Here is a 144179-nt window from a genome sequence, read left to right on the forward strand (position 1 = left end):
CAAATGAGAGTAGAGAAATCTAAGAATGTTAAGCCACGAGAGGGTTTGGCTAGCACTTCAATGCTAAAACATGTTGATAGTCGTCGATTGGATTGGATGGATGCAATTCAAATGGTTTGAGTGTGTTGATTACGAGGGTTGGTTTATTTTTTTAACAATATATTCTCAAGTTGTATTGAAAATCTATAGTCATTTTTAAATTTATTTATTTGTTCCATTTATTAGTTTAATAACACAATGTAATGGTCTATTTCAATTTGTTCATAACACCCATAGTGTTCGATCATGGGTCTTTCAATAGTGTGGTAAACAACCTAAGCCTTGATGTCTTGTGGCATAGTGCCACCCTCACTGTGGTTTGAGTGGGGCTCTTAATAGGTGAAGGGGAGGAGGTCATTGCACCAGTGAGTAGCTCAAAGAAAGATTGACAATCAAGATTGCAATTGTCGTGGTCTATCATGGTAGGAGAATTATGTGAAAAGGAAGTGATTGCCGTAATGGGGCATGAGATTTTGGTTTGGGAAGGAGTGGGTCTAACCACCTCAAAGATTCCCCAATTTTCACAAAATCATTAATCCATGACTGCTCATGCAACCTTTATGGGATGATTCAAACCAAAATGATAATAAATCCACAAGTCATTGAGCCTTAACTAGAAAAAAATAGTGTCCGCCATTTGAAAACACTAAAAATAGGTACTCATTGTGAATCCATGCTTCCATCAAATTTGGAGGAAGAAATTTGAATTTTTCAATAGAAGTCAAAACTTTCTATCATCACATTAGGTTTTTTAGCACTGAAAAGCTTATTTATTATTTAAGGAGACATGATAAAAACTTCCATAAAGAAAATGGCTCTTTATGAATTTGATCTTTGGTCAAATGTTACTTGACCCACCATTTTCTTGATAAAAAATCCCAACCATTCCTAACCAATTCCACTTGATTTTTCATTCCCCGTCCTCCTCGCATTGCTAGTTTACATAGCCTGAATGGGGCTCTTTGTGGGTAGAGGGGAAGAGGTATTGGTGGTTGTAAGTGGCTCGAAGAAAGATTGATAATCAGAATTTGATCCTAATGGTCTATGATTGTTGGAGGAAAAGGCAAGAAGGAAGTGAGTGTCATAGTAGGGCATGAGATTTGAACAGTGATGGCCCAAGAAAGAGTGGATCCAAGGACCACAAAGATTCCTCAATTTTCACAAAACCATCAATCTCTAAATTTTATTGTAACTTCTACGTATTTACTCAAACTATGACATCAATAAATTCACAAAATATCGACCCTTAACTAAAAAAAAATAGTGTCCACCATTAAAAACCACTTAAAATAGGTTACATTCACTATAAAACCACACTTCAATAAAATTGAAAGGGAAAACTTTGAAAGCTTCAACAAAATTTGAAACTCTCTTATCACGCTAGAGATTTGATCACCAAAAAGCTTAATTATTCCTTAAGGAGAAATAATAAAAACTTAAAAAAAAAACATCTTTATGAATTTGATCCATGAAAGAATGCTACTTTCTCCATTGTTTTCCCAATCAAAATCTTAACATTTCCTAAACAACATTGCTTGGTTTTTCATTCCTCGTCCTCTTCCCATCACAGGTTCCCACACTTCAAGAAAGGTTCTCTGTGAGCATATAGGAGGGGGCCATGGTAAGGATGAACAAAAAATCCAGCACAACATGCAAGAGTAGGAGGAAGACCCCAGTAACCCATTGCAGTAACGCGATCCCCAGACAACAGAAAAGGAAATAACTGGAAAGAAGAGAACTCATGGATCAGAAGGATCTGAGTCAAACAAGGACTCTCCCATAACTATAACAGAAAATCAGCTCTTCATTGTAACTACTACCCCCAACTTTGGGGGATGGCGTAAGGTGGAGAAAAAGAAAGGGAGAAAAGAATAGTTTTTTATTTTTATTTTTTGTTGTTTTCTGTGAAAACGGGAACAATATTTCTGCATATGCTTATTAACATCTACAAAATGTAATTTTATCTTATGAATAAAATTACGATTTTTTCTACGAGAAAAAAAGGAGGGGGCCATGGTGTTTGTAACACCCCACCCCACATTTACCCACATTAACATACTTACCATGGTAAACATTAGCTGGGAGTTACTATGTGTGACCCAACCTCCACGATTCAATTATGGAAATGGGGTCTAAATTACCAAACTTGACTACAAACACCCAGGGACACTTGATCACACAAATTATCAGCTTAATTCCACTGGTGACCCTTTTCCCTAAGTTGGAACCACTTTATGACCTAATTACATTCATTGTCACACACATGTAGGCTTGCCAATGCAGCCATAGGGCTCCAGCCACACACATGCAGGCTTGCCAATCTAGTCAGAGGACTCCAGCCACACACATGCAGACCTGCCAATGCAGCTAGAGGGCTCCAGCCGCACACATAACCCATCCTCTGTAAGACTATGGACGAGATTTCCTCAACCTGTGCATGCAGTCACATACTCAGTTCAGGAATTTTAGGGCTAGCCTACAAGCCAACTAGCCAAAATTATCCAAAACTTTGTCAACAATGTCTATGTATCTACATGCTTTGTTCCAGGCTATGTTCTTGCTCAAACTTGTCAAGCACATAACAATGTAAACTATCAAACAGGGATTGTACCGAGTACCCATTTTTTGCAGTAGTAAAAGATCATCCGATTTTGAAAAGTGTTGATTAAGAATACATCCTTTTTCTTTGGAGCATATTTTTGAAAGTTTAATTTTTTTATGTATCAAGTATGAACATTTTTTTTAAATGTTAGTGATTTTCAGGGCCATTTTGAAAAGTTTTGATGCAACATCAACCCCTTTTTCAGAGGGCTTATTTTTTACACTTCAAATTTTCTAATATATTAAATGTGGATATTTTTTAAAGTGATTTTCATGTTGATTTTGAAAAGCATCCACATTTTTTATTTTTAAGGAATATTTTTTACACTTTAAATTTTCTTATGCCCTAAGTATCGACAATTTTTTTTTAAATGTTGATTATTTAACCATTTTTCAAGTTGTGTTATTCCTCTTCATGTTTTTCGTCCTAAGATGTTTGTTTTTTAAGGGTTTTCCAAACATGTGCTTTTTGTTTTTTTTGCAATGTTTTTTTATAATGAAATTTTTATTTTTATTTTTTCAAAATTTAAATATAATAATAACATTAATAATTTGAGGTTATGATTTTTTATATATTTATATATAGTTAAATAATACTTCGATACACATAAAATAATTGTCACCAAAAAAATAATTTTAAACACAAAAAATATACATTTTGCATATAGATATAATTAAAAAGATATATATTTCAAAACCTTTAAAAATTAATGAAAATTTTGAATAAAAAAAGTTGGAAAAATAGCAAGTTTTGTGAAATTTTTATGAATTTTATATCCAAAGAAAGATGATGACATTTGAAGTATTTTTTTCCAAAAAAAAATATTCAGATAAAATTTTAAGTAAAAATAAAAACAAAAAAGAAATCCTTAAAAAAGAACATTGAAAACATAAAAAATAATTAAAAAATTAAATTGACAAAAAAAACACATAAAAAACAATTAAAAACAAATAAATAAACAAAAAAAAAATAAAAATTATTTACTTGTTATTTTTTAAACCTTTTTTTTCTCAATGTTTTAATTTTGTTTTCTTTGTTCATTTTTCTTTTATTTTTTATGTTTTAATATATAATTTTATTTACTTGTTATTATTATACCACATGGTATTACCATTTAATTTTGCTTTGACTACATGTTCGTTTGTCTTTGACCAAAAAATTTTGCACTTAACCATAGTTTAACTTTTTAAATTCAATTTTTGTTTTTTTTTATTATTATTGAAATTTATTTAACTGTAAAATGATTGGTTGAGGTGTTGTGTAGTAACTTCCATTTCTATTAGTTACTAATTATTTTTTAGTTTATTTCCTTTTTATTTAACTTTTTTTTTTTTCTATTATTTTTATTTTCATGAATTATATCTTTTTCCATATTTTCAATTTAACATGACTTATTATTATATTAAAAACATATTTTAATAAATTTGATTATAAAAAATTATATATATTAATAAAAAAATGCACATAGCCCACGGGGCTTTGGATTGACGGTGAATGGGTGCTTTGTTAAGGCACTCCTTGCGATAGGTCACTGGTTCAAATCCCCCGTGGGCGCTTAGGTTAGTCTTAACTTAGAAAAAATAAAAAATAAAAAAAAATAAAAAAAATGCACATACACACACAATAAACATATATATTAAAGTGTATATATGTTAATATAAACCATATTCGTTAATCATATTTTTCTTAATTTTTGGTGATGGCATTCAACAATACAATACAATATTGTATTAGTTGTTTTATTTTTGTGATGAAATTCTTGTCTTTATTATTACTTTAATTAAGCTATTTTTAATCTAAGAGGGAGGTACTAGGTACTATGTAGCCCTTTTTCTTTTTACTTTTTGTGTTTTTTTGTTTTTGTTTTTGTTTTTGTTTTTTTCAATGTTTTAATTTTTATTTCCTTTTTGCATATTTCATTTTTATTTATTTATATATTTATTTATTAATTTGTTTTATTTTATTTTATTTTTCTACAAGGTCCATGTTGATCATCGACTAGCAACCTAATCCCATTATGTGTCAATTTGATGGTTATTTTTAAATTTTTGTTGTAATGTGTCAAGTTGTTTTAGGCTAAGATTTTAAAGTCGTTATACTTTTATCGTATATATATATATATATATATATATATATATATATATATATATATATATATATATATATATATCATTTAGAAGAAAAAATAATAATAATAATAATAATAATTACTCTTGGTATAATGACTCTTTCATTCCGGGGTTCATTTTTTAAGTTTTTGAAGCCATAAAAAATTTCACAAAACATTGGTTGAAATATGTTGAAAACTTAAGGTTTTATGTAGTCATGATCTTTGGTTTTAATTCCATGGTTGAAAATTTGTTAAAATTTTAAAGTTTTTCTAAGTCATGATATTTTATCTTTAATGTTATGGTTGAAAATAGTTATAAGTATTTTATCTTTAACATTATGGCTAAAAATTACATGGAAATTGTACCCGAGGTTGTTACAGTGTTAGCGAGTAGGTTAGAGAAATTATGTTAATTGACATCATGATCATAATGGTCCATAAAGGTAGAAGGAACATGTGGGAAGGAAGCGAGTGTTGTAGTAGGCCATGATATTCATAATGTGGTGAGTCGAGAAGGAGTGGGTTTTAACACTAAAAACATTAGTCAAGTTTCAAAAAATCACCAATCTTTGATCGTTGGTGAAATATTTATGAATCAACTAAAACTACGATGCCAACAAATTCAAAAAAATCAGACCTTAACTACGAAAAAAACACAACAACGTTATTCCAACATCAACACTTTTCATTTTCAGGTTGTTTTTCATGTTTTTTTGCTAGAGTTCACATTTTGAGTTTATAGTTCACGTTTGAGAGTTTACTTTGTTACATGTGAATCATGTATACGAACACCTGTGACTATGGTACCTATGAGGCACGAATACATGGTTGTTCATTGTTTCATCAGTTTTATCATATGTTCACCAAAAAGGCTTGTTGCCCTCTCATACTAGCCTCCATAAACACATATTAGCCCATGCATCCAAATAAATTTTCCAAGAGCCTATCAAACCATGAAACATATCAATAACAAAAGCACATCACGTCACAAGAAATATACCATACATGCAACATACACTCAACCATAATGAAGCCATGACAAACCAACCACATAATCAACACATTTTAGCCAAAACTTGAGCTCATTGATCTCATTAATGAATAACACATATTACCATATGCATAGTGCCAACCAAGTCAGGGAATTTCCACATACCACCTGACCAAAGATTAGGGTTGAACCAATTCTCTCTTCTAGGCCAATCACCCCCTGCCATATTCAAATCTTGAATTTGAGATTACATGGGATAAAAAAACATAAACAAACAAAGAATCTAGATGAATCCACCTGCACCCTCAAGCCAGAGTGATTTCACCCAACACCGGGTCCATAAATCACCAAAACCAATACAAGCTTGGATGCCTCTGAGTTTCTTCACCATACCCAAATGAATTTTCTTGTCTCCACCCACCAGTTAAGAGATTACCCAGAGAAAACCATCTCCATTCTCAACCCTTGGGATTTTCCTAAGACCACCTCAACCAGGATCCAAATTCTATTGGAAATCCAAATCTCAACCAAACAAGGAACCCACTACATCATGGATATCTAGGAAATAGAATAAGGCAAGGATGTACATAATTTTCAATCCAAACAAATATGTTAATGATAGAAAAAATGACCGACAAACCAATGCATGAACCATGCATTCAAATCCCAACAAGATAATCAAGCATGCACATTATTACCGGCAAAATCCAAAGTTATTTTCTGCCCTTGTGTGTTGTTGTCCAAACCTTCTTCTTTGTTGCCACACAAGCTCTTCTTCCACTACTTGTTTTCCTTGCTCATCTCTTGGTTGTGTGTCGCTTGTCTTCCTTGTGTTCCATGTGCTCTAGTTTTCTCTCTCCTTTTTTTCCTCTCTTTCCCCAAAAGAATGTTAGAATGTTCTCTCTCTAATTTCTTTTCTTTTCTTTTCATTTTTCTTCATTTTTCCCTTGCATGCATATTCTTTTTCTATTTTTCTCATTTTCGTGTCTCTTCCTATTTCCCACTTACTGAAGTGGAATTTCTTTCATTTTCATTTATTTTTTTTCATTTTTGTCTTGTTTCCTTGCTGGCATGTAATAATAATTGTAATTTATTGTCTTTTGCCTCTTGCAAATACCAATTTCCATATCTAATAAATAATTAACCACAAGTCGATCCTAGTGTAATTTTTTTCCCTTCATTCAGCTTGGAATACGTGTCCTATGACCTTGGATTTATTTTTTATTTTATAATGTCCATACATTATTTAATTACATGGAAATTCAACCAAGGTTGTTACTGTTGTCGCTTCCAGAGACAACCTCGTATTTCTCACAAGACCAATGCCTGGACACATCTAGATTTTGTGTGTCTCATATGATTCTTGGGAAACTGGAGAGATCATATATATATATAGCATGGGTTGGTTCATTCAGCTAAAGGCATAAGCCATGTATTTCCGGTACTTCTTCACATATGCAACTCACAGAAATATAAGTATAAACTAGCGAAGGCCGAGTAGTTCAAGAACCTACAGTTTAATAAGCTTAGGCAAAACAATGAGAGAGGATTAGAGATAGAGTAACTCACCACATAGAGCTTGAAGCGTCTGGAATTCTACAATTATCGCATAGAGCGTGAAGCCTCCAGAATTCTACATGTATGAGCTAAGAGTAGACATAATGGATGAAAGAGGATGGGAGCGATGATTCATGGAGCACAATTTTAAAGATACAGTATCAAATATCCATATAGGCACATGCATTAAAGAGTCAATACAAATGAATTTGTAAGAACATATGAAGCCTTTATAACAGCTACGATTACATGAATTAAGAGAGGAAACATGAACATAATGGAATTTAACATAAGGATAACATATTGTAGTACTCAAAGGAAGAATCACCACCCTTTTTCTTAATATTCTGAAAGACGCATATCATAAAATCATACAGTTTTGAAAATAACATGTAATTATTTCTTTAGAATTTTGAACCTTTGTGAAGTGTTGCTTCCCCCTATTTATCTAGAGAGGGGAGCATTGAACAGTTATTATAACAAAATATCTCAGTCAAGCCTAAGCTGTCAGATTGAGTAGCTGTCTCGACTTGGGATGGCTCTGTGGCCCAAAAATGACAACAAAAATTAATTTCTTCAATAAATGGCGACACATCATAGGAAATAAAAAAAGTCAATCGATCAGATGAACACACCAACAAAATATATCCATGCCTATCCATGTGATCACCTTTACTTCAGGTTGTTGCTTGCCCATAGTTTGGTCACCTGTGTCACTCAGTTGGTTCCCATTGCTTCTGTCTTTACTACTCGGATCATTCGTTCTTCAAAACTGGGAGTGGTCAACTATCAGTTTAATGCCACAATACAGAAGCAGAGGTCGCCTCGGTGGTACTTCATCTTCCCTCTGGATGGAGCACCATGTTGGATCATCAAGTCCTCTTGACCTTCCATGTCTTCATTTACTTTGTATTCGTTGACCTTGGTTTCGTGTCACAAGGGGCCTTTTTGGGTCAACCCAGGCCGATTTTGAATGATTCACCTCCTTTCTTAAATGCCTCAGCTATTGACCCATCACGCCTTTAAATATTTGCATTACATCATTGCAGAGCTATCACATCTTAGTTTTCCATTGAAGGTCCTTACGGGACGGGAGCACCTCCCCTTGACAATTGTAATCACTGATATGCGGGATTGGGCCCACCCGGGATATCGCAATTGGCCATTACCTAGTATTACCTTTGTTTTCCCTGTTGGTGGCCATGTTGTTGGATATATGCCGAAAAATACCCTCGTTGTCCCACTGAGCGAAAGAGAAATAGACGTCTTAATGCTCATTGACCTGGGTCATTGATCCAGGATATCAAAATCGCACTACATGAGAGGGCCCTTTTACCACATTTCATAGTGCTCATCGATTGTCCAGGGGTGAAAATTCCATAAAGCATGATACATAAAATATTGCATCTGGAACCAAGGCTCGCATATCGCCATCGGAAAGGGAAGAGGGGATTTAACACAGATTTATGGTGATTTTTTATGTTCTGGATGTGACGGTTTATATAATGTATCACATAAAATATTGCATTCGAGAGGGTTCTCGCACATCACAATCACAGGTTGGAAGGGACTTCGGTGGAGGAGGGACTTTGACGTGTGCGATCCCCGAAAGTGATATCGCAATCGGGGGGAATTATCACAATCGACAAGGAGTGGTGACAGTTGGATATGGCAATCAGTAGGGAAACTTTGCGATATGTGATATCGGCAAAGGAGGGATTCTATCTCAATCAGCAAGAAGGAGTTGTGATAGGCGGATATGTATCACAAAAATGGAAAGGGTCGATAGCAACTATGGCTTGTGGGTCCCGAAACTTAAAAACTGTTTCAGTATGATTTCTGAATGTTTTAAAAATTTCAAAGAGGAATGAGAAACATGGATAGAGTTGGATATACAAAGGCATTTCGGCTAGAGTTTAAAATACAAAGGAAAAATGGGGTTTGTGAAAGAAATGGTTTTAAGAGAATATGGAAATTTCTCCAAAAAAATGTAAACTAGACTTGTTCTTTCTCCTTTAATCTCCATTTTTCAAAGCACAACAACCTCTTTGTACAACTAGAACTCTCTTTTTAGAAGGTGACAACATTGGCTCCACCTGGGGATGGGGCATTGGATTGCAATGCGTCGAGAACCTGCAGATTATGAACTTCTCTTTTGGGAATGGAGTCTTTTCTAAACAAATGATAATCTTGTGAAAGTGGAATTTTCAACAGAAACTGGAAATTTCATATAATAATTACAATACACACACTGGTATTTACAATGGGTGCAAGACAGGTACCTCTAATTCTGGAAATAGAGTTTGAGAAACTGACTATTCACTGGCAACTCCAATGATTCATCGTCCAGATTTTCAAGCAGTTACATATTATTTCCTGTCTCTTCTAAAATTTTGAAAGGGTCGAACCAAAGTGGATCGAATTTTCCATGTTTTCCTTTTTCTTCTCGTTGGATGTCCCATCAAGGAACTAAATATCCTGGTTGAAGAGGTCGATCCTTGGCCTTCTTACTAAACAGGGATTTCATCTTTTGTTGGTAATTTGCCAATTTAGCCCCCACTTGTTTTCTATTTTCATGAATTTCGACCAGTTGGTTTATCCTTCATGTCAAGGCACTTGACTCTTCCTCAGCTTCTTGTAATAACTTCGCCACTGGCATTGCTAATTAAATTGAGAAGACTGCAGCCTTACCATACACTAGCTCAAAAGGCAATTTTCCAGTGGATCATTTAGGAGTTACTAGATTAGCCTAGACGGAAAACTTCAATTGGGAGTCCCAGTTCCTCTGATTCTCGGTGATGGTCTTCTTCAGCACTCTCACCATAGTTTTGTTTGAGGATTTAGCTAAGTCGTTACCTTGAGGATAGTAGGTAGTGGAGTGCCCACTGATGATATTGAATTTCTGACACAAGCTGATAAATTTTGCAGATTTGAAGACTTGAGCATTGTTAGTGATGATTTTGGTAGGGCAACCAAAACGTGATAATATGTTTTCCTCTATAAACTTAATTACCACTTATTCAGTAGCAGTTTTGGCTGGGATAGCCTCTACCCACTTGGTGAAATAATTTGTGGTTGTTAATATCCACTTGTGTTGCCCACTGGAAGGTGGGTTTATTTCTCTTATGAAGTCTAGTCCCCATTGTCTGAAGGGTCCTTCCACATACATTGGAATCAGGGGAGAGGAGAAAGTTTTTGTCTCTCGGCAAACACTTGGCACTTCTTACCAACCTAACCTAGGAATGAACATTTCCAAATAGTATAGGCCAGTAGAATCCTTCCTTGAGGATTTTGTGAGTTGTGGTCTTCCAGCTGTAATGACCTCCACAAATTCCTCCATAAAATTCCTCAATCAATTTATGGGTCTTGCCTTCTACCAAACATAATAGAAAAACTCCCATTAGGTCCTTCCAGTAGAGTTGACCATTTGATATGATATAATTTTGAGCTTGCAGTCTCAAAGTTTTGTATTTGGATTTATCCAGCCCTAGTGGGCACCTCAGGAATAAGAGATAATGGATGATATTCTTATACCAGGGTGATCACTCATATTTAGCATAGATCTTTTGCTCTCATCTTTTAATCTCGTTCTGTTGAACCTTTGTTCTGCCTTTTGTTGTTATCAGGTTTATCCCTAAAGCTTGGCAATTATATTATGATAAAACCTTAGCCAACCCCTAGCCTTTTATGAGCTTAATAGGCTTTATGTCTAACTCATGTTCGTGTATATTTGCTATCCACCTACCCCTTTTTCCTTCACTATCTCCTTGCACAAGGATGTCCTTGACCACTGTTATTGGGACAAATATTGTGATTTTCAATTGTAGCACATACATTCGAAATGGCTTCAAAGCCTTGACTAGTGCATAGGCTTGCTTCTCCAAGATGTTATAATTTAGCTCAGCATCCCTCAGGACTTTGATGAAGAAGGCGATGGGATGTTCATAACCATCTTTATTATTTTGTAGCAGAACTGTGGAAATAGTATAAGAAGAAGGAAAAGAAAAGATATAGAAAGGTGCAGAGTAGTCAGGGCTTACTAGTACCGGGGCTTCAGCGAAAGCTTCTTTAATTCTAGTAAAAGAATCTCGAGGGGCAAGGCTCCACTACATTTCATTTTCTTTTTTTAGAATATATGTAATACCCTTTACTATTTCTGCATAGTTGGGTATGAACCTCCTCAAGAAACTGATTCTCTCCAAAAAGGCATGGACCTCTTTCTTATTTCTTGGTAGAGGGATATGACTAATAGCTTCGAGTCACTTAGGATCAATTTTCACTCCTTCTTGTGCTACTATGTGTCCTATTAGCTTCCCCTCACTCAGGGCGAACTGAGATTTCTTAGGATTCAAAGAAAGACCATACCTCTTGTATTTCTCAAAGGTGAGCTTCAAGTGGAGGATATGTTCTTCATCATTCTTAGAGAAGACTGTGATATCGTCCAAATATACCCCTACGAACTTGTCTTTCTCCCCTATAAAAGCTATATCCATAGCTCACTGAAACGTGTCCACTGCATTAATAAGACCGAAAGGCATACGAGCGTACATGAATGTTCCCCAGGGGGTGGTGAAAGCAATCTTCTTCTGATCATCAGAGTGGACTGCCACTTAGTTGTAACTAGAGAACCCATCCATCATGGACATTCTGACTAACCCAACCACCTTCTGTAATATGTAATCCATGTTAGGCAGTGAGTAGTTGTCTTTCAATGACGCCATGTTAAGGCTTCCAAAATCTACAAATAGCCTTATTTCTCCATTTTTTCTCCAGGCTGGGACTAAGTTAGCCACCCGCTCCGAGTACCTTAAAGGCACTATGATTTTAGCCTGTATAATTTTCCTCACTTCTTTTTCAATGGAGAGGAGTAAGAGTGGATTAATCTGACTGAGCTTCTGCTTGCATGGTTTTATACCACTCTTTAAAGGAATCTTATGTTGTATGATGTTAATATCAAATTCTTTTAAATCCTCATAAGACCAAGAAAAAACATCCTTATAGATTTTGAAGAGATTTAAATACCTTTTTTTATATCGCGAGGGGATTCCTTTTGATAGTCTGACCATCTGGGGTTCATCCTCTAAGCCAATATTGCAATATTCTACTTGTTCGTCCAACTTCGGAGCCATTGGTTTGGAGGCTACGTCATCCTTGTTAAATAATCTTTCCAGTAGGACTAGCCCATGAGGAATGGTATTCCATTTCAGCTGTAGAATTTTATGTCTAGCCACGGTGTCTTCCCATGAAGTGGGTTCTTGATCTGCCTCTTTTTCCTCTCTTTGATCAATGGTTGAGTTAGCGAGCTCCTTAATGACTTCTATAAATCGTTTGAACTGCTCATTGTCCTCAAATGCCTACTAGTGCTTGACATTATCAGGTATAGAGGGTCTGTATCTAACCTCCACCTCATACCTGAGAAGCGAATTTTGAGGGGGTTTGAAATTTATTGCTGCTATAGCAAGGGAATCAGCGATTTTGTTTCATTCTCTGGGCAGAAATTGGATATTAAAGTTCAGGAATAAGTTATCAATCAAATACCACACTTCATTCTGGTAATTCCTCAATCTGGGGTGTTTAGCCTGGCATTGATTTTGGATCTGCTTTATAATCATCTCGGAGTCTCCATGCATAGTTAAGCATTCAATATTGATATTCCTTGTTGTTTTTAGCCCAAGGAGTAATGCTTCATACTTAGCCACGTTGTTGGTTGCCTCAAACTCCAGCTTGAATGAGAGGGGTATCAACCTGCCCTCAAGACTTACCAACAATACTCTTGCTCCATTTCCCTTTGGAATTAGCTCCATCAAAGTATAATTTCCATAATTTGTTTTTATATGTGTGTTATTCATCTAATGGAATCGTTAGATGTACTTCTGTTTCTTCTAAGATGGTCTCATCTTCCTATAGGAACAGGGAGGAGAGGTCACTTTCTCTTCCATACATTATAGAATTTTTAGAACCTTCAACTGGGGTCACAATTTTTACAAATTTGGACTCTCTGTACAACCTCCTTTCTTCGCCTCCAAAAGTGGGAATAGTGGTATAAGTTAGATCTAATTTGATGGAGCCCCCTACCTTGGAACTCCAAGACCTAGATAGAAGAATAATGAATCAATGGGGAATATTTTCCACTAATGTGTCCATCATTACACCCTTAACAGGGATCTAAGCCAGGTTTACCACCAGAGAAACCTCTTAGAGTCCCAAGCATTTGACCCTCTTAGAGTCAAAGGAGTATAGGTCCTTGTAGGTCTCGGTGATCTACAACCCAAGTTGTTCCATCACGACTATGGGAATGAGGTTATGTGAGGCTCTAGAGTCCAACATGTAGTTATGCAGTAAGAGGTCATGAATTACCAGGGTCACATAGAAGGGTGCAGTGGAAGGATCAAGTTCTTCAACATGAGGCCCAAAAACAACCATTGGTCCTTCTTCTTAAAGGTTTAAATAGTCTTGGGTGGGTACTGAGGTGGATGGAAGCATGAACTGAGAGACTTGAGATTTATAAGTGAGCTACTTTAGAAGTTCAATAAGCGGAAAAGGAATCTTGACCTTTTTGAGTTCATTCTAAAGATTGACTACATGTTGGCCTTTTTCTACACCTCCTAGCTCTGCTTCCCTTTCCTTATAATTGGTAGTTTTTATCAGAACAGGTGCCTTCTTTTTTGTGTGCTCCTCAGAGCTATTACATTCTTTATTTGAGGAGACTTTTACCTTGGATGCATGATGATTCATCTTACCTTTTCCTCTATCTGGCACTAGGGGGATATGTTGGGGAGCAGTTCCTTCTTGTTGTTCTGGTTCCCTCGACCTATTTCTTGAAGATCTTAGATCATACCTTTGGTGTAGTTGTGCTTACATGAAATCCAAAAACTGTTTACAGTAATCACCTATTTCCTCCTCATTTGTTGTTGCTTCTCTATCATGACTTGTCTCCTGGTGAGCCATATTTTCATGTTATTCCTCAGAGAAAGAGGAATGAAAGTTTCCCCGCATCTCATGTGTATCCGATGATTTTTCATCGGGATCATATTCTAAATATAGAGGATGAGGAATATGATCAAGTTGGTCCTTTCTTTCCCTTGGAAGTATCTGCAATGGTGGCCTTTTGTGCTACAGGTGATAATCTCAGTTGTTACCTTGAGAATTCAACTTCGGGAGACTCTTATTCTCCAGCTCAAGCTTCACCCCCTTATGCGATAAACTCTTTATGAGTTTATCCATTTCCTCCCACTTTAGATTTGGTTATTCTTTAGCTTGACCAGAGGAGTATTTTTCTTCTTTCCCCCTTTTCTTCTCAGTAGGTTCATCCTTACCTTTTGACTTCCCTGTCGAGGTGAAATTTGCTTCTATCTCAAGAGCATCAACTTGGATTTGATCCAAAGTGCGATACTTCCTTTCTCTAAGGGTAAAACCAAAGTCAGATTCAAAGGCCCCCACGAATACTACGTGAGAAGCAGCTTGAGGAGGCTTTATCTCACCAGGCAAGTTATTGTACTACTTATTGAACCTTTTTATGAATTCTGAAATATCCTCTTCTGGATTCTTCCTTATAGCATTGAACTATGTGAGGACATAATCATGATTTCTCTTTTCACCCCACTTTTGTGTGAAAGAGTTTTCAAGTTCCTCCTAGGTAGTGATGGAGGCGTCAGGTATGGATTTAAACCATTTTTTAGCTTCTCCATCAAGGGTTTGTACAAAGAGTCTCAGGACCACATCCAGTTGTTCTACATTTATATTCTCAAAAAAAGCACAGAAGGTTTCAATGTGTCTTTGTGTAGTGTTTTCATCCTCCTCATTAAACCTAGGCAAAAGCTTTAGGTAGTCCTCGGGCATAGCACTTAGGGGTTGAGGTAAATCAAGAGGGGCATATTTATTTAGTAAAAAACCCAGAACAACCATCTAAATTAATGGAGGGGGGATGAGATTTTCCAGATGAACTTGGACCAAGACCACAGTGGTTGGAGTGGCTAGACTGAGACCAGGATATGTAAGGATCTTAGGAGAAAATTCTGAGAAGTGAATGATAGCAGGTTGGGAGTTGGATGAGGAAGCTTCAAAAAATGATGAGATAGTAGCATAGGTAGTAGGGGTTTTCTCCTTCCAAACTCTCCTGAAAATTAATTTCTCTGGGTGAGATACAAATGGTGTTTTCTGCTAAGAGGTATATGAGTGAGTGTGAGACTTTCTAAAATCCAAGATGATAAATGATAATGGTATTTGTGGAGTCGCCAAGGTGATGAGGATGTAATCAGTACGTCTTTTCTCACCTACACAAAGAGTGTTCAACTTGCCGTATACCAGGGGGGAAATCCTTCAATATGTTCCCCGGAAACGGCACCAAAAGATGTTGTCACTTCTAGAGACAACCTTGGGTTGCTTACAAGACTAGTGCCTAGACACATCTAGATTTTGTGTGTCTCATATGATTCTCAGAAAACTAGAGACATCATAGCTATATATATATATATATATATATATATATATAACGGCATGGGTTGGTTCATTCATCTAAAGGCATAAGCCATGTATTTCTGGTACTTCTTCACATATACAACTCGCAAAAATATAAGTATAAACTAGTGGAGGCTAATTAGTTCAAGAACCTACAATTTAATATGCTTAGGTAGAGCAATGAGAGAGGATAAAGAGATATATTAACTCACCACATAGAGCTTGAAGCGTCAGGAATTCTACACTTATCGCATAGAGCTTGAAGCCTCCAGAATTCTACATTTATGAGCTAAAGGTAGACATAATGGATGAAAGAGGATGGGAGCGATGATTCATGGAGTGAAATTTTAAAGATATAGTATCAAATATCCATATAGGCACATGCATTAAAGAGTCAATACAAATGAATCTGTAAGAACATATGAATCCTTTCTAGCAGCTACGATTACATGAATTCAGAGAGGAAACCTGAACATAATGGAATTTAAAAGGAGGATAACATATTGTATTACTCGAAGGAGGAATCACCACCATTTTTCTTAATATTTTGAAAGACACATATCATAAAATCATACAGTCTTGAAAATAACATGTAATTCTTTCTTTATAATTATGAACCAAAGGGACTCACTATTCATATGGTGAGGGTGGTAAGCACGCTCGACTGTCCAGGAGAGGGTTTTCCCTAAGTATTATGGCTCATTATGTTATTTGGTTGCTCATTGAGGTGGTGCATGGGTTTGCTTGGCATGTTGGCATTCATATTGGTCTTTGTGCACTATGGAGAGGAACACCCATAAACTTAGGAGTTACTAAGGTCTTGGCATGGTATTAGTTGAGTTGTGCACCTTTCCCCCGAAGGGTAGTGAAGTGTTGCTTCCCCCTATTTATCTGGAGAGGGTAGCATTGAACATTGATTACAACAAAATATCTCAGACGAGCCTTAGTTGTCAGATCGACTAGCTGTCTCAGCTCGGGATGGCTCTGTGGCCCAAAAATGACTACAAAAATTAATTGCTTCAATAAATGGCAACACAGCACAAGAAAACAAAACAAGTCAATCGATCGGATGAACACGCTAACAAAATATCTCCATGCCCATCCCTGTGATCGCCTTTTCTTCAAGTTATTGCTTGTCCACGGTCTGGTCACTTGTGTCACTCATCTGGTTCCCATCACTTCTGCCTTTACTGCTCAGATCATTGGTTCTTCAAAACTGGGAGCAGTCAACTATCAGCTTAATGCCACAGTACATAAGCAGAGGTCGCCTGTTTGGTACTTTGTCTTCCCTCTGAGTGGATCACCATGTTCGATCATCAAGTCCTCCTGACCTTCCATGTCTTCATTTACTATGTATTCTTCGACCCTGGTTTTGTGTCACAAGGGGCCTTTGCTGGGTCAACCCATGCCGATTTTTAATGTTGGACCTCCTTTCTTAAATCCCTCAGTTGTCGACCCATCATGTCTTTAAAGCTTTGTTTTACTTCATCGTATAGCTATCGCATCGGGGTTTTCCATTAAAGTTCCTTACGGGATAAGAGTACCTCCCTTTGACAATTGCGGTTGCTGATATGCGGGATTGGGCCCGCCCGGGATATCGCAATCAACCATTACCTAGTATTACATCTGTTTGGTGGTCGTGATGTTGGATATATGCCAAAAAATACCCTTACCATCCCACTGAGTGGAAGCGAAATAGACTTCTTAATGCTTGTTGACCTGGGTTGTTGATCTGAGATATCGCAATTGCACTACAGGAGAGGGCCCTTTTACCACATTTCATAGTGCTTGCTAATTGTCTGGGTGCGAAACTTCCATAAAGCATGATACATAAAATATCACATCCGGAACCAGGACTCACATATCGCCATCAGAAATGGAAGAGGGGCTTTAACACAGATTTATGGTGATTTTCGATGTTCCGGACACAACGATTTATAGAATGTATCACATAAAATATCGCATATAGGAGGGTTCTCGCACATCACAATCACAGATTGGAAGGGACTTTAGCAGAATATGGACTTTGATGTGTGCGATCCTTGATTATGATATCACAATCGGGGGGGAGAATTATCGTAATCGGTGAGGAGTGGTGACGACCGGATATGGCAATCAGCAAGGAAACTTTGTGATATGCGATGTCGGTGGAGGAGGGATTCCATCACAATCAACGATAAGGAGTGGTGATGGATAGATATGTATCACAAAAAGGAAAGGGGTCGATAGCGACTCTGGCTTGTGGGTCCTGACACTTAAAAAGGGTTTCAGCATGATTTCTGAATGTTTTAAAACATTTCAAAGGGGAATGGGAAACACGGCTAGAGTTGGATATAAAAAGGGATTTCGGCTAGAATTTAAAATACAAAGGAAAAATGGGGTTTGTGAAAGAAATGGTTTTAAGAGAATATAAATTTTCTCCAAAACAATTTAAACTGGACCTGTTATTCCTCCTTTAATCTCCAATTTGCAAAGCATAGTAACCTCTTTCTACAACTGGAAACCTCTTTTTAGAAGGTGACAACAGTTACAATGTTAGCAGGTAGGTTAGAGAAATTATGTTGATTGAGATCATGATCATAATGGTCCATAAAGTGATCTGAAATGGAGCAGATTAGTAATGTTGTGTTAATTCCCCATTCAGAATAAAACCCAATATGCTTATCATTTGCTTATAAAGTGCTTAAGGATTAACTATTTTTGCTTAATTAACTAATTCCCATGAGAGTTTCTTATGTAAATGTTTAAAACAATTTAACATAAAACATATGTTGAACAACAACAAAATACAACACACAACACAAATATTTGATGAGGAGTTCACCCCTCCTAGGCTACATCTCCTTGGTCCAGCTTCCAATGCTTGGGCCTCTCTATATGCTCAAAATTATAACAAAAGTGTGTTTACAATGCTCAAATGCCTCTAAAACATGTCTCAATGAGTTTACAATAGCCAAAACTACTAGAATTGACTCTTTTTGCCCCTAATTTGGATAAGAATTGAAGAAGTTATGACCTCTCCTAGTTCTCCCACAATTTGCTCAACAAAGTACCCTTTTCCGGCCACTAACCATCAAATTCGACTTAAAATCTAACAAATTTCAGCCATTGGAGCCATACTTCCCACCGAGTTCTAAAATTGCAATTGGCAAGGACCAAAACCCATACAATACGACATCTGAGGACCCGACGGGGATATTAACTACAACATATAAAAATATCGTGTCCAGCAGTTTATCGGAAATCACAATCGGTGATTACTGCCAGAACCGTATTGCAAACACCAACCATTTTCTGCAATTGTGATATGTGATAAATCACATCGCAACCTGTCTTCGTCGACATCGATTCTGAAATACTCGTCCACCTCTGATTTGCGATATGTGATATCGTAATCACAAATCGACACTTTTGGGGGCCGATTCTTAACTTGTGTCCTTTGTTTTTCCTCGATATGCAATATGTGGGACCCAGTGGAAACCTTCCACTTGCCGCTTCCTCATTCGTTGGGACCTTTTCCATGTCATCCAATCCTACCACATGTCAAATTCAAACCTGAAATTTGAGTTGCTCTAACTTCTGCATATGAGATCAAATTTGAGTATCGTTCACACTGTTGGATTCAGAATGGCGACCTATTCGATCTAAAGCTAAGTTTAACAAAATTTGGACAAATTGATTTTTGAGCATAAGCTTTAGCACCTAATCACTCCTACCTGCTGGAATATTTTGGATGCCAAAATATTATATTCACTTGATCAATAGGTGAGGGTACAGTTCCCTCACCTTCCCCTCTTCAATCCATTTGTCTTTTGATGGATTTGTACTTTTGAGACCCACTCGAAGATAATCAAAATTTCCCCTCTTTGATGACATCGTTCTTCTGTCAAGTATGGTTTCTTGCTGAAGATCATCAAGAAATTCTGGAGAAAAATCTTCGATTGATGGAATCTCTACACTTTCTCCTTGATCTTCAATCAAATCAGGCTCATACAATCTCAAATTTTCAACATTAACAATGAAATAAATTTGCATATATGAAGGAAAATCAAGCTTGAAAGCATTACCAGTGTTTTCCATAATTTTAAATGGACCATAATCGATTGGTTTTAGATTTTTACCTGCACCTTGAAGCCTTTCCTTGCTAATGTAAAGCCAAAATTCATCACCTACTTGAAACCGATGATCCATACGATGCTTATCATTCCTTGCCTTATACTTGCCTTTACTCTTTTCTAGTTGTTCTTGAACTGTTTGGTGAATCAACTGAATTTTCTCAATGAATTTCTTTGCTTTGTCTATGTTGCTATGTCCATCTATGGATACATCTTTCTCAAAGATGAAATCCAAAGGTGATTTAGGAAAATCACCAAGACATGCCTCAAAAGGCGAAGTTAGAGTAAAAGAGTGTTTTGCTTAGTTGTAAGCACGTTGAATATAATGAAACTATTCATCCCACAACTTAGGATGTTTGTTGCAATATCCTCTTAGCAAATGAAAAATTGTCATGTTAACCACTTCAGTATGACCATCTGTTTGCAGATGGAAGGCTGTACTTTTCTTCAACTTGGTGTCCATCAAGTTCCATAAATTTGACCGAAAATTCTCAACAAATCGGGAATCACGATCTCTTACAATAGACGTAGGTAATCCAAAATGAACCCATACATTTTGAATGAAAAGTTGAATTGTTTGTTCAACAGTAATTTGTTTTTTACAAGGCATTAATATGCACATATTGCTGAACTTATCCACAACTACGTACAAATAATCATGACCTTTTCTTGATAAAGGAAGACCTCCTACAAAATTCTTAGAAACACTCTCCCATGGATGTGAAGGCACTGGAAGTGGTGTGTACAGTCCTAGTTTCCTATTACTAGGCTTACTGACTGCACACAATGAACAACCTCTGATAAAAAGTGACATACTTTCAAGCATACGAGGCCATTAAAAATACCTCTGAAGATTTTCCATTGTTTTACTTACACCAAAATGTCAGCCAATAAGAGAAGTGTGTGCTTCCTTTGTGACATTTACTCTCTCCCCTTGTGGAACATAAAGTTTTCCCAAATGATACAACAGATTATCATGTACATGGTAGTCTAATTCCTCAACTTGGTGGCCTTGACTCAAGTTGGAATAGACCTCTTGAAAGTCATCATCATGTGTGTATTGTTCAACATGATTTTTAGGAAAAACAGAATGATTCTTGAGTAAAATGGCTACATTAACAACCGGTCTAGAAAGAATATCAGTAACTCTGTTATAAATACCTTTCTTGTGCTTGATTACCAAGTGGAATTGTAGTAAGAATCCCATCCAGCGAAAGTGCCTTGATTGTTGCAACTTTGTTTGAGATTGCAAATATTGCAAAGGTTGACGATCAGTGTGAATAATGGTTTCTTTTCCCATTAAGTAATGCTTCCATTTCTTCACACTTTGCACCAATGCGTAAAGCTCTTTATCATATGTAGGATAGTTAATAACAACACCATTAAAAATCTCATAATGAAATGAAATGGGCTTACCATGTTGTAAAATAAATGCACCCATGGCATAGTCACTTGCATCTATTTGTATTTAAAATGGTTGTTTCAAATCCGTCAATGATAAAACTGGGGCTAAACTAATCTTTTGTTTTAAAGCATTGAATGATTTTTGTTATTTGCCTCCCCAACGGAGGACAACCTTCATGCTGGTCAAAGCATGTAGTGGAGCTGCTATAGAAGATAAAATGGCATTGAACTTCCTCTAGTACTAAGTTGCTCTCAGAAAACTCCTTACTTCTATGACCAATTTGGGTATTGGCCAATTCACAATGATCGAAACTCTAGAGGGGTCAATCTTCAGCTCACCTCCTCCAACTATGTGGCCCAAATACACTAAGGAATTTTTCAGGAAATCACATTTAGACATCTCCAGAAATCATTATTCTTTTTTCAATACATCCAACACTTCCCTCACATGCTTGACATGCTCTTCTCGTTATTTGTTGAATATCAAAATATCATCTAAATAGACAATTACAAACTCATCAAGAAAGTATCTTAAAACATCATTCATAACTCTCATGAATATAGTTGGAGCATTGCAAAGACTGAAAGGCATAACCAACATTCAAACAATCCTTGTTTGGTTTTAAAAGCAGTCTTCAAAATATCCTCCTTAGTTATTCTAACTTGATGATAGCCAATTCTCAAGTCTAATTTAGTGAAATATTTTTCATTCTTCAACTGATCTAGCAAATCATCTATTCTGGGCAATGGGTATCAATTCTTTATGGTATTTTTACTCAAATCTCGATAATCTACACACATGTGCTAAGTTCCATCTTTCTTGGGTACCAAAACAATTGGTGAACCATATGGCGAAGTAGAGGGACGAATTACACCTTTATCTAACAATTCCTGGACTTGTTTCTTAATCTCTAAACTTCCAGAATTGACCTTCGATACATACCAATATTTGGGAGTGGACAGTCTTGTTGTAGCTGAATTTTGTGATAAATTCCCCTTTTTGGTGGCAATCCCTTTGGTTCTTGAAACACATCTCCATATTGATTTACACATCAACCAATTCAGCTTTCAGCTTCACATCACAGCCTGCAAAGGATTCACGCTCCGTGTCATTCTTCTGCTTGATCATAAGGAGCATGAGATTCTTGTAGGAATCGACCAGTAGCTTCATTTGCCCAACGCTTGCTAAAGATAGATTAAGCTTTCTACGATGGGCTCTCACAATATACTCCACTCCATCTTTGAACAAATGATATTTGTTCTCAAATCCATGGAAAACGACTGTCTAGTGATACAAATACGGGCTTCCCAACACAATTCCAGAAATATCCAGCGGAACTACATCTAATTCGACTTCATCAATGAAATTGACAGTAATAACAAACCTAAAAATGCATTTCCTTGTGACCTGAATATTTGCATGCTTGGTTTTCCAACCCAACAAATACAGTTTATGATGAGGCACGGTTTTCAGATTCAATTTCTTGACCAAGTCTGTAGAAATTAAATTTTCATGGGATCCACTATCAAACAACGTATCAATCTTGGTGTGTTTGGAAATAACTTTGATATGGAACAACTCAATTTTTTTTTCTTCATTTGAAGCATTGTTGGAGTTATTTGTTGCGCTGGTACTTTCCATTGCTTCCTCTTTGCTTGTTTTTGCCACAGCTTTTCCTCTAATGATTATGGCTGCAATCTTTGTTTCATCACCTGATTCGATACCCAAGTCTTGTTGTACAACAGTGTTTGTCTTATGTTTCCCTTTCTTGTTAAATTTCTTCAGTCTTAATTAAGGATGAAGCTTCCAGCAATGCACTTCATGATGGCCCTCTTTGCAACAATTATTGCGCACAGGTTTCTCCCATTCTTTCTTAACAAAAGCATTTTTCTTTTGCTTTCCTTTAGATTTCTTTCCTTTTTCACCACTTTGGAATGGCTTCTTCTTACCTTCTTATTGTACATTTTCCCCTCTTGCTTCGAGGTGTGTAGCTTGAACACAGACCTCATCAAGATTCGTGGGATTAAACATAACAACTATGTGTCGAAGATAGCTATGAAAACCTCCTATGTATTTCAGCAAAGTATTTTGTGACTGCAAGTCCACTCCTAGCATAAGAGCTCTTCTCCTAAACTCCTAGTGTACTCTTGCACATTTTGACCTTTTAACTATCTAAATTTTTTCCAATTCATGAAAGATTTTTGCATATGAGCTAAAGCGTAGAATTGTCTTTTTATAGCAGCAGTGAAATCAGACCAAGTAATAGAGATATTACCATGTTTTTTAATCTCGTCTTGAGTCCTTTCTTCCCACCAAATGAGTGATGCACCCTCCATTCTCAATAAATCCAATTGAATTTTGATATCATCCTCTTGAAGGTTTTGAATTCTACAATACACCTCCAACTGATGAATCCAGTTATCCAGCTTTTCTGCATTAACTTCACCATTATACATGGGCAACTCAAATTTGACATCAAGTTTTAGAAAAGGTGATTTACCAGTTCCTTTTGAAGAATGATGATGACTATGAGTAAGGGTTGCATTAGTGGAAGACTGTGAAGATTCTTGTGAAGAAGAAGATGAAGAAGATGGTGGAGAGGGTGGAGGTTTGTCTCCATTCCCATTACCTCATTTTCCATTACCTCCTCCTGAAGATACTTCTTGTTTGGGAGGTTTGGAACTTTCTCCTTGTAACCTATTATTCCTCTCTTCATAGAGGACCTTAACCATCTCAGTCATATCAAAAAAATCCTTTCTGAATGCTCTTTCATCATCGGTCATGGTAAGTTCTCCTTCATGAAACATGGTCTCTGAAGACTCAACTACAACTTCTACAACTTGAGGATGTACTGGTGTAGAAGACTTTGGCAACCTTTCTCTTCTTCCAATTGAGCCAACTACAGGGCTTTCAACTAGCTTCCCTTCACCTCTTTTGAGTTTTAACCTTGTTAGCATGACACAAAACTAGCAAAAAAGTAAATCCTTCTTTGCACTAGTAAATCTAGTAAGAAAAACCAGTGCTCTAATACAAACTTGATCTGAAATGGAGCAGCTTAGTAATGCTATGCTAATTCCCCATTTAGAATAAAACCCAAGATGCTTATCATTTTCTTATCAAGTGCTTAAGGATTAGCTATTTTTGCTTAATTAACTGATTCCCATGAGAGTTTCTTATGTAAATGTTATAAACAAATTAACATAAAACATATGTTGAACAACAGCAAAATAACAGTAAAGAACATCAAAATACAACACACAACACAGATATTTGATGAGGAGTTCACCCCTCCTGGCCTACGTCTCCTTGGTCCAACTTCTAATGCTCGGGCCTCTCTATTATGCTCAAAATTACAACAAAAGTGTTTACAATGCTCAAATGCCTCTGAAACTTTTTTCAATGAGTTCATAATAACCAAAACTACTAGAATTGACTATTTTTGCCCCTAATTTGGATAAGAACTGAAGAAGTTATGACCTCTCCCAGTTCTCCCACAATTTTCTCAACAAAGTCCCCTTTTCTGGACACTAACCATCAAATTTGGCCTAAAATCCACCAAATTTTCCACATTTCGACCACCGGAGCCATACTTCCCAACGAGTTCATAAATCACAATCGACAAGGACCAAAACCCATACATGTGACATTGACGGACCCAATGGGGATATAAACTGCAACATATAAAAATATCGTGTCTGGGCATTCTATCGGAAATCGCAATAAAAAATTACTGCCAAAACTGTATCGCAAACACCAACCATTTTTTGCAATTGCGATATGCGATAAATCGCATTGCAACCTGTCTTCTTTGGGGTTGATTTTGTAATACTCGTCCACCTATGATTTGCAATATGTGATATTGCAATTGCAAATCGACACTGCTAGGGGCTGATTCTTAACCTGTGTCCTCTATTTTTCCCTAATATGTGATATGCAGGACCCAGTGGCAACCTGCCACTTGGAACTTCCCCATTCACTGGGACCTTTGTCATGTCATCCAATCCTGCCATGTGTCCAAGTCAAACCTAAACTTTGACTTGCTCTAACTTATGCATATGAGCTTGGATTTGAGTTTCGTTCACACCATTGGATTCAGAATCACGAGCTCTTTGATCTGAAGTTGAGTTTAAATTTTTTTTGACAATTTTATTTTTGAGCATAAACTTGAGCACCTGATCACTCCTCCCTACTGGAATATTTTGGGCCCCAAAATATTATATTCAGTTGATCTGCAAGTGAGGGTATAGTTCCCTCGCCTTCCCCTCTTCAATCCATTTTGCCTATGATGGATTTGTACCTTTGAGACCCACTTGAAGATAATCAAAATTTCCCCTCTTTGATGACCTCATTCTTCTGTCAAGTATGGTGTCTTGTTGAAGCTCATCAAGAAATTTTGGAGAAAAATCTTCAATTGATGGAATCTATACACTTTCTCCTTGATCTTCAACCAAAGGAGACTCATACAATCTCAAATTTTCAACATTAACAACAGAAAAAATTTGCATATATGAAGGCAAATCAAGCTTGAAAGCATTATTATGAATCTTTTCCAAAATTTTAAATGGACCATAATGGATTGGTTTCATCTTTTTACCATCACCTTGAATCCTTTCCTTTCTAATGTAAAGCCAAACTTCATCACCTACTTGAAACAAATGATCCACACGATGCTTAACATGCCTTGCCTTATACTTTCCTTGACTTTTTTCTAGTTGTTATTGAACTATTTGGGGAATCAACTGAATTTTCTCAATGAATTTCGTTGCTTTGTCTATGTCGCTATGTCCATCTATGGCTACATCTTTCTCAAATATGAAATCCAAAGGAGATTTAGGCAAATAATCAAGACATGCCTCAAAAGGCGAAGTTAGAGTAGAAGAGTGTTTTGCTCGGTTGTAAGCATGTTGAATATAATGCAATTTTTCATCCCACAAATTATGATGTTTGCTGAAGCATCCTCTTAGAAAATGAATAATTGTCCTATTAACCACTTCAGTTTGACCATTTTTTTGTGGGTGGAAGGTTGTACTTTTCTTCAACTTGGTGTCCATCAAGTTCCATAAATTTGACTGAAAATTCCCGGCAAATCAGGAATCACGATCACTTACAATAGAAGTAGGTAATCCAAAATGAACCCATACATTTTGAAAGAAAAGTTGAGTTGTTTATTCAGCTGTAATTAGCTTTTTACAAGGCATTAATATGCACATCTTGTTGAACCGATCCACAACTACGTACAAATAATCATGACCTTTTCTTGATAATGGAAGACCTCCTACAAAATCCATAGAAACACTCTCCCATGGACATGAGGGCACTGGAAGTGGTGTGTACAATCCTAGTTTCCTATTACTAGGCTTACTGACTACACACAATGAACAACCTCTGATAAAACTTGACACACTTTCAAGCATATGAGGCTAGTAAAAATACCTCTGAAGATTTGCCACTGTTTTACTTAGATCGAAATGTCCAACAATAAGAGAAGTGTGCGCTTTCCTTCTATCATTTACTCTCTCTCCCTGTGGAACATAAAGTTTTCCCAAATGATACAACAAATTATCATTTACATGGTAGTCTAATTCCTCAACTTGGTGGCCTTTACTCAAGTTTGAATATACCTCTTGAAAGTCAGCATCATGTGTGTATTGTTCAACACAACTTTCAGGCAAAACAGAATGATTCTTGAGTAAAATGGCTACATTATCAACTGGTCTAGAAAGAATATCAGAAACTCTATTATAAATACCTTTCTTTTACCTAATTACCAAGTGGAATTGTTGTAAGAATCACATCCAACGAAAGTGCCTTGATTGTTGCAATTTTGTTTGAGATTGTAGATATTGCAAAGGTTGATAATCGGTGTGAATAATGGTTTCTTTTCCCATTAAGTAATGCTTCCATTTCTTCACATTTTGCACCAATGTGTAAAACTCTTTATCATATGTAGGATAGTTAATAACAGCACCATTAAAAATCTCATAATGAAATGAAATGGGCTTACGATGCTATAAAATAATTGCACCCATGGCATAGTCACTTGCATCTGTTTGTATTTCAAATCCATCAATGCTAAAACTGGGGCTGAACTGATCTTTTGTTTTAAAGCATTGAATTCTTTTTTTTGTTTGCCTCCCCACTGGAAGACAACCTTCATGATGGTCAAAGCATGTAGTGGAGCCGCTATGGAAGAGAAATTGGTAATGAACTTCCTCCAGTATTGCATTGATCCCATAAAACTCCTTACTTTTATGACTGATTTGGGTATTGTCCAAGTCACAATGACCGAAACTTTAGAGGGGTAAATATTCAGCTTACCTCCTCCAACTATGTGGCCCAAATACACTAAGGAAGTTTTCCCGAATTCACATTTAGACATCTTCATAAATAACCGTTCTTTTTTCAAGACATCCAACACTTCCCTCGCATGCTTGACATGCTCTTCTCATGATTTGTTGAATATCAAAATATCATCTAAATAGACAATTACAAACTCATCAAGAAAGGATCTTAAAACATCATTCATAACTCTCATGAATGTAGTTGGAGCATTGCAAAGACTGAAAGGCATAACCAGCCACTCAAACAATCCTTGTTTGATTTTAAAAGCAGTCTTCCAAATATCCTCTTAAGCTATTATAACTTGATGATATCCACTTCTCAAGTCTAATTTAGTGAAATATTTTGCATTCTTCAACTGATCTAGAAAATCATCTATTCTAGGCAGTGGGTATTGATTCTTTATGGTAATTTTATTCAAAGCTCGATAATCTACACACATGTGCCTGGTTCCATCTTTCTTGTGTACAAAAACAATTGGTGAACCATATGGTGAAGTAGAGGGACGAATTACACCTTTATCTAACAATTCCTGGACTTGTTTCTTAATCTCTAAACTTTTAGAATTGACATTCGATAAATACCGATATTTGGGAGTGGACAGTCTTGTTGTAGTTGAATTTCGTGTTGAATTACCCTTTTTGGTGGCAATCCCTTTGGTTCTTGAAACACCTCTCTATATTGATTTACCACATCAACCAATTCGGCTTTCAACGTCACGTCACAGCCTGCAAAGGATTCACGCTCTGTATCATTCTTCTGCTTGATCATAAGGAGCACGAGATTCTTGCTGGAATTGACCAAGCGCTTCATTTTCCCTATGCTTGGTAAATATAGATTAAGATTTCTACGATAGGCTCTCATAATATAATCCACTCCATCTTTGAACAAATGATATTTGTTCTCAAATCTATGGAAAATGGCTTTCTAGTCATACAAAACGGGCTTCTCAACACAATTTCAGAAATATCCAGTGGCACTACATCTAATTCGACTTCATCAACGAAATTGGCAATAATAGAAAACCTGAAAATGCATTTCCTTGTGACCTGAAGATTTGCATCCTTGGTTATCCAACCCAACAGATACGGTTTATGATGAGGCATGGTTTCCAGATTCAACTTCTTGACCAAGTCTATAGAAATTAAATTTTCTTGGGATCCACTGTCAAACAACGTATCAATCTTGGTGTGTTTGGAAATAACTATGATATGGAACATCCCAATTTTGTTTTCTTCATTTGAAGTGTTGTTGGAGTTATTTGTTGCTCTGGCACTTTCCACGACTTCCTCTTTGCTTGTTTTTGCCACGGCTTTTCCTTTAGTGACTGTGGCTGCAATGTTTGTTTCATCTCCTGAGTCAGAACCCAAGTCTTGTTGTACAATAGCATTTGTCTTCTATTTCCCTTTATTGTTAAATTTCTTCGGTCTTCATTTAGGATGAAGCTTCCAGCAATGAGATTCATCATGGCCCTCTTTGGAACAATTATTGTACACAGGTTTCTCCCCTTCTTTCTTAACATAAGCATTTTTATTTTGCTTTCCTTTAGATTTCTTTCCTTTTCACCACTCTGGAATGGCTTCTTCTTACCTCCTTCTTATACATTTTTCCCTCTTGCTTCGAGGTCTGTAGCTTGAACATAGACCTCATCAAGATTCATGGGATTAAACATAAGAATGGTGTGACAAAGATAGCTATGAAAACCTCCTATGTATTTTAACAAAGTATCTTGTGACTACAAGTCTACCCCTAGCATAAGAGATCTTCTCCTAAACTCCTGAGTATACTCTTGCAGATTTTGACCTTTTAACTATCTGAAATTTTGCCAATTCATGATAGCTTTTTGCATATGAGCTAAAGGTCATAATTGTCTTTTTATAGCAGCAATGAAATCAGACCAAGTAATAGAGATATTATCATGTTTTTTGATCTCGTCTTGAGTCCTTTCTTCCCACTAAATGAGTGTTGCACCCTCCATTCTCAATGAAACCAATTGAATTTTGATATCATCCTCTTGAAGGTTCTGAATTCTACAATACACCTCCAACTGATGAATCCATTTATCCAACTTTTTTGCATTAACTTCACCATTATACATGGGAAACTCGAATTTAACATCAAGTTTTAGAAAAGGTGATTTACCAGTTCCTTTTGAATAATGATGATGAGTATGAGTAAGGGTTGTATTAGTGGAAGAGTATGAAGATGCTTGTGAATAATGAGATGAAGAAGATGGTGGAGAGGTTGGAGGTTTGTCTCCATTCCCATTACCTCCTTCTCCATTACCTCCTCCTGAAGAGCCTTCTCCTTTGGGAAGTTTGGAACTTTCTCCTTGTAACTTGTTATTCCTCTCTTCATAGAGGACCTTAACCATCTTAGTCATATCAAAAAAATCATTTCTAAATGCTCTTTCATCATTGGTCATGGTAGGTTCTCCTTCATGAGACATGGTCTCTGAAGACTCAACAAGAACTTTTGCAACTTGAGGATGTACTGGTGTAGAAGACTTTGGAAACCTTGCTCTTCTTATACTTGAGCCAACTACAGGGCTTTCAACCAGCTTCCCTTCACCTCTTTTGAATTTTAACCTTGTTAGGATGACATCAAACTAGCAAACAATTAAATCCTTCTTTACACAAGCAAATATAGTAAGAAAAAACAAGTGCTCTGATACCAACTTGATCTAAAATGGAGCAGATTAATAATGTTGTGCTAATTCCCCATTCAGAATAAAACCCAAGATGCTTATCATTTGCTTATCAAGTGCTTAAGGATTAACTATTTTTGCTTAATTAACTGATTCCCATGAGAGTTTCTTATGTAAATGTTATAAACAAATTAACATAAAACATATGTTGAACAGCAGCAAAATAACAACAAAGAACATCAAAATACAATACACAACACAGATATTTGATGAGGAGTTCACCCTTCCTGGGCTATGTCTCCTTGGTCGAGCTTTCAATGCTTGGGCCTCTCTATTATGCTCAAAATTACAGCAAAAGTGTGTTTACGATGCTCAAATGCCTCTGAAACCTGTCTCAATGAGTTCATAATAGCCAAAACTGCTAAAATTGACTCTTTTTTCTCCTAATTTGGATAATAACTGAAGAAGTTATGACCTCTACTAGTTCTCCCACAATTTGCTCAACAAAATCCCCTTTTCTAGCCACTAACCATCAAATTCGGCCTAAAATCCGCCAAATTTGCCACATTTCAGCCACCGGAGCCATACTTCCTGGCGAGTTAGGAATCCACAATTGGCAAGGACCAAAGCCCATATATTGTGGCATTAGTGGACCCGACGGGGATATAAACTGCAACATATAAAAATATCGCTTCTGGGCAGTCTTTCAGAAATCGCAATCATAAATTACTGCCAGAACCGTATCTCAAACACCAACCATTTTCTACAAGTGTGATATGCGATAAATCACATCGCAACCTGTCTTCATCAGGGCCGATTTTGTAATACTCGTCCACCTCCGATTTGTGATATGTGGTATCGCAATCACAAATCGACACTGTTGGGAACCAATTCTTAACTTGTGACCTCTATTTTTGCCCAATATGTGATATGCGGGACCTAGTGGCAAACTGCCACTTGGTGCTTCCCCGTTCACCTTTGCCATGTTATCTAATCCTACCACGTGTCCAAGTCAAACATGAACTTGGAATTATCCTAACTTCTGCATATGAGCTCAGATTTGAGTGTCATTCACATAGTTGGATTCAGAATGACAAGGTCTTCGATCTGAAGCTAAGTTTAACAAAATTCTGACACTTTTATTTTTGAGCATAAACTTGAGAACCTTATCATAAAGAAGAAGGAACATGTGGGAAGGAAGCGTGTTGTAGTAGGCCATGATATTCATAATGTGGTGAGTTGAGAAGGAGTGGGTTTTAACATTAAAAACATTCCTCAAGTTTCACCAAATCACCAATATTTTATCATTGGTGCAATCTTTATGAATCGACTCAAACTATGATGCCAACAAATTCAAAAAAATCAGAGCTTAACTAGAAAAAAAAAACAAAACAAACAAACAAGTAAACAAGTTATATGCTAGATCTAATATGAACCACATTAGTTGGTTCGAAAGGTCGACCAAATCCTAATGATGTGATTAATCCGAAAGACATTTATCTACAAGTTATATGCATTGTGAATCCATGCTTACACTCAAATTTGGAGGAAAATATTTGATTTCTTCAATGGAAGCCAAGATTGTAAGTTTTAAACCTCATACAAAGATGTATTGTGTACATAATTTCTTAGTAAACAAAAAAAAAAAGTAAAACAATGGGAATCATATATTACATAGATATTTACCCTACAACCCAAATCAAGAAAACTAGCTAAGCATTTAGGGCCACAACACTTTATTTTTGTTTTTATCATCAATAAACTTCATTATTTAAAATACAACATATATGATTTTGTAACATCCAAAACCACTAATCCATTAACCCTAGATTAGAATAAAATTGTAGTTCCTTGACCATAAATACATTAACATGGACCACAAAACTATGTGCCATAAATTCACAAAATGAAAAAAATATACCAAGAAAAACCAATTGATCATTTATGCTTAGCCTTGATGGGTAGCCTAGTTAGTTGAAGCCCCCCATGCCTAAGTAACTGGCCCTCTATCATGATGCGTGAGTTCAAATATCTTTGGGTCCATTAGGGTCAGACTCCTAGTGGTAGAGTCGATTGGGCGTTGGTATGACATCCGTCTATAGGCATTATGAGGAAAAAAATTGATCATTTTCTCTTTGTGGGGTGGAGGGAGCCTTTTGCCCCCACCATGAGGCCCTTAAGAGCCTCTACATGGGGGTTATGTTCCCCCCACTTCCCTCTACATCATGTGCAAAGAATATAACACATGCCCAACATTCTCTCACTTGTCATTTTCTTTGCATACCGAGGGCCACGAGATTTCTTTATTAATAATCTAGACTAACAATGCTCATTCTTTCCACCAAGAAAACTTCTTAGTGCTCACAAAAATTGTTATTGAATGATTTGTAAATTGCAATGGGTATTCCATTGAATGGTTCATCATAATATATCTGATAAAATAAACTTAAATATATACTATGAAGGATACATTTTTTTAGATTCCATATGTATTCATTATTGAATTTTTTGCATATGCGTGAAATAAATAAAATGTGGAAAATAGAGAAAAATAAATATAATCACACACCATCCACAATGAACACAATTTTTTCTCTAGGAAACCCTTTCTAGAGAAAACCTTGTTGAAAGGTGAGGTCCATCTACTCTTTTTTCTCTGTGGAATAGAAAATTGCAAGTACAAATTAGAAAGCATTCTTTATGAATTTACCCAGGACTTGTGGCTAACACACTAACTCCTTCTATTATGCTCTCTCACTCTTACTCCTAGTTTCTCTAATCTACTATGGAACAATATATAATCAAATAGAATGGAATCCCTACACCTCCTAATGGCCCAATTTTAACATAGCCTAATAACCAACTAGGGTTAGGTTTTACTCCTTTTACTCTCAACTAGAGCTACAAAATTGACCCTTCTAGAGTCTTCTTCATAGTCCATATTTGGCTAGCTCCTTTTTCATCAGTAACGTGGCTGATGCTCCATCCTCTTGAATCGTGGTGGTCAAACCAACATATCAAATTCTAGGAGGCATAACTTTTGCATATTAACTCTCATTTATGTGATTCTTGCACCATTGGAAAGGTATTTGATTGTATAATAGTGCAAGGTGGCATATTATTAAGTAGGAAAGTTTTGACCCGAAAAAAACAAAATAATAATAAAAAAAATAAAAATAAAAATAAAAAATAAAAAATAAAAAAATAAAAAAATAAAAAATAAAAAATAAAAAATAAAAATAAAAAAATAAAAAATAAAAATAAAAATAAAAATAAAAAATAAAAATAATAATAATAATAATAATAAATAAAATAAAATAAAATAAAATAAATAAATAAATAAAAATAAAAAATCAATTAATGCATCGAAATGGCTTCGAAATGTTTCAGGTACCAATTCTCCATACGAACACCCCATAAGTAAAAATGACCCTACAATTTGATTCCTCCAATTTTTCCACTCTAAAAGCATTGAGATATATGACAAATAATATAATGATCCAATATGGATTAGTGAATTTGGAACATTCTTTAAGGTCTCCACCTTCATTAGAAACACCTTATCTTCAACCATGTCTATCACAAAGTGATACTAAACATCAACATGTTTTTCCTTAGAATGATAAGTTGGGTTCTTTGCCATGAATATTGCACTCTAACTATCACAATCTATCCTTACAGCTTTATGTACCATCCCAATACCTATATAAAATATTTGTAACCATATTTCTTCTTTTCTTGCATGAGTGGTTGCCATATATTAAACTCTTATAGTTGAGAATGCCACTGCACATTGTCTCTTCCTCGTCTAACTAATTTCTCCTCCAAATAGGTTAACACATACCAACTTGTAGATCTTATGTGATCCAAATATCTAGCCTAATTTGCATCAATAAAGACATGTGTGCCCAACACACTATCAAATTCTAGTCTTTCTTGGTAGCACAATACATAACTAATAGTCCCACATAAATACCTGAAAACCTTACTTATTATTTCCAAATGATCCTCCCTGGTTTTTATATATACCTGCATAAAACTCCAATTGCATGTGTAATGCCTGGTCTAGTACAAGTCGTTGCATACATCAGATTTCCAATCACACTAACATATGAAACATGGGACATGCCTTCTTCCTCTTTCAATGTATTAGGACACTAATGTTTAGATAACTTTACAACTATAGGAATAGAGACCTTATCGATTTACATTCTTGCATATTAAACCTTTGTAATATTGTCTCAACATACTTCCTTTGATTCAACTAGAGTTTCATATTTTCCTAGTCTCTTTTAATTTCCATTCCTAAAATTAAATTTGTAGCACCAAAATCCTTCATGTCAAATTTAGAGGATGACTGAATTTTCACATCTCGGATGATTTCTATGTTGTTTCAAATAAACAACATATCACCCACATACGAGACCAAATAAATAAGATGATCACCAACTATTTTGAAACACACACAATGATTTGCTTTTCTCCTTGTGAAGCCAAGTCCTAATATATAAGTATCAAATTTTTGCTACCACATCCTAGGTGATTACTTTAACTTATATAGAGACTTTTTCAACCTACACACCAATTGTTTCTTCCCTTCACTGCAATGTCTTATGACTTTTTCATGTAGATTTCTTCTTCCACATTTCCATATAGGAATGTTGTCTTCCCTTCCATATATTCTACTTCAAAATCAAAAGCAACAACAACATATAAAAGAAATATAATAGAAGCTAATTTGACAATAATAATAAAATCTCACTAAAATCAATTCCCTCTACTTGGAAATAACCTCTTGTTACTAACTAACCTTTGTATTCCTCCACATTGCCTTCTACATTCAACTTCTTCTTAAACACTCATTTGTTTCCAATGGGCTTTCTTCTAGCTAGAAGCTCTAGTAGATCTTAAGCCTCATTGTTGTTTGAGACTACCGTTTCTTTAACCATGGCCTTTTCCTAGAGTTTACCATCCTTTGAATTCATTGTCTCCCTCTCTAGATCTTTTTCCTTTTGTGGGATTTCCTATTTGACAACATCAACCTATTTAAAGATGATATCTCAGTTGTAAAAAACCTTCACATTTTTTGGATTCCAAAGCTTATAACCTTTTAAACCACCTTTATAACCAATAAACATGCACTTTTTAGTTTTATTGTCCAACTTACTACTATTTCCTTTGGAATGTGCACATAAGCATCATAAAAAAAAAAATTGACATGTTTAAGAGATGGTTTCTTACTATTCCATGCTTCATATAGAGTCTTGGTAACCATTGTTGACAAGGGTGATCTATTTACCAAGTAACACAATACCCACTGCCTTTACCCATAAATCCTATCCTAACTCGACACCACTTATCATGCTTCGTGCTTTTTTCGTTAGGGTCATGCTCATCATTTCTACAACCCCATTGTGTTGAGGTGTGTATGGTTTAGCATTATTCCTTGCTATACCACACTACTTACATAATTCCTCAAACTTATTCCCATAGAGATCCCCACCATTGTTTGACCTTAACACCTTGATTTTCTTCTCTATTTGATTCTCCACAATAACCTTGAATTCTTTAAATTTTCCAAAGACATCATATTTCTTCTGGAGGAAGCAAATCCATGTATTCCTTGAGAAGTAATATGTAAATGAAACATAATACACATATGTACCTAGTGATGGAACTAACAAAGGTCCAAAGACATAATTTTGCATTAACAATAATATTCCCTTTTCCCTTGTAGCACTAGAGGAGAATCTTACACGATTATGCTTCTGATATAAGAAATGTTCATAGAAATCAAAATCTACAATGCGATCAAACATACCTTCAATCATACCTTTACTAATGCAGTGCTCAAAGGCCCTTCTGCCCCCATATTCCCTAGTATTTGATGCCACAACATCATCTTTTCTCTGAAGACATAAGGAGTTTTGACTTCTTCATCTCCACCCTTGGGAACAATGGAATTGCTACACCCATAATTGATACTACTTCTCGAAAAATTGTGCACAATTCCAATTCAAACTCCCCTGAGTAATACCATCGCTCCTTGAACCATCTTATAGGTTTCTATTTCAAACAAAGTGGCTACACATGCATCATTCATCCTACTTGTAGATATCAAGTTTCTAGCCAACCCTGGAATGTGTAGAACACTAGGAAGTATTCAAACCCTTCCATCCTTGAGCATTAATTTTAATTTTCCTTGTCCTGTGATCTTGCTTGTCAAGTCATCTCCAAGGAAAATATCACCTCCATTGCACCTTTCATATTCACAAAACCACTGTGTGTGGAGAGTCATATGAAAGGATGTACCTAATTCAATGAGCCATATGTCATTATTTACATGTGTGCTTGAATAATCCAAGTACACATCCCCTCCTTCCTTTAAGTAGGTCTTCTCTTCTTTGGAGGGACGATCATCATATCTGTTCCTTCTCTCAATTTTTTTGGATCTACAATTCTTCCTAAAATACCCTTCTTTTCACGTTTCCATTTTCAAATTTCCATGGAGAGTTAGATCCACCTCTCGATTTACATCTCCCACTTGAGAACTTATTTTTATTTATATGTTGTGAATGTTATCTTAAAAATCAAGCAACTGTACTTTGACTTTCCATGCTTTTCTGCCTCATCTCCTTATGCAACAATAATGAGACCACATAATCAAAACTTAAAGTAGTTGCATCACTACTTACGGATATAACCATACTATCCAACAATTCTGGTAAATTGAATGATAAATTGATACTCTTATATTCATTAGAAATATTAATATCAATAGATAATAATCGACTTACCATAGTATTAAAGGTTCTCATATGCTCTATCATGAAGTCTACATCCTTTCTCCTCATGTTATATATCTTCTTCTATGGGAACAATTTGTTCACCAGGTACTTAAACTAATACAAAGCCCCTAACTTGTTCCATAGTGTCTCACTATATCTTCTCCTTAAACATTTGGTAATACTCAAACTGAGAGACACAATCATATTGTGCTCTTTATCCGATCCTTTGTTAATGCTCCCATAGGTGCACTCCATAGATCTATAATGAACCATTGATCTTTCTCTACCAAATTATCTCCATCTTAAGCTTCCATAACTCAAAACATTTCCCATTAAATTTGTTGATCTATATTTTCAAATTACTCATCATTTTTTTCCAATGAAAGAATCAACAGTGTTGAGATCCCATTGCAATAGGGTTTATCAAAGACCCAATATAATTGAACCCTTAGCCACAGAGTTGTCCCCTTGAAGCCAATAACCTCTCTAACATGAAATGTAAGTTTTAAACTTCATACAGTAATGCAGTGCATGCATAGGATCTTAACAAAAATAAAATTAAAATAATGACAATCACATAATACACAGAGATTTACCCCAGAAACCCAAACTAGGAAAACACGTTAATTGTTTAGAGCCACACCTCTATTTTTTGTATTCATCGGTCAAATTTAATATATACAATACAATATATATGATCCCGTGGCATCCAAAATACCTAATCCATTAACCTTAGATTAGAATCGTAGTTCCTTCACTAGATTACATTTCCATGGGCCACAAAATCATGTATCATAAAACCACCAGAGGTGAAAACCATACCAAGAAAAATTGCTCGATAAATACCTCTCGATAAAGATCTGTCGATGATTTTTTCTTTGGTTGGGGTAGGGGTGGGGGGCACGATATTCTTCGAGATTCGCATGGGGGATATTACTCCCATGCAACCCCCTCCTACTACAATGTAACAGCCCCAGGTTAAAGTTCCATGTAATAAATGGGCATTATAAAAGGAAAAAATAAAACCAAGGTTATGGGACATGTATTACAAGCTTAATGGAGGGGAAACATTATATTGGGATCCACTTGTGGTTTATTATTGGCTATCGAAATTGGCATTGGAAATGGAAAAGGAAAAATGCAATAAATGGAAATTAATAGAAGAAATAAAGGAAAATATGAGAAAAGGAATATGAAGAGACAAGAATATGCATGCAAGGGAAAATGAAGGAAAAAGAAAATAAAAATGAGAGAGAGAATTCACACACACTCTTGGACATTCTAGCATTCACTTAGAGAAGAGTAGATAACTTGGACACAAGGAAGACACAAGCAAGAGAGTGTAAGAGGAAGATTGAAAAACAGTAAGCAAGGACAAAAATCAAGTAGAGAAAGAGAAATCAGCAAGAGGATTTTGTAGGTAAAAAGTTGCATGTTTGGTTATCTTGTTAGGATGTGAATGCATGGCTTATGCATTGGTTTCGTTGTCATGTTTTTTGTCATTGGCATGGGATTTTCCTAGATTGGCAGTGATGTACAACCTTGCCTTTGTAATTTCGTGAATAGTCATGGTATATTGGGTTTTCATTTCGGCTGAGCTTGGATTGTTGGTGGATTCAGATCTGGTTGAGGTGGTCCTAGGAAAACCCGAAGGGTTGAGGGTGGAAATGCTTTTCTCTATAAAGCTCTTGATAGGTGGGTGGAGAAATGAAAATTCCTCTGGGTATGGTGAAGAAATCCTAAAGCATCTGAGCTTGTATTGGTTTAGGTGATTTTTGGACCGGTTTAGGTGAAATCACTCTGGCTTGAGGGTGGAGGTGGTTTAACCTCTAGAATCCTTGTTTGGTTTTGTTTTGGTTTATCCCATGTGATCCCACATTCATGCTTGGAATATGGCACGGGGTTGATTGACTAAAAGAAATATTTGGTTCAGCCCAATCTATGGTCGAGTGGTACGTGTAAGTCCCTAGCTTGGTTGGCACTATGCATATGTTATTATGTGTTATTCTTATTTGAGATCAATGAGCATAAGTTCTGATTTGATGTGTGATACATGACTGGTTTGTCATGGATTCATTTTGGTTAAATGTTGGTTATAGGTATGCTACATTATTATTGTGTGATGTGCTCTTTTTATGGATCTTATTTATGGTTTTATAAGTTATTGAATGGTTATAGGAATGCATGAGCTAACAAGTATATGTTGCAACTAGTATGAGAGGGAAGTGAGCCTTCTTGATGATTCTATGATGAAACTAAGGAAATAGTGAACAAATATGCATTCATGACCCACAATTATTATGTTTACCATGTGTTTGTATAAATGATTGTTATGTGGTATGCAGTTTGAGCAAGATTAAGACTTGGGAATAGACCCTGGAGACTCATAGAGACCATTGAGGAAGTTATGGAAAGTTTTGGGCATACATGGGCAATTGGCATGTAGGATTTCGTAAAAATCCTGACTAGAGTCTCTAGCCGCACTATCGACACTTGGAAATTTTGGTTATAGCCGCACGAAGGTTGAGTTGTGCATGCAGCTGGAAGAAGGTCAAGAGTGGAATCAGCTTGTTAATGGTGTGATTAGGCATTCTTGAGTATTGCAGTAAGTGTTGGACAAGTTAGTAATTTAGGCCCCATTTCCATAAGTGCATCGCGGATTTTGGGTCATGCATAGTAATTCTAAACTCATGTTTACCCTAGTGAGCTTGTAAAAGTGGGTAAATGTGGGTAAATGTGGGGTGGGGTGTTACAAAATGGTATCAGTTCATGTTCACAGCACTGGACCTCAGGGTAAATGCAGATTGTTATGCATGCATGTTAGTTGTCTATATGTTTTCCATGCATGCATGTTAGCTATTTATTGTTATTGTTATGATATCCATGTACGAGCTTATATGCTTGTGATGTTGTATCATGCTAATTTGGATTAATCTGTGTTGAAAATAGCAATAAGAAATGTTAAAAATAGAAATGCTAAAAATAACATTGCTAAGGATAGCAATTCAGGATATATTCCAATTTTAATTTGTCCTTGAATTAAAATTGAGAATTAAAATTCGAATTTAGTCTCATCAGCTACTTGAAAAAAATTAATTAACTCATCCTGAGTTAATTAGTTGGTGAAAATCAAACATGAAGTCTTTGTGAAGACATGCAACAGTTATCCCTTTGATTGAGGAAGCTATCCCTTAATTAAGGAGATAAGGATGAGTTGTAATTAGTTAGCTCAGTTAACTGAGTTAAGTCCAGTTAGATTAGTTCCAAACAATTTGTGGAACTGATTGTGAGTTCAGTTAGTTAATGCATGCATGCATGAAACTAGTGTACTCTAGATAACTGAATATTCTCTCATGAATAACTCATGCATGTCAGTTCAGACAGAGACCCGGTTGAGATTAAAGGCAGGGACAATGTCCTATCAGTTGCAAGAATTTTCCTATAAGAAAAGCTCTTACATGCAGAAGGAATTTTCCTTGAGGATTGCACAATTTTACAGTGTGTTGGATCAATGTGTGAGACCAGTGTCACACAAGGTTACAGCAAAGCACCCAGGGAAAAGAGCGCAAGGAAATAGGAGGCTTGGAGGATAGAGGGAAAGGCATATGAGTTGTCTACTATGTCTATGAGCAGCAGTGAGGGATTGTACTGAGAGCTAAAGCTTTGTGTAATCCTAAGATATTTCCACTTGTATGATAATACAGATAGCAGGGTTTTTAGCTGAGGCTTTCTCCAGAGTATTCTTCTATGTTCGTGTGTGATTGACTCTTTTTCTCTGTTATATGTGTTCTGTTTGATCTTGCTCAAAATCGATTAAGCTTCCGCAAGTTTGATAGTAGAAGTAGATCAAGTATTTTGATTTAGTTACATTGCATTATCAGGTGATCTACAGTGAGAATTTCTACATGGTATTAGAGCAAAGGTGATCAAAGTAGAGAACAGTATACAAAAAAAGGGAGAAGTTCGAAGTTTGAAGTTCTTGATTGTAGGTACAAAATCAATTTCTTATCACATCTCAAAGTTCACCAATGGCGTTCAATGGCTTGAGACTCGAGTATGCCCTAGATGGCAGCTCGAATTACATAGCATGGAAGGATCGCATGGAAATAGTATTAGAGGACAATGGTTTGAAGGATTTCATTGATCAAGAAGTCCCCACGTCAGTAGCAGCTAATGCCCAAGAATTGGCGGAATGGAAGAAATGTGTGGCCAGAGCGAGGAGGATTCTTCTTGAGGGAGTTCGAGACCATATTGTCTCAAGTCTCCATGGGAAGGAGACTCTGCTTTCAATGTGGAAGACATTGAAGGATCTATATCATAACAAAAATGACCAAAGGAAGCTGGCACTGAAGGACAAGCTTTGGAAAATCAAGTGTGAAAAGGGCGACACGATCTCTACATATCTGAACAAGCTCACCACCTGCAGAGATGAGATTGTAAGTGTAGGAATCATGACAGGCGATGATGACGTGGTGAGTCTTTCTCTCCTCGGTCTTCCTAAGAGCTGGCATAGCTACCAGGACTCAGTGAATGGAAGAGAGAAACTGCCAAATTGGGAACGACTGTGGTTGGATCTGATGCAAGAGGAGATTAGGAGGAGCACCAGAGATGGTTCTTCATCCAAGGAGGATGAAGAAAATCTGGCCTTAGTGAGTAAGGCAAGGAAAGGGAAGGAGAAGGATTCTCATTCCAAATCGAGTTCTTCCCATGGTGGGAAGAAGATTGACAAATCTAAAGTGAGATGCTTTAATTGTCATGAGGTGGGCCATTATTCAACTAATTGTCCATTGAAGAAATCCAAGAAGGGATCCTCGGAAGGATTTGAAGGTGAGGCCCTAGCCTCTCAGTTCGAATTGAATTTTACCCTCATCACATGCATGGTTTCATTGATTATGGGTTGTGGTTGGTTTCTTGACAGTGAAGCCTCACTCCACATGACCGACGATAAGAGTTTTTTCAGTACCTTGGAGGAGAAAGACCTCCACATGTGCATAGAGATGGGTAATGATGAAAGGTATAGTGTTTCACGAGTGGGCACGGTTTCTTTTCAGAGGGATCATGGCACTCTCATTACCTTGACAGATGTGAAGTATGTTCCTGGACTGAAGAAGAACTTTCTATCGATTGCGATGTTGGAGGACAAAGGCTATGATGTTGTCTTCAGTAAGGGAAAGGTTTTCCGTAGACACATCACCATGAGATAGGTGAAGCAGATCAGTTCACGAGTCAAGAACCTATATGCTCTTGAGGTTCAAGATGCATGCAAAGCCTTGAGGAGCAAGGCAAATGTTGGAGACTTGGTGGTTGAGAGAGAGAGTAAATTACCTCTCAATATGCAACCCCAGAAGAAGTCTCAGACAATTGTGGAGGAGAGACAACTGGAGATGTTGAGAGGAGACTGAGTAGAGGCATCCACTCATGCATAGACCTCCAGTAGGGGGAAATTTTGAGCCAAGTGGGCATAAGGATCACATGCAGCCATACCTCCAGGTGTGAGGTGGGGCAATGTGAAGTGATAGTCCCAAGAAGGCTGAAATAGGGGTAGGATCCTTAAGGTACTTAACCTCTTTGATTAGACGTTGCTACGGGAGCCCCGACGAGAAGTAGCAGGACTAGTTGAATGGGTAGATACAGATGCAGATGGAGCAAAAAAGGGAGCTTCAACATCAGAGGGTTTTTCTAACTGAACAGGGAGGTTAGTTGGGAGATCAGTTACTTACTTCTCAGTAACTGAGTTGCAGTGCAGCAGTGGGCAGCACGATGCAACATGATGAGAGAAGGTGGAGTGCAGATGCATGCTAGGAGATAGGACCAGTAGCAGCACATATGAAGTAGGAGGAATCAGTGTGATTGATGCAGTCAGAGATCAAAGTGACAGAGGTTAGAGTAGTCAGATACTGAAGAGCACAAAGGTGCAAAGTTTTCAGTCGACAGAGGTTATAGCAGTCAGAGACTTTGATGACAGAGGTATCATTCTGATTCAGGTTGGATAATTTTTTTGTTTCTGAAGTTGCTGGAGCAACAACACTTGAGAGAAGTGTTTCATATAGAATATTCCAAAGGTTCAAGATCGGGTTTGAGTTGAATTCCTTTCTTGTTGAGAGGGAGTGTTGAAAATAGCAACAAGAAATGCTAAAAATAACATTGTTAAGGATAGCAGTTCAGGATATATTCCAATTTTAATTTGTCCTTGAATTAAAATTGAGAATTAAAATTAGTATTTAGTCTCACCAGCTGCTTGAAAAATAATTAATTAATTCATCCTGAGGTAATTAGTTGGTGAAAATCAAACATGAAGTCTTTGTGAATACATGCAACAATTATCCCTTTTATTGAGGAAGTTATCCCTTAATTAAGGAGATAAGGATGAGTTGTATTTGAGTTGTAATTAGGTAGCTCAATTAACTAAGTTAAGTCCAGTTAGATTAGTTCCAAACAGTTTGTGGAACTGATTATGAGTTCAGTCGGTTAATGCATGCATGCATGAAACTAGTGTACTCCAGATAACTGAATATTCCCTCATGAATAACTCATGCATGTCAGTTCAGATAGAGGCCCAGTTGAGATTAAAGGTAGGGCCAGTGTACTATCAGTTGCAAGAATTTTTGTATAAGAAAATCTCTTGCATGTAGAAGGAATTTTCCTTGAGGATTGTGCAGTTTTACAGTGTGTTGGAGCAGTGTGTGAGACCTGTGTCACACAAGGTTACAACAGGAGCACCCAGGGAAAATAGCACAAGGAAATAGGAGGCTTGGAGGACAGAGGGAAGGGTATATGAGTTGTCTATTCTGTCTAGAGCAGTAGTGAGGGATTGTACTGAGAGCTGGATAGCTTGAGAGCTAAAGCTTTGTGTAATCCTGAGATATTTCTACTTGTATGATAATACAGATAGTGGGGTTTTTAGTGGAGGCTTTCCCCAGAGTATTCTTTTGTGTTCATGTGAGATTGAATCTTCTTCTCTAATATATGTGTTCTGTTTGATCTTACTCAAAATCGATTAAGCTTCCGCAAGTTTGATAGTAGAAGTAGATCAAGTATTTTGCTTTAGTTACATTGCATTATCAGGTGATCTACATTGAGAATTTCTACAATATGTGCAAACGCAATAGCCTCACCAGTAGTAAGTTGAGGTAATGCTTTTGATTATGCCTTTTATTTTGTTTAAGAGTGATATGTTGTAAGAAATAGAAAGTCAAGATATGAAGAGAAAAGTAGTTGAGTATAATTCATATGACTCCCCTTACAGGCAAAAAGAGACATTAGTGGGATGGGAGAAGTCAGTTGAACAACAAGGAAAGGGAGGTTCTTATGATCTAGTAGATGCATTGAAAAGTTTGAAGGCAGAGATCATAAGTTACAAGATAAGAAGTTGATTGAAGAACATGAAAGGTTCATGAATTCTCAAGAAAAGCAAGTTGAGGTCAATGCAGTCATCCTCCAAAGCCTTTCATATTTGCAGAAGTGGGGACAGTTGGAGACCAATCATGGAGATGGACAAGAAGAAAGGACTAATGGTGCAGATGGAAGCAGGTCTCAAAAAAGGCACTAGTTGGACATGGATGATACAATCAGGAATGGAAAACTCTTGGATACACCTAAGAAGAGGGCTAGTACTCATGGATTTTATTATAGCTCTGCTTCTGGGAGACATCGTCACCACCAACATCATTATAGGAGGAGTGAAATGGGTACTTGCCAAAAGAATTCAAGAAAGTTAAGCCTTTTACTTTTTATGGTGAGATGACCAAGTCAGAAGATGTAGAAGTGTGGCTACTTGGAATGAGGAAATTCTTCAGACTTCATGACTACTTTGAGAATATGAAAGCCAAGATAACTACCTTCAGTCTCAAGGGAAAAGCAAATATTTGGTGGGAAAATGTCAAGCATGTCATAGGCATCAAGGAAGAGGAGCAAACTTGGGAATAATTTCAAAGACTCTTCAGGAAGAAAACTACAAGGAAAATACATTATAACAAAGGTTATAACAGAGGTTTTTAGTGTTATAAAATTGGCAAAAATTGTAAAAAAAAAAACATCTACTAAAATATTTGTTTGCGATAGTGGATGTTTTGGCAGAGATTATAACAGAACTTCATTACAACTGAAAAACTTGGGTGGTCGGAGATTTTAGCGGATGCTTTTTTGCGGTGTGCTTCATGGAACAAGTAGCACTGATGCACTACATATATCAAAAGCATCGAGGTTGCATACATAACTAAAAGCACCGAAGCGTTGAATACAAAGAAAAATGATGCCTAAAATGTATACTGCCCCAGTGCGTATATATCAAAAATGCCCTGGGGCATTCTTTTAAGGAACGACACCTGAGCACGCAAAAAATATTGGAGAGTCGGTTCTTTTATTTAAAATCGCAGTGTCGACGCATATTATTTGTATAAATGCATTAGTGCACTAAGGATATAAAAGGAACAATGTTGTTAATTTCAATAATGCATCAGGGCTTGAAATAATATTTTGTAGGACTGAGGCATTAGTTCTATGAAAGCATTGGTGGGTTAAGAATTACAATGCACCTGGGCGTTAACTGCAAACAATACCAATGTTTGAAGAAATAAACACCCTTGTGTTGTCGTTTTCCAAAAAGACATCTGCCATGCAAAAAAGATGTCATCATGGTGCTTTTATATAACATAATGCATCGATGAGTGTTTATGTTATGGATGCACCAATGTTTTGTATGAGATTTTCTCTTTTTTAGAAACATCTACCTTTGACATTTCAGTTATTGTAATTTTTAAAATCCATTATTCATCAAAAAATCGACATATTTTTTTTCAACTGTGGTTCACGATTACTGAGTGGCTGCTACATCCACGGGTAATAATTTGGGCAGAGTCCCGAAGGGATATACCCATCGTCTTATTTGGTCAAGCCTAACCCCAAGGGTGTCGAGGATATTTGACCCTGTGACCTCCCAATTGGCAACGTACTTAGCAATAGGAACTCGACCAATTGAGCTATCCCTTGAGGCTTAGAAAAATCAACATATATCTTATAACTGTATTCATATAAATTAAAATGTATTAGTGCATTTTTATATGATGTTTGGATTAATTTGCTATACTATCATATTTCACGTCTCTTCATTATAATATTTAATCATCCATATATTTAATCAATGGTGTAACATTTCACAACGAAATTTGATAACACAATAGAATAAATTAAAATTTATTTTATTATATATCAATAAGAGGTTCTTTGTCATATAAAATGGGATTATGATTGGTAATCCCTTGTCTTTCAATTGGGACACTATGTCCATTACATTAAACAAAATGTCTTATTTTCATAGACAATGATTTCAAAAAATACACCTTGTTGCATTGATATCCAAATAAATCATCATTATTTGTTGGAACTGTTGTATGTGCTCGAGCTACTTCCATGACTTGGGTTATGTGGATGAATGTTTTGTTGATTGCATCAATTGTTTCCATCTTCTTGATCCTGTTCCCTCTACAAATATAAAAATTAAGTGTGGTGAGTGTATCTACATTGGTGAGAATAATGAAAATTGAAATAAATAACATACATTAATGTAAATTGAATAGTAATGTACCATATCAAGAAGTGACTCATAAACTATACACATGATTTCAAAACCAATTCTTTGGCCTTGTTGCAACAACTCTTTTGTTGGCATAGTTCCATACTTTGATTCTTGCATGTTTTAAACCCCATTATAAATCATAGATTTAATATAAAAGATTTTTTTGTTCTATTAATTATAAACGTAGAGAAGTAAAACAACATAAATACTTACAAATTCACAATTAATTTTTGACATGACAACATATACTCATAAACCATATTTAACCCCATGTCAATCAATTATTTCGATGGTTCTTCTTTGTATATTAGCACCTATTTGAAGACATTCGAGGATGGTTGTTTTAAAACAACTTAAAATATACAAAAATGAAATTTTGAGTTGTTATAAGGAAATATTAGCAATTACTCACAAACTTTGATATCAACCCCTTTCGATCAGTATTTTTGTTACTTTACACCTTCTCAGACATTTTTTATCAACATACAACATGTATCATTCAATACATAAGCCATTAAATATATTTTATACATAAATCAAATATTTTTCAGCCAAAAAGAGCTCTGGTAAATGGTGCATTTATTTGAATAAATGCAGCAACTGTTTAATTATTTAGCGCGGTCAGCGAAAATTATTTTTTTAAAATAATTTTAAATTATGATAGTACGATTTGTAACGATAAACGCATCACAATGACTTAATGGTGTTCTTTCGCAGTGACGCGATAGTGTGTTATATTACACCGGGAGCACCGATGAACAGACTGGACAAACCAATAGTGTTATAATACACTGGTGTGTTGTATTACACAAGGCACACCAATGTGTTATGTTACATTAGCGCACTACGAAACATACGATGTTATTAAAAAAAAAGGGTTGACAAGGTTTGGATTTAATTCAATAAGTGATCTCTCTATTATACATGTCAAACGGCCTATATATAGTAAGTACACAAACCCATTAAATCTAAAATGTTTAAAATGAAAAACCTAATTATGAAGTGGTAGAGGGAGTTAAACCCTAAGGTGAAATTTTACAGTCACATAAGCAAGAATAAGCAAAGGTTTAAAGTAAGAATTGAATTATTTTTGTTTTTTTTTTCTGAATTTTAATTGAATTTAAATAGGAACATAAATAGTAAAAAAAGTTACTAGTAAAATGAATAGTAAATTTTTTGTTATATAGGGTTTTTAATTTTTTCTTTCTAAATTGTGAATAGATCTAATAGAAATTGTAAAAAAACTTAACAATAAAATTTAAAAAAAAAATAAAAAAATTATGCAAGGTTTTGAGTGAATCACCATATCTTTCAGATTCTGATATTTCTATTGTTCCAAAATATTTTGTTGCTTCACAGTGCTCCGAGTATGTCTCTCTTGCAAATGATCTCTCTTTTTAATTAAACCCTAACAGAAATTGTAAAATATTTTATTAGTAAAATCAACAATAAAATTTAAAAATTTTACTATGCAGGGTTTTGAGTGAATCACCAAACATTTTAGCTTTTGATATTCTGAATAGTTCTGCTGCTCCAAAGTATTCTGGTTGTGCATAATACTCCTAGTATATCTGTCTTGCAAATCACTCCCTTGAAATTTTGAGAATAATAATGAATAACATTTTACTATTTAAAGGACTTTATGAAATCAGATTTTGAAAAATCAATTGCTACTCATTTTTGAATTAAAACAAAACAAAAAACAAAAAAACAAAAAAACAAAAACAAAAGCAAAAAATCGTGGTTTGTTGTTTCTTTCAAAACATCGGTGCCTTCGATAGTAAAGAGCATCATTGCATTTACAAGAAAAGCCCATTGATATTGCCAGGGTGTCAGAAATTTTCAACGCACCGACATGATACAATTCTTTCTTTTCTTTTCTTTTTTGAAATCCCAAAACAATGCGATTAATATTTTAATGCAATGGTGTGGTTTGTATTTAAATGCATCGGTGTTGTAATTGTTATAAGATCATCGCGATGCTAAAATTAGTTTTTATTTTCAAAATCCCATAAACAAGTGTGTAACTATGTTGTTTTTATTTAAACACATCAGTGTGGTTTTGTACAAGAGCACCGATAAGATAACATATTTTACATTTTTCGGAATGTCAGAAACCGATGCAAATATTATTTGAACACCCCGATGTTGTTATGATTTAAACACATTGGTATGATTTGCTCTGATAAGTGCACCGGTATAATTTAAAATTTATTTGAGATTTTATTTTCATCGAAAATGGCATATTAATCTCAAATTATCTTTTGGGATGCATCCACATGAATTACAGTAGTTCATAGTATACATTTTCTGATTAAATTCGCCTTATTCTTGAAAAATGGTTTGCAAACTATATTGAAATTTAGATTATGGTTATATGGTTATCAAAATTAATTATAGATATGCACACAAAACTTTATTTCTATTTTTTCTCAAATGCAAAGACAAAATATCACTAATATCAAATGGACAGTTCTTCAAATTCCGGCTTGTTCCATATTCCTCATCAAATTCCTTTTCGAAGTTCTCCCTTTCCATCTCAAGTAAGTTCAGATTTTATTTATCTTTCAAATATCTAATTGAAATCTTTTTTTTAATCCATGTCAATTTGAATAAAAATGTATCCAAATTTATAGGATCCTGATTCAGAATCAAGTTCAGATGCAGAAAATATTCCTCCATTTCAAAAATGTCGGAAGCTCTTATCAGGAGAAGCATATCGCAAGCAATTGGTAGATGAAAATGGACAACCTCTTCACCCTGCCAATTGGAACATGGCATCTTCCAGCCACAATCCTGGATCAATGATGGTAATAATTATTTGGTATAATGTAATTTCAACAAACCAATTGCATTGACGTGCTTACTAATATCATTGATATTGTACTAATGGCATTCAATATTTTTTGAAATTAGGATTCTAGTGATGATGAGTGACCCACCTACCATCTTCTGGTGCACCCCACTACAACGTCAACTCAAGAGAAGGTTTCATTAAGAGAAAGACTCAAAGAGGAATCATACAAAGAATGGTTGAATCAACCACCTATTCAATTCCCACTACGTCCAGATTCATCAATTAGGAATGACTACAACAATAGTAGTTTTTCATCACAAGTTGGTAATGGAGGCAATCAAATAGAGGTTGGTATGGATGATTACTTACGGGATGTGACTTCCATGGAGGTAATGTTGTTAGATGCATTCTAGAACAATGAACTAGGGGATGATGCTCATATCACTTCTACCTTATTCTAAAGCATGAAATCTGCTTCCACCGCCCCTCTCTTTGGCCTTAGTGACAAGTCAAAGTCTACTCAAATAGGGACAACGATGTTGTTGTACAACTTGAAATCAAAGTTTGGCATGTCAAATGCATTTTTTTTGGAAATATTGAGGTAATTCACCTGCATGATCAATCAATTCCCTTATATTTTGAGAAATATTGTCACACAATCAACATTAAAAATGGTCAATTTTACGAATGTTAAATGTTGATGTTGTACAATTATATTCCCCACCAACTACATGTTATTCAAATATAAGGTTCTTTCGAGTGATAATGACATATCGGGTAGTTGCGAAGAGGCAAAGCAATTTTTGAAAATGTTGGGTGTTGAGTACATATAATATCATGCATGTCCGAATGATTATATTCTATATAGAGAAGAATATGCTGACAAAGAGATATGTTTGAAATGTGGGCATGACAGGTACTGTAATTAAAAAAAAATAGGTAAATTGCATGGTCCTTCTCATAAGATATTGAGGCACCTGCCTATAATCCCAAGGATTAAAAGGCTATTTCATTGCAAAGAATTAGCTATGTTGTAGGGATAGCATGCCTCACACAGAAGTGAGTCAAGCGTTATGTGAATCCTAACAGATTCAATAGCCATGAAGCATATAAAGGATACATGGCCTGAAAAATTCAAGGATGAAGTATGAAGTCTACAACTTTGTATAGCCATGGATGGCGTCAACCCATATTCCCTCCAAAGCACCAACTATTATGTTTGGTGTTAGTGTCATTATTTGCATCCCGCCATCAGTGATCAAAAATCTTCTTTTCATATCATTTTAAGGGTTCGATTCAAAAAAAATAAAAAATAAAAATTATCATTCCACTAGGTCATGCAAAACAAATTAGTCACTGATGGTAGTCCTAGTCCAAAAACATCACTCTTCCCTAAATGTGATTACTTGTTGGTATAGTTTCATATATTGTTGATTGTACATCATCCATAAAGTTATTTTTATCATGCCATTTGTATCAGTCATGAGATCATTATGTCATCTTGAAATTTAGTCCTTCAAGGTCTCATTAGGTCTTTAGGGTTTTTCAAAGATTCATTAGGTCATTAGGGTTGCCAAGGTTCCATTCCATTGCATAAGACCAGCAAGTAAAGGGTGATCAAATAACATCCCTTCACCATGTGAAGATGATTTGTAAATAGAAATGCTTATTTCATTATGTAATTTTATGCCTTTCAAATGTAATAATTTCACCATCCCAAGCTGTTAACTCAGTGTTCCAAAGATGCCAGACCATCAAAAGATCAATTTTTGAAAGGAAATAGTCAAGTGAAAGGGTAAAGTTTCAAAGGGTTAAGTGCATTCAAAAGGGATTTGTTTTTTCCCAAGGGTGTCCAAATCATCATTTTCCACAAGCACTAAACCCTAGTTTCCTCACTCAGTGAGCTAAGGTTGGCTATGAAATTAGAGACATATGGGTATATGATGCATAAGGGAGGTCATTTTAGCGATTATGAAGCCATTCCAACTCATACATGTCATATCTCCATCATTTTTTAATAATTCATTCCAAGGGACAAATTATTTGCCACACATAGGGCCAATTTTTCCTCAAACTATTTTTTAGACCAAACATGGAAGAACTTGGAAAAAGTGAGAGAGGTTTTTTTCCACAATAGGCCAAGGAAGAAAAACCTCCTTAACTTTTTACACAGGTGTCATGGTTTTAGAGAAATTTCAAAAATACAGTTGCTACAAGAAAGTTGTTGCACTTCTAGAGTGACCTTGGGAAAATCAAGATCTATCCTAGCTAGAGTGACCAAATGACTTGTTTGATGAGTCAAATGATAACTAGACACAAAGAGATTTCCAATGAGCTATCAGGAGCTCAATTTGGGGTTGAGGAAGATCTTAAAAAGTTGACTGCAACATCACTCTGTATTTTGGCAGCCTCATTCTCCACATTTTGACTAGTCTTGGGAGATTGAGCATTTGATAGGGAACATGAGCTCCAAATTGAAAAATTCAAGATGTTATGGAAATTAGACTCAACAAGCTTTCCAACAAGCTATCCCATGACCAATTTGGACATCAAGAAGGTAGTCAAAAGTGGGTTGGAAGTGGCGTTGCACTTTTGGAGACCAGCGTTGCTCTTTTCACCTAGCGTTGCGCTTTTGCCCGATTTTCTCAGTGTAAATTAACACAAGCGTTGTGCTTTTGTCCTGGCACTGTACTTTTGAGCATCAGCACTGCACTTTTCCTAGGGGCCCCCATTGAAGAAATGGTTTGCATTTTTTGATTCAAAGCGATGAGAACATGCACCCTAGCAAGTTTCAAAGTTTTTGGGGTAGAACTAGTCCACCAAAAGGTCAAAAAACACCCTAAAAATGACCTTTCTGCCACTTTTTGGACACACAGAAGCAGTCTTGGGAGAATCAAGTTTTTAGGGGTCCAATGAGATTTAAATTCAGAAATTTCAGGTTTTATAGAAAGTAGACTTGAAGACCTTTCCAATGAGCTATCTTGGGCTCAATTTGGATGCGAGGAAGGACTCCAAAAAGGACCTGAAAGTGGTGTTGCGCTTTTGGTGGTTTTGCTCAGGGTTGCTATTTTTCCAGTTTTTTACTGTAATCATGGATTCTCTCTCATGGTGGATGATTTACAATTGTAAGTGATGACTTGGCATGTAATTATGGTAAACAAATAGTTATAGAGGGTAGATTCATTGCTTTAGGAGTTAGTTTGAGCTCAAATGAATCAGTTTTTCACTTTTAGAGGTGTCACACGGAATGAGTCGATCTTGCGGACAAGATAGACCTTCCTAGAATCTAACGATATCTAGTGACAAGCAAGCCAATCAAAAACTATCTTTCTCTAAATATACATTTATAAACAAAGGCAAACAAGTGTTCTAGGCCTACCTTGGGTCCAATGCAAGTTTGTGGAAGCCTCGCTCCTTTGATCCAAATGAGCTCCCTTGTTGCGAATCTGCAAACACAAACAAGCAAACAAATTAAATAACACCTGAAAAACCAATATTATAAATCATACTTAACATGATGATCAAGGAATTCATGAAACAAATGACATAAGACAATTTGTTGAGAAAAATGAATTTGATTGTATTAATTCAAATCAAAGAAGAACTTTACAACCTATGCCTTGATGATGTACAAGCTCCTCCCAGGGTCCAACAAGAAGTCTCCTCTACTTTGACAAGTTTCACTCTCTTCCCAATGAAGCCAAAAAGGTATGTGATCTCTCCTCTCAAGCTTAACTAGGAAGTCTCAATTCCACCAGCATTTACCCTCAAAAATGTTCAGCTTCTAACCTCCCTAGCAACTAGCCCAATGCCTTAATTTATAGTGCAATGGAGGGAAGTTACTAGGTCCTCCTTCAAAGGGATAAAGCCCTCCTTCAAAGGGATAGCTCCTCTCATCAAGGATTAGCTCCTTCTCTTTTGGGATGCATGAACCACCTAAGAGCGAACAATCCATGTCAAAATTCCTTCTAGAATCATCTAGAATTAACCCAAAGTGAGTTTTTTAGAATAAACTTGCGCCTTTTTGACTTTCACAGGGGTCCGCACCCACTCCTTTAGGGACAGAGCGGGCAGGTCCGCAGTTTTTGTGAACAGGGGGTGTGGGACCGCAGGCAACAGTGAGAGAAAGTGCGGAACCAGAGCTTTGTTGATTTTTAATGTCTTTCTCTCATTTTCAAAGCTTGACTTAAAGAGCTGAGGTCTGAGACTTGCTTAGGAGGACAGTACAAGTGATGATAGACCCATACTGACTGCAAATAGTCATGGTGACGATATTTTTGTGTAACAGATTGCCCCCTAAAGTGCGAAGTCTGTAGTAGATGAGGATTTCATTTATCATTTAGGAAGAGTGAAGTACTTTATCATTTCGAGGATCATCTTGTGGAGAGCCCGGTCGGAACCTGTAAAAGCATTCAATGCAAAATATATATATGAGATCATATGATCGCTGAGGTAGGCATTCCCATACTCATATCAAAACTAACTAGAAAACTAACTACTGCTATGATATAGGAATGATCTTGTAATACATCACAAGTATAGACACATGTAGACACAGTATGGACGCAGCCATCTGTTTATGAATAGTCCACAATATAATGAATACAAAATTCCTCGTAACCTGGATTGCAGAAACTAGATCCAGGGTCTTCATTTCTACTTCCCGAAACAGTACGATTCTATCCATGCGAATGAATGTGCTGAAGTCGAACATGGTAGAAACCACTTGATTACCAGTCAATGATGTAAATTGTTAACAAGTGTGAGAGAAACCACCAGTGATGTCAATGGCTCTCAAAGTACCCAGTACAATCCATGAGATGTGAATAGATGTGTTGATGTCGAACATGTCACGGAATCCTTTGATCGAAGGTCAATGATGCAACCTATCGTCAAAGGCGAGAAACTTGCCATTGAGGCATGCAAATCCCAAGGTACTGACGATTTCTAGATCATCTTTCTAGATAAGGAGCTGAAGTCGATAAAAAGCGATCAGTTGTAGGCAAGCCCACAACATGAAATCATAGATCAAGTCGAAGAAATTTAGTTGCAAGGACTGACCCAGGGATGGTCAAGATGGATGACAGATATTTCGCAAATGAATGGTTTATTGGCAGTGACCTCTTGAACACATAACGACACAGCAAATGGTTTGGTGACAATTGACCCAAAGTTAATACCCAGAAACCGGCTGAAGACTTTCAATGTGGTTTGATCAACTGTTAGGCAAAGGATTTCCCAACCCAGGTGAATAAATGTGTCGTGTTCAAGAGTGGTTACAAAGTATGATAAACAGGCTCATTTTTCTCTCTTTTCCCCCACCATTTCTGGCAAGTACTTCTTTATTTTTGACAAGCTTGAGGAGGATAACATTTTCTTGATTATAAGCTCATCCTTCGGATGAGTCCAACTTAGTTTAAATTCGAAACCTAAGAAGGAGTGGTTTGTTCCTATTTGTAATTGAACAGGTCCTTTACTGTTAAATTTTAACGAGTCCAGTATACGAGAAACTCGGCGTTTTTCAATTTTAGAGAGTCTGAAAAAACCTAAGAAGACTCCAGGGTTGACCTTTTTCGTAAATTTGTGTCCCCCAAGCCTGAAATAGTATAAAATAATACTTGAGAGAACCGCTTGATCTTTACGACCAAGGAGTACTTTTCGTAATTAGTGCCCCTGATCTGAAAAAGTAAAAAAAAGTGATCAATGACACGTCGTTTTATAACCAATATCAAATTTGAAACGAAAAAAATCCGGCAATCTTTTCATGTTTTTACGGTCAGAAAAAGAGCTGTAAGTGGACAGTCTTTTTAATTCCGCTTTAACGAGTTTAAAAAGAAAAACTCGGTGATCTTTTCATGTTTTAGGAGTCAGAAAAGAGCTTAAAGGTGACACTAAATGTTTTTTTCGTCGAAAATGACCGATTTCGCCTGAAAAATCTGTTATCCTGAACAAAAATTGCAAACATTACTCATACCTATTTGAGATGGATAAAAATGTTTCAAAAGTTACCTTTCTAAAGTGAAACATAAACAAATTTACAATTCATTTATTCAAAAAACTTATAAAAAGGGCTTTCGTCAATTCATTTTTACCGTTTGAGATTTGGGTGAGAAAATAGTGCTTTTGGTCAGAAACTTCCCCTGAAGATTGCAGAAAATACATCCGTCGGAATCGAACGCCGTCTCCTCCAGGTAATCCACATCATCCTATTCTTTAATTTCAACCGTTTCAATTTGTTTTTTAGGGTTTTATTTCATTTTTAGAGGGTTTTTAGGCTAGAAACCCGCGGGTGGGGGCCCGCAAGCATAACACTGGCAGCCCGCGGACCCCAACTTTTTCTCAATGGGGAAAAAGTCAGGGGTTCACACCTGCCGTGAAGGCAAGGTGCGGACCCATGCACTGTCTCTAATAGAGAGGGTGCGGTCCCTGCAGCAAGGGTTTTTAACCCTAAAATTCTCAAAATTGACCCAAACAATTTAATTTCTTGCATTCTAATTTGCCTTTTTGTTGGATGTAGAGTATACATCATACTTGATTGGCGAGAACGGGAGCATGAGGACATAGATCTTGCCACGTTAAATCACCAACCTTAGATCGATGCATTGAAGGCATGCGGCTTGTACAAATTCTGGGCCATACATGGCATGAGGGCCCAGGTGGACTTATTGTAGTGGCTGGTAGACAGGTGGAGCATACAGGACCAGTGCTTCTTCATTGGTGGCCACCAGCTCGAAATCGAGCCGGCAGACATATACTTTTTGACTGGTTTACCTAAGAGAGGTGAAGACTTGACTCTATTCGGGACTAGGCCAGGTGGCCAGTCTGTCAATAGCCTCTGGCTAGAGTTCTGCAACAACCAGGCTAGAGACAAAGGGATAGACATTAAAACCATATCCCGTCCTGAACTCATGGTGATCGCATTTACTGTTACCAGGCTTTGCGGGAGCGCCGCACTACATATTGCCACTGGATCCCAGATGCGGATGGCAGTTGACTGCTTTTGAGGCACCATCTTCAACTGGTGCGATGCTGTGTTGGCTAATGTAAAAGGCCAACTGACCAGAGCCAAGAACGGACAATTGAAGACCTTTGGTTATGGTGCTTTGGTTCTGGTGCTTTAGTTGTGAGCTTTGGTCTGGAGAGGGTCCCGATGTTGGTCCCGCAACACCTTACTGTTGGAGCTGGGCTTCCTCGAGAGCCCAAACTAATGTGATGGGTTGTAGTTATGGCCCGTCATCCTGACGAGGGGACAAAGGTCATTTGATTCAAACTTGAGTATTTTCATTGGTTGGAAAATCAGGTTTTTGCTATTCAGGACTTCCCTTACGCTGGGGTAGATTTTCGCGGTGACCCAGACATGGCTCTTCCACCAGGAGAGCAATGGGATGACTCAGGTAAAATCATTTTCAACATTTTCCTATTTTAATTTTTTTTTGTTTTTATGTCGTCCCAAAACTGATAGTAAAAGTTTCAAATGCAGATGTGGGTCCACAGCGACTAGCCGCTCTCCGGCCTTACGAGAGGAAACAACCAGCTGCAGCGGCACCAGCCCCACAGGACGAATCAGCAGAGACCTTGGCCGAGTTGGAGAGTCATCTAGAGCGCTTGACAGGGGACATTCCAGAGACCAGCATAGATGACATTCCTCGTCAACTACAGCACTATGTGATTGGGGTCCCAGGACCTTTTAGGAGGTTCCTTTGTAAGGTGGCCCATATAGTGGTTTCTTATCGAGATCATCACCAGTGATAGGATGATCGCCTATTGTAGACACATATGACATTTTTGCTTTTTGTACTTATCATTTTTGCCGATCATAAGGTGTTTTTCAACCTATGATCGAGGACGATGTATATTTTAGCACACTCCTATATATATATCACTATTCCCAGCTTATCTTGTAAAACATGTTATGGAATGCTTTTAAATTTATATGTATGATTATTGCAAATGTCTACTTAACATTCGAGAAGTAATTGCATCTGCTAATGTATTTAAAGATCTTGGAATATGATGATATTCAATATAATCAAATTCACGTTCCAAGAGACGCACTCTCAATAACACTGGATTTCTAATGGCATACACTCTATTAAGTTGTAATACGATGAGTTCAGAATCTAACCTCACTATCAAACTCCGAATCCCAAATGAAATAGATTCAGATAATAACTCAATCATTGCACTATACTCTACAATGTTGTTCGTTGTTTGACCGAGGCTTACCCCATGCATAGATACCAACTCGTTAGAGGGCGAATAGATAACCCAAGCTACGGAAGAAATGTTCCTTGTATTACGACAAGCACCATCAGCGAAACCAATGTATGTTTGGAGAGGCATCGACATCTGCAATATCAAGAGTAAAACCAAGATAAGCAGGAATAATGACGAAAAACACTCTCTAAGCTAAACACACTTTTTAAACTAAAACACACCAGCTAGAAAGAAAACTATCCTAACTAAAAATCTCCACACCCATTCTTTAAGCATAATACCTCTTCAGGTAAAGACCATTTCTGGGTTTACCTAAAGAGTCCCCGTCAAAGTTTACCAATTCATAGGCCCCTTTTGCTAGTTTTCGCTTGACAAAATAGGGACCATGCCACATAGGAACAAATTTTCCAGCGCCTAATTTATCATTAGCTTGATCATAGAATAAGACTAGGTCTCCTTCCGAAAAATTTCGAGGGGTCACATTTCGATCATACTGAGCTTTAATACGTTTTGCGTGAGTTTCGATCGCTAATGTAGCATCACGTTGATTTTCATCTAATTGAGCCAAGTATAACAAATGTTTTTCCTCTTCGGAAGTGGCTGGAAGTAACTCGATGGCCATTTGCAATGACAGGATTTTGCATTCAATGGGTAACACAGCTTCCAGACCATAAACTAGTTGGAAAGGAGTGAACCCTGTTGACGTTTTTACTGAGGTTCGATACACCCAAAGCGCTAAAAATAGCATGTTATGCCAATTCGACCGATGAATCCCAATGATTCATCAGATCATGATAACTAAAACTTTGTTGATGGATTCAACCATACCATTAGCTTGTGGATAATAAGGAGTTGAACTATCATGACACAAGCCAGGCTGGCCTGTAAGTTCGGTCATCATAACTTTTTGAAAATGACGCCCATGATCAGTGATAATTGCTTGTGGAACACCAAACCTAGAAATTATATGATTGAACATGAAAATCGCAACTGTTTTGCCGTCTTCCTCAAATGTAGGCATCACCTCGGCCCACTTGGTAAAATAATCTACCGCAAGGATGATATACGCATGCCCCCCGGCCGAGTGAGGGTTACATGTAATAAAATTGATACCCCATTTGGCAAAAGGACCAACTGAAATTATAGGGTGGAGAGGAGCAGGTGGAGCGCGCATTTTTCGATCAAAAATTTGGCAGTTGTGGCATTTTCGGACTGCGTTAATACAATCTTTAAACAAAGACGGCCAGAAGTAGCCAGCGCGCAATATATTTTGGGCTGTGGCATACCCAGACATATGACCGCCACACGCTCCAGAGTGGCAGTCATTTAGAACCCTTTCAACTTCCTCATGAGTTAAACAACGTCGAAAAACAGAGTCCACCCCACGGTGATAAAGAGTATCTCCAATAATTTTGAATTGTTGGGACTGGAATCGTATTTTTCGACGTTCTGACCTTGAAATTTCTGGCCGAAAGGATTGGGTCTGGAGATAAACGATAATATCCCCATACCATGGATCTAAAGTGCTAATTAGAAACAAGGATTCGTCCGCAATGGGCTCCTCCGCCACAGTTTCCGTGTCAGCACGTGGGAAGTCACACATTAACTCCACAAAAACTAAAGATTTCTTAGACTTAGATTTTTCAAATTCCAAGTCGAACTCCTGCAGGATCACAATCCATTTGGAGTACTTGCCCCCTATCAATTTCTTGGTCAAAATGTATATCATAGGGTTGCAATCAGAAATTACTGTAGTTTTACGTAGTAAAATGTAGTGACGAAAATGTTGGACAGCTTGTACAGCTTCCAATGCCAATTTCTCCACATGTGAGTATTTTAGCTCAGTTGGATTTAAAGTTAGACAAAGGTAATATATCACATGTTCAGTACCGAATTCATCTTCCTGAACTAAGACCATTCCAATGGTGGAATGGGAGGCGGCGAGATACAAGAAGTAGTCCTGGTTGTAGTTGGGAGGATGCAATAACGGTGCATGGGTCAACGCGTGTTTTAGTGCATCAAAAGATTTCTGAGCTATCTCATCCCAATAGAATGGAGTATTCTATTTCAACAACCGAGTAAAACCCTTTGTAACCTCGACGTAGTTAGGAATGAATCGTCGTAAAAAGTTTGCTTTCCCTTGCAAAATTTGGAGTTGGCGAAGACTCGAAGGAGGAGGCAATTTGACAATAGCTTCAACCTTCGAAGGATCGACGCGAATGTCGGCTTTTGAAACAACAAACTCCAGCAACCGACCCATTTCTATACAGAAAACACACTTGTGTGGATTCAACCTAATCCGATAATGCCTACACCTCATAAAGATTGCTCGTAAATGGATGAGATGATCAGCTCGATGTAATGAATGAGCAGGAAAATCATCGAGATAGGGTTGCACAATGTGCTTGATGTCATGAAACGCATAAGACATGGCCCTTTGAAAAGTTGCCCCGGCATTATTGAGCCCAAAAGGTAATTTGCAATAAGCAAATGTTCCCCATGGAAAAATGAACGTCGTTTTTGGTTGATCAGCAGGTAGAATATTGATTTGATTGTATCCGGAAAAACCATCCATGAAGGAGAATATTTCGTTGCTGGCACAATCATCAATGATTTGATCGATATACGGAGTTGGGTAATTTTCCTTTGGACAGGCTCGATTAATGTCCCTATAATCAATACATATTCTTATTATTCCTTGCTTTTTGTTAACCGGAACAATATTCGATACCCAATCCGTTAACGGAATCGGATAAATGAAACCTGCTTTGAGTAATTTTTCAACTTCTACTTTAATAGCAGCAGCTTTTCTCGGGTGAATCTGACGCAAACATTGTCGGACGGGTTTAGCGTCCGGGTAAGTTTTGATTTCATGAACAACAATTGCGGGGTCAATTCCTGGCATTTCCTCATATGACCAGGCAAACACGTCGCGGAATTCTTGAAATAGGGACTTATTTATTTGAATTTCATCTTCCGTACACGAGGCACCTATATGAATGTTTTCAAAAATTCCAGGCTTAACCAAAATGTCAATAAGAATAGTTCGAGAAATGTTTCCCAAATTTAACTCTGAATCAGGATTTTTCATTAGATTCTGAGGTTCCTTGACATATTCAGTCGTAAAAATTGATGAAAAATCATTTTCAAAACGATCATTCTCGGGTAAGAACGAAGATCTGTGATGGAGATCTTCCCATGGTAAATCATCGACACATAGGATTTCACGAATTTGCTCATCAGAGTGAACAAGTTCGGAAAATGTTGTTGAATCCGAGTTTGATGTGAAAAGTGATTCCTCATGGACCACATTCATTAAGTCAATTTTGGTTGAAGATGGGTCAGAAAACGACTGCATGGCCTGATACGCAATTACATATGGACTCAAAGGCATAACATCACCAAATGAGTCTATCTCAAATTCGAAAGGTACGATCCAAGGATCATCATAAACAATGGTGTCTGACTAAATCATATGAATGGTTGCAAAAGAGGACGATGCGTTGATTGGAGGAAAAGGAAAAGTTCCCAGTAAATCGACATCTTTAACTAGTCCTACTCCAACATCCTTATACGGGATAGTTGTTTTTCCGACATGCTGAATGCTTTCAGAAGAGGCTGGGTCGGGTGAAAAGTAAGCCAGCTGGTCTATTGTTACGATCTTTCCATTATGAGGAAACTTTATAACCCGAAAGACCGATGAAACGACAGCTGTCATAGCGTAAGACCAACTACGACCCAAGAGAAGGTTGTAATCTAGAGGGGCATCAACCACCTCCACATCTAGATTAACAGTTTTTCCTTCAACCCTTATAGGTAAATCCTGTAGAATGCCAAAAGGATGAAACCCACGGCCATCAAAGGCCTTTAGAATCGTCGGGTATTGATTTAGTGAAGGAGAACCAAGCAATCTCCAACACTGTATCGACATAATACACGTTGAGGCTCCCTCATCAATCACAGTCCCATGAATAGGTTTGTTTTTTACTATCACTGGGATCTGGAAAGCCATTTGATGAGGTAAGCACGGTGTACTATTTTCTAGATCGAAAATTATTAGGTTCGAGTCCTGAACGTCAACAGCTCCTATAGCCGACAAAAGTAATTTACGCTGTGTTGGACATGATTGTAGCACTTCCAAAGCCGACATTGCCGAAGGTGAAACATCTAAATCTTCAACAATGTTATAGTTCTGAGCCACTCTCGCATGTGGATTGAAAGCTGACTTTCGAAGTATACCCTTGGCGGGCTGTTTGATTACTAAATCTGGATTAGGTTTCTCGATTTGTAGTGGATCGGAACCGGGAGCTGAGGTTGATGGGTTAGAATGAGAAGATTCTGCTTCTTTACCATCAACAGGACTTTTACTACCATAATCATGTGATCGAGTCACAATCCTAACATGGGACATCATCAATATGGGTTCTTCATTGGCATTTGAGGAAGAACCTATCATCTTACTGTGTTGACTTGGAAAAAGATCCTTCAAAAAGAGCAGGCGTTTGGGAACCTTTGACAATCTTCACAACCTCTGCACGATGAGGGTAGTCTCTTGTAAAATGCTCTTCGTCACAAATGAGACAAGGATAACGAGGTTTGTATTTCTCATCATTTGATTCCGCTTTTTCTGGTTTCTCTTTCAAATTTTTATCTGTTTTATTTTTCTTCTTCCCTTTCTTCTTACCACCGGATTTTGATTTGGCTATAGATGACTCTACAACATGAATATTGGCGGAAATTTCTGTGGAAGAATCTCCTATCGGGGAATCTAGCAGGGTTATGATAGGAGAAGAATTCTTGGAAGACTTCTTCTTACTTTTGGTATTAACCATACCAATCATACCATCAGCGGCATGAGACCCTGAAGGAGCTGCAACGATTTGATTTTGCTTAGGAAGATCGGGGATTTTCTCATGTAACGTACCTGACTAAGTATAAACTAATTCAAGGTACTGTGCTTGAGCAATTACTTGCTCCTCAGTAACGACTCCGGCCTTAGCTACATCCTCAGTGATATTTGGCAATAAATATTTTACAAACCATTCAGCTAAGATCTGATCCGGAATAAAAACCTTCACTAAACGCCGTCGACATCTCCATTCATGAATATGATCCAAAATTTAAGTGGACGTCGACTGCTTTAATGAAGTTAGTAATTCCGTGCCATTGTCATATCTGACTGGCAACTGAAAATGAGTTAAAAACAAGGTATCTAACTAACTAAAGTTATAAAAAGTGGCTCGCGGTAACTCAATGTACCACTTGGCCGCAAGACCAATTAGACTGCGCTGGAAAAGCCTTAGACGGATTGAATCATCTGAAATGGAATTAGACGCACACTAGAGGTGATAAGTCATCACATGGTTCGACGGGTCCTCTCCCAATTTGCTTTCAAACTTAGGAATATCACTAGGCAACTTATTCGGCATTGGCGGCCAAAACGGAAGATAGTTAATGGGATCGTTCGTTAGGCGCAACAAGTCAGGCAAGTCCAAAGTTGCGATAAACGGTAACTGATGATTAGGGTCCCTAAAACTCTGGGTCATGAGACCAGCCCCAGCAGGAGGATATCCAAGATAACTAGGAATTGGAATTACATTTGGGATATTGTATCCTCCCGGAAAACCAAGATTAACCGGACCGTACTGAGGTTGTTGATATGTATACCCAGGGTACGGTTGATACTGATAGACTGGCTTCTGCACAGCAGGACCGAATTGGTACTGTCCCTGGTAAGGTTGATAAGTAAATTGTGGTTGACTTGTGACAACCGTACATGAACCAGGTTGTCCTACAGGCATCTGAACCGAAGTTTAAATTGTGGATCCAGACTGAGGTAAAGATGTCTGAGGAGTTGATACAGGAACAGTAGAAACCGGAGCTGTCGATACTCCAAAAGTAGGTGGGGTAGATTGAACAGATGTTGCAGCATTTGCAGCAGCCGTTTGAGGCGGAGTACAAGGCGTACTAGGCCTAGGATGAGAAACTACTGAAGGTACGAAAGTTTGAATAGTAGACTGAACAGGTTGCTGGGGTGAACCAGAAACTAAGGGTTGTCCAGTTTGAGATGAAAACTATACATTCGGTTGCAAGACCTGTTGAGTTTGCGATGGATCCCACACTAAGTTCATTCTGGGGTATGGACCCATAACAAGTTGAGAATATTGAGGACCATAACCGGGTTGAGGGTAGGGTTGATAATTCGAAGGTACATTTCCCGTTCCTTGAACATATGATTGACCGAAGGGTGGTTGGAAACCTTGGTTCGAGTACTGACCTTGGGGTTGATACCCTTGAGGCACGTACTGATACTGGGGTTGCCCATGAGGTACATATTGATACTGGGGTTGACCTTGAGGTACATATTGAGTCTGGGATTGACCTTGAGGAACGTATTGTCCCGTAGGTATGTACTGTCCTTGAGGTTGCCCCCTAGGTGCAAATTGGGTACCTTGAGGTTGCCCCCCAGGCAATAATTGAGGATTTTGAGGCTGCCCCCCAGGCGGTAACTGGCCACCTTGAGGTTGAGGATTAAGAATAGTACCTGACATCATGAGAATATCTTCTACACTCAACGGCTTAGTACCATTGTTTCCAGTTAATAACCCTTGTTCAATGGGTTGAGGAGATGCTCCCACAAAAGTACCAGAAAGTGACTGATACCCAGACGGAATAGAAGGACCGCCGTACAAAAAGGATTCTGGCGATTGAGAAAACATGGACGACTGTCTTGACATATTTAACAGAGGATAGTAACCTCTAGGTGTTGGGTGATAAGGAATACGAGGTGGTGAAAAACTTAGTCCCGGGTTTTCCAAAAAGTTAGTCAATGAAAGATACCAAGCACTGCTCCTAGGTGGACTGTAAAAAATTGATTCATGCTCCCTAAGTTCAATAACAGGTTGATTTTCAGGGATAGGGATTCCTACTTCTTCTTCCGGAGTAGCAATTTCTTCAATAGCTATAAGTCCAGAAGGAAGATTTTGGGTAATTATTCTTTCTACCCTGGGTGAACCAAGACCACTAGAAGTTGGAGAGGTAAACCCCGATGTTGGAGTAGCAGCAAATTCACTTTCAGGTTCGGATATTTCAGGTTCCTCACCTATATCACTAGTAGATGAAAAGCTACCAGTAATTTCGGAAACAGACACCGATTGTGGACTATAATCTGCTACTAAAGCTTGAAAATCAGGGTGTACCACCAAAGAAGACTCTCCTTCTTTAGGTGACCCAACTCTACTGTCTCTAGGAGTTACGAGGGCTCTTAACACTTCAGGCCGGCTCGGTGAAAACTCAGGAGGTTGGCCCCGAAGTCTACGGGACTTCCTCGGTAATTCAACCACGATTAAAAAATTTTAACTACTTCACACGAAAACAAAGTAAAATCTCAATCAAAACCACCTAAAGCCTCTAAAGAACCAAACAAATTTGAATCAAATGCCTAAAGAATCTAGGAGATCAAACCACACACAAAAAGTAACTTTTCGTACTGAAAACACTAGTTGGTGATGAAGCCCAACGTCGCAGAGTTCAATACAGAAATGGCGGTTGGAACAATTACCCCGGAAACCTTCTTAATGAATGGACTGGCACAAGTTCCTCCACTAAACCGTCTCGAGTGAAGAGAACCCCCCAGAAAATCCAAGTGAGTCTAGCCGACGTCTGCTCCAGGTATAGTGGGATCTTCCCACCACTGTCACCTTAGGAAGAATCCTATAGAATATGGTCACTAAGGATACCAACGGAAACAAATATACCTGGGGGAACAATCTACGATCCGATACGCACGCAAGGGCAGAGTAACAAGCTCAATCCCCTTTAAGGCTCCTTGACATAATCCAAGGTTTACCAACAAGTGACCCGAGGCTCCTCGACAATGGTTAATCCGAGGTTTACCATTTTTAATACGTGAATATCTAGCGTCGTTCCCAATGAGGAAGGATTGATTCCCACACTGGTTCGGGCACGATCTCGTGCTTCTCCTTTAAGAGGAGCTTTCCCAGAGCATAAATGCAACAATTGGATTTCTCTCCTACCACAAGATACAGCTACTTGTTTGTTTTACTGTCTTGGAGAGTTAATTACTCCCTACTCCAAGACACTAGCCTAAGCTATGTTGGTGTATCAGAGCCCTGGAAATAAAAATATTACTAGATAGATTTTACTTTAAGCGTTATTTTTATTGGTTTTTGTTTAAGTCAAGAGGTGCGGAGATGAAACTCGTGACGTGAAGACTCGACTCGAAATCACTAAAAAATGCACTTAAGATGATTAAGCAATCTTTTCCCTTCAATGAACTTCTAGCTAGGAAAGAGTTTGAGAATGCAAATGCTTGTAAACACAAATCTTTCTTAACAAACAAATTAAAGAAGAGCTTTTTGTCTTTTCCAATGCACTCAAAACGAGACAACTAGTTATTTTCACAAAAATTTCCCTTTTCTTTCAAAGCACTCAAATACTACAAAAACAAACTTTTTCCAAAAGAGATTTTTTATTTTTTATAAAACACCCAAAACTATGGAACTAACTAATCTTGAGATCTATAAACTATAAAAAACTATTTGAAGTCAAAGCTTACAAGATGTCTTTTTCAAGGATGTTTTACTTAGCTATAAGCAAACTAAGGACTAATTTGTCCAGAATCACAAATCAGTCAAAAAACAGCCAATTTTTGTTTTCTTTTCTAAAAATGAAATCCAAACTTTTAACACAAGCCTTTTTGAAGTTTCATAAAGAGAAAACACAAGGTGGATTCCTCAACAAAGGTAGATTTTGCAAATGGTCAGACTCATAAGAAGGCTAGTAAAAACCAAAGTGATCTGAGGCTTCTACAACTTCTAAGTTCAGAGCTACTACAAGACCAAAATGAAAACCAAACCCAACAATCAAAACTTCTAGGAATTTCACCTAAAACCCTAACACCAATGGAATTAACCTGAGAAAAGCTTTTGACAGGTTATATGTAGGTCTGGGCAGGGGATAATAACATCTAAACAAAAACTAAGCTGACTAACAGAGAAAATCTTAGGTTTTCCAAAATTTTGACAGGGTCCGCAGGCCCACAGTTCACACAGGTGCGGTACCGCTCTGTGCTAAAAGAAAAAGTGCGGATAGGTCCGCACTGTGTCCCAAGCCGAGGGTGCGGTCCTCTCCCAAAGTTATGAAAAACAAAAAATAATCCTAGATCTACTAAATCTACCCAATTCCACACACAACAAGCCAAAAACAGAAACAAAAACACAATTTCTCAGGTCAAAGTAAAATCAAGGAAAAAATCAAGTTCCCAGTGGAATCGCCATTTTGTCACACAGAATGATTCGATCTTGCGGACAAGATAGACCTTCCTAGAATCTAACGATATCTAGTGACAAGCAAGCCAATCAAAAACTATCTTTCTCTAAAAATGTATTTATAAACAAAGTTAAACAATTGTTTTAGGCCTACCTTGGGTCCAATGCAAGTTTGTGGAAGCCTCGCTCCTTTGATCCAAATGATCTCCCTTGTTGCGAATCTGCAAACACAAACAAGCAAACAAATTAAATAGCACCTGAAAAACCAATATTATAAAGCATACTTAACATGATGATCAAGGAATTCATGAAACAAATGACATAAGACGATTTGTTGAGAAAAATGAATCTGATTGTATTAATTCAAATCAAAGAAGAACTTTACAACCTGTGCCTTGATGTTGTACAAGCTCCTCCCAGGGTCCAACAAGAAGTCTTCTCTACTTTGACAAGTTTCACTCTCTTCCCAATGAAGCCAAAAAGTTATGTGATCTCTCCTCTCAAGCTTAACTAGGAAGTCTCAATTCCACCAGCATTTACCCTAAAAAATGTTTAGCTTCTAACCTCCCTAGAAACCAGCCCAATGCCTTAATTTATAGTGCAATGGAGGGAAGTTACTAGGTCCTCCTTCAAAGGGATAAAGCCCTCCTTCAAAGGGATAGCTCCTTCTCTTTTGGGATGCATGAACCACCTAAGAGCGAACAATCCACGTCAAAATTCCTTCTAGAATCATCTAGAATTAACCCAAAGCGAGTTTTTTAGAATAAACTTGCGCCTTTTTGACTTTCACAGGGGTCTGCACCCACTCCTTTAGGGACAGAACGAGCAGGTTCGCAGTTTTTGTGAACAGGGGGTGCGGGACCGTAGGCAATAGTGAGAAAAAGTGCGGAACCAGAGCTTTATTTATTTTTAATGTCTTTCTCTCATTTTCAAAGCTTGACTTGAAGAACTGAGGTCTGAGACTTGCTTAGGAGGATAGTACAAGTGATGATAGACCCATACTGACTGCAAATAGTCATGGTGAGAATATTTTTGTGTAACAAGAGGCAAGTTGTTAATGATTCCTATATTCCTGTTTCTTGTTCATTATCAGTTAGATTAGCTTCTCATCTTAGGGATTCGACCCTTGAGGATGGGAGGAGGTTGAAATCGTGTCTATATCTTCTTCTTCTTTCTCATTGTAAAGGGTTGGAATTAGTTGGATGCTCAAACCTTGATTGTACACCTGTTGTAAGCATTTTGGTAGGAGATTAATAAGAATTGTAGTTATTTTTATGGGATCCCTGTGGTATAGAGTTTTAGTATAGTTTCTTCTTCTGTGATTATATGTTTAAGCATGGTGACAAATTTTGCAAGGATAGGGGGACTGTGGATTACCTGGTAAGTGGAGGGAATTGGAGGTTGTGGGTGCACAAAGGTCCTTACACTAGGTGATAGTTGGGTGGAGGTAACTATGAACAGGTGGAGAGGAAAAATAAAAAATAATTTGAAATAAAAAAATTTGAATGGCAACGATCGATTCATGGGGGTTTATAAGCGGGAAAAGGAAGAGGTGACATGTAGGAGACACATGGAAGAGTTGGATTGGGTGGAGAGAAAGGGGGAGTGTTATAGGGAAAAGTGTCTATGCAGAACTGCTAATCCCACTAAGGGTGGTAGCTACCTTAGAAACAAACAAAGTAAAACTACTTTCGTTTTCCTTTATGAAAGATAGATGAGAGAAGAATAAAGGAGACCAACCTCTATCTTGCGCTTGGTTCCTTGCTCGATTCCTCTCTCTTCTGATAGTCCTTTGCTACTTGCTTTCTTGTATACCCAGCTTCACAGAGTACCTGTAGAATCAAAGCAGCATAACACTATACGAGAACATGGATCTATTATCATAAACAATCTAGGATCAGATGTAAATTGACCATACAAATGCATAAAAACATAAATCACACAAGAGTATGGAGGAAAACTTGAATATATTTATCGATAATCAAGAAAGAGCCAAGAGAGTTACAACTATTTGTTCTGACCCAGCATCATCCTCTCAGCAAGTGAGCCCTTCTTCACCTCATGAAAAGCTTAGATCACCCAACACTATGATGTTGCCTCAAGAAACCAACAGCAATTCCTTACAAGATGCAAAATTCCAGCCTCTGGATCTCTGGGATGAGGGATCCATATATATAGATGTCTACAAGGGAGATGAGTCAGCTTGTGATTTGATTAGTGTCTTCCCTCTGAAAGTTCTTGCTTCCACTTGGAGATTGATGATCTCTTACTCATCCCTGGTCGAATTTAGAGAGGCAAGTGTCACAGGAGAAGTTTTTGGAAGATTCCATGCTTCTCCACCTCGCGGATTGACACTTCCATTTGTCCCTTCTCGCCCATCGCACCCCATAGAAGGGATTTTTGAAATGCAACGCACCTACTGTGTGTATTTAGGTGAGATGCAATGCACTTTGCCTATGGAGCAGGTGAAATGGTCTAGTTTTGACCAGTTCTGAGCAGTTTTTCATGGAGAACTTCTGGGAGAAGCTGTAATCAGATGACCTTGTTCTTTTAGGGGTTGGAACAACACTTTTAGGGACTTAGGAGCCCTTAGTTTATGGACATTTATGCTTGGGGTTGCAGTGCTCAAAAATTTCTATAACAATTGCCCCCTAAAGCATGAGGTCGTTAATATTTTTTGATGTCGGGTGAAATGCTTTATCATGAGGATCTGAAGTTCTTTCAAGCTGGAAGGAGACCTGTAATAAGATACAATACAATACGTTATCTTCATAATATTTTCATGATCTAGCTGAGGTAGGCATTCCCATGATCAGCTTTATAAATTCATTTTCATGTACATAGGACAAACAATCATCTGAGTGTAGACTAATGATTCTGGTAGAGCCATCATCCCTTAGATTGGATGATTATCTATGCAGCAATGATGTACATTTGATGTCTTTATTTTCCTGAATATATATCGCAGCCCAGATGGATGAAACTAGATCCGGGGTCTTCAATCTCGTTCGATCTTCACTCAAAGTACAAGTCGATCCATGTGAGAGATGTTCTGGAGTCGAACATGGAAAGAAATCGCCTAATTACCAGCCAATGATGTAAGCTGTTAACCGGCGCGAGAGGAATCATCGATAATGATAATGATCCTCAAGGTATTGCAATACAATTCACGTGGTGTGAATAAAGGACTTGGCATCGAACACCACGCAAAATCTTTCAGTCGAAAATCATTGATGTAAACCTGTCGCCGGAAGTGAGAAACTTGCCATTGAGGCATGCAAGCTTCAAAGTACTGAAAGGGGTGTTCCTAGATCGACTTCTTGGATAATGAGCTGATGTCGACAAGAAGCGATCCGTCATAGGAGGACCTTAATGAATCCCACATCAATGACACTGAACAGAGCAAATGATTTTAATGGAGGCGAAAACGATCTGGTGATATAAGGTTCAGGGTGGCGGTCATGAAAGAATGGAGCGTAAATGTATTGCAGCGGGTGAGACACAGGTGAATTCTCTGATTGACTTCTCTTGAACATATCGCTGACACTGACATGATGGATTGGTAGCATTAACCCCAAATGTGGATGGTGTGGTGTGACCATGGTGATGTGACCGGCGAATGAAAACAACCCAACCCGACTTGGATGCGCAGTGAAAGTATCATGTTCAAGAGAGACTTGCTACCAACAAAGTTTCTTCAAGTTTTCTTCCCAATTTTTCCCAGTCATTGCTGACCAGTACCTCTTTATTTTTGTTAAGTTTGAGGAGGATAACATATGCTTGTTCTATAATTTGCCTTTTGGGCAAACCCATCACTATGTTTTAACGAACCTAGAGATAGTGAAACTCGCTCTTGTCTGTTATGGACAAGTTTGTCGCTATTAGCTTTTAACGAGTTTAACGACAAAGATAACTCGGTCCTTTTCAATTTTAGAGAGTTTTAAAAGGGACGTAAAGGAAACTCCAAAAATCCTTTTTCGTCATCTAATCCCTTAAGTCCGAAAAAGTATAAAACAATACAGAAGGGATGAATTTTCGATACTTTTAAAGAGCCAAACAAAACAAGCGCTTGATCTTTTTGTGTAATAATCCCTCAGGTCCAAAAAGATTAAAATCTAAAGGAGGGATAGCACTTCCGGTCACTTTAACGAGCTGGAGAGGCCAATGGCTCGGCAATCTTTTCATATTTTACGAGTCAGTTGAAAAGATCTTAAAGGAGACTCGTCTTTGAGGAAAGAGTGATAAATTCGGGTAGCAGTTGATTCCAGGTAAGGTTTGGAATTTTCCAATCACGGCAATGTCACAAGGATGGCTAACAGGATCACTCTTCGCAGTTGTTCCTCAAAAGGGGTAAACAATCAAATGGATGTGAATGATCGGCCAATACAGGGTGGAGGTGATGATGAGATCACGACCAAGGCTTTAAAGGCTGAAGTACTACATTCACGATGGTTATTTACCGGAAATTGGTTCATTTTTTATTGAGCTTAAATGTTGGGGGAAACATTTTCTCATTGCTTATGTTTATTTTTTAACGAGCATGAAGTTCGCGTTAAAAATGCTCGATATAACGGTCATTTCTAGACTTTACCATAAATAGCTTTGTTCCTTCAAATATTGTACTACATGCTAAATAGCTTCATCAAACTAGTTAGAAATGAACAATATATGTTTGAAAAATGAGTTAGGACACTAATATTTTACTCAAATTACGTAAAAAGTAATTTAAAAGTGATTTTACCTCTCATTTTACCATTTCATTTGAACTTTGGCTTGTTGAAGCTTTGGAGGTGCTTTCCCCCCTTGATTTTCACTAGCTGATTCCGGGAGATACTGTGGATGATTTTCGGCGCCGTTTGGACCAGGTAGGAGCTAAACCTGAGCTCTTTCATTTCATCCTTTCCATTTTGCATTCTGAGCCTGATTTCTGGTTTTTCTGAGCCTCTGGGGTTTGAAAAACTCACCCTGGCTCCATCGCACCCTTTCTGCATCGAAAGGTTCGTTGTATGTTAGCCTATTCACTGGGCAGTTGACATGCAACGCATCCAGAACTAGGCTGGAGGTGTGATGGGCGCAAGGAGGGAAATCTGTGCACAGTTTTTGATGGAAGTTTTTGCCTGTTTCTCACCAAATCAGGATCTAACTCTTCTCTTGTTTGCTTTCAAAGATTTATTGGAGTAAGATGACTATTACATGGTGAGAACGTGAGCATGAAGAAGAGGACATGCTTGCTTTACATGATCCGATTACAGTAAACGCACTACAAAACTGTGGCCTGTTGAAGTTTTTCCGCATCTCTAACATGAGACAACAAATCAACTTGCTGCAGTATTTGCTTGATGCTTGGGATCCTACCAGCCAGGTGTTCCAGATTAGGGGCAAATCCATCCCCTTGATTGTATTGGACATCTATTTTTTGACCGGCTTATCGAGGTGGGGTGCCCCTATCTCTTTATCAGGTTCGGCCTGTGGAGGTGAATCTGTGAGAGATTATGTTCGCAGGTATTGCAGAGAGGGATCTCAGTTGAGTAAAGACGGCAAGATCATCATCCGAGGTGTCACTGACAGGTCTTTAAGGACCATTCTGTTCACTTTTGGTAGGATGGCTGGTGGTGCGGCTCTTCATGTGGCCAACCGGTCTTATATGCAGTACGCCTTGGAATGTCTCGAACCGAAGGTGTTCAACTGGTGTGACGCAGTACTCCTTGTGATGAAAGAACATTTGACTAAGGTGAAAAGTGGGAGATTGAAGAACTTTGGATATGGTTCTATTTTGACCACCTTCGCCTTGGAAAAGATACCATTGATGCAACCACAGTATATTGCACTTGGTTTACCTCCACCGACTGAACCACATATGCAGAGATGGGTTGACCATATGTCTAGGCATGCTAGTCAGTCTCAGATTTCCTTTTCTGATACCTTCTTCGGGTGGTTCGATCGTCAGGAGATGGTTTATTCCAAGTATCCATATGCTGGTATGGACTTCTGGGGTGACCTGGATTTGGTACTGCCGGCTGGCGAACAGTGGGGTGCCATTGGTAAATTCTTGACCATATTTATGTTTATCGTTTTTCCTTTTATAATGTCCTTGTGCTTTATTCTGTCAAGACTAATCATAACTCATGTGCTCATGCAGATGTTGGTCTCGTTCGGCCAGTAGTACGCCTGAGAGTGCCAGCTTCCGCTCTAGCAGGAGAGGCTGTGGGAAGGGCTATCCTTCGTGACCTTGATGTCGCCGAGACTCTTTCAGCATTGCAGGATTAGGTCGAGGGCCTCACTCTCGGTATTCCAGATGTGAGAACTGACGAGCTGCCTTTGACGTTGTAGCGACATACTACTAGCGTGCCAAGTCGATGGACTAGGCTTTTGCGCATGATTGCACAGGCAGTGACTTGTTATCACCAGCATCATTAGACTAGGGTGCCCCAGAGCATTTTGAGTTTTGGGTCATTTGACCAATTTTGTCTTGGTTACAGAACATTATGTGTAAACCATAAACAGTTATATACATATTTTTTATTTTCGGAGTTTTATTTTGGTTAAGTTATATGATCCACATGCAAATATTGATGAAATGCTTCTTTTTATAAATGTTGTAAATGTCTATCTAACACATAATTTGCCAATGAGTTAGTTAATGTGTTTAATCTTTTGGAAATATGCTGATATTGAATAAAATCAAATTGCCTTTCCAAAATCTTGACCCTTAGGAACATACGATAGATAGCTGGATTTCGGACGGAGTAGATACTAGTGAGCTGTAGTATGACGAGCTGTGAGTCTAGCTTGACGACCAGTCGGCGTATGCCATCTGTGACGGCATCAGAGAGAAGTTCTATCAACGCGCTATATTCAGCAATGTTATTCGTTGATCGACCAATACATACCCCTCTGAAACTTACTAACTCGCCGCTTGGATCAAAAATGGCCCATGCCGCAGAAGATAGGTTCTGCGAACTATGACTTGCTCCGTCGGCATATCCAACAAATGATTCCAACAGGTTTGACATCTGCGACAAATGTAAAAAGCGGACTTACTTGACCAAAACAAATACTTTAGCGAAAACAAAATGTAACAAAAGCATATAGGTTACCACACTGAATCATGCATAGTAACGCTTAAGGTACAACCCATTATGAGGTTGTGCCAGTGGAATCCCATCATAATCCATTAACTCGTAGGCTCCTTTTGCTAGCACTCGCTTAAAAATATAGAGGTCCATCGATAAAGACTTGAATTTACCTACTCCCAATTTATCGGATTCCTGGTCATAAAGCAAGACCAAGTCACCTTCTGAGAAGACACGGGGTTTGACATTCTTGTCGAACTATGCCTTAACTCGTTTCTTATGGGCTTCGTTAGCCAAAGTGGCATCACGACGGGTTTCATCCAATTGTATTAGTTCTAGGAAACGAGCCTCCTCTTCTGAAGTTCCGGGGAGAAGGTCGATTGTGAGTTTGAGGGATGAGATTTCACACTGAACTGGTAAGATTGCTTCTAGGCCATACACCAGTTGGAAAGGTGTAAACCCGGTTGCATTCCTTACTGATGTTCGGTATGCCCACAAGGCTGAGTACAAGATCAGGTGCCAACTCCTTTTGTGGACTCCAATCATCCTTTCCAGCATGCGCTTCAGGACCTTGTTGATTGCTTCAACTTGTCCGTTGGCCTGCGGGTAATATGGAGTAGAGCTGTCGTGAGACAACCCTAATTTGGTAGCTAATTCAACCATCATGTGATTGCGAAAATGTGATCCATGATCTGTGACTATAGCCTGTGGAACGCCGAATCTGGCGACTACATGATTGAAAAAGAAAAGGGTAGTTGTTTCACCAGTGTTATCTAATGTAGGCATCGCCTCGGCCCATTTGGTAAAATAGTCAACTGCGACTATGATATACCCATGCCCCCGGTCGAGGTGGGGTTACATGTCATGAAATCGATGCCCCATTTGGCGAATGGCCCAACAGCAACTATTGGTTGTAGAGGTGTGGGTGGTCTTCTGGTTTTGCTATCGAAAATTTGACATGCATGGCAACTTCTGACTGCGGTTATGCAATCTTTGAACATTGTTGGCCAGAAGTCTCCTGCTCGTAAAAATTTTTGTGCTGTAGCGTAACCGGATTGATGCCCCCCACACACACTTGAATGGTAATCATTCAGGGCTTTTTCGGCCTCCTCATGGGTGAGACACCTCCGTATAACTGTATCGACACCACGACGGTAAAGTGTATCACCGACGATCATGTAGTCTTTTAATTGGTATCGAATACGTTTTTGTTCAGAGCGGGAGGTATTAGGCCTATATTTTTGGGTTTGGAGATAAATGATTATATCTCCATACCACGGATTTCTTGAAGATATCAGAAACAAATATTCATCCACGATTTTTTCTTCGGATGTTTCATCGTTGGATGACGATGGTAGATCGCATAATAATTCTGCGAAAACCAGGGCTTTCTTTGACTTGGATTTACAAATTCCAGATCAAACTCTTGTAGAATTGCTATCCATTTTGAATATTTTCCCCCCAGCAACTATCGCGACAATATATATGGGGTTGCAATCTGACAGAATGGTAGTTTTTCGAAAGAGGACATAAAGTCGAAATCTCTGTATCGCTTGAACAGCTGCGAGCGCTAGCTTTTCAACATAACAATATTTGTTTCCTGTATCATTTAAGTTCTTACTCAAATAATATATAGGATGTTCAATTCCATTGTCTTCTTGAACTAAAACCATTGCAATGGTTGTATCCGCTGCAGCCAGATACAGGTTAAAGTCTTTTTTATAATCGGGAGCGTACATTAATGATTCTTTCATTAGGGATTATTTTAAAGCATCAAAGGAAGCTTGCGCAACCTGATCCCAGATGAAGGGCACTTCCTTTTTCAATGGACGTGTATAACCTTTAGCAAGTTCGGCGTAATTTGGAATGAACCTCCTCAGAAAGTTTGCTTTCCCTTGGAGTTTCTGAATCTGAAGCAAATTTGAAGGTGGAGGAAAATTTAAGATTGCCTGAACCTTACATGAGTCGAGACAAATCCTGTCCTTTGATACTACAAAGCCAAGTAAACGACCAGAATTGACACAGAACACACATTTGTGTGGATTGAGTCGTATCTTGTAGTGTCGGCAACATAGAAATATCGCTCTTAAATGCTGCGGATGATCAGTCCGCTTTCGCGAATGAGCCGGAAGGTCACCGAGATATGGTTGAATGATGTTTTTGATGTCATGGAAGGCATAATTCATTGCCCTCTGAAATCTTGCCCCTGCGTTCTTTAAACCAAAGGGTAATTTTCGATATGCGAATGTGCCCCATGGACAAATAAATGCAGTCTTTGACTAGTCCTGTGGGTGGATATTTATTTGATTATACCCAGAGAATCCATCCATAAATGAAAATATCTCACATTCGGCGCATTCATCAATTATCTTGTCAATAAAGGGTGTAGGGTAGTTGTCTTTTGGACAAGCTTGGTTTACATCCCTATAATCGACACACACTCTAATCGTTCCTTGTTTTTTCATAACAGGAACAATGTTCGATACCGAATCGGTTAGAGGAAATGGAGTCGCCATTTTGTTACAGGTAAAAGTGTCTATCTAGAACTTTAATCCCACTAAGGGTGGTAGCTACCTTAGAAATAAACAAAGTAAAACTACTTTCGTTTTCCTTTATGAAAGGTAGATGAGAGAAGAATAAAGGAGACCAACCTCTATCTTGCGCTTGGTTCCTTACTCGATTCCTCTCTCTTCTAATAGTCCTTTGCTACTTGCTTTCTTGTATACCTAGCTTCACAAAGTACCTATAGAATCAAAGCAGCATAACACTATACGAGAACATGGATCTATTATCATAAAAAATCTAGGATCAGATGTAAATTGACCATACAAATGCTTAAAAACATAAATCACACAAGAGTATGGAGGAAAACTTGAATAGCTTTATTGATAATCAAGAAAGAGCCAAGAGAGTTACAACCAGTTGTTCTGACCTAGCATCATCCTCTCAGCAAGTGAGCCCTTCTTCACCTCATGAAAAGCTTAGATCACCCAACACTATGATGTTGCCTCAAGAAACCAACAGCAATTCCTTACAAGATGCAAAATTTCAGCCTCTGGATCTCTGGGATGAGGGATCCATATATAGATGTCTGCAAGGGAGATGAGTCAGCTTGTGATTTGATTAGTGTCTTCCCTCTGATAGTTCTTGCTTCCACTTGGAGATTGATGATCTCTTACTCATCCCTGGTCGAATTCAGAGAGGCAAGTGTCACAGGAGAAGTTTCTGGAAGATTCCATGCTTCTCCACCTCGCGGATTGACACTGCCATTTGTCCCTTCTCGCCCATCGCACCCCATAGAAGGGCTTTTTGAAATGCAATGCACCTACTGTGTGTATTTAGGTGAGATGCAACGCACTTTGCCTATGGAGCAGGTGAAATGGTCCAGTTTTGACCAGTTCTGAGTAGTTTTTCATGGAGAACTTCTAGGAGAAGTTGTAATCAGATGACCTTGTTCTTTTAGGGGTTGGAACAACACTTTTAGGGACTTAGGAGCCCTTAGTTTATGGACATTTATGCTTGGGGTTTTAGTGCTCAAAAATGTCTATAACAGGGAGGGTGATGTCTTAAATAGTTTCTTGCTCATCTCATAGTGGTCTTCTTTGCTAACGTGGTCACCATGTTGGCTTGATAGGTGGTGGGCTCAGTTTACCTCCTCCAACAGGGTGCTTGGGTGGACTTGGAGGCAAGGTTCGAACCCCCTGGAATTCATCACAATCATCGATTTGTGTGATGTGTTTTGTTGACCTTGACTTTCCAGGGGTAAGCTTTAGGTTAACTGTCATGCTTGTTACCCCACCAAAGCTTCTCCATGGTGAGGCTTCTCTGAAATTGGCGATGATCCACCCCATAGGTTGCCGATATTTAACCATTTACATTTGGAAAGTGGGGGCAATCCCACTACCACTTGGCTGCTCATGTGCACCGAAAATAGTGTTGCCTTTCTGGGCCACTCCACATGACTCCTTCCACTATGGACTCTTTACCTTTTGGGTATGACTCACCTAAGACTTCCGTTGTTTTGAGGTGGAACCCAAATGCCCTGGTGCCCTGGTCCTTGGAAGCTCAACTCTTTTTGAAATGTAATTGGAAATTGTTAGGGGATTTCGGGTTCCAAGACTTCTAGCCTTCGACTTCCGTCATGGGATTCCATCCCTTCACAGATACGGGGAACAAAAAGTTCCTTCTGCCATCGTCATTTGACACTCCCTTGTCCCTAACACCCCCAAAAATCCAAATATTTTAAATATTTAACTAGAAATAGTTGCGAGATTTCGGGGTTCTGGGATTTTGACTTTTATAGGCCCAACTTTGACTGCCTTTATCTTTTGATCTAGGAGGCCATTTACAGATTTCTTTATACCATTGGAAAATTATTCTAGAGCACTTTATGGTTGAGTGGATATGATGTGGTCTTTGAGCTCATATTCTACTTGAAAAATTGCTTCCAACTATGTTATTCTTTGCACCTTAATCCTTCTTCTATATGAAAAATCAAAGGAAGGATGAGAAGGATACAACAGGACCCACACAACTGATGTGGCAGCCCTGTCAACAAACTAGGTGGACCCACAATCAAGTGACATGGTAACACCATGAGTTGATATGTGGAAATTACGTGGCAAAGGTGGCATATGATGTGGACCAATGAGAGTCTGCCACACGACCCAATCACACAGTGCCACATGATATCTCAAATTAGGCCCAAGTGGCCTTAGAATAATGCAACCTCCATTTTTTTCTTATTTTCATGGTTGAGGGGGTTGTTACAATGTGGATATAACTTTACCATATATTATATGTTAGATCTAAGACTTTTGTGATCCACAATATAGATAGAAGTCTTTCGGATTAATCCAAAAGTCTTCTATTTATATATTATATGGTTTGAAAACTATATTAAAACCAAAATTGGGATTTAAAACTGTACCAAACTAAATCCATTTTAACTCCAAATCTACCAAGTGCCGAGAGGGATCAAAATCTTGAGATGCAAGCATATTTTAGAGTGAAAAGAGATTTGATCCCTCTCGACACTTGGTAGATTCAAAGTTGAGATGGATCTAGGTTGGTTGAATTATTAATTATAATTATAATATGTATGTACGTGTCTATCTTAAATACTTATTATTTTTTACTTTGTCAAAATTTACCTTAGGAAAAAACATGTAATATATATATATATATATATATATATATATATATATGAAACACTTATTAGTTTTCTTTATACATTTGAAATAATTATTAATTTTTACTTATTGTTTTTAATTGGATAAACTTTCCTTATTGCTTTTTAACTCACAAAAGAAAGTTTTTAACTATAATATCAATTTACTTAATTTATATATATGAAATGCTAATTATTTTTTTACTTTGATAAATTGTCTCACATAAACAAATTTTAACTATGATATAAAATTCCTCAAATTTTCAACATTTTAGTTTATAAGTATTCCAATTTCATGGAACATTTAGATGTAATAAGAGTTTACATTTCATGGAACGTTTTAGACATAATAAAAGTTTACCCATGTTTAATCAGTTTTAAGTTTTGGAAAATAATATTATATGATTTTTTACATTACAAAAAATCTAATCTAATATTTTCTGTGTGATGCCCAGTGAGAGAGATCAAAACAAAATGAAATGAGAAGTTGTGATTCCAAGTAAGGGTCAAAGCAAAGCAGAATAAGGAGTGGGGTGTTGGTAAGTTCTTTATCCAGTGAATTTATTGTCCCAATGTGAAGCGACACAAAATTTACAGACAAAAAATTTTATTTCATTATTTTAGGTTAGAGATTATGCAATTTTTTTTTGAAGAACAATCATACAATAATTGAAGTTTTGTGCACCAATACTCCTTATACTTGTTTTATTTTCTTGGATTTTTTCCATGCTTAATTTTTTTTTGTGATCGATAATATTGTTGTATATATGTGTTTGTTGTTAAAAAATTTAATTGAGTTGACATGTTCAATATTATTCTTTATTTTTCATTAATTAGCGAAGATATATTTTTAAAAATTTTTAATGTAACATTATGTGACAACATCTACCTCATACACTGGGTTGTGCCTCTCGGCACAATTAAAGCCAAAATTGGAAGGCCATTTTTTTTAACCCAAAACCTCCCCAACAATAAGTAACTTAATATGAATATGCCAATTATTACACCAACCACATAATTTATCTTATTCACCCTCACGCTTTGTTATAAAGTGTCATTCGAATGGTTCAAGGGGAACCATGGAGAATGCATGAGAGAGGAGGGTGCACACAGGCCAATGCAAAAGTAAATCTCAAGAATATTCTAGGAATATTGTAAAAACATATGTTACAGAATAATCTTATGGAATATTCCAATAGAATATTCTTATGGAATATTCCAATAGAATATTCTAAGTATATTCTCATTGTTGTGGAATCTTGAAGATTCTCTAGGGGTCCAGAGATGATAATGGTGGAATATAGTTGATTTTATACTCATATTACTCATAATTTCACAAGGATTTCAATGGTGTAGTCATATTTTTGATCTGAGCGGTGGATCTCAGAGGGTTACTACAGAAACCCATGCTTTTCATTAATTGTTGGACATGAAGTTCGAGACAACAATGCATCTTTCAGAAGTGGGTCATGTTATATTCAAAAGTCTTAGGAGGATGAGACAAATCTTTTGGTGTTGTGATTTTTATCATTTGAGCAGTTGAATTTCAAGTCACTCCCTCTAATGGAGGTATAATGATGTATTTTTCCATGTACTTGCCTTCCTTTCTTATGAGATGAATGAAGCGACCTATCCACTATTGAAGCAGGGCCTAGAGACGCAGTCCAGACTAGACAAACTCCGTTATCAAACTTTTGTGTGCATTGTCTTATGGTCTCCTTTATGGTTCTTCTTCTTTAATTGTTTGCAAACATGGTTTTTACATTCCCTTTCATGCAATTCTACTGACATCAACTGAAGAAAAGATCTTGGATAATGCTGGTAAATTAGAGATTCTAGATCAAAAGTGGTGAACCAGGAATGGCTATAAAATTTGATATGGGGAATGATTCCAACAAGGTCTTCCATTCATTCCTTTTCTCTATCATGTAAAATATGGCATTTAGTGGGGAGTTTTTCAATTGGATAAGGATTTGTATTACCAGGCCTTGGATTTCCCCCTAGTCAATGGCCACTCCTGCAATTACTTCCTAGCCTAAGGGGGTTTGAGAAAGGTTGCCTCGTCTCCCCCCTTATATACATCCTAATTGCATAATGTCTTAGTGGAAATTTGGAGCTCGTTGAGATTGATGAAAGGTTAAGAGGATTAAGCATTGCCAAGAACACCAAAGACATTAATCACTCTTGATTCACTAATGGCACCCTTTTATCTGGAGGTGCTTCAAAGCATATTATTGTTAGATTTAAATAGATACTTGATAAATATTTGGATCTATCAAGGGGTCTCATAAACAAAAAAAGAGCCAATTATTCAGATGGATTTTCTCTACTCGCATTATTTAGGATATTTCCAAGGTTCTAGAATTTCACTGGAGACTAAGTGGAAATATTTCAAGTACCTTGGAATCCCAATATCTCTAGGCACCACAAATTTGGATTTCTACTGTTGGGTGGGTGATCTTGGTGAAATATTTCCTATCCTCCAGTCCTTTATATCTCTACTCTAGTTTATTAACACCTAGATATGTGGTTACACAAATGAGTTTTTTAATCCACAAGTTTTTATGTCAAGGAGGAAAAAACATTGAAAATAAATTTCATTTGGTTCAGTGGAAAATTGTGCGCCTCCCTAAGGAAAATGGTGACTTGGCAGTGAAAGTTCCTCTATATATGAACCTGGCTCTCAGTGAAAAAATCATGTAGAGGTCAATTTCAGATACAAAACAATGGTGGAAAATGGCATTTCTGCATAAATACTTCAATAAAAGTTATTTTTTATGGGTGGAGTCAATAAATTGGTCTGGACCTAATTTGAAAATATGGGCGCTATGTAAGGAGGCCGCCCATATCATCATTGATCATCTTAGCTGGTGTGTTGGGAATGACACCCGCGTTAGTATCTGGAAAGACAACTTCACACCCACTAGTCCTGTTGGAGCCCATGAAGATCTTAGAGATTTGGAACTATGGATGTAAGAGAATGGGTTTCACAAACTGAAAGATATCTCAAATTGGGATAATTAGGGACAATGGAAAGCATGGTCGAGGCTTGATATCCCTCTTCAATTAGGGATCCAATGGGGTAGTTTCATATTTATGTTAAATGGCATGGCTCCTATATTTGTTTCCCTGAAGGACCAATGTACATGGAATAAAACCCCTCTTAAAAAATACTCTATCAGGATGGGATACTCTCTCCTTATAAAGGAGCTCTCTCCTCCTCCTTCGAGCAGATCATGGACAAAAATCTAGGGTAAAGATGGTATAACAAAGGTAAACACCTTGTACTGGTCCCTGGTTCACCGTTGATCAGGTGATCATGTTCTAAGTGAAGAAAATGCTCAAAATTGGAACTGCTCAAAATTGGTTGAAACCAGAACGACTGGATAGATCTCGTCGTCCTAATTCTGGCGCCGTTAACGGTTTGAAAAATTGACACTGTATGGAGGAGTTATTGCATTTTAAAAATGCCCAGTAAACTGCAAATTGTTGAATTTTGGAAAATTTAAAAAAAAAAAGAATATTCCAAGGAATATTCCTTAAAATATTCACTGGAATATTCTCTAGAATATTTGTTGGAATATTCTATTTAGTTGAACGAATCATAGGCTGACACATGGCAAACCCGGAGGCCGCCAAGTGGCCTTGAATTGGCATGTTAAAAAAATTTATGAGGTCGAGCGGGATCGAACCCGTGACCTCCCACGGGCAAGCGCAAGGTCTTAACCATCTCAGCTATGTGTTAGTTCTTAACAACTAATGGGTGAAAATGTTATTTGAATGTTAATAGTTTCGGTTTTGGGGTAGACCGCAGCAGTTACCCGCCAGCAGTCCCGCAGCCTGGTCACATGCCGCCGTCTCCGCCAACAGTTACGCTAACAAACCTGCAACCGCCAACCTTATCCGCCGCCCGGTCCACGTGGTCACATGCGCATAGACTCCACTGACGGTTACAGTCAGCCCGATGGTCAAGGCTGGCGGACTGCCAAATTTGGTACTTTTGCCAATTTTAACGGCCAGTTAACTCTAGTTAATCCACTTTTGGTGGAGTTTCCTTAGGCCAACTTGGACAAAACTTCAGTTGGTCATAACTTTCAGTAGACAAAACCTTTTGGAGAATTTTTTTTTTTGATTTTGAGTATTCTGAGCATTCTAGAGCCAATGGTATAGGTTGCAGAGTCAATAGATCTGATCTTCAGGTACTTTTTCAGTAGAGAAACTTGGAGAGCCATTAGGGCCTAGGGAGTGTTGGAGCTGTATTGGGCTATGGTTAACCATTGGAGGTGAAACAAAAGCCAATATTTATTGTTTTCTATGTTTTATACTCATTTCCACAATGTATTTTTCCTGTTTAGGCTTTCTTATCACTATATAACCAATTTGAGCATCTAATAAGTGCAAGGACATGCCCATTTGGGGGCCTTGGACCTGGCAGATGTAGCTCAGGAGGGGTGAACTGCCTCATCAGCTGCTGTGTTATATTATGTAATATTATCTTGCTACGTTTTTCAGATTTAATATGCTAAACAGTAAAATGAAATAATACTCCTTCACACATAAGACTCAAAAATTTACAAAAAACACTTTGTTTCAATTGCAAGGCATGAGTAACAGTTTGCACATATAATTTAATGGAAATGAATACCTTGAACAGAAAATACAAGTAGTTTCATTTTCAGATCAATTGGTATCGGAGCTCAAGTTTTGAGTATTAGTTTTGTGCAAATATATTTTTGACTGTTTTGCAAGTTTTAATGCTTACCATGCTTAAACTTCAAAGAGGGAAAGGACAATTGGTTAGAGCACAAGATAATCCTCAACCAAGGAGGGCCAGGGTGCCATTATCTCCACCTTCTAATTCACCCTCAGTAGCCTTAGAAGAAGCTTCAAGTATGTCTGAAAGGGAAGGAGAAGTTCCTGAAGACATGGATCCAAAAGAAGAAGAACGAGTATTTAGAAAAGCTTTTTTGGACATGACTGAGATGGTAAGAATATTATACCAGGAAATGAATGATAGGTTGGTTGGAGAAGGGTCTAAATGTCAGAAAGAAGGAGAGGGCTCTTCAGGAGGAAAGAAAGGTGATGATAATTCAAAGAAAGGACATGGAGGAAATGGCGATCCACCATCTCCAGCGTCATCCTCTTCCTCTACATCTTCATCCTCTACCTCGGTAAACCAATCTCATAAGCTTAAATCTTCTGGAAACAGTCCATTTTTAAAGCTAGATATTAAATTTGAATTACCCATGTTTAATGGTGAAGTCAATGCAGAGAAACTTGACAACTGGATAAGACAGTTGGAAGTTTATTTAAGGATACAGAACTTACAAGATGATGACACCAAGATTTAGTTAGCCTCTTTAAGAATGGATGGAGTAGCATTGGTATGGTGGGAAGCCAAGACCAAGGATGAAATTAAGAAACATGGTAAGATTACTTTAACATGGGCTGAATTTATTTCCACAATTAAGAAGCAATTTTATCCTCTTGCTCATTTACAAAAGGCTATAATGAACTGGCAAAACTTTAGACAACTAAAGGGACAAAATGTTCAAGACTACACCCAAGAGTTTAGGAGAAGAGCACTCTTATTAGGGGTAGACTTACAAAGTCAAGACACTTTGCTGAAATATATAGGTGGTTTGCACAACTACCTTAAACATATTATCCTTATGTTCAATCCTACTAGTCTAGACGAAGTTTGTATACAAGCTATGCATTTAGAGGCTCGAGGGAAAAACACTTTTGATGAGGGTAGAAACAAGCCTTTTAAGGGGAAAAAGAAAGAGAAAACCTTTAAGGGAAAAGGTAAAAAGAATGCATTTTTCAAAAAGGAGGGTGAGAAAGTGATATGTAAACACTGTTCAAGAGAAGGCCATGAAGAGAAAAATTGTTGGAAACTTTATCCTGAAAAAAGAAATCAGTTTAACAAAAACAAAGGAAAGAAGAAAATTGCAGCTACTACAACTACACCGCAAGATTTAGGTGATGATTCAGGTGACAAAACCAAAATTGCAGCAATGGGTTTAAAGAGTATGAAGGGAAAAGAAACCGAAACTAAGCCAAGCACTAGTACTTCAAACTGTCATGTACAAGCTCCAAATGAGGAAGAAAGAATTGAATTGTTCCATGTGAGGGTAGTCTCAAAACATACAAAAATTGACACATTGTTTGACAGTGGGTCACAAGAAAATCTCATATCAGAAGACTTGGTCAAACAACTTAAACTTGAGACCATTCCACATCCAAATCCTTATCCACTTGGGTGGATATGCAAGGTTGCAAACTTACAAGTCTCAAGAAAGTGCATATTGCGCTTTGCAATTACTGCACACTTTATTGACACAATTTAACTTGATGTAGCACCACTTGATATATCAAGAATTGTTTTGGGAAGTACTTATTTGACAGGAAAGTGATCTTCCATCGCCATGAAAATAAATATCATCTTTTCAAAGATGGCAAGGAGTACATTGTCAGAGCACATCGCAAGAAGGCAAATATAGTGATGGTAAATGCGAGATAGGTAAAAAGGCTAGTTAATTCAAGTAAGAGTTTTGTACTTATTATGATCAAGCCTAAGGTTGATGTGAATCATGAGTCATTTGAAAATTGTGATTCCAAGCTTAAATCATATTTATATGATGTAGTTGATGCACATCATGATATGTTTCAGGAACCAACAGGTTTGCCCCCTAAAAGGGAGATTCAACATGATATCCATTTACATCCAGATTGTCCTCTTCCTAACATAGGCATGTACCACATGTATATAATGGATAATGCTGAAATAAAGAAGAAAATTAAAGACTTGTTGGACAAAGGTTTCATAAGACCAAGCACTTTGCCACGTGGGTCACCGATATTGTTGATTCCAAAGAAATATGGAACTTGGCGCATGTGTGTGGAATTCAGGGCTTTGAAAAAAATAACGGTAAAGAAACGTTACCCACTTCCAAGGATAGATGATTTGTTAGATCAGCTGAAAGATGCTAAATATTTCACTAAGTTAGACTTACATAGTGGTTATCATCAAGTTAGAATTGAAGAAAGTGACATTTGGAAGACAACTTTTAAAACCAAACAAGGACTCTTTGAGTGGCTTGTTATGCCGTTTGGTTTATGCAATGCACCTGCAACTTTCATGCGGGTAATGGATGATGTCTTACATCCTTTTCTTGATGATTTTGTTATTGTCTACTTAGATGACATCTTAATTTTCAGCAATACTAGGGTAGAGCATGTCATGTATGTTAAGAAAGTACTTGATATTTTGAAGAAAAATCAGTTATTTCTTAAAATGTCAAAGTGTGAATTTGGAAAGACTTCTTTGGTTTATTTGGGACACATAGTAGGAGGAGGTTCTTTGAGAATTGATCCTTCTAAGGTAGAAGCTATTGTGAATTTTCCTACTCCCAAATCTATTACAGAGGTAAGACGTTTTTTGGGTGCAGCTCAGTATTGGAGGAAGTATATTTCTAACTTCTCTACCGTAGCAGCTCCTATGCATGCAGTGACAAGTGTGAAGCGTGATTTCCAATGGGGAGGCAAGCAACAAAAAGCTTTTGAGTATTTGAAAGAAAAGATAAGTTCAGCTCCAGTTCTTGCATTACCGGACTTGAGACAGCCATTCGAGATTCAGACCGATGCTAGTGATTATGCCATGGGTGCAGTTCTCTTACAGCATGGTAAGCCTATCGCATTTCATTCTGAGACATTTAATGGTGCTATTGTGAATTATCCTACATATGATAAGGAGTTGTATGCATTGGTACAAAGCGTCAAAAAGTGGAAACACTATTTGATGGGCAAAGAAATAGTTGTTCATACCGACCATCAACCTTTACAGTACTTGCAGTCGCAAAGTAAATTACAGCAGTCATGACATTTCAGATGGATGGGCTTCCTACAACAATTTCACTTGGTAATAAGGTACATTAAAGGTTTTTTCAATAAAGTTGTTGATATGCTTTCAAGGCCTATTATTAGTGCTACTACTTTACTTAAGAATGATTCTATTGTACATGAGATCTACATAGAATAGTATGCATCAGATGTTGATTTTAAGGATGTGTATGCTAACTTGAGTGAAGGGAATCATGTTGAGGACAATGATTATCATTTGCATAATAATTTGCTGTTTCATATGGGCAAGTTATGTAAATCACAGGGGAGAGACTATGTATCATGAGAGAAGCTCATTCTTCTCTTATTGCTGGACATTTCGGGGTAAGAAAAACTTGGGCACATTTACAGAGGTATTGTTATTGGCCTCACATGGTAGATAGTGTTTCATGTTTCATTAGAGGTTGTCCATTATGTGCTACAAGCAAGCCTAGCAATATGAAGCTTGTATTATATACGCCATTTCTAGTACCTTCTAGACCATGGGAAAGTGTTTCCATGGATTTTGTAGGAGATCTGCCATTTTCTAGAAAGAAACATGATTATCTTTATGTAGTAGTTGATAGATTCAGCAAGATGTGTATTCTTATGCCATGTAAGAAAACTATAACTGCTGAAGAAACTGTTGATTTATATTTTCAACATGTATGGGTTCATTATGGCTTGCCTACTTCTATTGTTAGTGATAGGGATTCCAGATTTGTTGGGAATTTTTGATCCAATCTATGGAAGATGATGGACACCAATTTGAATAAGAGTACTGCTTTCCATCCACAAACAGATGGCCAAACAGAGGTAGTGAACAGAACCATTATACACCTTTTGAGAGGTTATTGCAGCAAGCATCCCAAGCTTTGGGATGAGCACCTATATTACATTTAGCATGCTTACAACCGTGCCAAACACTCTTCTACCAATACTTCACCTTTTGAAGCTTGTTTTGGGTATTTGTCTAAGTCACCTTTAGATTTCATTCTTGAGAAGGATGTTTCCATTGATGGGCATAGTGACATTGACAAAGCTCGCATGTTCATTGAAAGAATTCATCTCATGCATCAGCAAGTTCAAGAACAGCTTGAAAAAAGTCAAGGCAAGTACAAGGAGAGACATGATAAACATAGAGTTGATCATAAGTTTTAAGAAGGAGATGAGGTATGGCTGCATATAAGTAAGGAAATAATGCAAGGAGAAGGTAAAAATCTAAAGCCTATTCGTTTTGGTCCATTCAAGATCCTTAAACAAGTTGGAAATAATGCTTTTCAATTAGTTTTGCCTTCATATATGAAAATGTATTCCGTTGTGAATGTGGAAAACTTACATTTGTATGAACCTCCTTTAATTTTTGATCATGAAAGTGACATTCAGCTGCCATCCATAGATGATTTCTCGCCAGAATTTTTGGATGAGCTAAAAGAGGATGCTATCCTTGACAGAAGGACACAAACTTCGAGGAGGGGAAATGTTGATTATGTTCAGGTTGGTCTTAAAGGCAGCAAACCGAGTAAGGCAAAGTGGATGGAGGTGGAAAAGGTGAGGGAGTTGTACCCTCACCTTCTTAACAGGTAATTGAAGGCTTTTGGGGTCCAAAAGCTTCCCATTTGGGAGGTGTGATCAGGTGATCATGTTCTAAGTGAAGAAAATGCTCAAAATTGGAACTACTTAGAATTGGTTGAAACCAAAATGACCAGATAGATCTCGTCATCCTGATTTCGGCACCATGAATGGTTCGAAAAACTGACATCGTATGGAGGAGTTATTGCATTTTAAAAATGCCTAGTAAACTGCAAATTGTTGAATTTTGGAATATATATATATATATATATATATATATATATATATATATATATATATATATATATATAATATATATATTGGAATATTCCTTGGAATATTCCCTAAAATATTCTCCAAAATATTCGCTGGAATATTTTGTTTGGTTGGACCAATCAGAGGCCAACACGTGGCAAGCCCGGAGGCTGCCACATGGCCCTGAATTGGCATGTCAAAATTTTTTATGAGGTCGAGCGGGATCGAACCCATGACCTCCCGCAGGCAAGCGCAAAGTCTTAACCGTCTCGGCTATGCGTTAGTTCTTAAAAAATAATGGACAAAAATGTTATTTGAATGTTAACAGTTTTAGTTTTGGGGTAGACCATAGTGGTTACCCACCAGTGGTCCCACAGCCTGGTCACATGCCACTGTCTTTGCCAACAGTTACGCTAACAAACCCGTAACCGCCAACCTTATCCATCGCCCAGTCCACGTGGTCACATGCGCGTAGAATCCGCCGACTGTAACGGTCAACCCGGTGGTCAAGGCTGGAAGACTACCCAATTTGGTGCTTTTGCCAATTCTAATGGCCAATTAACTCCGGTTAATACACTTTTGGTGGAGTTTCCTTAGGCCAACTTGGACAAAACTTCAGTTGGTCATAACTTTCAGTAGACAAAAGCTTTTGGAGCAATTTTTTTTTTGATTTCGAGTATTATGAGCATTCCAGAGCCAGTGGTATAGGTTGCAGAGTTAACAAAGCTGATATTTAGGTACTTTTTCAGCAGAGAAGCTTGGAGAGCCATCAGGGCCTAGGGAGTGTTGGAGCTGTATTGGGCTATGGTTGACTGTTATAGACATTTTTGTGCCTTACAGCATGAAGCATGAAATGTCGATAATCTAAGGGATCCAAAGTCCCTAAACATGTTGTTCCTACCCCTAGAGGAACAAGGTCAGCAAACCACAGCACTGAAAATCAGTTCTCCACCTGAAAACACTAAAAAACAAGCTAATTCTGGATCATGTCAGCTGCTCCACTGAGCATCTGCGCTGAATGTCAACTGCTCCACTCTGTACCTGCGCTGAATGTCAAATCTAATGAAGGCTACCTACGCTGGGCGAGATTGGCCAAGTGGCACAGTCATTCTGCAAGGTGTCAAATGCCCAGGAAGCTTCCAAAATGACACTTGGATCAGGGAATTCGCCTTGTGATGAGTAAGAGGATCTAGATCTCCAAGTGGAAGCAAGAAACTCCAAGTGGACTCAAGAACTGAAGTATAACTGAAGTGGGAAAGGACACTAGTCAGCTTCATGCCAAGCTCAAGCTGACTCATCCTTTCTCCAAAACTCCTATATATAGAGCTCTCTCATGAGGTCTAGGGAGGCTGGAATCTGGTGAATGTAAGGAAGTGCTGTTGGTTTGTGCATAGAACTATTGGGTGATTTGCTTGAAGGAGGTGAAGAGGAGATTTCTTTCTGCTGGGAGGTGTTGCTGGATTGGGCCTATTATGGTTGTAACACTCTCAAAACTTTACTTCTTCCATTAATAAAGTATTTGAGGTTCTTCTATATGCATGTGTCTCTGTGGCGTATTGATACTTGTATATTTGATTTATTCTAATCCTTGAATCAATTATGGATGTATGCTTCTTGTAGTTTCCCTTTCTTATGATTTTGCAGGATCTTCGAGTAGCTGGGCCAGTGAAAGAGCAAGGAGTTGGGAGCAAGCAGCCAAGAGGGAAGATTGGATCAACCATTAGCGGAAGATAACGGTTAGTGGATTTCCTTCTCCTCTCTCTTACATCTCATAAAGAAGTAATCTTGAATAGCTTTGCATTCGGTTGTTGCTGAGGTACTATCACCCTTAGAGTGGGATAGGGTCATTCCGTATTGGATACTTTTCCCAACAACAAATTGGCGACTCCACTGGGGATCGTATCTTGTTGGTTGTTTGTGTTTTTGCTATTCATTTCATAAACAAAGGGAGTACCGAATTGAATTTCATTTGGATCTTTCAAATGCAAAGTAGAGGGCAGCTACTCTAGCTCAGTTTCTGGGCAAGTTTATGATTTGAAGAGCTGATCCACAAGGACTCTAATAAGCTCTTAGTGATAGCTTTTCATCCTCCTTGTCATCCCTTAGTGTGTCCTTGACTGATAGCTTCTGATTTGGCCAAAAACTGTGAATTTTTGAGCAATCTGTGACCCGGAAACCAAGAGAAACGAAAGTTTCGTTCTTCAGTGCAACTGCTGTGAAGGCTGTCTGCATTTCAGCGCAGTTCCCGAAGGGGCTACCTGCACTGAAGGTCAAACAGACAGTGTCCCACCTGCGCTGGACCAGTTTTGCCTAGTGCTACTGGGGTTTCCTGTTGTTTCTTGCCCTGTTTTCACTCTTGTTTTTGCTGCCTTTTACCAATCAATGTACCTATCTGAAACCAACTTTCCTTGCCACTATTCCGCCTCGGTTGTATAAAGAAACTGTATTTGTTCTTTGTGTATTTCTTATGCCATTTACAGTTTCCCATAACGAAAAGTGAACTAGTCTTGCTGTGGCCTCTTAGATCTGGACCTGTGATAAAGTGTCGTTTTGATCTTAAGAGTTAGTTTGTTTGTTGTTCATGGCTGATTGAGCTTTACTTTCGTCATATGGTTTGAATTTATATATTTCTAGTGTCAAAACAAGTAAATATTAAGGTGTCTTTTGATTTTGGACAAGCTTGTTTGCTTTCACTTGAAATTGAATTCGAAATTATACAACAGCTTTCTTTTTGTATTACGCCAACATTAAAGAAAGAGAAAAGAAATACTTGCATTGTGCATGTGCATTATGACAGCTTGCATGTTGATTTAGGAAAAAGTGCATTAGTGTGTGCTCTATGATCTGTGTGAAAAGATGCTATCTTTCTTTTCCCTCAGTAGTTAAGATTTTCAAAGTTGAAAGATTGAAAGCTTGCTTATCATCTTAGACTGCATTTAGGAGTGTTATCATACATCTCGTGGTGATCCATAAAGGCAAACTGCTAAACAAGATCAACCTTAAAATAAATTGAATTTACATAACAACGCATTGAAACATAACGCAAACACATAGAGGTCTAAGCTAGAGACGTGTTCCGGCGTCGTTAAACGTGATATCTTAGCGTTGAGTGGTTGGGTGATTCCTCCACGGTGAAGCAATAAGTATCAATACGGACTTGTGCTCCCACGTACCGTCGCGTATATATTGGGAGACCCCTATAGGAACAAAGCCTTTATCCAATAGGAAACCGTGTCGGCCGCCCTACTGATCGCAATGCAGTGAACACAGCATTCACGAAGATCGACCACTCGTACCGTAAAACGTATTCTGTGGTTTTGCGAAAAGTTTGGCACACCCTCTGCCTAGAACTCCAGAGTAGTTTCTTTTGGCCTTTTTCAAACTCTATAACTGAAAAAGTCCATCCGAGCATTTGTCACTTCGGGCTCGTTAAAACATCGAAGGAGACTAGAGTCATCTTTAGCTTTTTCTCGACTCTTAAAAAGTGAAAAAGCAAGTTGTGTCTAAAGCGTCGTTATAAAATTTATTTTAAACGGAACATAATCACCTCCTATTCCCGCGTTGATCTTAGGTTGAGAACATGGAACGCCCCAACCAAGGAATTCCACATGATGGAAATCCTAGTCCATTCTCCTCTTGGGGAGAAGTTGGTGCGCCCCACATGGCCACATTGTCGCTTCCAGGACTGACAATTGGCCTGCCAATCTGGCTATTCTCAACCAATGTAGTTCAGAACACCATGGTTCCTGAACAGTCGAGTCAACAGTTAGATCAGTCTAGAGCTGCCCACCAGCCTTCTACTTCTTATAACTCTTCCTCCAATCCTTCATCTTCGCAGGGTAGAGCCGGAAAAAGCCAAGCTCCCATGGAGAAGAAGGAGAAGAAGAAGAAAGAGAAGAAGAAGAAGGAGCCTAAGGCGACTGGGGGCAAGCAAAAGACATCTGACAAAAATCCACACACAGCACAGACCGGGCCTAAATCGCCATGTGTCATATGTAGAGGAGACCACTTCCATAGAGATTGTCCCTGTATTCCCCGGATACTAAGGGACTGGTCCCCTCGTTTGCACAATTTGGGAGCATCGACCTCTGATAGCCATGTTGATTGCTTACCGTCAACCAGCGAAAGTGAAGGTTCAAGACAAAGAGGGGGAGCAAGATCCCCCTGCAGACTGTGTGAAGACGATCACGCCATCCACCGTTGTCCCTTCTTAGACGAAGCGAAGAGAGTTTTGGAAGATCGCCCGGTTTCACCGTTGAGACTTCCTCCTGGATACAAAAAACTCGTGCCAAGTCCTTCGTTGGTTGAAAATACAGCTGGCCCGCTCAAGTGGTCAGCTGAAGCGTAAGTCATTGAAAATGAACCTACTGAATCCAGACCAGACGAAAGTCTAAAGGTTGATAAGGCAGTTGACCCGGTTCCGCCTTCAGAGGTTTCATCTTCAAATGACACCGTCATTGAAGATTCATCTTCAAATGACACCCTCACTGAAGAGAATAAGGATGACACCATCCAGATTCTTTTCATCAACACAGATTCTGATGAGCATCAGGGCAATGCGCCCATTCCTTTATCGCAGGAAGGAACATCGTCAGGATCGTATCCGGCCGTGTATTCGGTCCCACCACCAAGCAACCTGGTTGTGTCCTTTGATTGGAACCAACTAGGCAAACCCAGGTTACCAGCCAGTATACCATTCAGAATCATAGTCCAAATTTACAGGATGGTAATGGCTGGAACTATCATTGATGAAGGGGCATCTGTGAGTATCCTTTCCTCTATTGCTTGGAAAGCACTGGGTTCCCTGAAGCTTTTGCCTGAGATAAGAAATCTCTCGGGTTTTGATAAAGGAACCAGTCGACCATTAGGGATCCTCCCCAATGTACCTGTTACGTTGAAAGGGAAGACCGTTCAGATGAACGTGATGGTTGTTCAAGGACCCTTGGATTATAACCTACTCCTTGGACGAGACTATATATATTGCATGGGAGCTATAGTCTCCTCACTCTTTAGAGTAATGTGTTTTCCACACGAAGGAAGAATGGTCAAGCTCGTAGACCAACTTTCATTTCCGGGATCACGCATCGCAAATAGTCACATACCAACCCTCAATGGTCTATTCACCCAAGAAATGTCTCCACCCCCAGTCCTCCTTCCCGATGAGTGCGAGTGATTCGGAAAGATGGGACTGGAACCCAGGGGGCATGCATCCTGGTCTGCTTTGGGCAGAGAAAACCTTGGGTATAGAGTAGATTTCCGCAGGAGAATATGACTAGTCCATACCCCGTCCGTCTAGGAAGAGGGGTTGTTCTGGAATAAGATTCTTTTGTCAAAGTTATGTGAGTGGAATAATCTGTTTTTCATCCACCTTTGTCTATTTCGGTAGACATCGCCGAAGAAGTGTTCAGTTTGAAAGATTAACAGAACAGTCTTTGGGTAACCTGAAAGAGGTAAACCTCACCCTTTAGAACAAATGTTTTATCGGATAAGTAGGGGCAGCCTTGAAATTGTATTTTATACCTGGGGGCATGCAAACCTTTTGGAGTGCAAGCAAAGAGTGGTTATTTATCTGTTTTTTGGATTAGTTGTTTCCTAACTTGCATAAAGAAAGGATGTGGGGCAAAGGTCAAAATTTGCCAAATTAGGAGCATAGCTTCGTGAGATAAAGCTCCATAAAAATAGCTATCTCACAGGAGACATTCTTATCTTACGACTGGTATAATCGAGCAGTTTTACCGCGGAATTTATGCTCGTTAAAAAATAGAAAAGCGAGATCCAAGCAGTTTTAGCGCATAGTTCATGCTCGTTAAAAAATAAACATAAGATTGAGCAGTGTTTTGGCGCATTCAAGCTCTTTAAAAAATGAACCCAGTGCTGGTAAATAACCATTGTGATCGTAAATTTATTAGCCATAAAAGCCTTGGTCGTGTTTGCACCCGCCACCTCCATTCCATTTGGCCAATCGTTCACCTCCATATGATTGTTTACCTATTTTGAGGAACAGCTGCGAAGAGTGATTTCACCTAGCCATCCTTGTGACACTGCCGTGATTGGAAAATTCCAACCTGCACCTGGAATCTGCTGCTATCCCTGTTTATCACTCGTTCCTCAAAAGACGAGTCTTCTTTGAGCTCTTTTCATCTGACTTGTAAAATATGAAAAGTTTGTCCGAGCTTTGGCCTTCCAGCTCGTTAAAATGACCGGAAGAGCTATCCCTCCTCTAGATTTTAATCTTTTTGGACCTGAGGGATTATTGCACAAAAAGGTCGAGCGCTTGTTTTATTCGGCTCGTTAAAGTTATCGAAAAATCATCCCTTCTGTATTGTTTTATACTTTTTCGGACTTAAGGGATTAGATGACGAAAAAGGAATTTTGAAGTTAACTTTCTGTACCTTTTCAGACTCTCTAAAAATGAAAAGGACCGAGTTTTCCTTGTCGTTAGACTCGTTAAAATGATTAAATAGCGACAAACTTGTCTTTAGACGAGAACGAGTTTCCCTATCGCTAGGCTCGTTAAAACATAGCGATGGGCTTGCCCGAAGGGCAGGTTATAGAACAAGCATATGTTATCCTCCTCAAGCTTGACAAAAATAAAGAGGTACTGGTCAGAAATGACTGGGGAAAAATTGGGAGAACCTCAAAGCTTTAATGGTAGCAAGTCGCTCTTGAACATGACACTTTGTCCTCCGTATCACATCGGGTTGGGTTGTTTCATTCACCGGTCTCATCACCATGGTCCTCGCCAAACCATCCACATTTGGGGTAATGCTACCGATCCATCACATCAGTGTCGTTATATGTTCAAGAGATGTGTTCAGAAAGAGTCAACCGTGTCCCATCCACTGCCATACATTATCCTTCATCCACCCATGATCGCCACCCTGAATCATATTTCACAGATTGTTTTCACCTCCACTAAAATCATTAGCTCCGTTCCGTGTCACTGATGTGGGATTCATTAAGGCCCTCATTTGACGGATCGCTTCTTGTCGACTTCAGCTCATTATCCAGGAAGTTGATCTAGGAACAAACCCCCCCAGTACTTTGAAGCTTGCATGCCTCAATGGCAAGTTTCTCACTTCCGGCGACAGGTATACATCAATGACCTTCGACCAGAAGATTTTGCGTGGTGTTCGACGCCAAGTCCTTTATTCACACCACGTGAATTGTACTGCAGTACCTTGAGGGTCATTGTCATTATTGGTGATTCCTCTCGCGCTTGTTAACGGTTTACATTATTGACCGTAATCAAGCGATGTCTTTCCATGTTCGACTTCAGCGCAATTCTCACATGGATCGGCTTGTACTTAGAGTGAAGATCGAACGAGTTTTGAAGACCCCGGATCTAGTTTCATCCATCCGGGCTGCGATATATATTCAGGAAATATAAAGACATTTGTTATGTACGTCATTGCAGCAGATGATCATCCTATTCAAAGGATGATAATTTCAGCAGAGAATTATCAGTCTACCATCAGACGATCGTCTGTTCTATGTACCAAAATGAATTTATAAAGCTGAGCATGGGAATGCCCGCCTCAGCTAGATCATGAAAGCAGAATGAAAAATACTGTATTGTATTGTATTTTATTACAGGGCACCTCTCAGCGATTGAATGAACTTCGGATCCTCCTGATAAAGCATTTCACCCGATAAACGACCTCATACTTTAGGGGGCAACTGTTATAGACATTTTTGTGCCTTACAGCATGAAGCATGAAATGTCGATAATCTAAGGGATCCAAAGTCCCTAAACATGTTGTTCCTACCCCTAGAGGAACAAGGTCAGCAAATCACAGCACTGAAAATCAGTTCTCCACCTGAAAACACTCAAAAACAAGCTAATTCTGGATCATGTCAGCTGCTCCACTGAGCATCTGCGCTGAATGTCAACTGCTCCACTCTGTACCTGCGCTGAATTTCAAATCTAATGAAGGCTACCTGCGCTGGGCGAGATTGGCCAAGTGCCACAGTCATTCTGCAAGGTGTCAAATGCCCAGGAAGCTTCCAAAATGACACTTGGATCAGGGAATTCGCCTTGTGATGAGTAAGAGGATCTAGATCTCCAAGTGGAAGCAAGAAACTCCAAGTGGACTCAAGAACTGAAGTATAACTGAAGTGGGAAAGGACACTAGTCAGCTTCATGCCAAGCTCAAGCTGACTCATCCTTTCTCCAAAACTCCTATATATAGAGCTCTCTCATGAGGTCTAGGGAGGCTGGAATCTGGTGAATGTAAGGAAGTGCTGTTGGTTTGTGCATAGAACTATTGGGTGATTTGCTTGAAGGAGGTGAAGAGGAGATTTCTTTCTGCTGGGAGGTGTTGCTGGATTGGGCCTATTATGGTTGTAACACTCTCAGAACTTTACTTCTTCCATTAATAAAGTATTTGAGGTTCTTCTATATGCATGTGTCTCTGTGGCGTATTGATACTTGTATATTTGATTTATTCTAATCCTTGAATCAATTATGGATGTATGCTTCTTGTAGTTTCCCTTTCTTGTGCTTTTGCAGGATCTTCGAGTAGCTGGGCCAGTGAAAGAGCAAGGAGTTGGGAGCAAGCAGCCAAGAGGGAAGATTGGATCAACCATTAGCGGAAGATAACGGTTAGTGGATTTCCTTCTCCTCTCTCTTACATCTCATAAAGAAGTAATCTTGAATAGCTTTGCATTCGGTTGTTGCTGAGGTACTATCACCCTTAGAGTGGGATAGGGTCATTTCGTATTGGATACTTTTCCCAACAACATTGACCATTAGAGGTGAAACAAAAGCCAATATTTACTGTTTTTTGTGTTTTGAACTTATTTCCACAGCTTATTTTTCCTGTTTAGGATTTCTTATCACTGTATAACCAATTTTAGCATATAATAAGAGTAAGGGCATGCCCATTTGGGGGCCTTGGACACAACAAATGTAGCCTAGGAGGGGTGAACTGCCTCATCAGCTGTTGTGCTTTTTAGATTTAATATGCTAAATAGTAAAATGAAATAATACTCCTTCACACATAAGACTTAGAAATTTACCAAAAACACTTTGTTTCAATTGCAAGACATGAGTAATAGTTTGCACATATAATTTAATGGAAATGAATACCTTGAACAACAAATACAAGTAGTTTCATTTTCAGATCAATTGTCGAGAACCTCAAAAAGAAAAATATCCATGGCCTGACAAGATGCGCTTTATGTCATAATGCCAAAAAAACATTCCTCATCTATTTTGTCTCTACCATTTTTCCTTGGAGGTTTGGTGATTTGCTTATGGTTTGGTATCTCCCACTGCATCTATTCCTGGTACATGGGAGGAAATGTTTGAAAACTGGAGGTTCAAATATCCTTTTAATAAGAAATCCTCCTCATTTTCGATTCAATGTTGGGAATGTCTACCAAAGTTCTTGTGTTGGTTAATCTAGATTTATTGGAACAAAGTCATCTTAAAAAATAATCATTTCCTTTCCTCAGAAGACCACATCTCCCCTTCGGCAGTTTCTACAACCCCAACTATTGCTCCAACCCCAATAAGCTTCTCACCTCATCTTGCATGGTGGAGTACACCTGCAGAATATACCGGTGCCACATCTGTGTCATGCCAACACTCTTGTCAGTTTGTTACACTTACACATTTTTTTTTTCATAAAATTCAAAAGTAAAAAATACTTTGTCACTTATTTTTCCTCTTATCTATTGGGCTCCATTGAGTACCCGTTGGCATGAATAGCTCTGTATCTCTTGTGTAGTTCATCCCTGCATATGTGAAGTATTTAATCATAGGAATCGAAGATTGCATCTAGTAAAAAAATATACACAAAAAATATTTTACATTGGGTCCACCTCTTGTTTGAGGCATTAAGGCTCACCATCACTACATCATGGGTTCCCTTGGACCTTCTATGGCCAGATTCACACGTGGTCTCATGACGGGCAGACCATGACGGGCACTCTCTCTAGAAAGAAGCATACAATCAGTGTGCCATACCCAAATTCCCTTTTTCCTCGAGTCTTGCAAGCTGCCAATTTTGCTTTCACCCATGTGAGAAGACTCTCACACCAATAAAAAAACCTATTGTTGCATGCAATCTATTACTAGCAACATTTGGGTCTACGTAGCCAAGTGTTGGCTCTTAGCTCCTGCTAGTTGAATGATCATCCACAAAATATATCTGAATGGTATCTCTTGTTGAAATGTGTAACTAGGTTTTGTATTCATAATGTCTATTATAATAATGATTTTATATCTTTGATATTAAAGAGAAAATAAATTTATCATTGTCATCCTTGATGCATGGGTTTCATGCTCAAGATAAATTCATTTGTAGGTCAAGCACCCATTGAGTGCTTCTAGGTTTGTCATAGAATTATGGAGTCAAAAGAGTCATTGTCATACATGTAAGACCCCTTTGGGCATGTTGTATATTGTAAAGAATTTGTTTTACCCTCCAAGGCCTTGTTAAACAAGCTGGCCTACAAGAAGGATCAAGTCGGCCTCATGGGCAGAAATTCGACCTCCTAAGAAGCCTATATATAAGGGAACCTCGACTTAATTTAGAGACATTCATTAAAGAAAGAAATCAAGTTTTATCTCCTCAAGAAAGAAGTTGGAAAAGGATGAAGGTAAAGGAAAAGAAGAAAGAGAAGCAAGATTGAAGTTTTGGACCTCTCTCTTAGGTAGCTGCTAGACCAAAATTGCTGAAGTTGTTGGGGAAGTCGAAGTTATAGAAGAAACTATTGGAGAAGTTGAAGTTGTAGAAGGAGTTGTTGGGGAAGTCTAATTTGTTTGGAAGTCAAAGTTGTTGCTAGGTCAAAAATTGTTGGAAGGTCAAAATTGTTGGAAGTTATTGGGGATCGAAGTTGTTAGAGGTTGTTGGGTTGAAACTACTGGAAGCTGCTAGGTCAAAGTGGTTGGAAAGAAAATTTCATCAAGAAGGAGAATATGGACTTGGTATTGGAGGGATATTTGATAAGGGTCATATGTCTTGGAATTATTCATCTGAACATTCTATAAGAAAAGAATAATTATTATGGGTTTTCCTCTCACGAGGAGAGATTTTTTCCCTAGCTTGCAACCTACATTTTGTATCCTCTTATCTATTTGATGTTCATAATTTGGTAGTTATTTGATGATAAGAACATGATAATAATCAAGTGAAAAAATAAGATAATCAAGTTAAGTAAAAATACATCACAATCAGTTAACAAAGTAAGAGAAATCACCTAATCTTGTTGCTCCTAGATTCCTCAACATGGTTTTAGATCCAAGTTGACTACAACAAGAAGAAGAGGAAGCTTGAATATCACATCATTGAAGAAGGATACATAAGGTCCAAGCACAAGGAAATCATTAAGAAGGACTAAGAAGCACCAATGAGGAGTACTCATCTCAAGGATCACACCAATACAAGGACAAGAAGACCTCAAGGACCCTACCTCCACTCAAAGAAAGAAGGACTACACTTTTGAAGCATTTTGAAGTCTCCATATTCTACATTTATACATCCAAAAAAATCAAGAAGAATCCTTGCCATTATCATCAAATAAATCAAGGTGATCTACCTCTCTTTGAGGAAAGGATCACATCTCAAGCATATCATCTAGAAAATAAGTATTGTCATCTTTAAAGAAGGAAGACATCATTAAGGAAGTAATCATCTTCAAGAAGGCATATTCAATTGTCATCATCATCAAGAAGGAATAAAGTTGAAGATATCATCATAAAATAAGCAAATTCACTTTACAAGTAAGCACATTTATATTTATGCCTGAATCTATTATTAAAATGACTTCATTATGCAAGGAGAGCAACAAACTGGTTGGGTCATCAAATTTCCTTGCATGGAAGAAGTTGATATATTTTATCCTCATATAGAATGGAGTTATTGAATATGTTAATGGTTCAATCTCTAAACCATCTCAAGAGCAAGATCAAGCATTATCAAAGAATATGAAAGGAGAAATAAGGTCTCAAATAATCCTCGTAGAATCAATCAAGGATTCCCTCATCCCTTATGTGTCAAAGTTGGAGAAATCGAAAGATATATATGAAAAGTTGGTATAATTATTTTCCATAATAACTGTAGGAGAATTTTTATCACTAAGAACCGAATTATACAAATTTAAGGTATCTAAGGATGAAGGAGTAGCCTCATACGTTATGAGGGTATCTCAAATAAGAGATAAACTGCAAGAACTAGGAGAAATAATGTATGACAAGGAGATGACCACTGTTGTGCTCAATGCAGTACCTGATGAATGGGGAACCTTTGTATTAAGTATTTATTGAAAGAATGAAGCCACTCCATTTAGTGAACTTTGGTAATTATTTAAGATTGAAGAAACTAGGTTGAAGGAAAAGTGATGTCGAATCGAATGAACAAGTTCAAGCATATGTTTCCATGCCCAAGAGAAAACGAAAGTTCGGAAAGTTTGATCCTCAGAAAAAGAAGAAGATCGATATGTCAAATATATAATTCTACGAGTGTAATGAATATGGGAACTTTAAAAGGAATTGTCCTAAACTAAAGAAGGAAAACAAGAAGAGAAAGGAAATAAATGATGCCCATGTTACCGAAGAAGTGGAAGAATCAAAAAAGAAGAAATCAAAGAAGGAGGAAGTGATAGACCTCCACTATCAAAAGGTCTCTCACACATTCTCATGTACATAGAAGTTGACAAGTATATGTAGGGATCATAAAGTATGATATATGCATTAGAGCTGAAATAAATATGACATCATCATAGAAGCATGGAAGGATAGTTGAAGTAGAAAGTCGACATGGTTGTAGCAGTCATCCTAATAGAAAGTAAGTAGCTCATGGAATCTCCATTGGAAGCATATAAGGAAAACCAAAGTAGCAGTATATATGGTTGGAAGAAAGTCACCTAGCAAGATAATAAATCATCATACATCATCATCATTAGAAAGGAGCATTTGCAGAACGAGGATCATTAAGATCCTCCATTGGAACATTTGTTACAAGATTCACCTCTACTTATGAAGAAGCAAGTGTCTCACAGATGGTCTACATTCCATCTTATGTAGGATATATAGGTTAAAAGGATGACAATATGATGACAAAGATGTGCAGCATGACAAGTTGGTTGAAGTACTTTCATCTTCAAGGAAGGAAATGAAGCTACCCGAAGGAAGTCTAGATGGCCATATGAAGGAAGAGGTATGTATATATTTGATATATAGATAAAGTCATGTCATCATATGATCGTAGATAGAATGGGTAGAATGATATATCTCATGAGCATGATAAAAGAAGAAGAAACTCTTCCTTTAGAAAAATACATGAAAGCATGTAGACAATATTCCTTGAACTCTTCTACATATTGATGTGATATGACCTCATGGAGAATATGAGGTGGTTGGAATTCATGGTTCCTATGATGAAGGAACTATGTATAGACAATCTTGTGGAAGCAATATGTGAAGAGAAGGTGAAAGAAGAGTTCGTGAAAGATGTATCTATAGTCACATAAGATAAGATAAGTGAGAAACATATGATGATAGTTAGAAGGATTAGCTATGACATCTCCATGGAGAAGGTATGAAGAACCTAATAAGTATGATGGAAAAGGAGAACCTTGGTAATGTATGTTTTGGAGATGGATTTATACATGTGCAAGATGTTGATGTTGCTAGAAATTGATGTCATGACGAAATACCATCATGAAAAGGTAACTTTGATTTACTGTTCATGTTGATTTTTGAGAAATCATTTGGTTGGGTTGAAATAGGGCTACCAGAAGAGAGTTGTAGATGTCACCTACAACTAGCACTCATGAGATTGGATGGAATATCCTAAAAGAAACATGACTTGGAAGAGGTAGCTGTATGAAGGTGTTGACGTGCTGGACCCACCAACATTTAGGGGATCACCCTGGTATGAAGTCTGAACTAGACCTCACACCATTTGGTGTGGTGGCCCAGTTGCCATTGTCTTATGGATTTGCCTCAACTCTTGCTTGTTAGCATAGGAGTGTGGTTCACTTTGTCTTCGAGAAGTGAGGTTTGCATGCTTGGTGAGTGTAAGTGTACTTGTGTCAATGGTTCTTTCACTATGAGGGGAAGAAGGTGAAGGTGAGTTCCAAGTTGAAAGGGATCAGTCCCAACTCGGCTAGGAGCACACAACACAAAAGGGCATACACAAATTTCGGTGAAGCAGTCCACTCGGATGCAGCAGTCACAACATACAAGGTAAGATAACACGTACAACACTCATAGAACAGTCTGAACGAGTGCAACGATTGTTACAACAAGTTTCATGTGAAAGGTCTGTCTGATGTTCAGTAGAGCAGTCGACACGGACGGGACAACATTAACAACATATTCAACACATTTCCATTAATAGATTATGCATTTCAAAAAATGAATCAGTTCAGATGTAGAACATAGGTGAAAGAAACATGCATTACAAGTGTTAAAGATCAGTCTTACAACAAATACAATACATGTGTGAAAACGTGTTGGCCTGTTTATAGGCTTCTGAATTAAGCGAAAGTTCGAAGACACATCGTTACACCATACATCACTAACCCCGCCAGCGAGGTGTTGGAGCCACTACTTACTCCTCGAAGAAAATATTATAGACTCTGTTGGCTATGTGGGAGGAGCTAAGGTGAAAAGTCCTTTCATGTACAAATGAGGGGGGTATTTATAGCTAAGGGTGAAGCTAACCCTTGTGGTTGTTCGACTACCACCATGACCATTTGACTTCCATGACTTTCCGACTTACACGACTCTATGTTGAACAAGTGGGTCTCTTGTACTTCCACGTTACATCACATTGATTGAAAACAAGCCCATAATGAACATAGTTACCAATCAAACGGAAACTATTACCTCAAAACGGGTACTCGAGCCCAAAAATCCCAAAAAAAACATGAAAAAATACCTTCAAATCGAAAAGTGTTGATGCCAGAATAAAGAAGTTTTTTTTTTGTCAAAGTAAATTTTCATTATTTTTTAAAAGTAACAGTTAAAAACAATAAAATCCATTTTGTTTGGTGCAAAAAACACCTTGAAATCGAAAAGTTTTGATGCTGGAATAACATTTTTTTTTACAGGGTACATTTTCAACACTTTTTATTAATGAAGTTAAAAAATAAATAAATAAATAAATATCGTGACTCTGGAAAACTTTAAATTTCCAATGATTTTCAAGCATGATATTAATGATAAAATATCACGTCTTTGAAAATCCTTAAAATTCCAACGATTTTAAGCATGACATTAAATTTAAAATATCACTTCTTTGAAAAACCCTAAAATTCCAACAATTTTCAAGCATGGTGCTAAGAAAAAATATTTATAATTGTTTTCAGCCATAACATTAAAGATAAAATATCACGACTTAGAAAAACATTAAAATCTTGACAATATTTAAACAATGGAATTAAAACCAAAGATTATGACTACAAAACAATCATAAACTTTTCAAAATATTTCAAACATGACATTATGGAAAAAATAATTATCACTAAAAAACTTTAAAAATGAACACCTGAATGAAAGAGTTATTGTACCAAGAGTAATTTTTTTTAAATGTTAAATGTATAGCGAGTTTGAAATCTTAGCCTAAGACAACTTGATACATTGCAAAAAAAAAAAATTAAAATCAACTATCGAATTGACACGCAGTGTAGGTGAGCTCAACCAATTGTAATGACAACTTAAAGGCCAACCATGAAATTAACACGTTGTGGGGCAAACTCGATTCATTATAACGAAAAAATTAAAATCAACTATCAAATTGCACATAACGAGATCGGGTTGCTAGGCAAGCATCGACACAGACCCTACAAAATATATATATGAAATATATATATAAGAAAACAAAAATTCGAATATTGAAAAAAACAATAAAAAAAAACACACAAGAAAAAAAAAATAATATAAAACATAAGAAACCATGATAAAAAAAATCAAATATAAAAAATATATAGAAATGCAAAAATTCAAATATTGAAAAAATAATAAAAAAAAAACACAAAAATTCAAACAACCCTCAGGCATTCTGGACTACAGAAAGTCCAAAACAAGAAATTACTACATTGCATGATAATGGGGTAACCGGAAAATTGATACCATGCACCCCTGTTGAAGAAAAAGAAATGAGAAAGCAGATTCAAGAATTGTTAGATCTTCAGTTGATTGAAAGAAGTGAATCTCATTACTCCTGTTCTGCATTCCTTGTCAGAAATCATTCAGAAATAGTCCGAGGAAAAGATAGGATGGTTATTAACTACAAGCCATTAAATGCAATAACCAAAAGTTTTAATTATCCTATGCCCAGACAAGAAACCATTATGCAGAAAATTCAAGGAAGTAAAATTTTTAGCAAATTTGATATGAAATCGGGCTATTATCAGATTCAGATTGCAGAAGAAGATCGCCACAAGACTGCTTTCACATGTCCTGTAGGTTTCTTCCAGTGGAAATTTGTTCCTTTTGGGTTGAAGAACGCTCCTGCCTTCTTTCAAAGAAGAATGGATCATATCTTCAGCAAATATGATTTTATTGTTGTATATATTGATGATATTCTTGTACATAGTTTTGATTTAGAATCACATTTAAAGCACTTGCAGATATTTCTTGATGAGGCCAAAGCTCATGGTATTGTGTTGTCTGAAAAGAAAATGATCCTATTGTCAAAACTGACATATTCATGGGAAAGGGAAAAGACTCCACCTGATTCAGATTTTGAATTAGATTATGATACTGATTAAAAGTTGTCGGCACTCAGATAGTGCGCTTGCTTTATTTTGTATTATTGAATTGCATTATTGTACCCGAGAATATTTGAGTAGACACCGTCATGACTAAGTAATGTCAGACAAGGACCCTCATCTATTCTCATATGTATTATAAATAGGTGTGTGATAGTTAGTCTAGGCATGGTTTTTCTTTGAGTGTGTATGTGTGAGTGTTTGAGTTGTAATCTGAAGCTCTCAAAGATCAGAGGCTAGACAAGCTCTCGACTTGAGGCTATCTATGGTGTGTAATCTTATTTTGAATTAATATTGAAGCCTGCTGGGCCGCCAGTCTGAGGACTGTTTGTTTCCAAGATCATCTGAGTTGTTGAGATTGTAAGGCGTGTTGGAGAAGCGAAAGGGAGTCGCGCAGTCCACGCATTTCTCTGGTTGATGTGAGGAAGTTTTGAGTCCAGCGTCCACTTCAAAGGTTCAAGTAAGTTACTAAGTCCATTATCTTATGAAGTCTGTCTAATTGGTATCAGACCAAACCATTATCTTATGAAGTCTGTCTAATTGGTATCAGAGCAGACCATTACCTTATGAAGTCTGTCTAATTGGTATCAGAGCCCTATTCTAGTCCTGAGTTTGTTTGTAATCTACAGACAGAGCCTAGAGAAAGCTAGGCAGCCTTCGAAAAGCATCTTTGTTATACATTTTGCTGAGTAGATAAACGCTTTCTTTAGTCAATCTCTGGTTTGGATTATACAATATGGCCAATATTTTACGCTCATTCTCTTCAATCGATAGAAAAGTAATCACTGAAGTTTCGTCCAGATCTGCTGAGTCTGAATCGAATGAAAATGAAAATCATGAGATAGTAGAAGATCCATCCAAATGGACTCCTCCTGCTTTACATGCTACTGATATTTATAAACTTCCCATGACCTTTGTTCTTAAGCGAAAAACTTTTCTGAAAGAAGTAGAAATAACTATAAAAATCTCTGGACCTTCTACCCAAATTCTGGCGTTAAACTTGTTTTCTGATGATGAAATTAAAAAATTTCGTCAGTATGCTAGAGAGGGAAAGTATTTTTATCTTCATTTTGGAGGTATAAGGATAGGCCTTGCACCATTGTTCCGTCATGGAATAAACACCCCTTGCATTGCTGAGTTATTTGATACTCGCCATCAGAATTATGATCATGCTAGGATTGGAACTATTATGGGAAACCTGTCAACAGGTTGTCAATATGGGACAATCTATCCCGATTATGCCATCAGCCTGAATGATGTACACTTAAAAGATTGTTGGAAATTATTAACTGGGGTACAAGGGTTAACTATGGCAGAAGAAAGTGAATATCTCTCTGTGATAGGACAAGCTTCATTTCAGCTTACCAACACTGCACATCCAAAGCTTAAACAGCCTGTACTGAAAGATTGTGTAACTGTTGGCTTATCTAATGCACAAGTTGAAGGTGTATTGTATGACCCTACTGAGCTACTCGGAAATTGGTATTTCCAATATAAATCCATAGCTGATGAGAAGAAGCCTAAGCTAAAAGTAAAACGAGTTGCTATTGATAATGGCCAAGTAAAATTGATTCCTCAAAGGCCAAAAGTACCTCATCCAATTACCAGGCAGAAAAGATATGTATTCCATGTTGCTCCAACTGAGGTCCCGTCAAGTAGTCATGATTTGTCTACTATTCAAGAAGTCAGTCAGACAGAACCTGTGTTATCATCTACTGAATTGTATATACCGGAGTCTAAACCTTTTTTACCCACTGTTAATAAAATGCACCGTATAGGTTATTTTCCTCCTGTCAAAGAATGGCAATATGCCAATCGTAGATTTGTCAAAGGTGGCAAATGGCCTCCTCGTACAAAGTTCTGCACCACTTCTTCATCTTCTAGGCAACCAACCATTCATGCAGGTTGTGCTCCATTGATTGAACATAATGCACAAAACACAAATGATCTTGATCAAACATATCAGATCGGCAATTATTTAACTACATGGTGTGCACATGCAGAAGAAGTTTTAGATGATTTGGGATGCCAAAGTGAATTAATTCTTGCTAATCTTAAACTTCTACATGATGATCAAACAGCTGATCGGCAACACAAAGAAGAAAAAGAAAGAAGAAGAAGAGAGAAAAAGAAAAAAGAGTCACAGCCTCCAAAGTTTTCTAAAACTATGGAGATCCCTCAGAAATGGGAAACTAGTGATTCCCAAGAAGAAGTAGCTGAGTCTAGCAGTAGCCAAATTGGTTTCAGAATAGATAAGCCAAAGTCAACCACAGTTCACAGAAATAAAAGTGAATTGGCTACTTTTGAAAATGCTGCTACTCTATTTCCATCATTCATAATGCCCTCCCTGCAGAAAGCTAATATGTATAAAGAACCAAAATATCCAAGAGTAGAAGAAGATTTATTTGCTACTAATTCATCTGGATATGTTCTAGATTTAGATAAATCTAAAAATCCAGCTGAATCAATCAGAATATGGATTGGTGCTTTATACCAAATGCAAGTAGTGTCCAAGTTGGATAATTTCTCAATCTTCTTGCTAGCAGAAAAACGTATGGCAGGTATTGTGTGGGATTGGTGGATGGCTGGTTCAAATGAAGAAAGACAAAATGTTGCAGCATTGGGTCTAGCTACTTTAGAAGTTTTGTTGCTTACTCAATTTGTTCCAGAACCTACTGATGAAAGAAAGCAATTAATTACTGATCTAACTAGAATGGAGTTAAAAGATCTAAAGGATCTAGATCAGTTTGGCTCAGAATATATGGCTAAAGTTTTTAAAGCCAGTTTAAACAATGACCCTACCCAGAAAGTTGCTTTCTTATCAAAATTGCCTGGAAATTTAGGAGACATGATTATGAAAGATATTGAAGTTCAAAATAAAAAGATTGAACAAATCTATTGGATAGATCTCCTATTTAGATGCCAAGAAAAAGTTAAGTATTTGTGCTGGCAAAAACAGGTTCATAATGTTTCTCCAAATCTGAATGTTTGTCGTTCTGTATTACCCTGGACCCCCTTCAGAAAAAGAAGAACAAAGAAGTATGGTAAATACAGACCAAAAAGAGTTGTAAATCCCAAAAGACCATTCAGAAAATTCAGATATGTTAAAAAGAGGAAACAACCAAAAAGAGATAATGCTTGCTTCATCTGTAAGCAAGAAGGACATTTTGCTCGAAAATGCCCCAAGAGTTCCTCTAATAAATTGAAAGCCTGTTTTGAGATTGATGAATTTGCAGATAATTGGTCAGTAGTCGATTCCAATGATGAAGTATCTGATGTATATATTTTGACTGATGCTTCATTATCTGACACTGAATCTCTTAATGATGTCAGCCAAAAGATGAATGTTTGTTTCTCTGGTTTTGAAAGTGAACCAAGTGAATTTGAACATGATGATGAGAATCATTATAGTGATGAGACAGATACCGAAGACTTTACAGAAGAATACTCAGATAGTTCTTCTATTAAAACTGTTACGATAGCCGACTTGAAGGACACATTTCCTAGTTTAAATTCCATGCCTTCACAGCCACCTGTGAGTTCTTTCTGTCCATATCCTAAAACAGTTGCGTCTTCATCATCATCACTCCCTGTAAATAATTCTGTTTTAGATGAAGAAAATGCTTTTCTCAAAAAGATGGTCAAATCCAATAATCTTTTGTACATTCCAGTTGAGGTCCAAGTCCAAGGTGAATGGATTAGTGTTGATGCTTTTATTGATATTGGTGGTTCCAATACTCTTGCACGTCCATCTCTGTTCAAAGGATTATGGAAGCCTTTGCAGCACATTATTGTTTCAGAAACTATTGGTGGATCCGTTAACCTTACCCATTATGTTGATAACATTTCTTTGAAACTTGGGGGGGTTACTATTAAAATCTCTGCTATTCAGCATTATGATGCTTCTGCGAGTCTATTCTTAGGGATGCCATTTATTAATTCAGTACTGCCAGTAACAATAAGTGAAGACAAAATCATTTGTAATGTTAAGAAGAAAGCAGTAGCAGTTCCAAGATTAACAATGGCAAATTCCGAAGCCAGAAGAGAGCAGAGCCAGAAGAAAGTAGGTTCCAGAAAAACCAAAAATGAGTCTCATGATTGGAAAGAAGTATTAATGATGTATGAGGCTAAATCACAACCTACTCAGAAAGCTAATAGAGATCCCAATTGGTCCTCTGAACAAATCAGTCTATATGAGGAATTGTTAAAGTGTTGTTCAAACAACCCTCAGGCATTCTGGACTACAGAAAGTCCAAAACAAGAAATTACTACATTGCATGATAATGGGGTAACCGGTAAATTGATACCATGCACCCCTGCTGAAGAAAAAGAAATGAGAAAGCAGATTCAAGAATTGTTAGATCTTCAGTTGATTGAAAGAAGTGAATCTCATTACTCCTGTTCTGCATTCCTTGTCAGAAATCATTCAGAAATAGTCCGAGGAAAAGATAGGATGGTTATTAACTACAAGCCATTAAATGCAATAACCAAAAGTTTTAATTATCCTATGCCCAGACAAGAAACCATTATGCAGAAAATTCAAGTAAAATTTTTAGCAAATTTGATATGAAACCGGGCTATTATCAGATTCAGATTGCAGAAGAAGATCGCCACAAGACTGCTTTCACATGTCCTGCAGGTTTCTTCTAGTGGAAAGTTGTTCCTTTTGGGTTGAAGAACGCCCCTGCCTTCTTTCAAAGAAGAATGGATCATATCTTCAGCAAATATGATTTTATTGTTGTATATATTGATGATATTCTTGTACATAGTTTTGATTTAGAATCACATTTAAAGCACTTGCAGATATTTCTTGATGAGGCCAAAGCTCATGGTCTTGTGTTGTCTGAAAAGAAAATGATCCTCTTTCAAGAAAATGTTGATTTTCTTGGAATTCATATCAGTTATGGGAAAATTCAGATGCAGCCACATGTTTTAACAAAATTGTCTGAATTTCCTGATCAGTTGACAGATAAACACATGATTCAGAGATTCATAGGGATTTTAAATTATGTACATAAATATATCCCAAATCTCTCTGAAAAAACTTCTCCAATTCGTCAATATATTAATGGTGGTTGGTCAGATGAAGCTACTAAAGTAGTTCAGTTGTTGAAGAAAGAATGCCAGAACCTGCCAGCGTTAAAACCACCAGGTAATGGATTTTTGATTTTACAGACAGATGCTTCAGATAACTTTTGGGCGGCTACACTTCTTGAAAGAAAAGGAGAAGGAGAAGAGATTGAAGAAGTTCTTTGTGCATACGCCTCGGGAGAATTCCAGAAACATCAAAAAGGTTATTTCCCTGCAGAGAAAGAAACCCTTGCTATTTTCAATGGAATTCAGAAGTTCGAAATTTATTTGGCTCCTGCAAAATTCTTAATTCGTACTGATTCCATGAATTTTAAATACTTCCTAAATGCAAAGATTTCAAAACAGTTAGCTCGTGGAAGATTGTTAGCTTGGAAAATGTGGTTTCAAATGTATGAGTTTGATGTCGAATGGATCCCAGGAAATTCTAACTTTTTGGCAGATGCATTGACAAGAGAAATGAATAAAGTTCATGTACACAAACAGAGTATGTTTGATATTTCAGGTAAATCTGCTTCTGATGATAATTTTGAGACTTTTGTACAGCGTTTCAAAATTCTAGAATTTCTCTTACCTGATATTGTTGAAGAAATAAAGAAGATAGTTGGTCTGCGATTAAGAAGAAATCAATGGATTCAACGATGCCAGGCTTGGCAGCACAAAAATGTTGATTCTTTTCCACATTATGAATTGTTTCAGCCTTTTGCTGATTGGGAGATAAAGAATGGCAGATGTCAAAAGAAGGTTCAACTCAGAGCATCCCAGTGCGTTATGAGAACTCTCCAGTATCTCAGAACTTTTACAGAACCTTGGGACTATCAGAGTATGGAATTCCGTAATCCAATAGAGCCTAATCCATTTGCACAAATGTATGGTACGGATAGTGTGCTAGAATCCACATTGGCAGAAAACCCAGAGCAGATAAAAAAGATTTCTATGTGGCTTCAAGAATTCCATTCATTAAAATTACCAGAAAAAATCTCAATGATCAAAACACTGGAGCCGATGCAAGGAAAACATGGAGTGTTACGATTAATTATAAATCAAAAGGCATTAATAACAATTAGTGTCTCCTCAGGAAGTTGGACAGAAGATTCTGTATGTCTTATAAATCTGCTATTATCAAACAGGGTATGTTCATCAATGATATTCGAAGTTGGATGGCAAGATCAAGGACACGTCAGTCATCAGTGCAAATTATGGGTTCAAGCAGCCATCGAACAGTCAGTCAGCATGTTTCAAATTTTTAGATGGGATTTGTTAGATGGGGTTGAGTTGGCAGTGCAGTCCTTGCCAGACTTTAGAAAAAGTAAAAAAGATTCTTTTCTTGGAATTGAAATTGATCCATTCGCATATGTGAACAGATGGAATAAAGATGATTATCTCTTTCCATCAAAAAGAAAAAAAAAATTCACATCTTGAAAAAAAATAAAAATAAAAAATAATAAGAAATAATAAAAGATAAAAAATATATATATATATATATACATGACAAAAAAAATCAAATATAAAAATATATAGTAATGACAAAAAAACTATAAAATGTAAAAAAATTAATCATAGCATGTAAAAGTAAAAGAAAGAAAGAAAAAGAGTAAAATAAAATAAAAACCAAATAAAAAAACAAATTAAAAATTAAAAAAGAATTACAAAAATAAAATACAACATTAAAAAAAATTTAAACTAAAAAAAAAAAATATTAAATTTCCCTGACCACTCGAAAGCCCAACCGGCCAGGGGTGGCAAGGGGACGATTCATGACAAAAAATTTAATTTCATTAAAAAAAAAATCATAATTAACTTGTAAAATAATAATAATAATAATAATAATTTAACTAAAAAAAATAAAAATTAAAAACAAAAATCTATTTTTTAGGTTAAAAATAAAAACATCATTTAAAAAAATGTTAAATAATTACCAAAAATAAAACAAAAAAATTAAAATTAAAAAAAAATAAGAATAAAATTCAAAACAATTAAAAAAATAAAATTAAAAATATTTAAATTAAAAAAATTTATACTATAAAATTTAAATTGTTAATTCATGAAAATTTTCGGAGAAAACCACATAGAGAATATTTGGTTGACGCGTTTCGAACCAACCAGTGTGGTTCATCTTCAGGACAAGATGAAGAGACAAATCTTAGAGGAAGGTTAAATAAGAAGATAAGTCAACCTAACTGTGAGAGGAAAATGACTATATTTGATTGGGGAGGGAAAATTATAAGTATATTATTATAAAACAACTAAATGACTATGTATGATTAGTGAAGGGGATTACTTTAAAATGTTTAAATAATAATAAATAATAATTTAATTTATTTAAATAATAATTTAATATATTAATAGACTTATTCATTCCTTATTTATTAATTAATATTATTTGTTTATTTAATTGATTATTAATAATTAATATTATCTATTTATTTATTATGTGATTAAAATGAGTCCATAAATTATATTTAAAAAAATACACTAATTTTTTTTTAAAAATATATAAAAATAAAAAGCGAGAGGTTCTAAAAAACATTTTTTTTTTAAATAAATAAATAAATAGATGAAATAAAAATAAAAATATAACTACTTATTAAATAAACTAAAAATATATATAAGTAAAAATGAATAGATAATAAAAGGGATAAATAAATAATAATACAATGAAAATTATTGAAAAATGTAAAAAAATATACAAAGAGGGTGTACTAAAAAAAAATTTAAAAAATCCATAAATAACTAAAAAATAATAAATAATAACAATAATGCTAATAGCGATAATTGATGTTTAGTGGATAATGAGGATTAACACCCTACGTCAAGTACATGGACTTGGTTAGACACCAAAAGGGTTACTCACGGCTCTGCAAGACTTCAACTCCTGCTCTGCAACCTAGGAGGTCTGCATCCCGCGCGACCTGAAGACTGCGAGCGCGCCCGCCCACTGCGAATACTGATCCCTGCAGGCGTGCCAACCGAGGGCTTCGCCCCAAGCTATGGTCGATCTGGTGCTCCTTCCTACGCTCTGGTAGTGTCAGGTCTCATCTAGGGCTCATGCCAATGGAGGTGCTGGGCACTCCCCAGGCACCTCCCCCTCCTCCTCCGATGTCCTCGTCTGCTGAGGCCTTCAATCGACTCTTGGCAGGGCTTCCAAAGAAGAAGATCTTAGAAGCTACAAAATTCATCTACCTGAGATCTCCCTCCCCCCAGAAAACCCAATCCAGGTTACATTATCCTTGGCCGAGTGAGCTCTCATCGGCCAGTTCACCAGGCTATGGCCATCTCCCAAAACCACTAAGAGCTGGGTCAACAGGAACTGGGTGCCGTTCATCAAAGAAAGTGTTACCTCTTACTTTCTGGGGAGAGGATTCTTCCTCTTCGAATTCACTTCAAAGGATGACAAAGATCTGATCTTCCAAAACGGCCCCTACTTCATGGGCCCTCAGGGTTTGTATCTAAATAAGTGGACTCCGGACTTTGATCCAGCAGTGGACATGCCCAAAGCAGTTCCGATGTGGGTAAGGCTCCCAAATCTCCCAGTTCATTGCTGGAATTGGGACTCCTTGATGCACATAGGAAATGCCCTTGGGAAATTCATAGACCGAGCAAACAATAAGGACCAATACGACTGCGCCAGAATATGTGTTGAAGTAGATCTGGAGGTGGGGCTACCAGAGGCCATCAAAATCAATGTCGGAAGTTGGACGCATGTGCAGAAACTGGACTATGAGAAACTACCATTCAAATGCTGGAAATGCCATGTCTATGGCCACTTTGCCAAAGGTTACCCGTCCAACAATGAGGTTGTGCAAGGGAAGGAGGACGACTAGAATCAAGTCAAGCGCTCCAAAACTTCTCACAAGACACAAAAGTCGGGAGGCCCTAATGGCAAAGGTCCTCACCAGACCTCTGCTCAGCAGATCCCGCCCAAGCCTGTTCCAGAAAATAAGTTCGACCCTCTTAGCTCGCAGCCAGAGGACATCCAGGAGGACGTGGACCAAAAGGCAGTATCTTCAGATAAAGGTAACCCACCAATCTTCTCCAAGGATGCAAGTGTCGCAGAAAGCTCAAAAGGAATTCCTGTCGAAGTTGAGGAAGAGGACCAAGAGTCGGAAGACTCGGAGGAGGAAGGAGAAATAGGTGACTCCCAAGCCTCTGTAAGGAGATCCACAAGAGGCCGCAAAACAGATCGGGAGAAAAGAGAGCAGGAAACGTACAAAGATAAGTTACAGGGCAGCCAACCAACTCTGGAGAAGTTGTTAGCAAAAAAGTCGAAGATGGCGAGAAACCAGTCTCAAGGCTCCAAGGGAGCCCTTCAGAGCAAGGGTAAATAATGAAAATAGTCTCCTGGAATTGTAGGGGTATGGGGAGAAAAATCAAGGAAGAGGCCATAAGAAACTTAATAAGAATAGAAGCCCCGGACATATTCCTTATCCAGGAGACCAAAATGGAGGACACAGACTTCCTCCAAACAAGCAAAAAACTCTGGAGCAAAAGTAAAGAAAAAGCTGTCTCAGCCCGAGGAGCCTCTGGAGGGCTGGGCACTCTTTGGAATGATAGTAAGTTTTCGTTATTATCTGTGACCTCAAATACTCACTGGCTACTGCTAAAAATGTAGCATCTCGTTACAAAAGAACCTTTTTTTCTCTTCAACATTTATGTGTCAGTCAATGCTGGAGAAAAAAAGGCATGTTGGGACTCAATAAGAATCCAAGTAGACCTTGGGAACCTAGAAAACATCATTATTGCAGGAGATTTGAATCTCACATTACACACCTCAGAAAAGTGAGGAGGCTACATTGTGTGAGATCTGGCTAGGGAATGGGCAGAGGACCTACTACAAGACTGGGACCTGTTGGACATCAAGCCCTCCTCTTGTAAGTATACTTGGTCAAATAAAATAATAGGCCCTGGACACATGGCAGCAAGCCTAGATTGTTAGGGTCCCACCTTAACCCCCTTATTTATGTAATAGGATCGAGTCATAGTTATAGTTAAGTAAAGAGCCAATAAAGCCCATATTAATAATTGTAAGTGGTTAACCCACATTTAATGACGGGACCACAATTAGTTGCAAATGGGCCATGGTATTAGATAGATGGTATTAATAAGAACCATGGTATTGCTCCATGGTATTACATGTATGAGTCATATATAAAGGATAGAGACTCCCTGCGAGGAGCATCGTGTCTTATTTTGTAATCAAGCTCTGCTCTATTGGAGGTTGCCCCCTCGAAGAGGCAAGTGAACATTACTTTCTGAATAATAAAATACCTGCTATTATTTCTCACTGTTCTATGTTCTAGGTATATCTCTGCATATATTTTGTATTCTTGTATCATCTTGCAGGTTAAGAGCATAACAAGTGGTATCAGAGCGCTTTCCAGGGCCGGTGGGATCTCCATTTTTTAGCAAATTTTTTTTTGGCTAGAGATGTGTTCCGGCATCTTTAAACCACGGGATTTGTCGTTGAGCGCATAAACCTGCTTATTTGGGGAGGCATGCACGCAGGAAATACAAGAGGTGGTCACGCTTGTTAGACTCCCTTGTAACCCCTATGGGCACCCCTTCGAGTAGTAGCGCATTAGACAGAACCACGCACGAACTGTCTTCCAAGTACCTTCGGGTATATCGGAAGCCCCCTAGCTCCCTTGAAACCTCACCATAGATAAAACGTCAGCCGTCTGGCTGCTACAATACACTGAGAAAGGCACTCGGAGAGATTACTCGCCCGTACAATAGGGTTGTCGGGTTGTACGGCTAAGGGTACGGTTGATCCTCCTTGGTTAGTGCCCTGAAAAATTGGGCCGAGTACTACTGTCAGACCCTTATGTATATTGCGATCTGTAGCACCTAACACTCCTCGAGACCATAGTTCCCTTTTCTATCTCTAGAGCATGCATAATCTTTGCCAGATTAGATCTCGCAAGTGGGGTTTGCAGCAGCAGCAAAAATCAGTCCCGCAGCTCAGATCCATCAGATCCACAGTAGCAATCTATTCCACCACTCAGATTTATCTGATCAGCCATTCAAATCTCTCAGATCCACCAGAGCCGCCATCCAGATCTGAGTAATTGTGTGGGTTCCTATACCGAGGCGTGATTTTCGCAGGACTTTTGGCAGCATTGACATTTTGGGGATTCGGCTACTGCAGTATTCCTAAGCAAGGAAAAAAACTCCATTGGGAGTTTTCAGAGAAAAAAAAAAAAAAAAAAAATCTAAGAACCCCCAGTGCGCTTATTGGTGATCTAGCCCATAAGAATCAGGACAACGAGCTAAGAAAGGTGGTACCATTCAATTGTTAGTGCAAAAAAAATTTGGGCAGTCCCAAATTTCAAGTACATCAAATCGGTGCATGGTAGAAACTAGAGCTCAAGCTATGGCCAATGAGAAGATCGACAAACTTGAACAATCCTTGAAAGAACTCCAAGATCAGCTGACGACACTAACTAACGCACTCTCAAAGGGCAAGGCGGAAGCCCGCGAGGAGGCGTATATTGGCAATGAACACAGTGAGGGTGAGTCTAGCCACTCTCTTCACCTCTGGGGCACCCACCAACAATCCCATCTACGACCACCCAAGTTGGATATGCATAAATTTGATGGTTCTCACCCGGCAGCATGGGTAGCACACATGGAGTAGTATTTCAATCTGAATTACATCTTAGATAATGAGACTCAGCTTATGGTGGGGAGCATGTACTTGGACAATGAAAGATGGCAATGGTGGCAATGGCATCAACGTTGCAATGGAAGGTTCTTGACTTGGGACACCTTCAAAAAAGCTCTTATAGAGCGCTTTGATCATGACTCTACTTTTTCGGGTCGTCTCACTAAGCTCCGACAAACTGGCACAGTGGATGAATATATTTCAGCCTTTGAAGCCTTAGCTTTCCACATGACGGGTCTCCAAGGTGCGTTCTACATGGAATGTTTTATCAGTGGTCTTAAAGAGGCCATACAAGCTCACATCCGACTGCACCACCCTCCCACATGGTCGGAGGTTTGCAGGGTAGCTCGTGAAGTTGAACATGCATTAGCGGCCCAGTCCAATCGCCCAAATTTCACCGCCAAGGGTCGCCCCCCACAGGCTCACAGCACTACTCAAACACTTAAGGTTCAAAATGTGTCACCTGCAGAAATGGCAGAAAGAAGAAAGCAGGGATTATGTTACTACTGTGATGAAAAATACTCCCCAGGTCATAAATGCAAGGAGCCCAAATTTTTTCAAATTGATGGTACTGATTACAGCTCATGGGAGGAAGCCCCACCACTTGAGGAAACTGAGGAGGACGAAGAAGACAACCAGAAGGACAATGTCCCTGACAAACCAGTTATTTCACTGCATGCTTTGGTAAGGATTTCTCCACCTCAAACTCTCAAAATCAGAGGTTTTATTAAGCACCGCCCAGTAGTAGTCTTGATTGATAGTGGAAGCACACATAATTTTATCCATCAAAGAGTCACGGAAGCAGTGCATTGTTTTGTACGAGCCCTTTCTAACTTCCAAGTCCAAATTGCGGATGGGGAACAATGAAATGTGAAGGTCGCTGTGAAAATGTCAAACTTCAAATGGGGGATTATCAGTTGAATACCCACATGTTTGCCATACACATGGGAGGGTGCGACATTGTCCTCGGTTCTAAATGGCTTCGCACACTTGGGCCAATCACAATGGATTTCCAGGAGTTATATATGAGCTTTAAGCAGAACAACTCCACACATACCCTCCGCGGACTCCGGGAGGGAGATCCCTCTATTATTAGCTCACATCGGATGGAAAAATTGTTAAAAGAGGGTCATCATGGAGTTATAGCTCAATTTAATGCCATCCAGGCCGTCGAACCCAATTCGCTTCCGATTCATCCTGAGATGCAACAAATTTTAAATAACCATCTGCCAGTCTTTGACAAGCCTCATGAGCTTCCACCCTCTAGAGGGGAACATGATCATAGCATCACTTTGGTCCCAGGGGCCTAACCACCAGATGTGCGCCCATATTGATATCCATTCACCCAAAAGAATGAAATAGAAAAACTAATCAAGGAACTTTTGGAAGCAGGAGTCATTCGTCCCAGTGTTAGTCCTTATTTATCACCGGTGGTCATGGTGCTCAATAAATATGGGGAATGGCATATGTGTCCAAACTTTAGGGCCCTCAATAAGTTGACCGTCAAAGATAAATTTCCCATCCCGGTTGTTGATGATTTGGTGGATGAACTAAATGGGGCTCAATTCTTCACTAAGCTGGATCTTCGCTCAGACTACCACCAAATTCGCATGAAAGAAGTCGACATTCCAAAGACTGCATTCAGAACTCATGAAGGCCATTATGAGTTCCTGGTCATGTCATTTGGTCTTTGTAACACCCCATCTACTTTTCAAAGCCTTATAAACCACCTCCTCAAACCATATCTTAGAAAAAATTTCCTTGTTTTCTTCAATGACATCCTCATCTACAGTTGCACTTGGGCTGCACATCTTCAGCATGTAGATCTGCTCTTGCAACTGCTCCGCAAGCATAAATTATTTTTTAAGATGTCTAAGTGTTCTTTTGGCATGGAAGAAGTTGAGTATTTGGGCCACATTATGGGGCGTAAAGGTGTCAGGGTGGACCCCAAAAAGATCCAGGCAATGCAGGATTGGCCTCAACCTAAGATCTTGAAGAGCCTGAGAAGATTTTTGGGTCTCACGGGCTACTATCACAAATTTGTCCGCAATTATGGTCGCATTGCAAAACCCCTCACTCAACTCCTCAAGAAAAAATCATTCCTTTGGAATGATGAAGCACAATAGGCCTTTACAGCTCTCAAAAATGCCATGTGTTCCACTCCAGTCTTATCACTACCCGACTTCACCAAATCTTTTGTCATTGAATGTGATGCTTTGGGTACGGGTATTGGGGTGGTCTTAATGCAGGAAGATCAACCCTTGGCATTCACTAGCCAACAACTAAGTGGGAAGAATCTGGGAAAATCTACCTATGAGAAGGAAATGATGGCCATCCTACATGCAGTAGATACTTGGCGACCTTACTTATTGGGGCAACGTTTCCAAATCCACAGAGACCGTCATAGTCTTAAATATTTTTTGGAGCAACGCCTATCCTCACCACAACAAAATAAATGGCTCGCCAAAATGTTGGGATATGATTATGAGATAATTTACAAGAAATGGCACGAAAATATTGTAGCAGATGCATTATCTCACCAATTTGAGGAGGAAAGTACCCTGCTCGCAATTTCCCTTCCCATTCCAAAATGGATTGAAGAGGCTCGCATGGAATGGTTTTCACATCCCTGGCTCTCCCAACTCATTACTCAATTGCAGGCGGATCCAAATTCCAACAAGGGATACTCGTGGCAGGATGAGATTCTTTGCTACAAGGACAGAGTCGTAATATCACCAACATCCACCCTCAAAAGCCGCATTTTGGCGGAGTTGCACTCATCCCCCACTGCAGGACATTTAGGCTTTCAGAAGACGTATGCTCGCACTATAAGATCATTTCTTTGGACAGGCATGAAAAAGGAAATTCTTACTTTTGCAGCGGAATGTGATGTCTATCAGCACCACAAAGGGGAGACAGTCAAAGCACCAGGCACATTACAACCATTGCCCATCCCGACATCAATATGGACGGAGGTTTCTATGGATTTCATTACAGGTCTTCCAAAGTCAGGGAACAAGTCAGTCATCATGGTGGTCATGGACCAACTTTCTAAGTATGCTCATTTTTGAGCCCTACCCCACCCTTTTACACTGACTTTGGTCACTCAATCCTTCATGGATCAGATCTTCAAATTGCATGGCATGCCCACTTCTATTGTGTCTGATCGTGACCCGATCTTCACCAGTAATTTTTTGTAGGAACTCTTCAGGCTACAAGGTACCCAACTAAAACTCAGTACTTCTTATCATCCACAAACGGATGGTCAAACTGAAGCAGTCAACAAATGTCTGGAAATCTACCTTAGGTGTTTCACTTCAGAAAAGCAACATCTTTGGGTACAGTGGTTACCTCTAGCTGAATGGTGGTATAACACCAACTATCATTCCACCACCAAAGTGACTCCCTATGAAGCAGTTTATGGTCAACTCCCTCCTTCCCCTACTTCTTATATCAAGGGGTGCTCAAAGGTACAAGCAGTGGATCAACTCCTACAGAACCGCACAACCATGCTCACCCATCTTAGAGAGAATCTTCATCAAGCTCAAAACCGCATGAAGCAACAAGTAGATCAGCATTGCTCATAACGCCAATTTTAAGAAGGGGATCAGGTATTTTGAGGCTGCAACCATATAATAAAACATCACTCAAAGACAAGGGCTGTTAGAAACTATCTCCAAAATTCTACGGACCATATCGAGTACTTCAGCACATTGCAGAAGTGGCCTACAAGCTAGATTTTCCACCCACCGCAAAAATCCATCCAGTTTTCCATGTCTCATGCCTCAAGAAAGTGATTGGGAACAATTGCAGAATTCAAACTAGTCTACCTGAATTGGATGACGAAGGGTCAATCTAGCTCCAACCTGAACAGGTCCTCGACACACGAGAATGACACCTGCGGGGCCGCATGATCAAGGAAGTCCTCGTCAAGTGGAAAGACACCTCTCCGGAAGATGCAACCTGGGAACCAGCCACTATTCTTCAGCAGTTTCCATAGCTTCAGCATTGAGGACAAGGCTATTCTTAAGGGGGAGGGCATGTTAGGGTCCCACCCTAACCCCCTTATTTATGTAATAGGATCGAGTCATAGTTATAGTTAAGTAAAGAGTCAATAAAGCCCATATTAATAATTGTAAGTGGTTAACCCGCATTTAATGACGAGACCACAGTTAGTTGCAAATGGGCCATGGTATTAGATAGATGGTATTAATAAGAACCATGGTATTGCTCCATGGTATTACATGTATGAGTCATATATAAAGGATAGGGACTCCCTGCGAGGAGCATCGTGTCTTATTTTGTAATCAAGCTCTACTCTATTAGAGGTTGCCCCCTCGAAGAGGCAAGTGAAAATTACTTTTTGAATAATAAAATACCTGTTATTATTTCTCACTGTTCTATGTTCTGGGTATATCCCTACACATATTTGGTATTCTTGTATCATCTTGCAGGTTAAGAGCATAACATAGATAGATTTTTTGTCCAAAGTTCCTTTATTTTGCTTGGATTAGACGCTAGTATGAAAATTCTTTCTAGCAGCATATCTGACCACAATCCTATCAAGCTTGATCTCTGGGCCCATCCTGATCTTGGCCCCATCCCCTTCAGATTTAACCCCCTCTGGGTCAAGGAAGCCAATTTTTTGCAGATAGTCAAGGAAAGCTAGTCTCAGCCAGTCAAAGGATCACCTTTCTATGTGTGGGAAGAAAAGCTCAGAAGAACAAAATCTGCTCTAAAGTGTTGGGCCAAAACCCTCCCCAATCCAGCAGCTGAAAGAAAAAATCTCCAAAATCAACTGGATGTTCATCATTTGCTGTCGAAAGAGGCATATGTAACCGAAGAAATCCTTGATGAGGTCCAACTTCAATAGCACTTTCATAAAGCCTGCCTGGCTGAAGAAGAATTTTGGAGGATTAAATCTCGCTGCCTTTGGCTCAAAGCGGGAGACAGAAATTCTTCTTTCTTCCATAAGCAAGCTCAAGCCAGAAAAAGCTTCAACTCCATTGCTGAAATCAAGGAAGATACTACCAATCACAAGGACTTTGCAAGTATCAAACGAGCAGCTTTTCTCCATTTCAAAAATTTGTACAGCGAAGATGCGAATCCGACTCAGAATTCTTGTCTTCTGGACTGGGTTCCCTCTTCAATCACTGCTGAGATGAACATCTAGCTAGAAGCTAAAGTCACCAAGGCTGAGGTCAAGAATGCTCTCTTTGCCATGAACCCAGATAAAGCCCCAGGTCCGGATGGATTCTCCGCCAGATTTCTTCAATCATGTTGGCACATTGTGGAAAAAGATCTCTATAAAATGGTTCAAAAATCCCAAGCCTGTCAAAAAATTGGAGGTAGTACAAACTCTGTGTTCCTTGCACTCATCCCCAAGGAGAAAGGCGCCAACTCCTTCAGCAGATTTCGTCCCATCTCTCTTTGCAACACTGGCTACAAATTGATCACCAAGGTTATAGCTAACAAGCTGAAATATCTTCTCCCCAAAATCATTCCAGAGAATCAAGGGGGCTTTATTCATGGCAGACAGTTAGTGGACAACTTCATATTAGTTCAAGAGGCAATCCTTTCAAGCCAGCAGCGCAAGGAAAAAGGTATGGCTATCAAACTGGACTTAGCAAATGCTTTTGATCGTGTTAGGCATAATTTTCTTTTGAATGTTTTGAAAAAATTTGGATTTGGGGAGAGCTTCATAAACTGGATTCGAGCCTGCATCTCGGAGCCATGGATCACACCCCTAGTAATGGCAGAGCTGCTAATTTTTTTCAAAGCCTTAAGAGGACCAAGGCAGGGTTGCCCTCTGTCTCCTCTTCTTTTTGTACTCCAAGCTTCCATTCTCAACTTCCATCTAAACAAAAAAATGCAAGAACAGGAGATCTCATGGGTCTGCATTGCAAGAGGAGTCAAAAGCATCAACCATGCCCTTTTTGCAGATGATACTCTGCTGCTGGGTGCTGCATCGATCCATTCAGCCAACAAATTTAAAGAAGCTCTTGAGGAGTTTTGTATGGCGTCAGGAAGTAGTCTCAATAAGGGGAAGTGCCACATTTACTATTGGAACATTACACCCATCTTGCTTAGTTCCATTGCCAGATGCTTTGATTTGCAGCCTCTTTAGTTTGGACCTCGTTTAAATATCTTGGGCTCCCTATATTCCTCAAGCGGGCATATAGCAGGGATTGGCTCCCTCAAGTGGAAAAATTCAAGAGAAAACTCCAGGCTTGGGGATTCAACTGGCTTAACATTGCGGGAAAGTCAGTCCTCATCAAAGCTGTGCTTTGCAGTCTCCCATTATTTCAGTTCTCTGTTCTCCTTGCTCCAATTGGCATTCTTCAGAAAATGGACCAGCACATTCGCAATTTCTTTTGGAAGGGAGGCAAACAGAATGAGAGGAAAATCCCTCTTGTTAATTGGGAAACTGTCTCCAAGCCTCAAATGGAGGGAGGATTAAACTTCAAGAGCCTTCCCCTACAGAACATTGCCATGGGAGCCAAGCTTCTCTGGAAAATTATTGCGCCCAAGCCTGGCTGGGCCCAATTAGCGCTATGGAGGAAGTATTTCAAAGGTGAGAGAGTTAGATGCCTGGATGGGCCTCTCCCCCAAGGCGCCTCTCCTTTTGTAAGGCTCTGCTCCAAAGCCGCCCCCCTGATCCGCTCCAATGCTTACTGGATACCTGGAAATGGGAAGAAAATCAACATTTGGACTGATCGCATCATGGATCGAGAACCGATTGGTGATTGCCCCTCCGTGAAGGTGCTGCGTGGCTGGTTGACCGCCTCAGGAAAATCCACGCTGTGGGATATATCCACGTGGGCTGGGACGCGTTGGGCAGGTTGGAGTTTTATTGATTTGCCTCCGGATCTTCTCCAAGAATGCAGCTGCCTTCGTGCTATGCTGAATGGAATTTCCCCCTCTCATATACGCAGAAGAGACTCGCGTGGCTGGGGTTCACTGTCTGCAGGGTACACAGTAGCTCAAGGCTACGCTAAGCTCGCTCTGAGACCAAATGTCCCTCCTGACCCTGCTCCATGGAAGGCGATCTGGAGCATTTCCTCTCTGCCCAAAATCGACATGTTCTGCTGGCTCCTATGCCACAGGAAAATCCTCACAGATGACAAATTGCAGAGACGTGGATTCCATGGCCCGTCCAGGTGTCCCCTGTGCAGAGAGAATGTGGAATGTGCCACGCATATCATGTTAAACTGTAACTTCATTGTGCAGGTTTGGAGTGAGCTGATGGATTACTGGAACCCCAATTTTGTTCTTCCCACCTCCATAATTGATCTTTTTGCTAATTGGCAGAACAGCTACCCCGGTCCTCCTCCAAAAAACAAAGTGATTAAAGCAGCTTGGTCTTCCCTTCCTAAAATTTGCTGCTGGCAGATCTGGCTAGAGCGAAACAGCAGAATCTTTAGAAACACTCAGCATGATGTCAAGGTGGTAGCGGCTAAGGTAAAGTTTTAGTTAAAAGAATGCTTGGGAGATCAAAAAGACGCTTCAAATATAACTCAATTAGATACTGTTTGCCGGGCCTCCTTAAATCTACAATTTCATCAAGCCATCAGAAACATCCCCTCTTCTAAAGAATGGCAAATAAGGGGAAAAAATAATGAAGACTTTCAAGGCTAGATCTCCAACCAAAAGTTGCGCTCTCTCTTCTTTGGAGGGGAAGCAAAGGGAAATCCTAGCAAGGCTAGCGCAAGAGGAATTGTAAAAAACATTGAAGGCATATCGACTCACAACTTTGCTTGGGGTCTAGGGATCAACTCCAGCATCCAAGCTGAAGCATTGGCCCTCTTCCAAGGTATTAAGTTGCTCTTGAATTTGGAAATCAAGGAGGCAAACATTTTTGGAGATTCTCAAGTGATAATAAAAATCATGGTGACCAACTCAGCCCCTCGAGACTTAAGATTAGCTAGACTGATATCTAGAATCAGAAGTTTGGGGAAATTGTTCCAAAACCTGAAATACTTCCACGTTTTGAGAGACAACAACAAAGAAGCAGATCTTGAAGCTAATAAAGCTGCTCTTCTCTCTGCTGGGGCAATGATAAGAGACGGGGATGAAACATGGGATCCAATTCCATAATCAATCAGCTGATATGTTTTATTTCTTGCTATTGAATCAGTTCGTTTGTATTTATAAGCTTGGGAAAATCACAGAAATCGATTCCATAGCTGTAACCAAAAAGAGCTGGAAGTTGAACACAAGCTCCATAGCACTTCAGGTTGTCGAAACTAGTTGGGCTCTACTCCCAAGACTAAGAAGAGAGGACGGGAATCCAACAACTACTAATTTTCCAGCCGTCTTTCCTATTAATGATATTAGACCTCTCAATTTCAATGGCTTCCTTAAACTTGCAGTGATGAAAATGAGAAAATTTTGCGACGACCTTAGCTTCCTCAATGCATATATGATGCTTGGTCTTCACTGCATGCTCTGCTAAAGTAGAGGATTTGGTCCTCCCATGTTTGATATCAGCCACATGTTCCTTAATCCTTTGGTTAATAGACCGACCTGTTTTGCCAATGTATGAGGTCCCACATGAACATGGGATGACATAAACACCTTTCAAATCCATAGGATTTACCTGGTCTTTAACCAACTTTAGGGAGCTTCTAATGGTGTTGAGGGGTCTAAAGGTTGAGGGAACATTATGTTTCTTCAAGATTCTCGCAATCTTGTCTATCGTTCCTTGGATGAAGGGGAGGTGAACTCCTGAATGTCGATCAATCATGTTAGTCTTCACCCTAGGACCCTTACCAACTTTGAGGAAAGCTTTAACACCTTGCTACCTACTATAACCATTAGTAGGCAACAGGGTGTTAAAGCTTTCCTCAATGCTGGTAAGGGTCCTACGGTGATGACTGACACGATTGATCAACATTCAAGAGTTCACCTTCCCTTCACCCAAGGAACGACATACAAGATTGCGAGAATCCTAGAGAAACATAATTTTCCCGCAACCTTTAGACCCCTCAACACCATTAGAAGCTCCCTAAATTCGGTTAAAGACCAGGTAAATCCTATGGATTTGAAAGGTGTTTATGTCATCCCATGTTCGTGTGGGACCTCATACATTGGTGAAATGGGTTGGTCTATTAACCAAAGGATTAAGGAACATGCGGCTGATATCAAACATGGGAGGACCAAATCCTCTGCTTTAGCGGAGCATGCAGTGAAGACCAAACATCATATATGCATTGAGGATGCTAAGGTCATCGCAAAAATTTCTCATTTTCATCACTGCAAGTTTAGGGAAGCCATTGAAATTGAGAGGTCTTCTAATAACATTAATAGGGAAGATGACTGGAAAATTAGTAGCTGTTGGATTCCCACCCTTTTTTTTTTCCTAATGCTTTATTCCCTTTGTTTATAGAGGATTACCCTCTCTTTTTTGTTTTTAGTAATTTTAGGTATTAGTGATTAGTTACCATTATTACTATTATTATTATCGCTATTAGCCTTATTGTTATTATTTATAGTTTTTTAGTTATTTATGGATTTTTATTTTTATTTTTTAGTACACCCACTTTTTATATTTTTTTACAATTTTCATTGTATTATTATTTATTTATCCCTTTTATTGTTTATTCATTTTCACTTATATATATTTTTAGTTTATTTAATAAGTAGTTATATTTTTATTTTTATTTCATCCATTTATTTATTTATTTAAAAAAAAAAAATTGTTTCTTAGAACCTGTGGCTTTATATATATATATATATATATATAATTTAGTGTTATTTTTTTTAAATATAATTTATGGACTCATTTTTAATCACATAATAAATAAATAGATAATATTAATTATTAATAATCAATTAAATAAAAAATAATATTAATAAATAAATAAGGAATGAATAAGTTTATTAATATACTAAATAATTATTTAAATAAATTAAATTATTATTTAAACATTTTAAAGTAATCCACTTCACTAATCATATATAGCCGTTTAGTTGTTTTATAATAATATACTTATAATTTTCCCTCCCCAATCAAATATAGCCTTTTTCCTTTCTAACAATTAGGTTGACCTATCTTCTTATTTAACCTTCCTCTAAGATTTGTCTCTTCATCTTGTCCTAAAGATGAACCACACTTGCTGGTTTGAAACGCGTCGACCAAATATTATCTATGTGATTTTCTCCGAAAATTTTCATGAATTAACAAATTATGGATCACAGAAGCTTGAATATGAAAATTACACAAAAAAAATAAATTAAATTTAAAAAAAAAAAAAAACAATTAAAATAAATAAATAAAAATAATTTTAAAAAATAAAAACAATTTAAAAAATAAAAATAAAAATAAAAACAATTTAAACAAAAATAAAACATTAACCCATACCGACCATTCCTCCCCTCCCATCCCCCCAACCCCATACCCCTCCCTCCACCTCCATCTCCCACTGCACTACCGAACTCCTCCCTCAGCCCCCTACCCTCCCCAACCTCGACCTTCCCCTCTCCCTCTCCCTCCCTCCACTCCCCCCAACCCCGCACCGCACCCTCCCCCCTCCATCCCCCACACTCACCCCACCTCCCTCCCCCCTCCACCCCCCACCCCCACCCTGACCCTCGACCCCCCCTCCACACCCTCCCTCACCCCCCTTCCCTCCTTTCCTGGGTGCTCGGGCGAGAAGGGGAGGGTTGGCGTAGCCCTCCCCTCCCTGCCTGGGCTCCCAGCCAGTGGCCAAGAGGCCGCAGGCTGGGGGCTCGGGTGGAGAGGGGAGGGGGGTGAGGGAGCACGTGGAGGGGAGCGAGGGGCCGAGGTGGGGTGGAGGGTGGAGGGGGGAGGGAGGTGGGGCGAGGTTGGGGGATGGAGGGGGGAGAGAGGGGTGTAGGGTCGGGGGCACGGGAGGGAGGGAGAGGGAGAGGGGAGGCTCGAGAGTGGGGAGGGGAGTAGGGTGAGGGAGGGAGGAGGGAGGAGCAGGGTGAGGGAGGGAGGGGCGGGGTGATGGGAGAGGGTGGAGGAAGGGCGGGGTCAGGGGGCAAGGTGGAGTGCGGAGGGGAGGGGAGGGCAGAGTGGGGTAGGGTGAGGGAGGGAGGGGCGGGGTGATGGGAGAGGGTGGAGGAGGGGCGGGGTCAGGGGGCAAGGTGGAGTGCGGAGGGGAGGGGAGGGCAGAGCGGGGTAGGGTGAGGGAGGGAGGGGCGGGGTGATGGGAGAGGGTGGAGGAGGGGCGGGGTCAGGGGGCAAGGTGGAGTGCGGAGGGGAGGGGAGGGCAGAGCGGGGTAGGCTTAGGCTTGATGTTTTTTTTAATATGTTTTTTTGAAATCTTTTTTATTAATTTTTTTTTTAATTCCTTTTTATTTTTATTTTTTTAATGTTTTTTTATGTTTATTTTTATTTTATCTTTTTTAATTTGTTTTGAATTTTTTTTAATATGTTTTTTTTATATTTTTTTTATTATTATTATTATTTAATGTTATTTCTTTATTTTTATAATTTTAATTTAAAAAAACAATTCTTAATTTTTTATTTTATTTTATTTTTTATTTTTTATTTTGTTTATTTAAATTATTTAATTTAAATAATTTTTAATTTTTTTTTCTTAATTTATTTATTTATTTATAATTTCTTTTGGTAATTATTATTATTATTATTATTATTATTAACTTAAAAAAATGGTTTTAGATTTTTTTGTGGTTCAATTTGTTTTTCTTTAAATTATATATATATATATATATATATATATATATATATATATATATATGAATGAATGAATGAATGATGATGATTGTTAACGTCCGCTGAGACCAAATAATGATCTATCGGACCTAAAAAGACAAATTATTTATTTTGATTTAAGATTTTATTCCTATGCTCAAAAAGCTTGGAGAGAAGCCTCTCGAGCTCACTATAATTTTGGCATTGTAAAAGGCTAGGAAGGTCAGTATTGTAACAAAGGTTGTGAAATTGAGATCTAATGTGGTTGTATGCAGGGCACTTTATTTATTTACTTTCCTTTTTTTCGTTAATTTTTTATCCAATTTTTATTTTTATTTTTACGAGTTAATTTTGGTTTTTTTTTTACATTTTTATAGGTTTTTTTTTTGTATTTGATTTTTTTGTCATATTTTTTCTAATTTTTACTTTTATGTTTTATTACTAACATGAAAATCACCAACATTTAAAAAAAATTATCCACACTTAATTCATTAGAAATTTTAAAGTGTAAAAACTAAGCCCTTTAAACAAAAAGGGTTAATGCTAATCAACACTTTTCAAAATCAAGATAAAAATCACTAACAAAAAAATGTTGTCCACACTCGATACATAAAAAAAAATTTAAAGTGTCTAAAATAAGCCATCTAAAAAAATGTGTTGATGTTGCATCAACACTTTTTAAAATCAACATGAAAATCACTAACATTAAAAAAATGTGTTGATGCTACATCAACACATTGACCGTTCATTGATCGAGACGACGCTTGCACTACAGTGAATGTGACTCCGTGTGTGAGTGTGACAGATGCTTTCATAGTGAACACAACAAGCACATACGAAGAAAAGACTTTGAGCATAACCAGAACATGGTTGCAAGCATGACTTAGACACCAATGTGCAGAAACTTGAATGAAATTAACAAGCAAGGCAGTTGCAAGGACTCACATGAGCTCACGGAGTGAACCTGAGTGTGTGCAGTCCTCAAGTGAAACTCTCAGGGGAGGCTCCAAAATTGGGTGCAAGCCAAAATTTTAGAGGGTAGTTGTAGCCGCTACAATAGAAGGATAACCTGATGTGGACTAGAAGGCCACTTCTCGATGAAGGAAAGGACGAAATAACTATTGGTTCAACACTATGCTTCGTTAAAGGGAAGTTATGGAAAATATGGTCGATGCTCTATGAGAAAGTGACGATGAAGAAGGCTCATGATGAAGAATATGAAGTTCATGACATGTTGTACAAAGAGGATCCCTACAAGCAGATGATAGTACCATGATCTCCACCAAAGAGCAAATATTTGTTGTTGGAAACAAGTCCCTATTTCAGAGGGAGCTTGGGCAAGCCCCTTGTTAAAAGGGAGCTTGGGAATATTCCTTTGATAAGAATCTATAGATCCCCCCTAGTTAAGAGGGAGCTTGGGCAAGTCCCTTATTAAAATGGATCTTGGGAATATTCATTTTATAGGAATGTGTAGATACTCCCTAGTTGAGAGGGAGAGATAGACACATCATTCTTGTCTCCACGTTATGAAGAAATAATGGAGGATTGGGTAAGCATCTGAAATTGTTTTCGATACTCTTTGAGGATGTGGTAGGGCATCCAATAAGAAAGAGTAGTCAAAGAGGAAATTCCTTGAGGATGTGGTAGGGCATCCGATAAGAAAGAGTAGTCGAAGAGGAAATTCCTTGAGGATGTGTTATTCCAATACATGAATGGTCCTAAAAGGACATACCTTGTGAACATCTGGATGGGGTATGTTCCTTGAGAGATAATGATGAAGGTGTCTATAAATCATTGGTCTCCCAAACATTTTTCTCTTATCTTGTGGAGAGATAGAGTTGTTATTCAAGGCCTTGCTATGTGAAAATGTTGGTTGGTATGTTGAGATGCACTGATATAAGCTGATATGATAGCTTATGAGATGACTTACCAACCCGACACTTCTTATGAGAATTCTTCAGTATGAGAATATCCAAGTACCGTGTATGGACTATGAATAGCTCCCTAGTTAAGAGGGAGTGTTGAAATGTGTAAGTAGGTTCGGTCTTCATAATGTCTATTGTAATCATGATTTTATATATTTGATATTAAAGAGAAAATAAATTTATTATTGTCATTCTTGATGCATGGGTTTCATGCTCAAGATAAATTTATTTGTAGGTCAAGCACCCATTGAGTGCTTCTAGGTTTGTCATAGAATTATGAAGTCAAAGAATCATTATCATACATGTAAGACCACTTTGGGAATGTTGTATCATGTAAAGAAAATTTTTGTAAAGTCAAAAGTGTCATAAATACCCTCCAAGACCTTGTCAAATAAGTCGGCCTACAAGAAGGATCAAGTTAGCCTCATGGACAACAATTCGACCTCCTAAGAAGCCTATATATAAGGAAACCTCAACTTCATTTAGAGACATTCATTCAAGCAAGAGAAATAAGCTAGAAAAGGAAAAAGATTAAGGAAAATAAGAAAGAGAAGCAAGATCGAAGTTTTGGGCCTCTCTCTTAGGTAGTTTCTAGACCTAAATTGTAGAAGTTGCTGAGGAAGTTGAAGTTCTAAAAGAAACTAATAGAGAGGTCGAATTCACAGAAGAAGTTGTTGGGGAAGTCGAATTTGTTGGGAAGTCAAAGTTTTTGCTACATCAAAAATTGTTGGAAGGTTGAAGTTTCTAGAAGTTGTTTGACATCGAAGTTGTTGGGTCGAAACTATTGGAAGCCACTAGGTCAAAGTAGCTAGAAAGAAAATTTCGTCAGTAAGGAGAAGTGTGACTTGGTATTGGAGGGGTCTTTGACAAGGGTCTTAGGTGTTGGAATTCATCATCTAAAAATTCTATAAGAAGAGAATAATTCTTGTGGTTTTTACTCTCAAGAGGATAGGTTTTGGCCCTGGTTTGCTGCCTACATTTTGTGTCTTCTTGTCTATTTGATCTTCATAGTTTGGTAGATGTTTGATGATAAGAACATCATAATAATCAAGTGAAAGAAGAATCTAGTCAATTTAAGTAAAAATACACCACAAGAAGTTATCAAAGTAAGATAAATCACCTAATCTTGTTGCCCCTAGATTTCTCAACATCTCCCTCACTCTTTCAACTAGAATCCTACTGCTCATTTTTGAGGTTCATGGTGTGCAAAAGCTTACAATTAAATCACCTGTGGTTTAGGGATTAGGTCAGCTTCTGATCATGTTTTCCCATGCTCCTATACATGATAAACTTGAAAGGAAATAGATATCATATTTCTCTATACTTAGTTGATGGTCCCCCATGATGAACACCCCTTGGTGCTCATCCCACATTTGTATTGTCCTACTCAAGAGTTATTCTTATGCTTTCATGAAATCCAACAATTAAAACTTCATTAAATCACATCTTTGTAATGCTGTCGAGCACTCTAAATCATTCAACATTTGTAATTCTTCCCTGTCATGGACTCTTTCTCTCCATAGAGACATTGTCCTAGAGTTATCCTACAAAATCACACTTTCCCATCTGTTTTTTCTCCATTTTTCAAACCTCTGCAATAATAAATTAAATTTTTCCTCTCTTGGCCATGTTAACGTGAGTTTTTTTCCTGCAACAGGGTGTGTTAACACGCCCTCCCCATTCAGGAAGAGTGCGTTAACGTGTCCAGTATCCCTAGGTGACCGGGTTACCCAGCCAAGCGACCTAGGGCTCAACTAAAAACCCAAAGTTTACAGTGAAAATGTAAATAAAAGTTATTAACTAAAACAATAGAGTTTTAACTCTTACCTTCAACTGATGGGAGTCAAAACAACGGTCTGAATTCATGGATAAACTGTCAATGATTGACGCAGTGCAAGAGTTTCAATAGTGCAAAGAGATTTCATAACCAACAACCCCATCTTAACCTCATCCATCCATGGTTATCACTTTCTTTTGATAAATCCCTCATTCCATAAGAATACTTCTTTAATCTTGTTGAGCAAATCCAACCATCTCACAACTCTGTTTTGAGCTCTGAAGGAGTCCTAGGCACTCCCTTGCCTCATTTCACCCACCATTCGCCTTCCCTAAGCCTTACATCACCTTTGAAATCCCTCCTCTTTCTCTCGGTTGTATCCTATAGGAATACAAGGGATCTTGTAGGAGCATTAGGACATCCTTTAGGACGCATTAGGACATCCTGTAGGTTGACCTGTAGTGACCTATTTGAGGCCGAATTGGGGAAAAATCCCCTAACAAGATAGGAGAAGACCCCTACTTGGCTCCCAAGCCATCTGACCATTCACCATCATCCCTAATCCACTTGCCACACCTCCAAGAGAAGTTAGCATTCACATTTTCACACAAAAAAAGACAGAAAGGAAAAAAGAGTTATTTTTTTCATTTACATGCACAACAGTAGAATGTTTGGACGTTTCAAATTGCATGCCTAGGATAGTAGTATTTCACACATGTTAACTTATAAATATTTTGAAGCAAAGCCTCTTTTAGTTAGTTAGATGAATGGTGTGTTTAAGCATTTGATTCTAGTCTTTTCCTTACTGCAGTAGACAAGATTTCTTTTAGAGTAAATCTCACTTTTTCTCATTGGTAATCAAGCTTCTTCTGAATCAATAGAAGGTTGGTTTGAGAAACGATAATGGTCTACCGCCAGCTTAGCAATGACAAAGAGTGGATCCATTGCATCTACTTGTGTATACAACACTGTCACCTCCAAGTTTGTACAAACCCCGGGTTGATAAAGTAAAGTTGGTATCCCAGGAGTTGCAACATTCTTGCTGCAATACTGGTGCTCATCACCCATCATTGGATTTTTTTAATACAAAACACCCTTACTCATTCCTTTAAAAAAAACAATGGTTCAAAGTGGTCACATGCATGATTTTGGTTGTGGAGAAAAATATTATATTCATAACCAGAAATTTTTGTCATTAAAAAAGAGGTATTGTTTTCCAATTGTGTATAACCAAAGGTTCAAAGGGGATGACAACCACTTGGAGAACCATTTTATGAAAAAACAATCTCCCCATAAGCTAATTGCAGATGAACCTTGTGCAATGGAACCAAGAATAGATAGTCCTTTCAAATATGCTTCAACGATATCAACATTGTGAATGATTCGCAAATAGTTGGGAACTAGTTCACTTTGCATTGAAGAAACAGTTGAATCATATTTGCAGCTTAAGCAATACAAGTGGTTTACTATGCCTTCTCATATTTCTGTTGAACTATATCAAAAGTGTAAAATAACAACAAGTGAATCAAATAAACAATCTCTTGGATAGTAGTGGAAATGTTGCAATCCAAATAGATTGAAGTTAGAAAGCATCAAATCATTTTCTTGCATATTTTTCTCGTTCAATGCAAATATATTTTTTGTTTGCATATTTTAGATTCTATTGTATTACAGTGGTAAGTAGTTTTGTTGCGTATTTGTTCTATTAAAAAAAATTGAACTATGCTTTTTTGAAAAGAAACAAACACAATAGCAAGAAACTTTAAAGGCCAATACAATTGACTATTTGGAACATGGTAATTCTCCCCCCTCCCCGCCAAAAAAAGAGTAGTTGTACCTATGATGGGACAAAACCAATAAGATAATATGAAAAAAATTTCACATGATTGTTTTTGCATAAAACACAAAATTAAAAACAAAATCAAATGGAATGAAAACCAGTGACTCAAATTGTATATGAAACATTTAAGCCATCTACAAAATTGTAATTGTGTTGAAGGACTATTTCTTGTAAACAAGTACTTTTTCCATCAGTGCATAACCTGGATTTCTTAAACCATTAATGTAATCAGAATGAATGAAACTTAATACTATAGACAAAAACATCTAATACATTAGATACATTTCACTAAATCATTTTATAAAGGGGCATTGCTGATACAAAGATTTCCTAAAAAAACATTTGTAATTGTACAAGAATGTTACTAAAATTTAGAAAAAGAAATAACAACAATTTCAAAATCTCGTTCTAGAACACCTGCACTAGATTCTCCCTTGTTAACTAGAGGCATATATTTCTTTCCAAAATGGGTACTCCATAGTCTTCTGTGTAATAGGAAAACTCAAAGCAATAATAGTCTAGTCTAGTTTAATAAGTTTCACGAAATTCCGTATATTTTGTTGTATGCTCATGATGAGGATTTAGAGAAGGTATATGAGCAATTAAGTTTACACAATATTAACATATATATTTTCTCAATATATACATAAATGTTATAAATAATGTATATTTTCTTTACAGGCCCGTGTTCATGGTTTTGAGGAAAGTGCTCCATTGAATATATGGATCACTCTCACAAATATATAACAAACTCAACTAAGAAGTGACACATTTATATTTCCTATCATCGTTCTTAACAAGTTGTCAAGAGAATGGATGATTCTTGAAACATCTAATGGAAAAGTGTTCATCCTACTATGATCCACACCTACATAAATTCGTTCCATACCTACTGTAATCCTCTATGCCTGAACTGAGGTAGCCCACTCACTTCACTATTTGGTGCTTTTGTATTTACCGTGAAAAACTGGTCAAGAGAATGGATTTTCCCCTAAACCAAGGTACCTCACTCACAATATATGTTTCCCTAAACCAATGCACCTCACTCACAATGGATGGATGTTTGCCTGAACCTCAACTGCTCTACTTTCTGCTACTTTTGTCTTTGTTGTGAACAAATTTTCAAGAGAATGGATGTTTCCATAAACCAAGTTACCTCACTCACAATGGATAGATGTTTCCTTGAACCAAGGTACCTCACTTACTCCATTTTATGCTACTTTTGTCTCTGTTGTGAATGGATTCTACTTAGAACATCTAGTAGACAATTATCATACTCATGAATTGGTTCTAACCCTACTCTAATCCTGTATTTCTGAGCCAAAATACCTCACTCGCTTTGCATTTCTCTCTGCCTTCACTCTATCTGATACTAATAACATAAGCTTAATCAATCCTTAGGAATTGAAGCAATGTGATATTATGTAAAACTAGTGGCACCAAGAGCATTGACGAACTGGAATTTGGACAGTTACAAATGGAGGAAATATTTGAAACTACCTCGTCATCCAAACCTTCAAGAGATCGATTATGCTTTTAGACAATTAGATAACTACCCTCCTTTGGTATTTGTAGGGAAGGCCAGAAAACTTGAAGAAGTCATTATGGAGGATTCCTTTCTCTTTAAGTCAAGGAAGGAAAACTGTAACAAACAACTTGTGGAAAAAACCAAGGTTTAGGGTTTACCTTTTCCATTATCCCTTAGTATTTATTCCTTAGTCCATGCTTTGAATTGAATATATAAGGTCAATGTAGAACCAAACCATCTCTGTAAGGTCAATGTAGAACCAAACCAACCTTGGCCCTTAGTACTTATATATGCTTCGGTTGTTAGGAATGTGTTTTCATTGAGGGAAAAGGTGATGAGAATGAAGGAAAAATCATAAATGATTGCAATAAGTATGAATAATAGATCATGGCATGTAAAAGGAAAAGATGGTGAATGTGCAGTGACTTTAAAGCCATATTTAGCTCAACAAATCAACTTTATAAGACTTGGGGATCCACTCATATGAGTATATATCTGAAAGGGATTTCCAACGGTATATGGAACTCCAAAAATTCCCTCTTGGATCATAAGTTATTATCAGTCAAAGTTCATGTACCCTGTTAAATTTGAGAGCTAAATGTAGATAAGGGCCAAAGTTGATGAAATTTTTTCAGTTGGGCAGAGTTGGCGGAGCTGTTAGGAGAGAAACTAAAAAAGAACCAGGTGAATGTGGCCTGATAGTGTAGCAGCGGAAAACATTTTTATTGTCCCAACGGTGGATCCACTATACAGCTCATCCTAGCGGATGTACCCAAGAAGGACCAAAGGTGTGCACTAAGGGGAGTGCTTAGGATGACATAAGCACGGGCGGTGGTTGACAATCCACACAATAGTGGCAAAGGATTTTATTGGTAGAGTTCAATAGTAGGTGGCCCCCAGAGCCAATTTAGCACGGGAGGCCTTACTCAGAAGTGTTAAGGCATACACACAGGAAAGGCAATTGAGATGATGTTAGGTCAGGAAGACATGGCAAAGTGGCAACATAGGACTAACAGAAAGGATGTTGAGAAGTGGTGGTAGTCAACACACTCTTTTTTACTAGATCATGATGATGTCAGCTTAGTGTCAACACAAAGAGGACACATGGCATGCATTTTTGGCATTTTCAGGTGGTCGAAGGGGCCAAATGATTGACACATGTCACCACTAATATGGAGCCACATGACATCATGGATGGTTGACTCTAGAATGTTTATAATGCATGCATGCAAGGAGTTGCAGACTGACAAGGTGCCAGGAAAAAGTGGAAGTTGTAAGAGACAACTCACCCTATCCTGTCGTTGATTGGCTCACAGTGTGGCAGGGCTACCCACAAAGAAAATTAATCTTGGTCCCTAGGCCGTGGAAGGTTTCAAATGAGTGTAAAGGAGGGATACTTCAGTTTGACAAATCTCCAGGACACAACGATGTACAAAGCAGAGTGCAGGACCAATGAGAAAAGTCACAGGGTGAACCCACTGGATAGGTAATCCCAAAAGTGAGCTAAATCTTAAGGAACTAGGACTGAGTTCATGCATGTGTTGTGACTAAGGGCACAAATAATTTGCAGTGTTAAATAAATCCCTAGCGGATATAGATAAATGGGCCTAATGGTGTTATAATGTGGCATTTGTTAAGTGTTTTTGGCCATGTTTAAGGCATTTGTTTGAATGAGTCGACAACTAATTTTGGCGTTTATGCCAAATACACTGACATCGCTAAAAGAAAGGAATGAACTAGTTGGTATATTCGATGATGACATGGATATGTTTGAAGGAAAATTTGGTCGAGATGCTAAGTTTGGAGATTCACCAAAAATATAAGGAGCACTCCTAAATTCTAGAAAAAATCCATAATAACAAAATTGAGCAGCTAAGGTCATTTTTTCTTGCAAAAACATGTAAGGAGAGTTTTAAGAATTGAAGAGAATATGTAGATGACTTGACATAAGCAATAAAAAGAAAAAAATAAAATATTCATGCAAGCATTCAAGTGTAAGTCAGAAAAAGTTTTAATTTCTAAAATATCAGTCCAAAATCTAGATAAGTGAAATCAAATTTACAAGATTATTTATTGTGAATGGATGTGTGTGTGAGATGGATTGATATTGCTGGCATGTTTGGTGTTTTATTCAGTGATCAGATATTGTTGAAGGAGGTTTTATTTGAGGAGTGATTGAAGAGAGAAACTTATTTGTTTTGTAAAAGGAGGTGGCCTTAATGGTTTGAGTATGAAAATTGTATGAAAGATGAATAATTGAGACCATGAAAGTAGTAGATTGCAGATGATGGGTTGTAGATCCTTTGATTAGTTGTTAGTAAATACATAGGAGTTGAAGCTCCTTTCAGTGGTAGCTGATAAAATTAGGGGTTGTAGCTCCTTTCATTTGTAGCTGATAAAACAGGAAGTAGTAGCTTCCTGCTGGTTGTAGCCAGAGAACTTTGTAACAACAACTAGTATCTTGCCTTCTAAAGTAAATTGAATAACATTTTGAAGAATTTATTCGTTCTCATTATGTTACTTATGGTATTTCATGCCATGCTCATATGAATTAATTGATAGAAATTTTATTGGTGTCTTAGTATAATTCGAGGTGAAAGAAAGTTTTAAAATTCCTCCAATACTATTGCATCCCCCTCTTAGTACTCTCTTGGTTTCTAAAAATTGGTATCATATTAAACCAAGTTAATTCAAATCAGTTTAACAGCTGGAAGAAAGATCGAGGGCTATGGAAAACCAGGAAGAAGTATTTACCAAAAGGTCACCTATGTTCAATGGAACAAACTATGTGGTTTGGAAAGTAAGGATGAAGACCTACATTCAATCACTTGGAGATTATGTACGGGATGTTGTGGAAGAAGAATATAAAAAGCCTCTAGCAGTGACTACTAAATATAATAGGATGGAGTTCACATGCAATGATAAAGCTATGAATGCCTTGCTTGCTGGCCTACCTAAATAAAAACTAGTCAAGGTTATGGATTTCTCAACAACAAAATATATTTGGGACAAGATGAGTAGCTGCTATGAAGATGACAACAAGTTAAAGAAAGCTAAACTTCAAGGTTTTATAATGAAATTTGAGTCTCTAAGGATGCATCATGATGAAGATATTGCGAACTACTTCTCAAGAGTCGATGAGGTTGTGAACACTATAAGAGGTCTTGATGAGAAACTAGAAGAGCCAGTTGTAGTTCAAAAGGTGTTGACATCCATTCCAGAGGGATTTAATCCCAAGGTTTCAACCATTGAGGAGATGAAAAAGTTAAAGACTCTCATTTCAAACTAATTACTTGGTACACTCACTGCTTAGGAGATGAGAATTTCAAATGGAAAACATACAACAAAGGAGTCAAACTTCAAAGTAGATAGGAAGCCCAATGAAGAGCATGATGATTCATGTCGTGAATTAGATGAAGAATCCAAGATTGTGAGGAATATTAAGAGAGGCTTAGGCAAGTATAAAGGTAATTTACCTTTTAAGTGCTTTAATTGTGGCAAAGTTGCTCACTATGATTCCATGTATTGAGAAGAAGAAGAAGGAATATGACCCAAGAGAGAAGTTCAGGTACGTGAAAAAGGAAATAAACAAGGCTAAAGGGAGAAGTTTCTATACCCAAGAAGCCAACTCCTATGAAAGTGAATGCAACAAATCCTCTGATGAGGACAAAGATGATGAAGGTCCAAAAAGATTCATTCTCATGGTTATAGAAAATCTAGAAGTTGAAGCTATTAATTCTCATGGTGAGGAGGTTGAAGTAGATTTAGAAGGAGAGTTGGTCAGTGAAATTAAAGAGATTGAAAGCTTGAGAAAGGAAAAAAAAACCCCGGAAAGAATTATTGATCAAGGAAAAAGCTGAAGTTGTTGAACCACTGCTCCTGAAAATTGAAGAAGGAAAGAAGATTTAGGAGACTTTAAATTAGAAGCTTAGTGAGAAGAATAAAGCATGTGAGAGGCTTGAAAGAGAAGTTGTTTTGCTAAGGAAAGAATTAGAGAAGGAAAAAAACTAGTTGAGCTTTAATCAGAAGTTTGGAAAAGGGACTGAAAACCTAAATGAGCTTTTGGAAGCATAGAAAGTCTCCACCGATCGATCTGGTCTTGGATACGAGGTTGAATCAAGTTCAACAGATAAATTGAAGAGAAAGAATTTGATTTCCTTTGTGAAAGAAACTAAAAATGGTGGCATCACAATAATAAAAGAAGCGTCAATGCAATAGAAAAGATATAAAAGTAGCATGCAACCCAATAACTAGTTAGAGACAAATCACCACAAAAGGAGGAATTTTGCTCAGCAAAAGAGAAATGTTGGAGAGGAAAATAAAAATACACAAAGGGAAACCCAACAAAGATTCAAAGTAAATATTCTCCCAAGTATGATGGAATATTTCTAGGCTATTGTTTTACATGCACTAATTATGGATACAAGGAAGCGAATTGCAAAGTGAATATATCTTATAGGCATTTCAGACCAAGAAGAAGAAATTATCAATCAAATTATCAGCCAATCATACTGAGGAAGATCAGACTCATGTACAATAATCCATTTTCTCCTTTGAATAATCTTATTCAATGTTATCACTGTAAGAATTTTTTCCATAGAGCAGTTCACTGCAGAATTAAGAATAAGAAGCATCATCTAGTTATTGAGCAAACAAGCCAGGAGCCCAAAGTCTAGAAAGAAAAGGAGAATTTAGAGCAATGTAATATTGTTTTGTACCCCTAGAATGAAGGAAGTCATTGGTATGTTGACAGTGGTTGTTCTAGGCACATGTTAGGGTATAGAGGTAAGTTCTTGACATGGAAGCCAGTTGAAAAAGGTAACGTGAACTTTGGTAATAATGCACCTAGTAAGATTGTTGGTAAAGGAGTTGAGAGTCTATCAAATGGAAAAGGTAAAACCAAGAATGTTTTATTTGTTATAGGCTGAAGAATAATATACTTAGTGTGTCTCAGATGTGTGACAAGGGTTATGATGTGATTTTCAACACTAAGAATTGTCAAATCAAGTCTGCAAGCACTGGAGAAGTTGTAGTTGAAGCCGTGAGAATAGACAAAAATGTATATGTCCTGAAAGAGAAGATAGAGAGGTGTTTCTTGTCAAATATTGATGATAGTTGGTTGCGTCATAAGAGACTTTGACATTTGAATTTTGATTAGATGGTCAAATTGGGAAAGAATAATGTCATCAATGATACAACAAAGTTACCAAAACCTAAGAATACTATTTGCAAGTCTTGAAAGTTAGGTAAGCAAGCTCAAGTACCATTCAAGTCCAAGGAGATCTCACCAACTAGACCATTGTAATTAGTACATATGGACTTATGTGGACCCTCAAGAACGCAGTCATGCACAGATAAATTGTATTTCATGCTTATCATTGATGATTTTAGGAGAATGGTGTGGGTTGCATTTTTAAGAGAAAAATCAAAATCCTTTGAGAAGTTTGAAGACTTTAAATCCATGGATGAGAATGAGACAGATTGTAAAATCAAGAGAATAAGGTCCTATTGATGGTGCTAGACCTGCCAACATTCAGGGGATCTCCCTGATATGAAGTTCCAACTGGACCTCACAATGTTTGGAGTAGGAGTCACAAGAGTGGGTGGTAATGTTATGCCTTCACTGAAAAAACGCGTAGAGGGAAGTATGATAACTTTGGGTGAGATAAAGTGCATGAACTTGCAGAGAGTCAAGTTTGATGCATGAAGGTTCCAACACATGAAGGGAAAAGGAAGTGTGACCCTTGGAAGCCTATAATAGTATGCAACTTCAAAGGAACACATGAGCAAAATGACATCACAAGCCAAGATTAAGAATATTCCACAAGTTAAAGTGATGAGTTAATACAACAACATGCATTCAAAAAGATTCATGCAATGAAAATGAATAAGTTCATAAGCATAAGCATAAGTTAAATAATATACATTACAAATACAACAATAATAGTCCTACTATATTCACAACATATGCATGAAAGCATGTTGGCTCTGATTTTATTATTATAAGTGAAAGTTCCATTCATACATACACCATTAATTACCACTAACCCCAAAAGTGGAACATTACAATTAGGAACACCTGCTCCTCCAAAGAAGTATACTCGCTCTACACTACAAAGAAGCCAACGCTCTTCACAATACTCCCAATATCTTCCTAAGCCTAAGCCTAGCCGAAATCTTGGCTCCCAAAATCCTGTTACATGAGTTATGAGGTTATATTTATAATAATAGGGGGTGAATATTCAACTCCCCTTTGTGACATTTGGACTACCCTCATGACTCTTTAACTTATTTACAAAATGACACTTTACATTACATGACGACTCTTCATATTCCAATATTGGCATTTGGAATTTCACTTACAACATAATTACAAATAATATTACATTTTAGACTTGCACCCATATAAGACAAAATAAGGTAGAGACAACTTGACAACCTTACAAGACACAACACTATGATGCTTGAGTTTGGGATAAGTCTAGCTCAACAACCTCCACTTGCTGCTTCTCGATCACATATTGGTGCCAAGATTGATATTGTGTGATGATGTCCCCAAACTACATAATGGTGTCTGGATGGAAGCAGACTCTGGACTCCATGGAATCTGACACACTATCTTGGAACTTATGTCCAGTTCATTCTAAAGCATGAGCAACATTGTTCAGACTTGGACAGTACCATCGATGAAATTCAACATCTTTTATTTGTTCAACTCCAAGTCTTCCTTGGTGGCATTCTACCTTAGCTACCCTAAGTACTCTTCAATCTCCTCTTGGACTTGGTTCTTGGATTTGGATTTGGTGAGGGAATTGACTAATGGGGTCTGGTGTGTTCTCACCAAGACATCCAAACTACTAAGAAGTTGTACATATGAGGCCTGAATGTTGCCTATGAATGATGAGAGGTGTTTTTTCTTCTGATTCAACATTCAGACTTTCACTTTCTCTAGCTCTACTTGTGGCTTCATTTCCTTCACTAAGTCGAGCGATGCCCCTTTGTATCACATTGTTCACTCTTGTACATAAGGAATGACATATTGTATGTTCTTGAGAGTTTTAACAAAATATTTGCTCTACTAATGTAAGCCACAAAAACAGACAACTACTTTATGTACAGTGACAAAACCCCCATAGAGCTTCCACATGGTATGTCCAAGTGTTGATACTTTAGTGAGTATCGCTGCTCTCACCTCCTCCAAGTAAGCCCATGTGAAAACTACATTTTGCATTGTTGTGCAGAGTTGTTCTGCCTCTTTCCTGGAAAGCTACAAGTTCTGTGCCAATTTCTCATTCTCATCCGTCAAATATCGAATGTTTGATCTTGTTGCTCCTACATAGACCAAGTTGGCTTCGACAATGGCATTTGGATGCTTCCTGATGTCTAAAACTATCACCCTTTCTCTAACAAATGCAGGTGATGTGTGATCATCCAGAAAGTGCTTTCTCCATGCTTGTACATTCCTCCTTTGGAACTTATTGAATGAAATATTTTACACATCCATTACCGGATCATCATAAAGGGGAACAACACCCCCTTGCTCGCTCGAGGCTGGCTCTACTGCTGGAGGTGGTGGAGACTATGGGATGACCTATGGTGTGCTCGACATCAAATCAACATCTTCATTCTATGGCTCATGTTACATCTCCATGTATGTCACTTCAATCAATTACTCAATTTGCTGAGCAAGCTCCCGATCCTGCATCTATTCACTTTCCTCCTCAGCTTCTGGTTGGTCTTGTTCCTGCTCTTCAACCTGTATCAATGTTGTTTCCTTTGTCATTGCACCTTTCCTCTATTCCTCTTCCTGCTTCTTCTTCTCTTCTCGTTCTCTCCTCCTCAACTCTTGTATTTCCTTCAACTTCTGCTCTATCTCCTGTAGCTCCAGTTCTTCTTCCTGCAACCTCTAATTTTATCTCTTCCCCCAATATTCTCTATGCATCCTTTGCTTCCTTTTCTCTTATGCTACCAAATTTAATTTCATGAGAATAGGATCTTCTTTCATCTTGCAACCTTTTTCTCCCTCTGGACTGTGAACAATCTTCTTCTTTCCCTTGCCCTACA

Source organism: Pinus tabuliformis, chromosome 5_1, assembly GCF_031772625.1.
Source record: "Pinus tabuliformis cultivar Carrire ecotype Pingquan chromosome 5_1, CPIR1, whole genome shotgun sequence".
NCBI classification, from domain to species: Eukaryota; Viridiplantae; Streptophyta; class Pinopsida; order Pinales; family Pinaceae; genus Pinus; species Pinus tabuliformis.